This window comes from Phoenix dactylifera, chromosome 10 (assembly GCF_051530095.1).
Source record: "Phoenix dactylifera cultivar Ajwa chromosome 10, Ajwa_hap1_PhDact_Kaust_v1.1, whole genome shotgun sequence".
NCBI classification, from domain to species: Eukaryota; Viridiplantae; Streptophyta; class Magnoliopsida; order Arecales; family Arecaceae; genus Phoenix; species Phoenix dactylifera.
This window is the reverse complement of record NC_143199.1, coordinates 26,580,116-26,724,294: the sequence shown is the minus strand read 5'-3', so window position 1 is coordinate 26,724,294 and position 144,179 is coordinate 26,580,116. Positions and strand designations below refer to the sequence as shown.

The 144,179-nt window shown below is 40.1% G+C and overlaps 5 protein-coding genes, 1 long non-coding RNA gene and 1 pseudogene across 14 annotated transcripts in view; 3 read left to right on the top strand and 4 right to left on the bottom strand.

Annotated features, from left to right (window-relative positions):
• Positions 1-10,380: 10,380 nt before the first annotated feature.
• LOC103696092 (tricetin 3',4',5'-O-trimethyltransferase-like) lies at positions 10,381-13,737 on the top strand. Its single transcript, XM_008777620.6, has 4 exons — positions 10,381-10,949; positions 11,320-11,630; positions 11,727-11,791; positions 13,292-13,737. Exons 1-4 carry the CDS (start codon positions 10,519-10,521, stop codon positions 13,586-13,588), a joined length of 1,104 nt encoding a protein of 367 aa, XP_008775842.4. The 5' UTR covers positions 10,381-10,518; the 3' UTR covers positions 13,589-13,737.
• A 20,879-nt stretch (positions 13,738-34,616) lies between these two features.
• On the top strand, positions 34,617-36,837 carry LOC103696091 (protein DMR6-LIKE OXYGENASE 2-like). 2 transcript variants are annotated; one of them, XM_026800772.4, is made up of 4 exons: positions 34,617-34,906; positions 34,985-35,232; positions 35,338-35,632; positions 36,476-36,837. In XM_026800772.4, the coding sequence occupies exons 1-4, from the start codon at positions 34,682-34,684 to the stop codon at positions 36,719-36,721; spliced, it is 1,014 nt and encodes a 337-aa protein (XP_026656573.2). In that variant the 5' UTR covers positions 34,617-34,681; the 3' UTR covers positions 36,722-36,837. The 2 variants fall into 2 exon arrangements, with proteins under 2 accessions (XP_026656573.2, XP_008775841.2); XM_008777619.6 differs by having other exon boundaries at positions 34,618-34,906; positions 35,338-35,659.
• Positions 36,838-43,915: 7,078 nt separating this feature from the next.
• On the bottom strand, positions 43,916-45,023 carry LOC120108234 (protein IRX15-LIKE pseudogene; annotated as a pseudogene).
• Positions 45,024-60,154: 15,131 nt separating this feature from the next.
• Positions 60,155-61,192, top strand: LOC103696090 (brassinosteroid-responsive RING protein 1-like). The gene has a single exon (XM_008777618.5). The coding sequence runs from the start codon at positions 60,408-60,410 to the stop codon at positions 60,867-60,869; it is 462 nt and encodes a 153-aa protein (XP_008775840.3). The 5' UTR covers positions 60,155-60,407; the 3' UTR covers positions 60,870-61,192.
• A 16,179-nt stretch (positions 61,193-77,371) lies between these two features.
• On the bottom strand, positions 77,372-100,809 carry LOC103696089 (MADS-box protein SOC1-like). Of its 4 annotated transcripts, none has more exons than XM_039115532.3 (8): positions 100,676-100,809; positions 100,296-100,545; positions 79,103-79,205; positions 78,252-78,310; positions 78,061-78,160; positions 77,920-77,961; positions 77,751-77,792; positions 77,372-77,611 (listed from the first exon to the last, which is right to left on the bottom strand). In XM_039115532.3, exons 2-8 carry the CDS (start codon positions 100,475-100,477, stop codon positions 77,492-77,494), a joined length of 648 nt encoding a protein of 215 aa, XP_038971460.1. In that variant the 5' UTR covers positions 100,478-100,545; positions 100,676-100,809; the 3' UTR covers positions 77,372-77,491. The 4 variants fall into 4 exon arrangements, with proteins under 4 accessions (XP_038971460.1, XP_038971459.1, XP_038971461.1 ...); XM_039115531.3 differs by having other exon boundaries at positions 100,652-100,799; XM_039115533.3 differs by having other exon boundaries at positions 79,124-79,205; positions 100,652-100,799.
• Positions 100,810-110,830: 10,021 nt separating this feature from the next.
• On the bottom strand, positions 110,831-127,490 carry LOC103710691 (MADS-box transcription factor 50-like). Of its 4 annotated transcripts, none has more exons than XM_039115535.3 (8): positions 127,058-127,490; positions 126,733-126,953; positions 112,531-112,612; positions 112,186-112,247; positions 112,009-112,108; positions 111,879-111,920; positions 111,674-111,715; positions 110,831-111,434 (listed from the first exon to the last, which is right to left on the bottom strand). In XM_039115535.3, the coding sequence occupies exons 2-8, from the start codon at positions 126,915-126,917 to the stop codon at positions 111,270-111,272; spliced, it is 678 nt and encodes a 225-aa protein (XP_038971463.2). In that variant the 5' UTR covers positions 126,918-126,953; positions 127,058-127,490; the 3' UTR covers positions 110,831-111,269. The 4 variants fall into 4 exon arrangements, with proteins under 4 accessions (XP_038971463.2, XP_088561834.1, XP_038971464.2 ...); XM_088705708.2 differs by having other exon boundaries at positions 127,084-127,191; XM_039115536.3 differs by having other exon boundaries at positions 126,733-126,956; positions 127,058-127,187.
• A 1,003-nt stretch (positions 127,491-128,493) lies between these two features.
• The window catches only part of LOC148702338 (uncharacterized), a 20,254-nt gene continuing 4,568 nt past the window's right edge, over positions 128,494-144,179 (bottom strand). The window contains exons 3-5 of one of the 2 annotated variants that reach the window (XR_016396666.1): positions 129,212-129,296; positions 128,970-129,101; positions 128,494-128,817 (exon numbers count right to left, since the gene is read on the bottom strand). This is a non-coding gene — a long non-coding RNA (uncharacterized LOC148702338). Of the gene's footprint in view, positions 128,818-128,969; positions 129,102-129,157; positions 129,297-144,179 lie in introns of those variants that run through there. The other variant, XR_015969233.2, reaches the window with a different exon arrangement.

Genomic DNA, 144,179 nt, shown 5'->3' with positions numbered 1-144,179 from the left:
TAGAACCAAATTGAGTTTTTCAGAAATGCACTCAATAAAGAAAAATTGATAACTACTAAAAGACTAAATCAAGAAAAGATGAAATAGATCTTGATGAAATTCTTGCATGATTAGAAGTAAAGATCACCATTATCATCTGCTTGCTTTATGAGCTTTATATTCTGTCAAATGAATGTGTAGAATACACTCCTATGTGGTTATTTCATTAAAAAATGATCTATGTAAAATAACCACCTTATTTGAAAACACTCATTACAAATATGATAAAGCAATTTGTGATTTGGAACAAGCATCAAAAGCATGATAGAATAATTATTTAATAGACCAGACTGTGTGATCATTATGTGCCCTTGTGCAAGACTTCAATCTAACTCTAATGAATCATAATTTATTGATAACAAATGAATCATAATCTGAATTTTGATAGAAACAACTGTTTAAGATAAGTTGATTAAAACTTAGCTAGCGTGTCTTATTGATAATTATCTTAAGCAAATAAAATCTAAACTAAATTGATTTTGAAATAAGAAATTGATTTGACCTTGATAAATCTTCATATTGCCTCACATGCTTGTCCTGAACCATCTTGGTTAATGAAACTATCTCTTTAGTTCAAGTGATATGTGCTTGCTTATACTTAGGCAATCTCTTGAGTAAAGTGACTCAACATTCAACTAGTGTCATATCTTGTATTGAGTCATCTAGTTAAAAATATGGTAGATGAATGTTTTGTATCTTGAAGAAACTAATGACTTTCTTTCAAGAAAGAAAAGGAGTTTGCAGGATCCTTGAGCAAGAAAATGGAAGATTTCAACTTGAAGGACACCTCCATAAAAGGTACAATAAACATTCACATGCAAACAAGGAGAGGACTTTCTTTAGCCAAAAGGTTACACATAAGAAATCTAGTAGGTATTTGACTTGAAGAATGCAGAATGATTCGGTAATTTTAGATACCTCTCTCATAAATTAGCTGAGCAAAGTCATTAACTTAAATCTTACTATGGCATGATTAAAGTCTTTAATTATTAATTTCTTGATATCATGTCTATATATGTATTGATTGACTTGTGCTTTTAGAAATTATTTCATGGTTTGCCCAAACTAAAATATATCTTTACCTATGTCATAACCATGAACTACACAAGTTTATACTTAGAATTTTGATTTAAAATGACTTGTGAGAAGCTATGAATTCTTGAGCATAATGAAAATGTGTTTGCATGATATACCTCTATATGATACATTTGATTATTTCTTTATTTTGCTCTTTCAAGAAAATTACTTGAGAATAACAAAAAGAAAGAGAGATAAAGGAGAGATAATGGATATTATTCAAGAGAAGTAAAATCTAAGTAAAGGCAAATACTCCAATCTTAAGAAAAAGCAAAACAAGCGTAATATATTCACCACATTTGTAAGACTTGTGTGAGCATTCTTTTGGAAGGATAAAATCCGTAATGAATTATACTTAAATAGAGGGAGAGTTTAAAGTAAATATTTTAACCTTTCTATATTGCTCATCATAGGGATGGTGCCAATGGGGAGGCTAGTGGTAGTACCCGGCACTATTTGACCCAACTATTCGGTGTAGGGCATATTAGGGACGGCACAAGAGGGAGGCTAGTGGTAGTACCTCGTGCCCCTTCCAACTCCACCGGATAGGGAGCAAATAGAGTATAGAGCATAAGAAAGTAAAAATGAATGACAAAGTAAATGAAAGTATATAAGAAGAATCAAGTCAAGCTTTAATCACTTGAAAACACATTTCAAGGATGAAATCAGTGCAAAATTATATTTAAATAGGGGGAGTTTATTTGAAAAGAATTGATTTTGATCCTTGACATTCTTTTTCTTATTATTTTAATGCATGACTTAACACATAATATATTTTGCATGTGGCATGATGTCTTGAATTATGAGTTCTCAATATTTTGTAATGCTCCATGCTTGGATAATTTGATTGAATGTTTGAAATACTATATGAAGTTATTTTATGGTATTATTGAAAAGAAATTTTAAATTTGTCGTTCACAATCATCTTTGAAATCTGAAAGTTGAATAAATTTGTAAAAAGGAGAAGAGAAGTATATCTCTAATTAGGCAAAATGAATTGATTTTGTTTTATCTTTCAACTTGCCTAACCTTGGTATATAATGTTCTAATTCATACCAAAACTCAACATAAATACAAATATTCTGAATATGCTCTTATATGTTTGAAATATGTGTTTTCAATAGTAATGATTTAAGATGAGCTACAATGTGGAAGATACATATCTCAAATTATGATTTTGAAAGCCTCTATTGAAAATCTTTATGAAATTCAGAATCTGATTTTGTATAAAAGCTTAAACTCAATATGATTTATAGATAAAAGCTACAGTTTAAGAAAAATAGAGAAATTCTGATGCCTTGATTGTTTGCCCCGATACGCATCTGAAACATATCATTTCTTATCTTTAAAGTGTACTAATATTGGTCCAAATGATGTGTCTTTCGATGATCTTGATTGCAAACAAAAAAAAAAAAATTTCTAAATATATGATTTTATTTTGATATTAAAAGATTTATTATGCTTCATGTATACATTGCTGAAAAACTATGATTAAGAATTTGAGCTCTATAAATATATATACCTCAATGGTAATCTATATGTTTTTCTCTCCTACATTCTTAAAGACTTCCATCAGAATATATATAGAGTGAATGATCTTAAAGCTAGAAATATTTCAGCTCACTCAAACGATTCTAAAAGAAAGAAAATGTAAATGCTTTTGAAAGAAACTGAGCTTCAAATGAATCATTTTCTGATTAATATTTCTATACATTTTCTCTAAGATTAAGAGAAAGCATAACTTATTCTTGAAGGATTAGAAAGAGTAATTGCTACAAATTTTGAATAACACTAGATTACTCTACATTCTCGATATCATAGAAAAGAATGATTAAAGAAGAATGCATCTTTTGAGGGGGAGCTTTAGATATTCAGTATCTCATACCTTGATTTTTATGGATTGATTTTGATGAACCTCCTTATATTGCAAGACTTGCTTTAATTATATAATAAGTTTATACCTTGTGATGAGTTCTATAAAGGTTGTCTTATCTCAAACATTGAGTCTTATGAAAATAAGCTGAAACTTATAGAAAATATATATTTTTTTTGAGATTGACAATTTTATTGAACATTATCTTCAAATTTTAAACTCTTAAATGGAATGATCAATTGAGGGGGAGAAAGAAAATCTCAGAAGGAGAGATCTTATGGAACTTAATCGCATAAATCTATAACTAAAGGAGAGAGAAAGCATACTAAATGAAAAGTGATCCTAATGCTCTCCAAAATGTATCATCTGAAATTTAAATATACAAATCTTTATGATACACCTTGAGGCTTGTTATTTGATTAATATATCTTATGCATAAATCATGAACCAAATTGCAATTCAAACAGTTGATCTTAAGAGCCTCTAACTTAATGAAAAAGGGAGAGAATTATGTGTTGAATTTTCTTGAGTATCTCTTAGAAAACCTATTTTTGAAATTTACTGATGAGGTCTCATTGGCTTGTTCTTTAGAACTTCAATTTTTGTGCCAATTCATTATTATATGTACCAAAATTTTTTTTAAGGATTAAAGTTTTTATAAGAACCTTCAAAACTTTGAATTTTATGTATGCTCTAAGATATATCATAAATTGCATGAATTCATGTTTTTGGCATTTATGCCACAATATTTTTACACCATAAAAGAACTTTGCAATCATACTTAATATACTGCACTTATACTCTGAAAATTAATTAAATTGCTCTCATGTTGATAAAATACTTAATATATTGGGCAAAAGATCTTAAATGAACAAGCTTTCATACTTATTATTGAAGAGAGGTTAGATTTCCATTCGTGCTTTCTTTGAATATCATTCGTGGTACTTCTTGAATTAACTTAAGAAAGATTCCATCTACACTTGAGTTGAAAACTATCCTTGGAATCACATTCGATGTGTTCTGCTCTGAAATTATCTTAATTGGCTCTGATCTATGCTCATTAATCTTATTCTAATATTATTGCCTTGAGTTATATGATTCATATCCTTGCAATAATTTGAGTAGTCTTATCTTTGTGCTTAATGTTTCACTATCTTTTTGATGTTGTCAAAAAGGGGGAGAAATATCTAAATATATGTTCACAATGCTTTATGTTTTGAATTGAATACAAACCAGCTTAAATTTAGATATGTTGATTATGTTAAGCTGATTAAATCTAAAGCATTATCATGAAGTATGTTTTAAATATATATGTTTTCTACTTCATGCAACTTAGCTATGCACTACTTCTAGAACACAATATATTTTATATTGCATATACTCCAAGTTTTGTCATCATCAAAAAGGGGGAGACTGATGACCCAAAGATTGATTTAAAGATTGATTTTGATGATCACAAAACCTTGAAGTATAAATACTAACGTTTGTGTTGCAAGGAGAAAGATAGTTATTTTGCAAGGAATATAGCAAGTTGGAAGAACACAAGAAGGCCTCCAAAGCTCTCAAGAAAAGTTGGAAGAAAGCTACAATTTATTGACCCAAGTTTCAAGTTCAAAGGACTCAAGTTGGAAGAGCAAATTCAAAGGAAAATCCAAAAGAATAGTCCTCGAGTCGACTCCTGGATAGTACGAGTCGACTCCAGGGAGTAACAAGGCAGAAACACAGAGAAGCTATTTTGGACCCTGAGAGCCGAGTCGACTCCTGAGGAACTCGAGTCGACTCCGATGGTTGGCAGGTCGACTCCAAAGGAAGCTAGAGTCGACTCCCAGAGGAAAACAAGCAAAAAGTCAGAGAGCCAATTTCAGACACTGAGAGCCGAGTCGACTCCCGCAAAATCCGAGTCGACTCCGAGGCAGCGCAACCCCAAAGACAGAAGACGGCATTTTCGTCCCTGAGAGGCGAGTCGACTCCAAGACAGTTCGAGTCGACTCCAAGGCAGCGCGACCCCAAAAGACAGAAGACTGTTTTTTGGATACTGAGGGCCGAGTCGACTCCAAGACAGTTCGAGTCGACTCCGAAACAGCACGAGCCAAAAGACAGAAGCTCGGGAGTTCGGACTCTGAGCACCGAGTCGACTCCCAGAATTTCCGAGTCGACTCGAGTAAGCAAAGTTGAAAAATGCATCCATGGATTCCTTGGGATGAACCGACTCCAAAAGTGCAAGGTCAGCTCCAGATTTTGGCGAGTCGACTCCGGGTTAAGTCGAGTCGACTCCCAGTCGAGAAGACCACTTTAATTCAAATCTGGAACAGTTGCCGAGCCGACTCCAGAAAAGCATGAGTCGACTCCTGCTACAGTCGAGTCGACTCCAGATCGCGCGAGTCGACTCCGATCCCAACGGAAACTTTGTCAGGAGTTGTAGACTGTGGACAACGGCTCTATTTTTGTCTCTAACGGCTAGATTTCTGGTTCCACGACATGTAAAGCTATAAAATCAAGAGGAGAGCTAGGGGAGACGGTATGGAAGTGGGAGAGAACATTTAGGGAAGAGATTTCAAAGAGATTACAAGGGAAATCTCCCATAAGCACAAAAGGGCCATCCAAAGCGAAACAGAGAGAAGAAGAGCATCCAAGTGAATCCCAAAGCTTCCTCTCCATCCGTGTGCTGCATCGGTGATCCTCTACTTCGTGCCAAATCAGAAGAGGGTCAAGTAAAGAAGAAGCCGAGCTCCTTCATCTTCAAAACTCGTTTAAGGGCTTCTCTTTACTCTATTTGTTCATATTGTTATATTTGCTTGTTTAAGAAGCTTTGATTTGTTTTAAACCTTTGTTTTAATATCTTGTAACTTGATTCAATCAAGGGATTGAATCAAGGGGTTAAGGTTTGTTGGTGAGCCAAAGGGGAAAACCAACAGTGTTAGGTTGTGGTTGGTGAGCCTTTGGGAAAACCAACTGGGTTGATTGTGAACCCGAAAAATAATCGTTGTAAGGTTGTGGTTGGTGAGCCTGTGGGAAAACCAACTGGGTTTGATTGTGAACCCGGGAAAACAATCGGTTGGTTCTAGTCGGTGAGCCGGTGAAAACCGACCGACTTCGTTGTTATCTCGCAAAACAACAAGTTGGGTTGTGAGCTTGTAAAACAACCGGCTGTAACTTGTAGGATTATAGTGAAATTCCCAAGAGATCTTGGGGAGTGGATGTAGGTGCTGGGGTGCACCGAACCACTATATGTTTGTTGTGTTTGTGATGCTTTTTGTCATTGTCTATCTTGCTCACTTACTTACCTAGATAAATTGCCTGCTTAACTCTTCTTCGTGCATCCTTTAGTTGCAAGCATATTCAATTTACTTAATCAAGTCTCATTCAATTGAATTGCATACTTGGGCAAACCTAGACTAATCTTTTATTGAATCCGCTGCTTAATAGTTGATTAGATTAGAATCATACTCTTGCTAAGTTTAAATTTCACTAAGCATCCATACAACTTAGCTTAATTAACTCTAAAAGATTAGAAGTAGTTTAAAAGTTTTTAAAAGACCCAATTCACCCCCCCTCTTGGGTTGTCACCTTGGGCAACATAATGGAAGCTCGGCAAACATCTTGTACTATGACGCCTATCAAAAAATAGGGATGACAGAGAACCAGCTTCAGAGAATTAATGCTCCATTGGTCGGATTTACTGGGGATTCAGTCCCAGTGGAGGGCAAGGTTGGCCTCCTGGTCACGGTCGGGCTCGCCCCCCGAGAAAGTACTGTGAGGATGGACTTTCTTGTGGTCCGCCTACCTTCGGCCTACAACGCCATTCTCGGACGACCAGTGCTAAATGCTCTCCGAGCCGTGGTCTCGACTTACCACTTGCTCGTACGGTTCCCCACCGACCAAAGAGTAGGCGAAGTTCGTGGAGATCAGCTGATGGCTAAGCGGTGCTATACGGCAACCCATAAAGCAAAGCAACCGACTAAAGCTGAAGCACCAAGTCATGGCGAACAAACTGCCGAGGTGCCAACCCAAACATCAAATCAGGCGTTGCCCATTGAAACCTTGGAGGTGCGGGACATCACTTGGAAGAAACGGGTGAAACCTGGTGAGCTTCTTACTCAGGTTCCTTTGCAAGAAAATTACCCAGAGCTAACCGTGCAGGTCGGCTCCGGCCTGAGTTTCCTCGAGAGGGACCGCCTGATCGAGTTCCTTCGGACCAACATGAACATCTTCGCCTGGTCGCCCGCCGACATGCCGGGAATTGACCCTGAGGTCATGGTCCACCGGCTCCAAGTGAAGCCAACCTGCAGACCCGTACGACAGAAAAAACGGGGCTCCGCCCTGGAACGACAACGAGCAGCGGCAGAGGAGGTGGACAAGCTTCTCAAGGCCGGTTTCATCCGGGAGATCTTCTATCCGGACTGGCTCGCCAATGTGGTCCTCGTGAAAAAAGCCAATGGAAAATGGCGTATGTGCGTGGACTACACCGACTTGAACAAGACCTGCCCGAAGGATAGTTTTTTCCTCCCCAGCGTCGACCAGCTCATCGATTCCACTTCGAGACATCAGCTGCTGACCTTCATGGACGCCTTCTCGGGATACAATCAAATCCGAATGACACCAGAAGATAAGGAGAAAACGGTTTTCATCACCGACAAGGGCACTTATTGTTACAAAGTGATGTCGTTCGGATTGAAGATAAGGAGAAAACGGTTTTATATTTGTCGTTCCAAAGACTGGTCAGCCAAATCTTCAAAGACCAGATAGGCCGAAACATGAAGATCTATGTGGATGACATGTTGGTGAAAAGCCGAAGCTGAAATCGGATCGAATACTAGTATATTCATATCTATATTTGTTTTGTTTGACAAATATAAATATGGATATAGATGTTAGTCGGATGCAAAAATTTATTTCTGTATTTGTTTTAAACGAATACGGATACAAATCGAATACCAGAATATAAATATAGATATAAATAAAAAATTAAACTTTATGACACAGAATTAAACATATTACTAAATGGATAATAAATCAAATTAATAGTATGTTAATATGATCATTTATTTTTAAAAAAGTTTATGAGTGATATATAAATTAAATAGAATTATAAATATAATCGGATATTCGGATACTGATCGGATAATTATCTATCTATATTCATATCTATTTTTTTTGACGGATATAGATATTAATTAGATGTTCAAATTTCTATTATATCTAGATAAATTTGAATATAAAAATAGGTTCTGATGGATATTATGCGCTCAGTATTATATAGCATTTACATGAGCAACCTAAATTAGCCAGCCTTCACATCGGCGTGACGTTAAAGAAGCCCCACATAAAATCTTATGTGGATTGTAAGGCTGCAAATGGGTCGGGTTGACCCGAGACCCGACCCGGCCCGACCCGCGTAGATCCGATCCGACCCCGAATTTTAGGACCCGCGGGTCTGGGTCGGGTCCTAAAATTGGACCCGAATCATTTTCTGGGTCAGGTCTAGGTTTACCGAACGGACCCGATCCGACCCGAATGGACCCGAAGAGAGAAAGAGAGAGGGGGAAAAAGCAAAAGAGAGTTTTTTTTTCTTTTTTTTTAATGGGTCGTGGCACTATTGGTCTGTCAGGATCCTCTCTCGGTCTATTACACTGTTGATACCTCTGGGTCATGTCTCGTAGCTGGCTTTTCTTTTTTTTTTTTTTCTTCGGTTTTTTGGTTTCTGTTTTTTTTTAACTTTTACAGGGAGGAAGTGAGGGAACACCGAACTGAATATGGGTCATGTGCCAGTTTTCTGCAATGGAATTGGATTTTGGAAGAAGGTCTGGGATTTTTTTTGTCCTCGTGAGAGGGGAGCTGGGAGACACCAAGTTCCGTCCAATCAGTCACATGGACAAAAAATAGTGTGATTTGAAATTTGGCTTGTAGACCGACTTAGTTAGTAAGTTGGGGCCATCTGTTCTAACTGGAGATCAATTGCAAGTCATTCAAGTCATGGGTCACCCAGCACCTCATAATTATGATATGACCAAATTAGATTTGCCCAAATTCTTCCCCAAAAATACAAAAAAATTGGATCCAATTCGGATCCGAACCCGACCCGACTCGGACTCGGACTCGATCCGGACCCAACTCGGACCCGATCCGACCCGATCTTCAACCGGGTCGGGTCTAGATCCAAATTAGGACCCGAACAAAAAATCGGATCGGATCGGATCCGATCCGACCCAGGATCCGACCCGACCCAACCCATTTGCACCCTACTGGATTGCAACAGCGTAGTGGAATTATTTGCGGAGGATAATCCATCTTTCTGGGTCACCTAGGATCCGACCCGACCCAACCCATTTGCACCCTACTGGATTGCAACAGCGTAGTGGAATTATTTGCGGAGGATAATCCATCTTTCTGGGGCCCACAGGTTTGTTGGCGCCCAGGCCTCACCCAGGTCCAACGCATGTCACAGGGCGCAGGCTTAGCCAATAGCAACCGGACACATGGCGCAAGAAATGGATATAGGAAACGGTACCATTTGCCAATCCTCGTTTCCTCTGTAATATTGGGGGAATCCAGTTTAAAAATTAATGAAATAGCTATTTTTTTTTTTTAATTTGTATGAAAACTCAATTCTCAAGCAATTATTATTATTAATATTTTCCATTAAACAATTTTCAAGCATTTATACTGCACCACTTTCTTCTCCGCCATAGGTATGTATTCTATGATAATTAGAGATTGATACTATACACAAAGACTATGTGGATTATTGCATATCAATCCACCACTAATTGTGCACAAATATGGATAGGAAAGAAGATGATTGCTCGCGTAAGCTCTCTCTTTCAAACCAGCAATTTTGATAGTCGACAAACATAGACTTCGAATATCATAGGTACCGAGATAACGCGGCCTAGGATGCAATGATTTTTCTTTTTTTATTACAATGCAAATTCAGTTGAATCGGAATCCTCTCAGCTCAGGTTGAATGAAGAAGGATCTAGCTAGCTTCTCAATCATTTTGTTCATGTATTGCATGATAGTTTTGGTTGAACGCAGCCCACATAATGTGCGGACATCTACTAGTTATTATTCAGAGTCTCTTCAATCATGTTGCTGCGAGGGGATGATCAAAACTTAAACCAGTCAACAAAGAAATAAAGGTACGAAGAAAAAAGTGACTCCGTTTTGACAAACTTATCACTTTATTGTACTCATTCAGAAACGCCTTTCCCAGACAACCATTTACCACAAGGGAGAAATAAAGCCACGACATAGAAAACCACGTACAAGGTGGAAGATGTCCACCACTTACCAAATAAAAAATGTTAAAGCAATCAAATACAAATAAAATAATCGAATGAAAACGAAAACCAAGTTTGAAGTCGGCCTCGTTAGGTGACGAGGTGGTTGGAATAGCCAAGAACCCATATGCACCCCCTTCCATAGATATAAGCCGCTCCCCGCCAGCCAACTCTCCACTCCCTCTCCAAGAGACCACCACCACCATCACCACCACCACCACCACCACCACCAACAACAACAGCAAAAGCATGGGGTCCATCAAGAACCAGGCGGTGCCGCCGCCGTCGCGGGACGAACAGGCGGCGGACGAGGCGGCGTGCATGTATGCAGTGCAGCTGGCCAGCTCCTCCATCCTACCCATGACCCTTAAGGCCGCCATCGAGCTCGACATCCTCGAGATCATCGTCAAAGCCGGCCCAGGTGCGAAGCTCAGCCCGGCCGAGGTGGCGACCCAGCTGCCGACCGAGAATCCCATGGCCGCCACCATGCTGGACCGCATGCTCCGCCTTCTCGCCTCCTATAACATCCTTACCTGCTCGGTGGAGATCGATGCCGATGGGAAGCCGTTCCGTCGATACGGCGCAGCGCCGGTGTGCAAGTGGCTGACAAAGAACAAGGAAGGGGCGTCCATGTCCGCTCTGACCCTCATGAACCAGGACAAGATCCTCATGGGGAGCTGGTAAAGAGTTGATACAAAACCATTTCTTTTTCTTTTCTTCTAAAAAAAAACCGCTATGGTCAAGAAAATGTGACCTTACTCCTTTCTGAAATGCTTCCTCCATTTTTCCGTGGAACTTTTTTGAAATGAATGAAGGGGTTCTTTGACTTCCCGTTTCCTTGACAAGGCCTTTTGATTAATGGATAGCGGCTTTAGGTTCGCATCTAAATAAATTTTTAAGTAGGGCAATGATCTAGTTAGCTGACAATAAGTTGTCTTGTGTAAAGAATAAGAGATAATATGAAATTCATACTCTCTTTTCATCACAAAAATTAAAAGAAAGTACACTATGTTTGATCTCTTTTTAAATTGTCCTCAACAACAATAATAGGTACTACTTGAAGGATGCAGTCTTGGATGGAGGAATTCCCTTCAACAAGGCCTATGGCACGACGGCATTTGAGTATTATGGTACCGACCCTAGGTTCAACAGGGTGTTCAATGAGGCCATGAAGGACCACTCCACCATCACCACCATGAAGCTCTTGGAGTTCTACAATGGCTTTGAAGATGTTAAGGTGCTTGTTGATATCGGCGGGGGCATCGGGGCCACCATCAACCTGATCACCTCCAAGTATCCCCACATCAAGGGTATCAACTTCGATCTTCCTCATGTCATCTCCGAAGCGCCGGCATTCCAAGGTTTACCCTACTCGCTAGACTTGAATGGTTGTCTTTTGTTGCTTGGTCATGAGATTTTCCTTAAGACTTGATCCTCTCGGTGCAATTTTGGTGCAGGTGTGGAGCATGTTGGTGGAGACATGTTTGCTAGCGTTCCAAGCGGGGATGCTATTTTCATGAAGGTAGGTTTTGCCAACTACTTCGTGATAGAAGTCAAATTAATTAGCAAACGTTTAGTTTGTAGTAGTTTTGTGTATGGTAGAAGAAAGGGTAAAGTAATAAAATACGGAGTGTAAAAGTGATACATGCAAAAGTCTACAACCATATATATATATATATATATATAGAGAGAGAGAGAGAGAGAGAGAGAGAGAGAGAGAGAGAGAGAGAGAGAGAGAGAGAGAGAGAGAGAGGTGAAAAAAAGGTATATGCAATTTTTTTTGATAATTGTCATGCATCATAATTGTTGCCATCAATCCATCAAATCTGATTAGGTAATTACATAAGTGCATGGCTTGCATAAATTATAGTGCATCAAAATTGTAGCACTATAATCCTCTTGCAATATAGCACTCAACTCAAAATTGAAACAAAAGAATTTCATGTATCGAATCTTAACCTTTATCTGTTTTAGGTTGCATTAAATAATTAATAAAGCAGGTCTTGCTTAACATCAGTTTCCAAGCTAAGGGTATGGCTCACATGAGATGCTAGTCAGAGAAACCAATGGTCAATGCAGCATGGGCTGCATAGATGTACACATGAATTTAGGTGAAAGTAACCTATGTTCCATGAGCTACACACTCCACTTTCTTAAACAACTAGCTGATAGAATATCTAATTTATATAAAGTCTGCATATTTAGATGACAAAAGGTATTGTTTATATTGTTGGTAGGCTTGTTTTGCCTATGAGTATTTACATTTTAGCCATATCTAGTTAGAATACTTTCAGATTTATTTATACATCCTTGCCAATGGATGTAGTCAAAACAAATTCTTTCTATCCATCTTGGGGTTTTGTTGTGCTCCAACTCAATTAAGGGCCTGTTGTTGGTCTTTTTTTTCTTTTGCTTCTTTCTATAGTATTCAGGCCAGCCCACTTTAAAGCTATTTCAGAGTATTTATGAATATAGGCCTAGCCCAACCTGTAATTTTTTGTTAGTTGTATTGGTCCAATCCATTAATTTAATAGGATTTTCAGCCCAACTATCCAAATAGGTCTTAAGTGGAAATTATTTCTATTTTACAATGGAGATAACACTTTCTCTAACGCTAATAGCCAAAGAATGACACATGCACTTAAAATTAAAATTTCAGAGGAAAACCTGCTATAATTCTCTAGGTATCAAGGAAGAATCAGATTACTTACCGCAGGCCCCCCCTCCAAAAAACAAAAAAGAGAAAAAAAGAGAAGAGAGAGAGCAAAATTGTTTTAGATAATAAATTCTATAAACTTTTGTTGTTTTTATAGTAAATCTGACTATAAAACCATTATAAGACAACTCAATCTCACACTACCTAAACCCTAACATGAACCTATCAAACTAGCTTGGCACTAGTGAAAATGTTCCAGGAGAACTTTCTTTGTTTTTTTGGCTTGCAACCTTGGAAATAGGAACTAATATTATCCAAAATCAACCTTGAATTTTAGCAATTGAAGTTGAATAATGTGATTTACAGTGGATCATGCATGACTGGAGCGACGAGCTGTGTGTGAAGATCTTGAAGAACTGCTACAAAGCTCTGCCAGACAATGGAAAGGTGATCCTTGTTGAATGTATCCTTCCAGTAGCTCCAGAACCAACTCCCTCAGCACAGGGGGTCTTCCATTTGGACATGATCATGTTGGCTCACAACCCTGGTGGGAAAGAGAGGACCGAGGAAGAGTACAAGGACTTGGCCGAGGGAGCCGGCTTCACGGGGTTCAAAGCTCAGTATTGTTTTGCCACTACTTGGGTTATTGAACTCACGAAGTAGATGGAAATATACTCATAATATGTTTGATCTTTGCTAGTATCCTCCATATTTGGTTGTTGGTTTTGGTTGCAAGTTCTTCAGCCATATCAGCAATTTGTATTGTGACCATGTTAAATAATACTGCTAAAGAGTTGATACTTGTTTTCCTACTTCTTTTTCAATAAATCTCATGAGTGCCGATGCTATTTAGTATTGGCAGCCTCCAAACTAGGCCGACACTTATAAGCGTCGGCATAGCTTAAGTTTTTGCACCCCTACCTATCCAACGCTTTTCAAAGGGTTGGCATAGCTTAAGTTTTGACGCTTTTCAAAGGGTTGGCGCCAAAATTAGCGATGCTTATAAGCATCGGTACAGACTCTAAAAAGCATCGAAAAAGACTATTTTTTTGAAGTGTCATGACTGAAGACCTAAAGCTCAACTCAGCCCCAGCATGATGTAGCCTGTGCTAATCGATCCCACAATGTTACAAGTTGACCAGGAGTTGAACATAACTACTCCTTAATAACATATCTTAAATTCTCCCCATTCAAATTTAATTTTTGAATTCAAATTCATAAAATTTGAATTCAAATTATTATTGTAATCTTGTCATTATTTTTTTCTAGTTTCTCTCTATTCAAATTCAAATTCAAATTCAAATATTGAATTTGAATTGTTGCTGTAATTTTTTCTTATTTTTCTCCTATAATCACTCTTGTACATGCTATATATGTTCAACAAAAATTCAAAGAAATTCCAACCAATCAAGAGGGATTTTAGCCATCTCATTGCATCTCTTTCAGACAGGTGACTTAAATTCAGAAATTGAATTTAAATAGAGAGAATTTAAGGTATGTTATTACTCTTACAAAACTAGCAATAGTCTCTTATCATGATTGGGAAAACTTTTCAAGATGGTTCAAGTCTTATCAACAAATTCCTAAAGATAATAACCCATCTAGTGACACCTATGGTCACCTCTAATACACTAACCATAGCTACTTTGGATGTAGGGGAGTATGTGCTAATTCTTGAGTCAACAGAATTGACAGCACCCATGCATGTAATTCTCGAGCCTATTAGTGGATGGATAAGATTCTATGGTTTCTAGATAGCTTTCGATGGCAAGACATGGAAGAGTGATTAGGACTCAAGAGACTTTTAAGTTGCTAAGGCTGAGGAGGAATTTGCAAATCGTGGAGGCGGCGGCAGAGTGGTCCGTGGTGCAAAGAATGGCATCAACTCTTCTTTCTAGATTTGGAGATATCTTGTCAAAAGTTTCGAACGACATCTTCTTATTCTTTGTTATCATACCTCCTGATTATGATCCTTCATGTTTTTTTTCTGTCTTTGCTATGATGCTTCATGTTTTCTTTGCCTTTGTTACATTTATTCATTTTTGATGTAAAATTTTCTGAAATCTAATATTTCGGAAAAATTTAACAAAAGCTAGGGTACTCAAATGTAATATTTCTTCTCTACAAGGTGTTATCGGGAAATGGAAAGGTGTGAACCTTTTTTTACGTATAACCCCTTCTTCACTCGTCGCTCGGCTATTAATTTAAAGTTAGAGAATAAATACATCTTTAAAGCCACTCTGATGCAGGACAAATGTAGGAAGGAGAGAGAAAGAGGAAGAAGAGGAGGGGGAAGAAGAAGACCAGGAGGCTAATTTTCATTCATCATTCATCAAACTCTAAACATGAGTATGGACCCATATATGTAGGGTCACAAAATAATAAATAAACCCCTACAAATAAAATAATTTCAAAAAGGCCCTAAAATGACAATATGCAAATAAACCCAAATAATAATATTCAAATAAACCGAATCAACATAAAATAAACCTAACTAAAATAAATCAATCCAAAATAAAATCAGGCTGGTTGAATTGGCTGGGACCCGCTGAGATGCCGGATCCTATGGAGACCGGTTGACTAGGCACTGGTGTCCGCACACTCAGTGTCAAGCTGGAAATTCTAGCAGCCTTACCATGCATGTACCTGGTACCTAAAGTCTGAAAACCTTAGGATCAAAGTAATAAAGAGACACCTTTGCAGCTTGTCTTTCTTGCTGATTTTCTTTTGTTTCGCCTTTTCCATATTTTTTTTCTTGGGTAGAATCCAAAGCACTGACATCGGCATGGAAATTTTTGCTACAAGTTTGACCCTTGTGAATCAATCCAAAGAATACTCCTCAACAGGAGATACGAGGGCTTACGGCACTTATGCAGACTAGTGAGCCAAATTTGACCTATGGAAAGTTCAGGTCATGATGATCTAATCGATATAGGCCCACATAGAATATATTAAATTTGAGGTATTTATTAAATAAATGTTGATTTGAGAAAGGATGTTAATATACCTTTAATGGTCATGTTTCTCCATTCCTTGCATTATGGCCTTTTCCTAATAATTATTTCAAATATCTTGCTTTTGTATTATTTCATGGATCGATTTTTCCCGGTAACTGTGCAAGTGTGCAATATCATGACGGAGAGAAAAAAAAAAAACAAACAACTTGAAGCCATAAATTAGGTATGTTTTTTCAAAGAACTCTTTGTTTCTAGAATATTTATATTTTGTTGGTATTATAACTTCCTACTCCTCATTTATTGAGGCTTTGTCTATTTTTGATAATTATAAACCAATGATCCCAAACCATAGCCATGTACTAAGTATCCTGCGACTTTGAAAGAAAAAGTAAAATACTGATGTAAACTTTACAGCTTAATAAGAATTTCCACGCACCCAAATTAGTATAATAATAATATAACTTTAAAAATAGGAAATAATCAAAGCTAATATAAATATGATGCTAAAAAAAACTTTTGATACGAGCTATCCTCATAATAAAATAATTATTCCAATTCAGCAATGTATCATATAGTATTAAAATATCTTTCCTTGCAATTTGTATTCCAAATAATTATCTTTGGTTTTTATTTGTATAAATCAGATCCGGTAATGTTTAGCCTTTTGACTCTGGACTAACCACAACCATATTTTAGGCCAATGGTGGAATATTAATAGTACCAAATTTCTGGCCTATGATAGGGCATTAATAGTTAATAGATACCATATTTCCGACTAATGGCGATGCTTCAACAGGTATTATGTTTTAAATCCATAGCGGGGCATCAATAATACCATATTTTTTGTCTATGGTGGGACATCACCAAGTATCATTTTCCAACTCATGGCAGAGCATCAACAACATAGCTACTTCAAAGCACCACGACCAACTATCCAAATATATAATTCATTTTTTCATGCTTGTTGAATAAATATAATTTGAAGCCATATTTTTTGCAAAATTCAATGCACATAAGTATTAGAATCCACGCAAATCAAAATCAACAACATATGCTCCATATATCCATAAAAAATCATACATCATCAAGAAATAATTATGTAATGAGCGGTTATCATATTCCAAGTAAAGCCAAAATCATTGATGCATAGAAATAGCATATATACAGACGATCATTGCCCAAAAATTCGTATCTCTATTGGTGACAGATTCTGTTGTATTTATTAATGATTAAATGTTTTATATTATTACAATTCTTTGGTGGTATGGTTGGTTTGTTTGTGGGTTTTGTACTCACAAGATTATGGGTTCGAGTCCTTCTTTCCACTGTTTTTTTGTGTCACCCCATCCTTCCCACATGCTTTTATGACCGTGCAAAGCTTCAAAGGGAAGACGCTGCTGCACGAACGTAAAAGCAAGGATGCTTTTACGACCGTGCAAAAGGGAGACGCGCGGAGACAGACGCGCCCGTCTACTTGTCTGCTTTTACGACCGTGCAAAAGGCACGGGACGCGCCCGTCTGCTTTTACGACCGTGCAAAAGGCACGGACGCTCTCTTGCGGGACGCACCCATCCACGCTACCTCACGTAAAAGACGCGCCCACAGCCAAACGTCTGTTAAAAGCCTATAAATAGAGAAATACAATTCTGTAGACAAAAGCAAAGGTTTCCAAATTCCTTTTCATTCTCTACTCTCTCTTCCACCAGTTAAAATATTTCTTTCAAAATTGTTTAACGGGCTTGAAGCATATTGATTTTGGGTTCAAAGCCTTCTTTGATCCGTGCAAATCATCGAGGCAGAAGGAACGAGAGGCTGTTGTATCTCAGGAGTAGAACGCCATCCAAGCCTAGTGCACTGTAAAGCGGCGAAATCTACTTCAAGGAAAGTGACCAACATACCACGCCTCAGCATCTCGGGTTCCATTTTTCCTACTTTTACCTTTAATTTTTTATTTTAGCCTATTACTGCCTATTATTTATTGAAGTAGAATAGTTTAGTTTTATTTCTGCTTCAAATTTATTGCCAACAATCTTGAAGTAGATTTCTACGTATAATAGGCTAGTAATTAGAGTTACCCCAATGGCCAATGCAAGTGACCCGGTTCCTCCTGAAAAGTTTAATGGAACTAATTTTAAGCGTTGGAGAGAGAAAATGGAAATCTTCTTAACCACGCTTGGATTATTTTCCATAATTTTTGACTCTCCTCCAAATGAGGATGAGAATGAACCGGCTAGGACTTGTAATTTAGAGGAATTTAGGAAGAAAGACTACCTGTGTAGGGGTAGGATTTTGTCCTATCTTTCTGATCCCCTTTTTGATGTCTATTGCACTTTGAAAACCTCTAAGGAGATTTGGGATGATCTTAATAAAAAATATGGTATCCAAGATGCCGGAATGGACAAATATACCGCTAGTCAATTTTTGTCTTATAAGATGGTAGACACAAAGCCCATAGTTGACCAAGCCCATGAGCTAACAGTGATTTATCATGAATTAGGCTTAAGAGGAATGGGTATAACTGAGAGCCTTCAAGTTGCTTGTACCATTGACAAGCTTCCACCTTCTTGGAAAGAATTTGGATTGTCTCTAAAACATAAGACCGAAGAAATGAGCATGAAAACCCTACTATCTGCCATTAGGATCCAAGAGCAACATCTTGAAAAAGACAATGAGCAAATTATGAACCCTGAGTTTCTAACTAAGGTGAATTTTGTAGAAGGCCAGAATAAAACCTATAGGTTCAAAAACTCCAAATTTGAAAAGGGTGGACCTAAGAACAAAGGAAAATCCATGAAGCCAAAACACCAGATCAATAAGAATGATCGGAGGCCGATTTGCTACAATTGTGGAAAATCCGGTCATATAGCACGAGTATGCCGGATAAAGAAGAAGAAGTATCAGAACTATGAACATGCACCTCCTCAACCTACCAATCCACAAACCAACATGGTGCTATCCAGTACTGGTCCTACTAGTACTGATGATCGGTATGTAACTTTAAGTCCAGAGTTAAATTTGGCAATTCATTCTACCGATTGGTTAGTGGATACAGGTGCGAATGTTCATATGTGTACTGATCGTACCCTTTTTACTGTTTATCAGGTCCGGAGCGGCCTAACAGTGACTATGGGAAATTCCACCTCGGCACGAGTACTTGGAACTGGAAAAGTACTTCTAAGGCTTACATCTGGGAATGTACTTCCTCTATTTAATGTGTACCATGTACCCGAAGGAAGGAGGAATCTGATCAGCGGATCTCTTCTGATAAGGAGTGGCTATTCTTTGTTATTTCAATCTGAGAAAGTGATTATAACAAAGAATGGAACATTTGTAGGCAAAGGCTATGAGTGTGATGGCTTATATGTAATTAATAAAATGAATGATGTACCTTTGGATATTCCTTCTTATAGTAATAATAAAGTTATTCTTTCAGTATGTTCTTCATTTCTTTGGCATGCTAGATTAGGACATGTGAATAATAATACTATTAAAAGAATGATTAGTTCTGGTTTATTACCTAATGTTTCATTAGATGAAAAAGAAAAGTGTCTAATTTGTGTTCAGTCTAAGCAACCTAGAAAACCATTTAAAATGGTAAATAGAAATTCCACCTTATTAGAATTAATTCATTCGGATGTATGTGAACTAAATGGAACTTTGACTAAAGGGGGAAGAAGGTATTTCATAACCTTCATAGATGATTATTCTAAGTATTGTCAAGTTTATTTGATGAAAACTAAAGATGAAGTAATTGAGATATTTAAGTCTTATAAATCTTTAGTAGAAAATCAACTTGACAAGAGAATAAAGATTCTCAGGTCAGATAGAGGAGGAGAATACACCTCTAATGACTTGAATGAATTCTGTAGAGTTAATGGAATTCTACATGAAGTAACACCTCCCTATTCACCTCAGTCTAATGGAGTGGCTGAAAGGAAAAATAGGACTTTGCAAGATATGGTAAGATCTTTGCTAGCCAACTCGGGTTTACCTGAGGTTTGGTGGGGGAAAGCAGTGCTTACTGCATGTTTCTTGCTTAATAGAGTTCCATTTAAAGGTTCTAATGAATCTCCTTATGAACTTTGGAAAGGAAGAAAACCTAACCTAAGCTTCCTAAAAGTTTGGGGTTGTTTGGCTAAGGTTAATATTCCTTTAATTAAGAAAAGAAAATTAGGACCTAATACTTTTGATGCTATATTTCTTGGTTATTCTCTTAATAGTGCTACTTATAGATTCTTAGTCATTAGTTCTGATATTAATGGCATAGACAAGAATACTATAATTGAATCTAAAGATGCTTCTTTCTTTGAAGACGTCTTTCCTTTTAGAAATAAAATAGAAAAGCATATAATAGATAGATCTAATAATGCATCTTGTAGTTCACCTTCTAATGAAAATGAAAATGAACTTATTGATGTTAATGAACTTGGTAGAAGCAAAAGAATTAGGAAAAAGAAAGATTTTGGATCTGATTTTTATACCTTTATGGTTGAAGATGATCCTAAAACATATAAAGATGCCATGAACTCATTAGATTCTATGTTTTGGAAGGAAGCTATTAATAGTGAAATGAATTCACTTATGACTAATGAAACATGGTTTCTAACTGATTTACCACCTGGTAGTAAGGCTATAGGTTGTAAATGGATATTTAAGAAGAAATTAAGACCTGATGGTTCTATTGAAAAATATAAAGCAAGATTAGTTGCTGAGGGCTTTTCTCAGAAAGAGGGTATTGACTACTTTGATACATATTCTCCTGTGACTAGGATAACCACAATTCGTACTTTAATTGCACTGGCTTCAATCCATAATTTGATAATTCATCAAATGGATGTAAAGACTGCCTTCCTTCATGGTGATTTAGAGGAAGAGATCTATATGGATCAGCCAGAGGGATATGTGGCTCAAGGACAGGAAAGAAAAGTTTGTAGGTTAGTCAAATCCCTCTATGGTTTAAAACAAGCTCCTAAGCAATGGCATAGAAAATTTGATGAAATAATTGTTTCTTATGGCTTTAAAGTAAATGAATCTGATAAATGCTTATATTCTAAGTTAGAAAATGATTCATGTGTTATCTTATGTTTATATGTTGATGATATCTTAATTTTTGGTACTGATATAAATATTGTAACTGATATCAAGAATTTTTTATCTAATAATTTTGATATGAAAGATTTAGGTCAGGCAAAGGTAATTCTTGGTAACAGAATTACCAGAATACCTAATGGTATAATCTTTGATCAATCACAATATATTGAGAAAATTTTGAAGAAATTTGATAAGTATAACTGTAAACCAGTGAGTACACCTTATGAGCATGGTTTAAACTTGAAGTGCAACAAAGGTGATCCAGTAGCCCAAGAAAAATATGCTCAGATTATTGGGACACTGATGTATATTGCAAATACAAGTAGACCTGACATTTCCTATGCTATAGGAAAGCTCAGTAGGTTTAATAGTTGCCCTAGTCTTAGTCACTGGGAAGCACTGGACAGAGTACTTAGATACTTGAGAGGTACCATGTCTTATGGTTTACATTACTCAAGATTTCCCACTGTACTTGAAGGATACAGTGATGCTAGTTGGATCACTGATTCAATGAACCGAAAAGGAACCAGTGGATACATATTCATGTTGGGTGGTGCAGCTGTTGCTTGGAGATCATCCAAACAAACTGTGATCACCAGATCCACTATGGAGGCTGAGATTGTAGCCTTAGATTCTGCATCTCAAGAAGCAGAATGGTTTAAGAATCTTATGTCAGAAATTCCTATTATGGAAAAGCCTATACCTGCTATCTCTTTGTTATGTGACAATGAAGCTGCAATTAATACTTGTAGAAATACTGAATATAACAAAAGAAACAGAAGACACATTAGTGTGAGACATAAGACAATTAGATACCTAATTAAAAATGGTATCGTGACTTTGGAATTTGTTAGATCTGAAGGTAACCTAGCAGATCCTTTGACTAAAGGACTAGCTAGAAGCAAAGTCATAGAAACATCAAGGGGGATGGGACTGAAACCCATAAAGAATCATTGACAATGGCAACCCAACCTATTCTGACTGGAGATCCCAAGACGAAAGGTTCAACGGGAAAAACAAGTTGTTTAATGATTAGTTAGCACTATTATTAAAATGACTTTATGTCATTTGGTCTCTCCCTATGATGTGAGTGCTAAATATAGCAGAGGTATACGGAAGAGTTTAAAACTCTGAATGAGTCCGAGTCTATGACAAGGTGCTATGCTGCGAGCACCCTTGGAGGATTCACCTATGTGAGTGTGACTGTGTGGCCGCAGTCTATGGGGATAAGGGTTTAACCCCTAGAGCGCTCATGAAACTGAGATATTGGTGCATGAGGCCAAAAAGCACCACCTATGATGAACCCAGTATTTGCATTTGTCATGAGTGAAGTATATGGAAATTTGAACTAAAGGATTTGGTTCAAAGTTTTTTAGCTACCACTATTCCTTTCAGATGGAAGTATACTTTCACTAGGTAAAGGTTCAAAGCCGCAAGCTACCTTTATTGAAGTCGTGACATAAAAGTCCGGTATGACTATTTTTATAAAATCTTAAAAAAAAAAAAAAACATTTTAATCAGGTGGGGGATTGTTGTATTTATTAATGATTAAATGTTTTATATTATTACAATTCTTTGGTGGTATGGTTGGTTTGTTTGTGAGTTTTGTACTCACAAGATTATGGGTTCGAGTCCTTCTTTCCACTGTTTTTTTGTGCAATTCTGTAGACAAAAGCAAAGGTTTCCAAATTCCTTTTCATTCTCTACTCTCTCTTCCACCAGTTAAAATATTTCTTTCAAAATTGTTTAACGGGCTTGAAGCATATTGATTTTGGGTTCAAAGCCTTCTTTGATCCGTGCAAATCATCGAGGCAGAAGGAACGAGAGGCTGTTGTATCTCAGGAGTAGAACGCCATCCAAGCCTAGTGCACTGTAAGGCGGCGAAATCTACTTCAAGGAAAGTGACCAACATACCACGCCTCAGCATCTCGGGTTCCATTTTTCCTACTTTTACCTTTAATTTTTTATTTTAGCCTATTACTGCCTATTATTTATTGAAGTAGAATAGTTTAGTTTTATTTCTGCTTCAAATTTATTGCCAACAGATTCAACTCAGTCTGTACTTTAGTTATCAAAGTGTACAATACGAAGCATCAATTTCCCATAAAAAATATTCTAGCGAGGAAAATTTTTTTTCGTGAATGAAACTTTGCTCACATGGGTTAAATTTGGTTGATCATGGGAGTCCAACATATGGCATGGTCCAACTCCAAACCAGGCCACAGATGTCAAGTCCAGACTCGACCGAAGCAAATAAACAGGCCCAAGTACTTCAAGTCGCATCCCAAAGCCAAATGGAATTGCTATAATGCATTTAAAATTAGAGTCGAGCACGGTGAAACCCAACGTGCACGGGGGGTAAGACCCAACATTTTTTGCTATGATGCATTTAAAATTAGAGTCGAGATCTTTAACTCTATCCATAATGAATAAACTATCATCAACTTAAACTAGAATATCGACACTCATGGTGTGAACCAGTTCTTTTGTCTTTTTCATGGGAGGGAGGCTGGCCACCCATGTTATTAAGAAAGAGAAAATACGTGAGGAGCACCATGGAAGGGTCCAAATAAAGTTGACTCATCTTTCGATCGTGGCAAATAATGCTCTAGAATGCAACCAATACCATGCCATAAGCCTGCGTGAGCCGTGGCTTCTTCATGCATGATGTAATCCAACAGATAAGAGACCGGCTGTTTGTGCGCCAACTTCACGAATGCACCATGAAGGTGGAAGAAATCATACTTTTGGGTGAGTGCGCCTTTCATCGGACTACTCATGTCTATAGAGAGGCGAATAGAGAGGAGGACTGGATAGCATTCTTTGTGGCTCAGCATTTTGGGAGTTTCATTTGGGACGACCACTCTTTGGTCCCATTTTCTTTGTAGGAGAAAAAGAGAGGAACGCCCATCCAAACTTCTTATTATTTCTCGTATGTAAGGGCTGCAGACTCACGCTCTAAGAACGCCTCACGGCCCTCTCCAAATGCCATTGACTGACCCAGCTTGCACCAGGACTACCCGACCCCAATGGGGGACATCACCGAAGACTCGATGCCATTGAGCATATACTTAAGCTATTGCTGGAACAATATTCCTTTCTAGAACCCGTTGGAGGACAAACTCAATTGACTTGACTCTTGGAATTGCAAATACGTACGCTGCCTTCCATTATTGGAGCTCTCCAATACTTCGATGACGTCAGTTCATTGTGTATCATGAGCTCCATTATTGCTGAAAGAAAATTCTCATTGGAGGACAAACTTAATTGACTTGACTCTTGGTTGCATGACGCTGTTAGAGAACAACTGGTGCAAGACTGGTTACTTGGCTAATACTCTAGCTATTCAATACTTAAATTGGGATGATATCGGTTCATTATCTTTCGAATCGGGATGAGATGCATGTGGAGAGATTCATAGCTAAGATGTTTAAGAAAATTTCTGTATACATGTGGAATAGAATAAGATCTCAAATGAAAAACCTAGATGCCCTTTCTCCCATCCTCTATCAATAGATCCTGGCTCTCTTTCTGGCACCTCTCTTTCTGGTGCAGTAAACTGATCCTCTAAACTTAATTCCTTATACTGACTTAGATTGAATCGGAAAGAAGTGTTCTCATGCAATGAATGTTTGAAAGCTAGTACAGGTATTGGATGAGATGTATATCTATATTAACATATTAAATAGGATTTTTTAAGCTAGACTTAGGTCATGTTTGGTATCGTTTCTTTTTTAATTCAATGTAGAAAAAAATAGTTGGTTATCCATTTCTATTACTTATTGTTTTAAATAACTTTCATTATTTCTAGAAAAAATGGAAGCGAAGAATTTTTATTTCCAGTTTTTTTAAAAGTGGATTTTCACCTCTCTTTCGTCTCCTCCGCCCAACCTCCCAATCTTGCCACCCTTCCGCCTCCTCGAGGCTTTTGTTGCCCTCCTCCTCCTCCCTGCCACCGCCCACCTATTCGGTGACTGCCTCTATCATCTTGCTGCCATCCTTCAAAGTCTTGCAACCTCTCCCGCCCTATCAGTTTATTCGTTTTTAGCATCCATCTTCCTCAATCGTCTGCCCATTCTTTCATTCTCAGTGTCCATTCATTCGTTCTTAGCATCCATCTTCCATCGTCGTCTGTCTGTTTCTTCTCTCGGGAGCGGCAATGTCTGTCCATTCGATCCAACTAGACGTGCTTCTGTTCGAACAACTCTCATGGTATTATCCCCAGTTGCTCCCCTCTTTCACTCCTCACTCTCTTAATGCTTGTCCGGCTCCATACTTTTGACTTCCACCATGGCCTTTCACTTTTGTTATTAAAAAAACTAAATATATTTTATATTGTAAAAAAATTGAAAAAAAGAAAATAGATTTTTTATTTTTAATATTTTTTTAGAAAAATAGAAATAAATACTAAACGCAACCTTAGTTCACATTAAGTAGGGGCCTAGGGATACATTGGTTTGAGTATAGTATCTATTATACATATAAATAATAGCTACTTTTTAGGGTACAAAGAAGTTAGAAAATATAATTTTTATTTTTTATATTTTTGGAATCCTCTTTTAGCTCGCTCTTTTAGTTACTCTCTTCGTTTGTTTTATGTTTTTCCCTTGTGATGTTCTTGACTTTATTTTGGGTCTTATCTATTTTGGTGCAACTTTTTTAGGATTTTGATGAATTCGATGTTTGAAAATATTAATCAAGGACAAAATCTATGATGCATGGTCGTACTAATTAAATCCTGACTATGGCTGGCATAACTATAGAACACTCATATGAAATGTTACTATACATGTACTTATTATTCTATTATTCCTTTTTTTCCTTTTTACTATCACTATTTTGATCAATATTCCAAGACATACCTGGGGGAGAGAGGACCATAATTATTTTATTAAAAAATGGTTAGGCCGAGATTCGGACTCGGCTCTCTCACAAGCAAGAAAACTATATATGCCTGTACACCAAAAAGAAGAACCTCGCCTCTCTCACAAGCAAGAAAACCATATATGCCTCATACACCAAAAAGAATTCTCTCCCCTTCTTAATAAAACCACATTTTCTCTCTCTCTCCCCTATTACAAAATAAAAATTTCACTCGTGGGGGAAATATTGGAGGCCTTGATCTCAGATCAAATCTTCCTTTTGACCTCAGATGTAAGTCGAAAAGAACAGCTTCGGCCCCAGCCGAGCAGTGAACCAACCAAAGTGAGTTATTTTGGCCCCAGCCAAGGAGCTAATCCGTACGAGTCGATAAAGACTGACAACCCTAACAACTTACAGTCCTAGCAGCTCGCAGCTGTGGCAACACTACGCCTTATGCTAGACTATGCCGCACACTGCCCACGTTGACCGGAGCCCATGACAGGGTCGTGTGAACAACCGTTTTCTGGCATTATTGCACGACATGTCGGCCCAGGTAACAACAAAGTTGGCTTCTATGCAAGAGAAATAATCCGAAAGACCTAAGGTATGCAATACACACACAATCTTTCTCACATAGCCCTTGCTCTGCTGAAATTCTCTCCATTCCACACTATTGCATTTCAATTTTGACTGATGGTCCCTTGCCGAAAATCCTCCGGCAAGCGAACTTTTGGTAGGCCATACATGAAGGAGATCCACCCCTGTACCTTGTTCAGCCCGCTCAACTTGTCTTCAGCCGATCTCCTGAGTCGTCTGGGCTACTTTCTGACCTCCACCCAATTTTGGCAGCAATAGATTGGCGCTCCTGAGGTCGAACTCCCGTCACTTCGGGTGGAGAGCTTCAACGAACAGACAAACTTAGATCAGCTTCGAGCCAACCTCGACCTGCTGGAGGAAGCTAAGAAGCGATCTCAAATCCGCATGGCAGCACACCAGTAGAAAGCAACATAATACTATAACTCAAGAGTCAAAAGAAAGCTTTTCCAATTCAGTGACCTTTTCTTGAGAAAAGCTGAAGCATCCCAACCAAGAGAACTTCAAAAGCTGAGTCTAAATTGGGAAGGCCCATACTGGGTAGCCGAAGTTGTGCGACTAGGAGTGTATAGACTGAAGCAGCTCGACGACATTCCAATTCCACGAACATGGAACTCCAACAACTTATGTGTCTATTATCAGTAAGATTCAGTGTATTCCAGGCTCATCTCTAATGAAAAACCCTCTTGTTATACATCTGTCTTCAGATCGAATGTTCTTCCGGTTCTTTGGCTGTATCTTCTGTCGCTCCGGCTGCAGCTTCTACCTCTAATTCAGTTTTTTTATATAATAATATTCTTCTTAATTTAATCAACTGCATATTCGAATTCAAAAATGGGGGTTACGTCAGCTTCGTCGGGTCAGTAGATATGCCCAGCATCTATTTTGACTATAAATGGTACAGAGAAGTCATGACAAATGTATTCGACTTGGGATACCCTGGGGATGCTTGGGCCCCCATGCATAAAGGAGACACCCTAGGGATGCCTAGGGCCTCCCTAAACTAAGTTCGCTCGAGATTCCTTTGAAACTCTAGTTTGGAGATGAACGGAGGCACTGACCTTCTGAAAACCAAGCCTACTCAGATTTTCTCTAGTAAACAACCATGGAGATGTCTCCGGAAGCATACTTTGGAGATGAAAGATTGAGCCCACTTGGATTTTCTCTGATAAGCAACTCCAAAGATGCCTCTGAGAGCATACTCTAGAAATGAGAAAATCGGCCGTTACACCGAAGGCTCGGCAAGTCAACTGACCTCTTCAGGTCAAAAATAGCGCAAGCAAAAGAATCAGATGTCACGCCAATGGATCGACGAGTCAATCAACCTCTTCAGATCGAAAATGGCCCAAATAGAAAAACCGATTGCTGCATTGAAAGTTCAACGAGTCAATCGACCTTTTCAGGCCAAGAATGGCCCGAGCAAGAGAATCGGCCGCTATGCCAAAGGCTCGATGAGTCAACCGACCTCTTCAAGTCAAAAATTGTCCGATAGAAGAACCGACCGCCGCACTGAAGGCTTGGCATACCAACCGACCTCTTTAGGTCGAAAACGACCCAAGCAGAAGACTGAGCCCGCTCGGATTTTCTCTGGTAAGCAACTCCAGAGATGCCTCTTAGAGCATAATCCAGAGATGAGAAAATTGGCCACTGTACCGAAAGCTCGAAGTCAACCGACCTCTTTAAGTCAAAAATAGCTCGAGCAAGAGAATCGGTTGTCGCACCAAAGAATCGACGAGTCAACCGATCCCTTTAAGTTAGGAATGGACCGAGTAGGAGAACTGGCTGCCGCGCGGAATGCTCGACGAGTCAACCGACCTCTTCAGGTCAAAAATGGCTCAGGCAGGAGAACCGACTGCTGCACTAAAGGCTTGGCATGCCAACCAATCTCCTCAGGCCGAGAATGGCTAGAGTCGGAGAACTAGCCGCTGCATTGAAGGCTTGGTTTCCCAACCGACCTCTTTGGATTGGGAACGACCCAAGGAGTAGATGGAACCCAGTCGGAATTATCTAGAAATCGAACTTCGAAAAGATCACCAAAGAGCCTAAGATAAGCTAAAGCTCCATGACTAGGGGGGTTCAGTGAAACGACCTGAACTCGAATAGAGAAATAAACAAACACAATTAAATGTCGAAGTTAGGTACTTTAGAAATTCCTTTACTTTCATTATCTTTCAGTGTGTGTGTATATATATATATATATATATATATATATATATATATATATATATATATATATATATATATATTGAGCTCGGCAGAGCCCGAACGAAAGGAACTACACAAAAGATCAAAGGTTAGGGCGATGACCTAAACTCAGGCAAAAGTAATCAAGAAGGATGAAAACTAAAGTCAGGTACTTCATTTTTTTTTTATTTTCACTGTCTTTATGAATGTACATTTGACTTCGGCAGAAATCGAGCAAAAAGAGCTACAGTGAAAGACCGAGGCTCGGTGCAAACTCATACAAAGTGCAAACAACAACACGACGCAAACCAAGATCAGAGTCAGATCTTTCTGAAGATCCTTGCCTCCAAGATCATCGCTCAGGAGGTCGGGTCCTTGGATGTTATTTGCGATGTCATGGCCAAGATCCAAGACAAGAAGGGCATCCCCCCCAGATTAGCTCCTTCACCTCTCCTCCTCGGCGCCTTCACCATTGCGACCATCAACCTCTATGTGTTCATGGACTCTGGGGTCATCGCCACCTTTGACGCCCCCTCCATCGTCATCATCATTGTCAAGATCGAAGAAGTCCATTGCCGAAAAGAATTGCTGTGCCTGAGCTTGACATTCTACGAAGCCCTTCCAGAAGGTGTTGGCTACGGTCTCTAGGGCCTCCTCTTTGAACTCTTCGGAGGCGCGATATGCTTTGACCGCCTCTGCAACCCTCACCTTAGCACGAATGGGTTCCTCCCTAGCTTCGACAGCCTCCCACTTGACTTGGATTAGCTTCTCGGCAAGTTCCATGACCTTCTGCTCAGAAGTGCGGTAGGCCTCCCTGAATGAGGACAGTTACCCCCCCATATCACCGCTTGGGTCTATGCGACTGAGGCATGTGCTTTCACCGATCCGACTTTGTCTTCAACTGCCTTTGCCCTCAGTTCAGCCCGCCAAGCCTGCGCCCCGGCATCCTCCATCCCAACCTCGGCTTGATGAGTGCACTCCTCAACGATCTCCACCTGCGCCTTATGCTTGGAGATGCACCACGGGAGTATCTTGATCCTCTCGTGCGTGCAAGTAACCTCGAGGGCATCTTGAGGAAAAGAAAAAGTCATTTTCCAAGGAAAGTGAGTTGGTAAAAATTTTAGAAACTTATCCGAATAACTATGGTATAGGCCCCGTCGAAGAAATCGGTGGCATCAAGGTAGAATATGAGCTTCTTGTCGGCTCCGAGCTGCACAGCTCGAACCTGCTCTCTCGCCACCTTGGGAGTCTCCAAAGCCGAAATGGACTCTTTGACCACCCGCTTCGGGGAGTGGGTTTGAGACTTGCGGGCCGAGGCTAAAGAGCCCTCGCTCGGGAAGGACAGCCCGAGGTCCGATCACGCCCACGCACGAACCTCAAGAGATGGTTGGCGTGGGGGCGGGGCGTCAAAGCAAGGTTTAGCGAGAGGGGCTAACCCAGCTAGTTGAACCATCGACCTTGGAGTCAAGCTCCACAATCTCCCCTCAAGGAACTGGCACCTTGGGGGAAATGTTAGGAGCCGAGGCCTTGACACTAACCTCGACGGTGACCTCAGTAGCACGTGCCGAGGAGGACTCCCCCCTCGACCTCTTCTTTCGAGGAGCCTCATCCTCGGCGGCCGTAGCCGACTTCTTCTTCACCTTCCTCCTCTTGCGAATCAGTGAGAGATCAAACTTCATGGTGGCAAGAGCAGCAAAATTGAAGATAGAGTTATTCCACAATAGAGTGGTGAAAAGATAGAGAAAACCCAAAAAAAGCTTACCCTGGGGGTCGAACAACAACTCTTGCAGGGCGGAAATCTCGGATCAAGATTACAGAAGCCCGTCTAAGGCCCTTTGATCATTATCATACAATCTCAGAGACTAATTCAGGTCTCTCCGAGGTGCCCTCCCCATGACGTCAAACCCCCATGGCTGCTAAGAGTGGACGAAGAAGAACCTCCTTTTCTACCCATGGATGGAAGAGGGAGTACCTCGGAGCAGCTGGCGGTCTTTTCAGAAGAAAAATACTCCTAGTTGCTATCTCAAGGATGTCTCTTCATGGTGAAGCACCCTCGAAAAAGAGGACCGAGGCTTAGATGCTCTGAAGAAGATTGAGATAAAGAAAACCGACTAAGATCCGCCAGAAGTTCGACACCAGTTGGGTCGGAACAAGGCGGTAGGACCCCATCAATTGTACAAAAAAAGGAGTGGAGAGAAAGTCTTAGCCCGGCCCATAGAGTCTCCTCATACAAGCCAAGCCTAGAAGGATGCATGTTAGTCACCCGTTCATCAGGACCAGTGAGCTCGAAGGTAAACTTGGAGGGCGCAAAGTGTTGAGCTCGGATGAGGTCCATTTTCTTCTGAGTAAGGATGGACACCTTATATTCTGGGCCAGCCGGACCTCAAACTTTATCCGAAGGCGAAGACTGCCAACCTCGAGAAGAGCGGTCAAATGGACGACACTCCTCCAAGGTGTTGGCCTCAGCCTTGCTCATGGAGACAGAAGAAAGGCAGAGGGAAAGATCTAGAAAAAGATGAAGAAGGGCGCAGAGACGAAAAAGAAGAAGACGAAAAAAAGGTCGAGCAGCTAAAGAGCAAAAATCCACTAAAGATAGAGAAATGCGGAGGATGCCAATGCCATGAATGAAAGACTTCACCATAACACCACCCGAAGTCATAGACGCTCGAGTACTCAGGTGGAGAGACAGATGGAGCAAAAGGTAGAGTATGAGTGTTGGGGATGCCCTTATATTGGGACGCAAACGACCTGATTTGAACACCTGTCTGGCTACCCAAGTAGATTGAGCCACGTATCGACCTAGGGTACGGCATGAGCGATCCAACGGATTGCTACATTGATGGCTTCTCAGAGTCGCCCCACAATGATGACATCTCGAGATAGCCCGAATTCAGCAATACTTCGAGAAGACCATCCAGCGCATTTAACGCTCCTGACAAAGATCTCACCCTCAATCGAGGGGACTGCTCGACTTTCATCGCTCGAACCAGAATGTAGTTTGACCTCGAAAGTTGGGGGTAAGTAGTAGAAAAAAATATCGGATGCCTCAACCTTGGACCAGATCTTCCCTTTGACCTCAGATGTAAGCCGAAGAAATCAGCCTCGACTAGCCGAGCAGTAAACCAACCAAAGTGACTTACCTCGGCCCCAGCCGAGGAGCTAATTAGTATGGGTCGACTAGAACTGACAGCCCTAATAATTGACACCCTCGCAATTTGCAACCGCTGCAAAGCTGGTTCTGCTATACAAATAGAACAATCCGGAGGATCTGAGGTATGCAATACACATACAATTTTTCTTATGGAGCTCTCACTATGCTGAAATTCTTTTTCTTCCATATCATTGCCTCTTGATTTTGACTTAGGCATCGGAGGATCCTTTGCCAGAAATCCTCCAGCAAGCGGATATTTTGCAGGCCACACATGGAGGAGATCTACCCTCCGCACCTCGTTCAGCCTGCTCAGCCCATCTCTAGCCAACCTCTGAGTCGTCCGGGTTGTGCTCCGACCTAAACCCATTTTCGGCAGCAACAAATATCCCATTTCAACTAAAAAAACAAACTCCGATATATTATGCATAAGACTCAACCTAGCTAAAATGGACCAACTCTAAAACAAAAATCCTAATAGACTCGGAGTTGGGAATGAATCTCAAAAACTCTTCCTTATTGCAAATTCATGTTGATACTATTGGACTTATCGATGTCGCAAAATGCCAAGCATTGCCAATATTACTATAGCAACAACAAAATGCAATAACTTGTCGAACCAATAATTAAACGATGTGTCTTCTTTATCAACTCGAGCAATAACCCCTTCATTGGCTCGTCCTCTTTGATGTATGTCTTAAAGTTGGCAATATCTTTTCATACTTTCTCTTAGCATTGACTCCACAATCACTATGCCAAGATTCCATCAAACATCTAACATACAACATCGGGCACTAAGTTTCCAATATTAACCACAGCTTAACATAACATCGACTATTACTAGCAAATAAATAAAATCAACAATAAAACTATGACCACAATCACATACCTTCAGTTGAGTAGCTCCATATATGTGCATAAGGCTGGTTCCTTCATATGTGATCAAACCATTATGCATATTCTAATTGCTTAAATTCTAGAGTAGCTTCAAAACTAATAGGTGCACGAAAAGCCACGTCGAATATTGAGACACAACATGAATCATTCATACCAAACATATTTTCTTATTGCTTAATCTCTGAAATTATTTCAAAATTAATTAAATTTTCATCCTTATGGCTAAATAAATCTCCAAAAGAAATATCCATATCTTGAATATCTTCAGCATATGACTCTTCTGCATGATTTGACTTCTTGATTGATTTTTAAGCTGATCAATTTTTTCATACTCTAATTTTTTTTCTAAACTTGATCCAGTCTCTTATTGATTAAGCTCCTCCTGTTTCAAATCTTCATCTTTAAACCAATTCTACTCTTCTTTTGGATTTTCAGGAAAGCCTAGACCAAGATCCACTCTTTAGACAACTTTTATTTGAGATGTCCCATCTTGCTAGATCATGAGTGGACAACTGCAAGATTTTTTCCATACTTTCTTTATTTTTTTATATTCTAGATAGGGAGATAATTTTTTTATTTATTGTAGCTTGGATAATCCATATCACCTTTCTAGATTTTATATTCTACTTTCTTCTTGAAATTTTCATTATCAAAAGTATCTATTCGCATCATCTTTGACTCTTCGAAGATATCCCACAAATCTTATTCTTTTAAAAATGATTTGACAATAGACTTCTAAATTGGATAACATGAGCTATTTAACTTATAGAGACAAATGGTAGTGGCAAAAGTAACTATATTTATATTGGTGAAGTCGACCATCATGATCTGAATATGGAATCACAATAGAGTCTACAAGTTTGCCCACATGCAATATGAATTACTGAAAATTCTAGAACCACGTTGAACTACAAACATACGAACTACCAATCTTAGAGCCTGTGGTTCTGATACCATGTAAAGCCACAAATACATGAACTACCAATCTCAAATTCTATAACTCTAATACCATGTAAAATTACATGTTACTCGGTGTAAATCAAATATGACGGTCCAGGATCTAGGACAAACAACAAACAGAATAACAAAAAAATATGTTGGAAGAAAAATTTTGGAGAGAGGAGAATAATTATTTTATTCAAAATTTTAAGGTGAGATTCAAACTTGGCTTTTTTTGTTTTGGTACAATGATGGTTCACACACAATGGATATAAAAGAGCCAAGTTCCGAAACTTGGCTCTTTCATAAATAAGAAGGTCACACACGCCTCATACACCCAAAAACAATTCTCTCTCTCTCTCTCTCTCTTAATAAAAACACATATTCCTTCTTCTACTACAAGACACAAATATTTTTATTCTACTTCAACTTAAAAAAAACAAACTTAAATATATTATGCATAAGCCTCAATATAACTAAAATGGACCAACACTAAAAACAGAAGTCCTAATAAAACTAGGACTTGGTGATGCATCTCAATAGGGTGGCTATTGGTGGTCAGAGGTCCAAATAATACCTCCACCAAGCCAAAAGTTAAAAATAATTAATTTTTAATTGTTTAATGCATGGTCAGAAAATCTGAAAAAGAGACATATTCATAAGATAATATCATCATGATTTCAAATTTGCATCATTTTAGTAAATACTTTTTTCCAAATGAAAAAATTTATACACTTATTTGATATCATGCTGATAGGGAAAAAAAAAGAAGATAAAACATCAGCAATCTCCTATATCCACCCTGCATTTGACTTCACCAATAACTTTTTTTTTTTTCAATTTTCAGCTTATCGATACAGTCATTGCACTTCTATCCCATCTTATCCCGAAAGATAAAGTGACAACTTATGAAAAGCGAAAAAAAATTTATTACAAGGGTATTGCCGGTCCAATTTAATCAATCAGAAGATTTACTTCAAGATCATACGAGCGTGAGATATGCTTTTGTGGACTATAAATGACAACCCAGCAGCCACACCAATCCATGATCTCCTCAGACCTCTATCTCGTTCTTCCCCCACCATGATGGCTGTCCCCTCCAAGCTCCTCCTTGCTGACATAGCCCAAAACTGTAGCTCCATCCCCTCCAACTTCATTCGTCCAATCTCCGACCGCCCCAATCTACATGACGTGAAGACCTCAGACGCATCAATCCCCCTCATAGACCTTCAAGGCCTCACCGGCCCCGGCCGCAGCAAACTTATCAAAGAAATTGGTGCTGCATGCCTGAAGGATGGATTCTTCCAAGTATCAGAACTCTTTCTATACCTTGCAGGTATGTTGGTGTAATCCCTCCTAATCTAACAGTGTCCATGATTCTGGTAGGTCAAGAACCATGGCATCCCTGAGGCGGTGATCGACGACATGTTATGTGTGTCAAAGGAATTCTTCCATTTGCCCGAGTCTGAAAGACTGAAGAAGTACTCCGATGACCCCATGAAGACGTGTAGACTCTCCACCAGCTTCAACATCAAAACAGAAAAGGTTGGCAGCTGGAGGGACTACTTGAGGATCCATTGCTACCCTCTCGAAGATTTCGTTCATGAGTGGCCCGACAGCCCTCCATGCTTCAGGTGTGAAATAATCAATTCTCCCCTTGCCTATCTACAGAAGATTTTCTTTCTTCATTCCATTACAAACGATCATGGTTACCATGCATGCACCATTTTTTATCGCAGACAAGTCGTCAGTGAGTACTGTAAAAGTGTGAGAGAGCTGGCTCTTCGAGTTCTGGAGGCCATTTCAGAGAGTTTGGATCTGGAAAGGGACTTCATGAATAAGGTATTAAGTAGCCATGCACAGCACATGGCCATAAACTACTACCCACCATGCCCGCAACCGGAGCTCACCTACGGATTACCAGGCCACAAAGATCCCAACGTCATCTCTCTCCTGATCCAAGATGGAGTTTCTGGCCTGCAAGTGCTTCGTGATGGGAAGTGGGTCGCCATTAATCCTGAACCGTATAACTTGGTAATTAACCTCGGCGATCAGATGCAGGCCAGTGGACTATCTTTTGACAACTCGAGAAATAATTGTTTCATAATTTTTATTGCTCTTTTATATATTTCTTTCTTGCAAATTCTTTATAAATATATAGTTTATGTAAACTTCTCTTTTCTAATAAAGGCCAGGTGGCTTTGCCTCCCTCTCCATAAAAAAAAAAAACAACAAGAGAGAAATAATTGTTTCATGCAACTCGCTAGTTGATTGTAAGTTTGGAAGTTCTTGTCTTCTTTTCTTATTCCTTCCTTGATGGACTTATATTAAACCTGAAGTCAATCCTCCCACCTTTCTCACCTAAAGACATATGCCACGTTTTGCATTATTTTAATTGACCCGGAAATGACCTGCAAATGGATCTAATTAATTTACTTGCAAGTTAATTTACTTGCCCAAATTTCCTTTTTCACCAAGAACGGGTTGCTAGATATGAACACAAGCGGATGATATATCCTGCTTGGATGGGAATTGGTCGTAGAAGTTGGGCGGAGGAAGAAGTGGGAGGGACTGCAAAAGCAATTGATTCCTCTCTTTCTAGAATTGTGAAATATTAGCTTAAATTCTTCAAAAAGGCAATATCTGGTATTTTGGATAGTCTTTGGAATTGCAAGATAAATGATGGTCCCTTTTGTTTCTCTCAATCTCTCAATCCCTGCCTTGCCTTCTCTTGGTAGACAGTCCCAAAAGTGGGGCCAGAGACCCAATTAGTTCAATTAAAATTCCTTTACGAAAAGTAGAGAACTAGATTCAATCATAATACTCTATAATCTTTATGGCATCTAAACCTTCATATGGTTAATTACTTTTCGGCAGGTACTCAGCAATGGCAAGTACAAAAGCGTGCTCCACCGAGCAGTAGTTAACAGCAATTCTGCGAGGATCTCAATTCCTACTTTCTACTGTCCATCTTCTGATGCCGTGATCAAACCACCAGGATCACTTGTTGATCAAGAGCACCCTTCAATCTATAGGAGCTTCACCTATGCAGAATATTATGAGAAGTTTTGGGACCATGGAATGAATTCCGAGAGCTGTCTCGACATGTTTAAAGCCACCTAGGCTGGTAGTCATAAAGGATATGCTACATGTCTTCGCATGCTTAATTGAAGTTGGTGAAAAAATTCTGAAAGTCTTGGGATCAAATAACAAAAGACAACTCTGGCCCTTATCTTTCTTGCTGGTCTTCTTTTGTGCTGCACTTTCCAAAATGTTGAAATTTTGCTCTGGAATTTGACAGTTTGGTTCAATCCACAGAATTGTAACCTCAAATTAAAGTAGAAGCGCAGAAACTCTTGTGGGAGATACGTACGGTACTTGGAGACTCGTGAGATTTAGAAGACTTCGAGTCTTGGGAGCGGGAAAATTTGGCCCATGCAAACTTCAGGGCCACAGTCTCACGGATGGAGGAAGGAAATTAATCATCTCATACGCGCAAATAGAAAGACTTTAGTACCACGATGTTGACATGATAGTTGATGGCTTCCCCATGATCGCTGTAAAATGATAGAATTTTGAGAAACAACGATATTTTAAAAAAAATGTTAAAAGGATTGTTACAAAATGATAAAATTAAACTAGGATTATAGACAATTATGGAATTCAGTGCCCTGCCAATTATGCATAGTACTGGGGAACCCATTTTCACTCAGATTAGGGGTAAAGAGACAAAACTTCCACATACTCAATATTAATCAATAGACAAGTTCTGAAAAAAAGAAGGGGGCCGGACTCCGGCAAGTAAGGGCGAGAGATCGGGTATTGTCCATCATCTACTTCAATACACGGCTTAAAGGTGAGTAGCTAGGGATTACCTGCACTGTATGTTTTGCATTGCAGCTGCGACATCATCTGATCATGAAGATAGATGGCTATCAAATATTTAGAAATGATGTGTGGTGTATGGTATGCAATGTGACATGATCCGTCGACATGTCCTATTTGATAGTCCTTCATCTCCATGATTCGATGAAGTGGTGGCCATCAAGTAACTCTTTATTTACAAAGATGGGTGCCTCTGCTGCTGGTGACTTCTAACACTTTGTTTATCAAGACTGTTTCTCATTTTTAATAATTATAAAATTGAGTTACATCAAAGCAAAGCAGAATATCAGGTATCTAAATCTTTGATCAGGAGGATGAACCCATAATTTGTTTTGGTGTCGAGCACTATATCCTCTACATATACATGTATATGAGTGCACTTACACATACATGATACTAGTGTTTTGAATCATAGCCGGGATATTGAATCATTTTAGCGACTAAGTCATAAGTCAGCATCCAACTGCGAGGCAATTTCAAATCAATCATTGATCCATGATATCAAAAAATAAATAAAACAAGTTAATATTTAAAATAATAAAATATTTGAAGATATATAAATATAAATATGAATGAATCTCATAAATAATAATAATAAGAATAAAATTTTCATTATATATTTAACATCTACACCATAAAGTGATATAATCTCACAACTTGATTTTGCAAAAAAAGAAAGAAGAAGAGAGAATATATATTAATATTTCTTTATACTATAGATAATTTCCAAATGATAACATGACAAGGAATTTGAACTTTGGATGACAAATTTTTATTATGTCTAAGATCATAAAAGTAAACTAGTAAAATAATAATTTTGGTTATAACACTTTAAGAGATTGATCTTGATGAGTCAAAAATGGATTGATCCAACAGGGCCGATGGGATGACCAGCTAGGTTTGTAGGTCACATATTGTTTTAAATTTTTAGGTTTGAGATCAACCCAATCTCTGTGTAGGCTTTTCAGTTACAAGTTGCATGAGTTGACCTGGTCAACTCATCCCAATCTTAAAACATAGCATGATACTACAGTACATAGTTATTTAATTAAAGATCATCAATTGATCGATTTAGAGTTTTATTCTAAATCTTCTATATCAATCTAAAAGGATCACTAGACTTGTTGTAGACCACTTTAATCATTTAAGATAAGTCTAGACAGGTTTTGAAGAAAGATCTGCCATATCCAACATTTAACCTCTATTTACAAATTCTAGAGGCCATAACTTTTTCAAAAGATAGTTGTTTTCAGTGCCGCTAGGTGTTAAAATGAAGCTTTCAATCAATACTATAAGGATGTAACTACCTCTAAGGGATCAAAGCAAGTAGTAAATGTAGGCTTTCAATAATATTTGGGCTTCGAAATGGACCGGTCAAAGCATTATTTTTTTTTAGTAAGACATTGACTAGGTTTGTTTTCAAATACAAGAGAAATTAGATAACCTAATAAAAGACAAAGTTGAAAGTTGTAAACTCTTCGAACTAATAGTTTTACACCAAAAACTATTAGGCATGAGTACCCAATACATTTTAGCTTTTTTATGATTATTTTTTATTAGGCACGGGTATCTAGAATTATAAGCTCTTTTAACAAGAAAACAAATCTAACTCAGATTTTATTAGAGCGAAACTCACTAGTATAAACAGAGGACCTATATAACAGTTTTGGCCATTTTTAAGGAAAGTAAAAAGCTTAGAATCATGCTTTCAAAATTTTTTAATATTCTTTGTTGTTTTATTTAGTGAGATTCTAGTTGGGAATGTTAAAAAATATTCTTCCTTGCTAGCTGATTGGGTCAAACTCCTAACCTATGCTCCGACCAGTCCTTCTAAAATCTCAATTTTTTAGAGGTGCAAGGGTCACTAACCAAGATTCAATGTAAGAAAAACAAGATTTGGCGATGCTTTTTAAGGCCTTTACCGACGCTTATAAGCGTCGGTCTGTTTTCTTTTGACGCTTTTAAAAGCGTCGCCAAAGGGTCGGCTATATCAGAGTGGAAAAAAGAATTGCCGACGCTTCTAAAAAGCGTCGCTAAGGTGGTTTTTAGCGACGTTTATTAGCGACGCTTTTAAGCATCGCTAAAAACCCATTTAGCGACGCTTTAACGTGTCGTTCTAAATATTTTTTTAAAAAAATATATTTTAAAAAATATTTTGAATCAGAGCCTCGATTCCTCCCCAATTTTCTCTCCGCCTCCTTCATCGCATCCCTCAGATCCCACAGATGCCCCATGCTCGCGCTCAGATCCAGCGGCTCTATCTGCACCATGTCGACCCCCTCGACGCCGGCGATCGCCTCGATCTCCGCCAGCCCCGCTGCCGTCTCCACCTGGCACATCACCAGCAGCTTCTCGTCAACCCGCACCAGGTAGCCATCGTCGATGCCATAGGCGGAGGCGCGCACCACTGTGTCGGCAGACGCCATGCGGCGGAAAACGGCAGAATGAGACGGCGAGCTCGGCGGCGCCGGGGGACTCGATCATGGGGAACATGAGGCCCTGGGGGCCAGATGGCCGGGGTGCGATCGCCTCTCGTTGCCATTGAAGCGGGCTCCGAAGAAGAAGGCGACAGAAAGGAGCCACGAGTCGCTGTGCACCGGCTCATTTCTGTCGCTGTGTCCCTCGCGAAGTTGATCCCGAGCGCCGGCTCGGGCAGCTCCGGTGGCACCTCCTCCGCCGGCAACGTCACCTCCCACATCCCTCCAGGATGCCCATACAAGCACAAGTTCTCCTTCTCTGCATCAAATCAACCCACACCCAAATCCACCAAAACAACCCTGATCTCAAACTTCTACCGATCTTTACCAAAAAAAACAAAAAAAGACTCACCCGGATCGCACATCGCATAGAACTCATCGACATCTGAGGGTAGAACAAATCCCAAGAAAATATGAGAAAACAACCAAAAAAAAGTCGAAAAGATCAAGCAAAAGAGGGATTGGAGAAGGGTTTAGTCTCTGTACCTCTATCTCTATGAAACACTGGTGACCGATGTTTCTGGAGAGAGAGAGAGAGAAGACGAGGAATGGGCGAGAGAGATCTGGGTAATACTACTGGTTAAATAGATGCTTTCCGATCTCTGGAATGAGTTGAGGGAGGAGGGATGAGAGAGAGGAGGGCGGTGGCCGGGTAGAGAGAGAGAGAGAGGCGTGTGAGGGTGGCTTCTGACAGGGGGTTGTTTGGAGGGGGGTCGTTGGCTTCCGACGACGCTTTTTAGCGTCGTCTTAGGCCTGCGACTACACCGACGTATATTAGCGTCGTCTTTTGTCGACGCTTTTTACAAGCGTCGCCAACTTTAGACATTAGACCGAAAATTGCCGACGCTTTTTACAAGCGTCGCCAACTTTAGACGTTAGACCGAAAATTGCCGACGCTTGTAAAAAGCATCGGTAAAAAGGCGTCGGTAAAACTGATTTTTTCTATAGTGATTAGATTATATTCACTTAGTATTTCTAATTATTCTCTTGTTTTGGGGTATAGGAAAAGATGGATATCATGTATGAAAAGCTAGTTTCTTCTCTTATCATGCGTATCTCATTTCACTTACCAGTGAAACATGGTGCTTTTAATTAACCATTTGGTTCAAGACTTAGGCTTTTATATTGGGGTTGAGAATAGTTGGGAACCTGCCTTTCCTTAAAGGTTACTTAGAACCATCAAATAATTGAGCACAATGGAGTTATGCTTCAAGTGACTATAAGGAACTCGAACTTTTGTGCGTGTATGAGAGAGAGGAGCAGAGATAGGAGATGGAAAAAGGAGGTGGGTTACTAGACTCTTGAGGCTTAGCTACTCAGTTAGAGGAACGGCTCGGGCTTGTGTTGAATCTCGTATTGATTGTGAATGGGAGAGACCTTGTATATTTATATAAGGGTAAGAAATACAACTTATATATTTTGGCTAACCTTTTTGGATGAGGTATCGAATTATTATAATTGGTATCAAAATAGATCCGGCTTATAACTATGTGAAGATCCATGTAGGCATATATTTAGTCTATCGGTTATACATCAAAATACCTTAGGTGTTTATAGAAGCCTAAGGAATTTAAATAATAACTTTTGGCTTTTTTTTTTTTTTTTTAATATGATGTCATGTATCACTAGTACACTGCTCTCTTTCTCATTCTAATAGCATCTGGGCTCCACAAAGTGCTATCCTTGCAAGAAGGCTTTGTCATTGTGGACTTTGACTGAATTCTTTTTATATGCTTGAGAAACTATGCTCTCGTTTGTGTTGGTTCCATCCAATCTTAGCTTGATCGCATATTAATCAGATGCCAAGGGCAACATTGATTTAATTTAAGTTATTTAATTTGAGCGTGAATACAGGAACATCAACTTATTGTATTTTATGACCGGCTTACATTTAAAAGTAATTTTATTAAGTCAAGGGAGGACAAATCATTTTCATAAGGTTGGCGAGAGTCTCACGGTATGCATGTAACACAGAAACATGGTTAGAAACTAACCTTATATTTTAAAAAAATAATACCGTGACGAAATCCAGTGCCCTCATGAATCATGACCTCTGATGCTTGACTTACGTAGGAGCAGCATGAGTAATCAGTGAAGGATTCTGCTGCATGACCTCAGAACTCATGGGCAAAAGAGCCCATTCCAAAACACTAAGGTTATTATGTGCATATAAAAGAAAAAAAATAGTAATTACATACAGACGACCGAGAATCATGGTGATTGGGGTGACTTGGTCTCTCTCAATCCTACCAAAAGATAACAAAAAATGACTTAAACAACAGGATAATAATTAGATAACAACAGGATCTAAATCGAAGTAATTGATACGGAATTCGATAATTTTATCAATTGCACTGGTTGATACCTTCAATATTATTCAAATATAAAAAATATAATCATTTTATGTTTATAATTTATATTGAATACAATGATGGATAAAATGGTTGTGCAATGCCAAGTACCTCAATCGACAAACGTACATGGTTATCCAAGGGGATGTGGTGTCTATAGAATGATGGAATCGCTTCCAATTAACCTTGATGTCACTCATCTACTATTGTTTATCAACATGAGCCAAGGTATTTGCATGGGTGATAGGGTGAGGAGGGACTACTTTGTTCGGCAAATGTAACACCATTGCAAGAAAATAGTTTATTATCTAATTTTAGAGCCTGGACTGAGTGACATTCCAACATGGACCATATGCCTCACTGATGGGTTGATGCCACTTATATTTTGAGCCACATAAGAATCGTATCCATGCTACTAGTGATTCTTCTACCAAAGGACACGGCACGTATGTAGCCGAAGTGGAACTTATTAATTAAATAAGAAGTGCTAAGCCTGCATGACTGTGTTGAGGTTCGTCTGCATTCCACAAAGGAACCCCTCCACAAGACACCTCCATGAGTTGAACAGTATGGTTGATGTCACATGTAGCCAAAGCACGAGTCGGGGTTGTATCTTTTGGACGAAGGAAGGATTCACCTTCCTTCATGCAACTCCACCATTGGATCATCTATTGGTTGCTTTGAGATCTATGCAAGTGAATGAATAATGAAGTTCCAAATGTTTTTGTATTTTTGAGGTGGGTGATCCGATGGTGGATTTGTGCAAGGAAGATACACTCTTCTTTTGTGCGAAAGATACAGCCTTTATCTCACCTCTTGACCAATAATAGCTTTCAACAGTCAACACATAATAATACTAATTAATGTAAGCTCATAATGGCAAGTGCACGCATCAGGGTTGCATGTTTCGCACAAAAGAGGGATTCACCTTCCTTCATGCAACTCCATCATCGGAACATCCATTGGTTACTTTGAGATCTGCAAGCGGATGAATGATGGAGTTTCAAAGTGCTTTGAGATCTTTGAGGTGGGTGATCCAATGGTGGATTCATGCAAGAAAGATAAACCCTTCTTTTGTGTGAAAGATACAATCTTAATCTCACCTCTTGACCAACAATAGCTCTCAACCGTCAACACATAATTATACTAATATAAGCTCATAATGGCAAATGCACACACCAGTCCATTATATTAATTTACCATTTGAAATCACATCATCATTCTTGAACATATCTTTTAGGCAGACAATTTAGGTATTCTTGGAGATGGGTCAATAGAAAAAGTGGAATTCTCCACCGTCTTTTTTTTTTTTAATTATTGAAGAAGAAACGGAGGTGGAATTCTCCACCTCCTTATTTTTTGAAGAGGGCTTGAAGCTGGGTAGGTGTACCCATCTGACCATTTCAAGGATAGAAATTTACCTCCAGGGTCTGTCATAAAAAAATGCCATATTTTCTCAAAACCAAGTAAGGCTACAAATTTTAATTGGACACCATGTTTATGTTAATAATTCATGTTCTGAAATGAATTTTTGTAATTTGCCCTCTACTTCTACTTATATTGTTTGGTTGAAGTTATATAGACCCATAACAAAGCTATATATACTAGTTTGCCACAGTGGTGGTCATTGGGCCATTGGCTGAGGACTTTCTGACTTTCCTATGGACTTCTTCTCGCGAGAAGATAGCGGACATCCTCCCGGGGGAGGTGGAGGCGTGGCCGCGGGGCCCGTCCACGAGGATGACGTCCCAGGGGATGTCGTAGAGGGCGTTGGGGAGGTCGTTGAGGGCGAGGCGGCAGTCGGAGAAGAGGAGGTTCTGGACGGGGCGGCAGTCCCCCCGGCGGCCGCGGCGAGCGGCGGCGATGAGGTCGGGCATCTCTCGGGCCTTGGTGGTGTAGGCGATGTCGTAGGCCTCGAGGCCCGGGAGGCGGCCCTCGAGGTGCGCGATGTAGTACTCGTTCTCGTCGAGAAAGACGGTGCGGCCGCCGTGGTTGAGGGCGCGCCAGAGAGGGGTCTCGTGGCCAAGGCCAAAGACGACGAATTTGCAGGGAGTGCGGCGGCGGAGCACGGCGGCGATGGTGCGGAGGTCGGCGTCTCCCATCTTGCCGCTGGAATTTGAGGCCGCGGCGTAGTTGACGAGGGCGTCAAAGACGGGGTCGGGGAGACGGGAGTTGTGTCGGAAGGAAGAAGGGGCACGGGCAAATTGGTTAGAGGAGGAGAGGCCGGGGTCTCGAGGGGTGGTGGTAGTGGTGACGAAGGCGAGGAGGGCGGCGAAGGTGAAGAAGGAGGCGAAGGCGATGAGCCAGAGACGGTGATGAGACCCCAGGAGATACAACATGGGCGCCGCCGTGGATCCACCGCCGGCGCCGGCGCCGCCTCCGCCACCTGCCTGCTTGGCGGACTGCAGGAGGATGAGCTTGGCGTTGTTGATTCCCTTCATCTCTTTTGTGCGCTGCTCTAATTTACAATAGGAGGAGGGATCGGGGGCTTGGGTGGCCTGAGAAGGCATGAAGCCGACGCCGGAGAAGAGGGAGAAAGCTCCATCGTACTCCATCGACGCCGGAGAAGAGGGATCGGGGGCCTGGGTGGCCGCTCTCTCTCTCTCTCTCTCTCTCTCTCTCTCTCTCTCTCTCGCTTCTTGGAAGGAATCTAATCAAGAATCGGGAGGGGGTTAGAGATTTGTAAGGGAGGGGGTTTGAGTGGTCGGGAGAGGGGAGGGGATTTGTAGAGAGGAGGGGGGAGGGGGCGAGCGGCGGAGAGAGAATTTGCAGGGAGGAGGGGAGGGGGGGATAATGGCCTCCGACGACGCTTTCTAAAGCGTCGTTGGGAGGGAAAAAAATAAAAATAAAAGGATTTAAGCGTCGGCCCAAGCTACGGGTTGCGACGACGCTTATAAGCGTCGGCGGAAACCAGACTTCCAAAAAAATTGCTGACGCTTCTACTTAGCGTCGGCAGACAAAAGTCGGAAAAGATAGTTTTTCTTGTAGTGTCGAAGGCCGGCCAGGGTGGAGCAGGAGATTAGGGCAGCTTAAATAGCTTATCATTGCTAGCTAGAGAGGAATGCCTGAATCTTTGAGGACAGAGGTGCGCATCCGAGGTTGGTGGTGGACTGGGCTCTTGCTCATGCGGCGGAGATCCTTGATATGGCCGCTTCATCGTCCCTTGGGATGGCAAGGAGAATCTGGAGCTCTCGTTCTGCTCTTATAGTGCCCAGGACTATATCCATATTCTGGGAGCCTTCACTCCCAGGCTTTCTCAAGGTGAACTTTGACGGCGGTGTCAACGAGGTTGGAGGCAACGAAGGTGTCAGAATTATCATCAGAGATCAGGAGGCCAGACTTGTGGCGGCCAGAGGTTGACGGATCTTTGAGCAGACTGTGGTCGGGGTGGAGACCAGAGTTGCGTGAGAAAGTGTCTCCCGCGTGAGAAAGTGTCTCCCACGTGCACCTCCCGCGTGAGGCAAGTGCTAGATGCAGACTGCATTGTCCTTGAGAGGGATGCGACTGATCCATGACATTCGTTGACTCTTGGGTGAGTGCACCTCCCATTGGGCCACTCATGCCTATAGAGAGGCGAATAGTGCGGCTGATTGGGTGGCATCCTTTACGGCTCAGCATTTTGAGAGTTTTTTTTAGGACAACCATTCCTTGTTTTCGGCATCCTTGTATTCTCCTATCCTCTTTGATTTTATGGGCTGCACCCACATTCATTGTGTGTGAGTCGCCATTGTACAAAAAAAAAAAGCTATACATACAGTAACACGCAATTGTAGATGAGCTAATTATAATCTTGGGTATTGAACATGAGAATTTATATCCATTCATTTCAGTAACATCTAAAGCATTCATGAACAAATTGCCTGCTGAAATAGTGTTGAACAGCCTCCAAATGTGTCACGCCCCAAAATCGGATCATGACACGGCCGTGCTATTGCAAACCCTTGCCCGCAATAACACGCAGCCACTTTAAAATTTTAAATCAATTATGAACAATTTCTTTCTTGAATGTTAACAAATGTTTCATCAATAAAAGATTGATTACAAAGCATCTAAAAATAGAAACATTTAATGTGTCATTTTCTTTTCCCCATAACCCTGAAGCATGTAACGCTCCTCGTTCCTAGCATCTCCTATTCATCTGTAAGAACATAAATAAATGGGTATGAGCTATAAAGCTCAGTAAGTAACCATGCATAATCTTATCTGATCAATCATAATATTTTTTCATACTAGTGTATTAATTTAAGAAACTAACAGTTGTAACAAAGTAAGCATTTCATATAACAAACTAGTCATAAAACTATGCATGTCCATTTATGCAACTTCATAAACATGGCTATGCATTATAAAACTTTTGTCATTATCCCATGCTTTGAAATCCGTACTCGTCATTATTCATGCTTTGAAATTCATGCTCATCATTATTCATGCTTTGAAGTCCGTACTCGTCATTATTTATGCTTTGAAATTCGTGCTCATCATTATTCATGCTTTGAAATCCGTACTCATCATTATTCATGCTTTGAAGTCCGTACTCATCATTATTCATGCTTTGAAATTCGTGCTCATCATTATTCATGCTTTGAAATCCGTACTCATCATTATTCATGCTTTGAAATCCGTACTCTCAGATGATAGTGCAGCTATGGTCACTATTATTACCCGTGACAGGGCCATAATCTTTACCAACTATTATTTCCCGTTGGCAGGGTCTAAGCCAAGCTATTATCACCCGCTGGCGAGGGCCGTATGCCGAGCTACTATAACCCGCTGGCGAGGGCCATAATATTTGCCAACTATTATTCTCCGTTGGCAGGATCTAAACCAAGCTACTATAACCCGCTGGCGAGGGCCGTATGCCAAGCTACTGTAACCCGCTGGCGAGGGCCATAATCTTTGCCAACTATTGTTCCCCATTGGCAGGGTCTAAACCAAGCTACTATAACCCGCTGGCGAGGGCCGTATGCCGAGCTACTGTAACCCGCTGGCGAGGGCCATAATCTTTGCCAACTATTATTCCCCGTTGCCAGGGTCTTCTTCCAGTTACTATTACCCACTGGCAGGGGTCGTAAAGCCAAGTTACTTTTACCCACTGGCTGGGGTCGTATGCCTAGTTACTGTTACCCACTGGCGGGGGTCGTACATAACAATCTGAGAGTTCTTTAAAACATATCATGCTTTTCATAAATCTTTTCTCATAGGTACATTGGAAAGTGAATAATGGCATCATGCTGAATAAAATTCATGATCATGCTGAAAACTTTATTTTTCTTTCCATGCATCTTTCTACATCATCATAATCATGTGTACATAATATAATAATAATAATAATGATGGATGCTATGTATCCAAAATCATGTAATCATTTGCTAACACATGCTTGATCTTAATTTTGTGAAAACATAAATAATCATATACAATTTCATAATCAAGTAATCACAAGTATTTGATAAAACATAAGATTATATCAAGTACTTTTTCCATAATTCTTATACATAATTCCAATTGCATAAATAATACTTTTTCATCTTATAAAACGTGATACATGATCAATAATAAGATTAAGACAGGTTACTTATATTAATTTGCTCACCAAATGCTAATTCTCCAATACCTAGCAAGATCATTAAATTACATGTTACTTGCATATTTAATTTCTATTTATTTATAATCTTAAAGTCATTTACAGCCCATCCATAGGACTCAATTTCATTTTTGGGTCCATAGCCTAATTCAATTTCTGGTACAGGTCTGGGTCAATTGCATACTGATTTAGATCTGATTTAATTTCTGGTTCAGGTCTGCGTCAGCTTCTAGTTCAGACCTGATTCAACCTCGGATTCAGGTCTGATTCAGCTTCTGGCTCAGTTACTTCTGGGTTTAAGGATATTGGGCTCAGACCAGGCCCAGTCCGGCCTCGGGCCTTTAAAGCCCAATTCATTTGAAGCCCACCACCGGAATCGGCCTAATTCGGCCCACAGTAATTTTTTATTTTATTTTATTTTTCTTTCTTCGTTTCTTTTCCTCCTTCTTTTCTTTTCTTTCTTTTTCCTTTTCTTTTCTTTCTTCTTTTTCTTTTCTTTTCTTTCTTCTCCTCCCTTCCCGAACCTTCTCTTCCTTCCTTTCTTCGTTCCGTCCCGATCTCCTCCTCCTCCTCTCCTCCCCCGCATGAAGCTAGGGGCGAGCTCGGAAGGATGCTCGGGAGAGGCCGGCCAGAAGCCGGCGGCACTGCAGCCAACCGGCGGTACCTGCAGCGGCCGTGGTTTGGCTGGCCGCTCCCCTTCTCCACCTCCGATGGAGGAGATAGGGCACGGGCACCCCCCAAGAAGCAGAGGAACCGGCCGAAGCCGGTGGTGCCCGCGTAGCACGCAGCCGACGCCCGTGATCGGCCTGACGGCATCCCAGGTGCCCCGAGTCGGCGGCGGCTATGGACAAATAGGGAGATCCCCCTTCGGCTCTTCTTCTCCAGTCATCTTCGGCCAAAAATCAAACCGGTTCCACCATGGGAACCGGATTTGCATGAGCCGAGGACCCTTCCATGGTATGTTTGCATTTTAGGATTTTAGACCTAGGGTTTTGACTGCAGTGGTAAAGCCATGATCAGATGAAGGAGAAAGATCTTTAGCCAATGTCAGATCACGAGTGAGATCTCCCCCCTTCCTCCACTGCATCTTATTCCTACCCTTCCTTTTCTTCTTTTGATCTCTTTTATTTCGTTGTCTCTCTGTTTTGTTGTTCCATGATTAAACTAGATCTACTTGCATAATACAAGGGAAGACAGGGACTTACCTAGCTCCGGGACAACTCTGTGATGTTCCCTTCGGCGGCTCAGATCCCTCTTCCGTTCCTTGTAGCAGAAAAAGAAGAGAGTGAGAAGAAATGAGAGACTGATAGAGTTCCTTTGCGAGGAATCCATGGGCTTTAATAGCCTTCGGCCGTAAGAGAAGAGGGGTGGTGATCGTGGCTGTTAGGCGGTTGTAACCGCCTCAACAGCTGGCGATCATGGTTGCAGGTTTGGGTTTTTAAATGGACCACAGACCATAATCCAGGTTGGTCCATTTGGCCCGGTATTTACATTCTTCCCTCCTTAAAAAAAATTTCGTCCTCGAAATTTTACATAACTTAATTCTTAAACAAATGAAGTTACTTAGTCTTTTATCTAACTTTCCAACAAGCTTCCGCTGCGCAAATTCGATCGAGCCCAACATTTCTAAGGCTTAACAACTCAATCTCAATTTGTATTAGCTTTAACTTTCTCGTTGAAGTGATAAAATTCTTAAACATAACATCTATAAGAATAGTTTTCTTAAGGGAGACGACATCACATAAAGACTGGTTCAATTCTTATGGTGTGCATTATAGAGAGTTAGAAACCTAAAAGATACAAAGGGGTCGGAAGATTTACAATTAATTGACACCTGGCCTTCATTGCATTATCTAGGATGATATTTGTCACTATTTGATCACTCGTACCAACATTCTACCAAATCAATGCAAAAGCTGAGCTCCCGATTCAGTAGGTTCCGAGTCGTTCTTCTTTTTATTTGGACAGTCTCGTGCCAAATGTCCATGTTGACCACAAATGAAGCAGACTCCCATCTTCTTAAAACAAGGCTCCCTATGAGTCTTGCCACAGTAGGTACATGCCTCAAATCTCTTCTTCTTATTTGTATTACCTTCAGAGTTCCGTGGCCTGTCACTCAGATTTTCTGTCATTTTGGGTCTCTTCTGGTCACCTCTTTCTTTTTCTGATCTCTTCATTTCGGCTTCCAATTTTAGAGCCCTTTCCAATACATCCTGGTAACTAGTGAAAAGCAGAACAGCCAACCTGGACCTGATCCCATATCTCAGGCCTTGTTCAAACCTATTGGCTTTACTTATCTCTTCCTCCATGAACCGAGGACAAAACCTGCCCAATTCATTAAACTTGCTGGCATATTCCAATACTGTCATATTCTCGGTCTGTTTCAGGGCCAAAAATTCGTTCTGCTTCACCAATCTCACTGACTGGGGGAAGTACTGATTGTAGAATTTACCTTTAAATTCCTCCCATGTTAATTGTTCACCTTTTCCTTGAACAGCAGCCTTCATAGCTATCCACCAGAACTTGGTGTTTCCTCTGAGCATAGGAACCGCCAATTTGACCTTAACCTCCTCGGGAAATTGTAGGGCATCGTACATCTCCTCTATCTCCTGAATCCAGGTCTCAGCAGCCAAGTAATCAGCCCCTCCCTCAAACATTGGAGGATGCAGCCTCCGAAATTTCTCATAATAAGTATCGGTGGACGACACAGATCGGAAGGAGAGCTGTATCTGCTGCTGCTGCTGGAGAAGCTGTGCCACCACTTGGCATACCTCAACAAGATCTGTCTGAGTGGCTACAGCATTTGGAGCTGGCCCAGCTGGCATGTTGGTAGCTTCTTGGGATGATGCTTTCACTCCTTTTCTTTTATAGTTAGCCAAAACTTCATTCTCGCTATCACTCATCGTCACCTATCAAAATATAGTATTAATCCTTTTCCATTTCATCACATTATATATATATATATATATATATATATATATATATATATATATATATATATATATGTATTTAAATATATGTATATATATATTTCTTTTATTATTATTATTGTTATTATTATTATTATTTAGAATATCATTATTGTTCTTACTATGATTCCAATTATTGGAAAGTTAACTTAGCTACCCATTCCCATGATTAATTTTAAAGTTTTTAAATCATAGTTAAAAATTATTGCTCTGATACCAAATGTCACGCCCCCGCCTCTGCGAGGCACGTGAGGCACCCAGTGCCCACGTGGGGGCCACATGAGGGGGGAACGCGGGGCTCCCCTGCCAGATATTGTTCGGTTCTGGGGCTTCACGCAAGCGTCCTTCACCCCTCCTCGGTTTTTGTTTTCCACCCAAAACGCGTCTGCAGGATTAGGAGACACCCGCCTCATATGCCCAGGCTCTGGAACGAATCTTTCCGATGTGGGACTATTGGGCCTCACACCCTTCCCACCATCGGACAAGAGCCATCCTCGGCTCTGATACCACTTAATGTCACGCCCCAAAATCGGATCATGACACGGCCGTGCTATTGCAAACCCTTGCCCGCAATAACACGCAGCCACTTTAAAACTTTAAATCAATTATGAACAATTTCTTTCTTGAATGTTAACAAATGTTTCATCAATAAAAGATTGATTACAAAGCATCTAAAAATAGAAACATTTAATGTGTCATTTTCTTTTCCCCATAACCCTGAAGCATGTCACGCTCCTCGTTCCTAGCATCTCCTATTCATCTGTAAGAACATAAATAAATGGGTATGAGCTATAAAGCTCAGTAAGTAACCATGCATAATCTTATCTGATCAATCATAATATTTTCTCATACTAGTACATTAATTTAAGAAACTAACAGTTGTAACAAAGTAAGCATTTCATATAACAAACCAGTCATAAAACTATGCATGTCCATTTATGCAACTTCATAAACATGGCTATGCATTATAAAACTTTTGTTATTATCCCATGCTTTGAAATCCGTACTCGTCATTATTCATGCTTTGAAATTCATGCTCATCATTATTCATGCTTTGAAGTCCGTACTCGTCATTATTTATGCTTTGAAATTCGTGCTCATCATTATTCATGCTTTGAAATCCGTACTCATCATTATTCATGCTTTGAAGTCCGTACTCATCATTATTCATGCTTTGAAATTCGTGCTCATCATTATTCATGCTTTGAAATCTGTACTCATCATTATTCATGCTTTGAAATCCGTACTCTCAGATGATAGTGCAGCTATGGTCACTATTATTACCCGTGACAGGGCCATAATCTTTACCAACTATTATTTTTCGTTGGCAGGGTCTAAGCCAAGCTATTATCACCCGCTGGCGAGGGCCGTATGCCGAGCTACTATAACCCGCTGGCGAGGGCCATAATATTTGCCAACTATTATTCTCCGTTGGCAGGGTCTAAACCAAGCTACTATAACCCGCTGACGAGGGCCGTATGCCGAGCTACTGTAACCCGCTGGCGAGGGCCATAATCTTTGCCAACTATTGTTTCCCGTTGGCAGGGTCTAAACCAAGCTACTATAACCCGCTGGCGAGGGCCGTATGCCGAGCTACTGTAACCCGCTGGCGAGGGCCATAATCTTTGCCAACTATTGTTTCCCGTTGCCAGGGTCTTCTTCCAGTTACTATTACCCACTGGCGGGGGTCGTAAAGCCAAGTTACTTTTACCCACTGGCTGGGGTCGTATGCCTAGTTACTGTTACCCACTGGCGGGGGTCGTACATAGCAATCTGAGAGTTCTTTAAAACATATCATGCTTTTCATAAATCTTTTCTCATAGGTACATTGGAAAGTGAATAATGGCATCATGCTGAATAAAATTCATGATCATGCTGAAAACTTTATTTTTCTTTCCATGCATCTTTCTACATCATCATAATCATGTGTACACAATATAATAATAATAATAATAATGATGGATGCTATGTATCCAAAATCATGTAATCATTTGCTAACACATGCTTGATCTTAATTTTGTGAAAACATAAATAATCATATACAATTTCATAATCAAGTAATCACAAGTATTTGATAAAACATAAGATTATATCAGGTACTTTTTCCACAATTCTTATACATAATTCCAATTGCATAAATAATACTTTTTCATCTTATAAAACGTGATACATGATCCATAATAAGATTAAGACAGGTTACTTACATTAATTTGCTCACCAAATGCTAATTCTCCAATACCTAGCAAGATCACTAAATTACATGTTACTTGCACATTTAATTTCTATTTATTTATAATCTTAAAGTCATTTACAGCCCATCCATAGGACTCAATTTTATTTTCGGGTCCATAGCCTAATTCAATTTCTGGTACAGGTCTGGGTCAATTGCATACTGATTCAGATCTGATTTAATTTCTGGTTCAGGTCTGGGTCAGCTTCTGATTCAGACCTGATTCAACCTCGGATTCAGGTCTGATTCAGCTTCTGGCTCAGTTACTTCTGGGTTTAAGGATATTGGGCTCAGACCAGGCCCAGTCCGGCCTCAGGCCTTTAAAGCCCAATTCATTTGAAGCCCACCACTTGAATCGGCCTAATTCGGCCCACAGTAATTTTTTATTTTATTTTATTTTTCTTTCTTCTTTTCTTTTCCTCCTTCTTTTCTTTTCTTTCTTTTTCCTTTTCTTTTCTTTCTTCTTTTTCTTTTCTTTTCTTTCTTCTCCTCCCTTCCCGAACCTTCTCTTCCTTCCTTTCTTCGTTCCATCCCGATCTCCTCCTCCTCCTCTCCTCCCCCGCATGAAGCTAGGGGCGAGCTCGGAAGGATGCTCGGGATGAGGCCGGCCCGAAGCCGGCGGCACTGCAGCCAACCGGCGGTACCTGCAGCGGCCGTGGCCTGGCTGGCCGCTCCCCTTCTCCACCTCCGATGGAGGAGATAGGGCACGGGCACCCCCCAAGAAGCAGAGGAACCGGCCGAAGCCGGTGGTGCCCGCGTAGCACGCGGCCGACGCCCGTGATCGGCCTAACGGCATCCCAGGTGCCCCGAGTCGGCGGCGGCTATGGGCAAATAGGGAGATCCCCCTTCGGCTCTTCTTCTCCAGTCATCTTCGGCCAGAAATCAAACCGGCTCCACCCATGGGAACCGGATTTGCATGAGCCGAGGACCCTTCCATGGTATGTTTGCATTTTAGGATTTTAGACCTAGGGTTTTGATTGCAGTAGTAAAAGCCATGATCAGATGAAGGAGAAAGATCTTTAGCCAATGTCAGATCACGAGTGAGATCTCCCCCCTTCCTCCACTGCATCTTATTCCTACCCTTCCTTTTCTTTCTTTTGATCTCTTTTATTTCGTTGTCTCTCTGTTTTGTTGTTCCATGATTAAACTAGATCTACTTGCATAATACAAGGGAAGACAGGGACTTACCTAGCTCCGGGACAACTCTGTGATGTTCCCTTCGGCGGCTCAGATCCCTCTTCCGTTCCTTGTAGCAGAAAAAGAAGAGAGTGAGAAGAAATGAGAGACTGATAGAGTTCCTTTGCGAGGGATCCATGGGCTTTAATAGCCTTCGGCCGTAAGAGAAGAGGGGTGGTGATCGTGGCTGTTAGGCGGTTGTAACCGCCTCAACAGCTGGCGATCATGGTTGCAGGTTTGGGTTTTTAAATGGACCACAGACCATAATCCAGGTCGGTCCATTTGGCCCGGTATTTACAAAATGTACATGAACAGGCACAATTTTGGCTTGGTCTGCTAATTAACAGGCTGTAACTTTTCAGCCCAAGCTATATCCTTACTCCAACTATCTCACCAATATCTTAGGCCCAGTGGAAGCCTGGTATTTCTTAGGTCCAATCTGTGTTATTGAGACCAACTGTCTCTAACCCTTTCAGGAGCAGTTCTAGTTAACCTCTTTCGACTTAAAAGTAGTGGAGCCCATTATAGTTAACGCAAAACTAGCCTGTGGGCTGTAATGCCTGCCAGGAAACAACCCAAACAGGCATACCAAGCTGCAGTGCAGAATGGGTTAAGCTTATCAGAATGATCTCATGACCACCATTTCATCATGGATATGATGTCTAAACCTTTAAGCTTGAGCATGCAGTATCATTATAAGTATACAGAAGAAAACCCCAGTACTGCAGCACTAATAAGCACTACTGGTATACATGTATAACTTTCCTCCAAGTTCATAAAGAAAGAAAAGCAAGATGAGCAATGGAGCCAATCATTTTTACTACAAAACTGCCTTACTCCATATGAAAGCATTTTCACTTCTTGACAACACTTTCATCCTGTAGTTGAATCCATACATATAAGCATCATCAAAGACTTGTCCTTCGGGCAATGACGCACAAATGATGCTTACAATGAAATTGAGGGCAGAAAAAAAGGCAGAGCATGTGTGATGGTCCCTATGAACACCCAACTTAGCTACAGTTCCTCAAGCTACATTCTTTCCAATCTGATCAATAGGTCTGGCATGGACCCAACATCTGTATCCGGGATGCCCAGAGGATGAACAAATGATCTTCCTTAGTTCCATGAACATAACACTTCAATAATGTAATTTACCTTCTGATCTCATCATTTGGTCATCCTTTATTTTTTTCCCCTGAGATTTGATATCATTTTTCAGCATCAGATATTAATTTCTAGAAGCAGAGCACTACGAGGACCATGTGAGCATATATTTAGTCCCACATCAGTTGCATACTGAGAAAATCTCGGGTATACAATGTCCAACAATCAAAAATATCTCTTGCTAGTCTTTTTGGATGATGTCTTGGATTGTTATAATCACTCTTCTTGAAGGATGACGAGTTCTCACAAGACAAACCTTTCTTTGAGGATATTATAAAAACCAGCCTTGTAATTCATTGAGGATACTACAGAAACCAGCTTCCCTCTCTGCTTTAGGAAAATGGCTGAGTAGTTTAACAGCTGGCTTTCATTAATTTCAATCTTTAGACCTTTTTACTTTCAAAAAAATTGAGGATGAGGAGCACAAATTTTCTTAGCATTATTTTCCAAATAATTCATAAAAAATAAGGTCCTTTGCTCCTTGGGCATGCAAAACGTTTTATTTTACTTATGATATAATAACGCATCTTAGGGGTCATTGTTCGGTGCAATGGTAAAAAAATTGGACCAACAAATTCAAATTCAATGGTACAGATTTAAGACCGAGAGCCACTTTGCGTAAATAAATAGTGTCCTTTATGATAAACCATCTTGCTCCATCCATTCATGGCAGCTACCAGGTCTGTCGGCTGAACTAATTTCCAGTTCACCTACCATTGCTGGCTTCAAGCAAATGTTGTCAGCCAAGAGAAGTTGGTTCAACTTGGATGCATGGCCCATCAGTCTCAGGCCATAAAGGAATACCTCTAACAGCCTTTATCACTTTCAAGTCAAGGAGTCATCTATATCTTGTCTTTTATGGCATCATGAAATAATTCATTAATTTAGATTGAAATCTAGAGGTATATTATTATGAGAAGGAAACAAACTGAAATGTACATATTAAGTCCAGAAGTATCAACAAATAAAGTGCCAACCCTGTACTAAAAAAATTTGAGAAAGTAAATAAAAGAGAAATTCATCCAAAAAAATGGAAGAGAGAAAAATGAACACCTCTAACAGCCTCTGTCAACTTTCAGTAAAGAAGTTATTTATATCTTGTTTTTTATGGCATCATCAAATAATCCATTAATTTAAACAGGAATCTGAAGTTATATTACTATGAGAATGACAGATATTAAAATCTACAACTTAATTTTAGAAGTATAAACAAGTTAAATAAAGTACCAATCCTGTATTGCGAAAAGTTGGAAAAGTAAATGAAAGAGAAACTTGTTATCCAAAAAAAATGGAAGAGCAATATATATATATATAATCATTGCATAACAAAACTTTAAGGCCCTATATTGATAAAATTATTAATTTAATTTATTGATACAACTGCCATAAAAGATTTAGCAAGTTTGCTTTGTGAATAATTGGAAAATTATTATCTTAGCCTGAGGGTTGTCACTTTAACCTGCAAACTTGGCATCCATCTCAGACCCAACCTGCCCGATCTACATCGAACCAAATGATGAATGAGCCGGCTACGGGTTCAAAGTCAGATTCATTAAAACTTTACTGAATCTGACCCAAACCCATATAATAACCTGGTTTATCATGTACTACATAAATACGTGCATGCGTGCATGTATACATACATAAAAACATATATTTTTCAATTTCTAAACTCTTAGCATATAAAATTTTCTTCTATAAATTATAGGGATAGAAATATTAAAAATAATAACGTGTTGGAACATGCTATAATATTTATATGGACTTTAATTATATCTTCTAATTTTCAGTCAGTTATTATTATATTGTAATTGTGACATGCATGTTGTTTACGATTTAACTTTTGTAGCATGTCTTGGATATTTCATTGATAGAGTTCTCAAAATATCGGTCATTTTAACTTGATTGACTTTTCAAAATATTTTGATATCTCAGTTAATTCAAACTCGATGCATATTTTTATTATCTAAATCGGGACCGATCTAAACCTTCAAGGATCATATATGGAATAAAATTTAGACCTGAAGTCCGGTCTGAATTTAGCGAAGCCCCGACCCAATCCACCTAAGTATATTAGCTATGATATGAAAAGGCTATGTTGTAATTCGGGGAAAAGAGAGATATCTAATCATTTCTTTTATAATCACTTACCTTTCTGAACCTCTCTTTTGCGCAAGTGCCTTCCTATTTCTTTATAATCTTGTTTGTGCCACATGTTAATGATAATATTCGCAAGTTTTAATATTTTAGATGGTATGGGTGCCATTGTGGTGGTATCACTGCAATGACAGCAATAACACTTTTGTTCAGGTGCGGATCCCATCTATGTCATTTGTTGTTTTCACTTTAATCAATAGACACAATACACAAGCCATTTTGAGTATGATGCTTATGTTTATATATATATATATCAATTTAGCAGCACTAAGTTGTATTAAAGCTATGCTATGATGTGGCCACTTGTACGTAGTGCTGCTCCATTGCCGACTGCTGCAACCTCTCTTCTTCCACAATATTAAAGAGCATCCATTCCACTGTCACCCTCCGCAAATATGTGCACCAAACACAAGGGTTACATCATTAACAATGTCTCAATTGCAAGATGACAGTAACCCCACGACAACCACATCCTATATTTAATTAAACATAAGACGAACTAAGAAACCTCACCTTTTCTCAAATAATATTTTCAACGTAAAAATGGTTTAGATTCTCTTAATTGACCATTTATCACTCAACCTAGACGAAATCTACATGGTTTGGCGGGGCCGTCCATGATCTGTTGTCGGAATAGTTGGTGAGCCTTCCACTGTTTTATTACATAAAGAGTGTACTGTCTTTAGGTCAATGAATGCAAAGCTAATGAAAAAAATAAATGCATGCACCGTCCTCCTTTTCGGGTGTGCAGCTACCAATGTATCCAGAGGCACAGCAGCACTTGCTTCTTACGCGACATATAATGAAAGCTTTTCCGTTGTACCTCCCAAGGAGTGTAGAGAAAGCCTCTCAGGTTCAATGAAACCAACCATGGAGATCACCAAAATAAAAATCAACCATGGAATGGCAAAATTAGAGCCCACTGTTTTAAGAAATCTGGCTGCTAATTGTTTCTTTTGATACAATTGTTATTCTAGGTCGCAATTCCTTTGTATCTCTTAAATTTGATATATATTATATTGCTATCACCTGGCCACCTTGTTTTTATCGTTATGACAGCTTACACGCATATATAACAACCTATAAATAATGACTGCTATTTATAAAGGCAACCACTGTAATGATGTTGAACAATGACATTTGGTTACCTGACGCTCTTGTTATTTATCTATTGATTTTTTTATTACAATAAAATTATATTTTTTTGTGTGGGTATCGTCATGCTCCAAATCCACTATCTAGTTGCCATACAGCTAACGTGCAAAGCCTGCTAGGGGAATAAGAGTAGTTAAACTCTAATATTATTTAATGATTCAATAAGCTTAAATATAATTTTATTTGCGCATCTAGTGGTATGAGATGCCTTCTATTCATTTTCTATTCTTCGCTGATAGGCTAACTTAACTGTATCCTATGCATCTGCATCTCTAAAAAAGTAGTTAAAAAAAAATAAGATTAGCTACCACAACTCAGAATATCATATAAATTACTTGGCTCTATATAAATACTTAAGATCTACCTATTGCATAGCTAATATGGGACTAAATACATACTCGTATCTTATATACTTTCTCTATTTAAGTCCTGGCATCTTCGTCAGGTTAAGAATCAAAATTCATTTATATTTAATTACACCATAAATCTAATCACAACTACTACAATTAGCTCATGATCAGCCTACATAAGCCCATGCAGCAATGTCCCCTAATTCAGATGGCTATGGTGGGTACCTATCACAACCTAGGATCTCATCTAAAAAAGATAGTTAGAAGATATTATTTGAAATTTTTAGTTCTATATAAGTACCTAAGACCTATCCGATATATAATTAATATAGAATTAAATATATGCTCACATGAATTTTTATAGATATCGAAGGATGCCAATTCAACCACTATATACTATTACAGTGGGTCATAATAGCCATTGCAGTACATCAGTTAAAAAATTGAAGAAGGTCACGGTAAATCAGTAAAAATATTCAAAAAAAAGCTAGGTTTTGGATTTTCTTTAGCTAAGTAACATTCATTCATTGCAGTGCCCTTGTTTTTCCTGTCTCGCTATTCTTCCCTCCTCTTCCTCTCCTTTTTTTTTATTGTGCTTCTATACCTCCTCACTAGGCATCCCCAACTCTTTTCAATAAAACATAAAAATAAAAATAACAAAAAAAAAAAAAATCATTGCAACGTTATAACAGTAATCAATCTTTTTGGGCCCCAAAGATCAGATGGAAATGGTGGCATTACTAACACTCAGATCCATTGAAATAGCTCCAAATTGTATGTCCATTATTGTCGCCATGAAAAGCTTTCATACGACAAAACATCCAAGGCCCAACTTGCTTCAACGAAAAGAAATTAATATTACGGCAATAGCAAACAACTTGACAAATCTCCACCGAGCCTTGGTATTGGCTCAGTAATTCCCACATGAATTCCTGCCCGTGCTACATTGGATGATGAGATTTCTCGTTTGCTATCATACCATTATTGTTTCTTTTACCCATGCAAGGTCCCATCAATAGATAGCCCCAAAAACCTTCGTTAGAAGAGTCAATGGCTGGCCACCCCGGAGGACGGCCAGCATTCGAGAAGTCCTCCGACTCCTTCGTACCCTAAAAGTTACAGAGAGCACATGGGCTGTCAACCACACCTCTTCTTCCTCCCCACCTCACAACCACCCTCCTATTTATAGACCCCACCATTCACCCCCTCTCCATTCTCTCCTCATCACCACCGACAGCCCTTGTTCCTTACTCGCCACCCCCACCACCTTCTCTTCTTTCATTCACAGCTCTTTTCTCCAACTCCACCATGGGCTTCCCTTCTGTTTGCTATTGTGTCATCCTTCCGAAGCCTCTGATCCTTCTAGTCCAACTCCTCGACTGCCTGAAGTTCGCCGTGTCGGCGATCCTCTTCTGTCTTGGATTCGCCTCGTCTCCTGAAGATTATGTCTATCCTCTCTCGGCGACCGATTTCTCGGTCCCTTCGTCTCCTCCGATCACCCCTTCGGAGATCAAAAGTAGGATTCCGGTCGTGAGGTTCTCGAGCTTTCGCAAGAGTTCAGCCCAAGGAGAGGAGTCTACCTGTGCTGTTTGCTTGGGAGCATTGGAGGCAATGCAAGAGGTTAGGGAGCTTGGCAACTGCTTTCATGTGTTCCATAAGGGGTGTATAGATAAGTGGGTGGACATGGGTCGGGTCACCTGCCCATTGTGTAGAGCCCAGTTGTTGCCCAAGGGAAGGGAAGAGAAAGAGATGGCTGTTGGGTTGATGTAAAGCTTTTGAGATGATTATGAGACGTGTTCATCAGGAAATTGTCAATTAGTATGTGAGTGGCCTCATCGAGAGTGGTCCTGTAGGGTATTTGGTACACTGGATCCTCCAATATGGGATCACATTTAGATTTTTGTAATCTTCTCCCCTCTTCTTTCGAAAACTGAATCATGTGTACAGTTGATAGTGGAGTACCTTCCATGACTTTGATGTTAGGGACTGGTTTTTTGTTCATTCCTATGGAGGCCTAGGCAGTGTTGTATGATTGCTTCCACTTCCAAAGTAAAATAAATAAATGCTGGTGCCCTTGGCTTCAGAATTCAGAATACAGGATAAGCAATGATGATTGGATGTGCTCTAATTTGAGAGTAGATTGCATTGCCTGGTCCTGGTGCAAACAGGTTAAAGAAATTGCTCTGCAGCACTCCTGAAAGCAAACCTAGTTCATGGGCACAAGCATGTCAAGTTTTTTATATCTCAAAATTTATGATCGAGATTGCCTTGCGTTGCGCTGTTTTCGCCAAAGTTGGCAAATGTTAAATAGATGACCTGATTGTCACATAGATAAAGTGTGAAGATCCGTGTAGAGGTGCCTTTAGTTCTATATCGGTTGTTCGTCGGAAAGATCATGGGTATTTATAGAGGACTAAAGAACTCAAAAAAAAATATCTTCCAGCTAGCTTTTTTAGATAAGGTCATGGGTTATTATAAATGGTACCAGAGCGAACCTGGCCCATAGCCCATATGGACTAGAGACACTGCAGCATAGATTTGTTGATGCTGACTACGGTCGATCATGATACTTATGATTAGATTTGAATGGATTTGGATCCTTAGCCTGGTGAAGACATCAAGACTAAAAGAATAGAGGATGTGAGGACTCATACAGGCGTGTGTTTAATCCTATATAGGTTATTTGTCATAAGATTTTGGATACTTATATAGGACTAAGGACCTACAAAAATGTCTTCCGGTGGATGAAATTCTGGATTGTTAGATAAGCATTAATGTTGATAATTTATTTTCATGAAGAAGCACCTCAACCCTTAAATATTGGTCTCGATACCCTCTGTCTACCATCCGGGATCATATAAAACATATAAAATTACATTGGCTATGCCCAAACAGTTCAAAGAAAGAAATTATATATGCTCCCCAGCAGTGTACCTTGAGGCGGCTGTTTCAGGAGGGGAATGATGATGCCTATATAACAATAAATAACTCTTGTAAGAAGTCTATCGTTGCAGGTTGGAAAAATATATTGAAGAATAAATTTCAAAGATCAATCCAAATGATCAAGTGATACTTGCTGATCTAACCACCAACAGAATGTAACACAAAAAGAATCATAACCTTTCTCTTTAGTGGGTTCAATTGCACTGGAATGAGAATGATGCAAGGGTGATGGATTGAGTTCAATCATGGCATTAGATTCCAAAGATCCTTGAATGGCTCTAAATGAGCATCCTCCAGCCTTCAGCTGAAACACTAAGAGATGCATTTACCATGGTACACTAATAGCAATGAATTATTTGGCATTTGTTTCCTCTGATTAAAATAAAACCATTTTCATTGAGCTGCTCTTTGATGTCTTCCAAATGACGCTCAACACAATTTAAAAAACAATTCATAGCATAACATGGCAAGAAAATCAAAACAATTCATACATAATATAAAATGACTAATTTAAACATCTACCTATTATCTTTATAAGTAATTTGCATAAGAAAGCTCAAAAAACCATCAATTTTCTTATTATAGACTAGAAAGATGGTATTTGCTTCTGTATTGGCTGTCTACAGTGCTGGAACAGGGTTATAGTCTTGGATGGTTTTGGATTTGCTCACAGCCAGCCAATTACGGAAGGCTTAAACTCGGTTACGAAAGGCTTGATATCACCGTCGATCTCTTTTCTTCACCACCCAGAGTGTATTTCATGTACTGGTGGAGAGTAGAAGGCACCACAAAGTGTTCGTGCAGCCATGGTCTATCCAGTAATGCCCGGTAGGATGTATCAGCATTAATCACATCAAATTTTACTTCAGACTCCAAGCTACCTAGGCGCAAAGGCAAAATGATGGATCCAAGTGCGGCGGAAAGATTAAGTGGGTTGGTAGATAATATAGATTAGCGTCGCTCAGATTCAGGCAGGTGCTAATTGGATCATATTCAAGTCAGGTCAGAAAACCCTGACCTGATTTTAATTTTGGTAAAATAATCAAGCTGAATCCAACTAGATTATGAGAGCCTATTTATGAACTCAATTATTTGGCTAGGTTCAGGTGGGGTGGCTGTAAATGTCAGAAATTGCCAGCCTCAGTTATTTACAGGATTGGGAAGTCTTGCTTGACCTCCGGCATACACTATATCTACCAGGCTCAGCTTATTATTCTAGCCCAAAGTTTGGGAATCAGAATATGAAAAGGCAATAACATTAAGGTTCTTTTTTTCTACATGTAATCCTTCTCTTATAGATTAACTGCATATAAATATTCTTCTTTTATATACTTGCGGATCAAGACCTCTCATATCTCAAAAATTCCTCGACAGGACTCAGGCCAAGTTGGCTGTCTTCAGTCATAATGGAATATTATCCCCTGCTCTGTCCCTGTTAAGCTTTTAGCTGGTGGCCACTTGTAATTCTTGATGCTATCATCATTGTACTTGATCTCCTTGCGAGCATTGTTGTTATAATTAGTATCTTGATTTTATCTGGAATTTGCTCCAAGGGCCTAGTGGGAGGAGGAATGAGAATCAACATAATAAATATTTCATTATGTCTAGAAGAAACTTGATTTGGGTCCTATGGGCAATTTCTAAGATAAGGTAGTTCTTGATCGTATCAGCGCCAAAAAATCTGATCGCATCAGAATTCCATAGCTAAGTATGCTTTGGAGAGAGTAGGGCTGTTATTCTGACCTGCACCTGACCGACTTGGACTCGATTGGTTCCCGACCTAAGCTCCACTCAGACTTATCAATGAATGGATTAGGTATGGTCCGAAGTCAAAAATATCATGTTGCATCTCGGTTTGAAATGTTCAAATCCAACCCGACCATATCCTGACTAATTACTTGGTGTGTTTGTATACATGTATAATATTAGATTTTATTTTGTATACCCTTCAATCTCTAAACTCTTAGTTTATAAAATTTTTCTCTTGATACTTAGTGGGGTAGAAAAAAATAAAAATATTCACATGTTAGAACATATTTAGATGTCTGTAGTTGACTTTAATTTAAGTGTACCTTTTCAATTTTTAATTAATAACTTTAATATGGTTAATTAGCAAATGCTTATTGTTCATGGTTTAGTTTTTAGCAAATGATTCAAATGTTTAATTGATATACTTCTTGAAGCATGGATGGATTTAGCTTGATTAATTGTTCAAGGTTTTTTTTTTTTGTTTCCCGGGGGGGGGGGGGCGCTAATGGGCATCTGAACCCAATCTACACCAATCTAAACTCGATACAAACTAGGTATGGCACAAGTTTTGACATATCTAAGCCCAGTCGAAGAACTTGTATAATTTTTTTTACTCGAACTTGGATCCAACTTAATCCTACAATAGGCCAAGTATGGAACAAAATTTAGACCCAAACTACAGGGATTCTGGGCCTGGATTTATGGAAACCCAGACCTGACTTTAACCTAATATCACCTCTAAGGTAATACCATGTGATCCAATTGGAGAGAAGAAAGATTTTCTTCAACCTGCTCAACTTGAATCTCTGAAAAGATAACTAGAAGAAGATGAAGAAATCTCAAAAATATAGTTTTAAGTCCCCTTTTCTTTCATTAATGATTAAAAAATGAGGTATATACCTCTATTTATAATGTGAGGTCCATCCTAATACAATTTGGGTTGGATTACTCTTCCTAATCCTAGTAGAATTTTTTTTTTCTAAAATAAATATCTCTAATAGAAAAGCTAAAAATTTTAAGAAGGTAGATCTCGACTTCTACATCAACTTTGCCTTCGGTCGTTTTGTTTGATTCTTCTCGGATAGAGAGCTATGTCTGATTAAAGTTTTACTCGAAAAGAAAACTTTCGGTTTAACCAACTCGTTTTGGGTTCTAATGGTGGAATTTCATCCCAATTCACCTCCTAGTTTTAGATTTCGAAAAGATATCCATTTTTTTTAAAAAGATCATTTCAATCGGGATCGTATGACTAAGTTATGGCTTCTGCAAGTTTGGCTGCAACTTGGCTTCCCGATGTGGTGGATCTCACTCTTGAACCCTGTCTAGCCTAGCCCATAGTGATCAAAATGGTCTACATCAAGTCTTAGGATCCTCCAGGATCAAAGCTCCCCCTGTTTAGAAAATTTAGCTCTCCCTAAATTAGAACTAAAGGTAGAAAAATGCCTGCTGTCCTATCATGGTTGAACCTCCTAGCCTTACTTGGAGACAATTTCTGGCCTGGCTCTTCTTCGCTCTCGAGTCTCGGCGAACCACTTGCTCTACTCCTGCATCTAGACTTTGTGGTAGGGACACTCCTTGCTGTCTTTCCTATTCGATGATGACTATGACTTCTCAATCTTGATCTTGGTAGATCGATTAATGGAACGAAAGAACGAGAGCTTGGCCTCTCATAAGTAGTATCAGATTTTCGTACTATTATCACAAACTTGTTGCTGGTATTAACAAGTTGCTTCGCTTGGGCAGCAATTGCAAGGTCTATATTTTTTTGTGTTTTGGAGGCATTGATCATAAACTCCTTCTTGTCCTTCACGAACTGATACATATTCAGATGTCGGTAGAAGATTGCATCTCCATCCCAAAAGTATGGGCCCTCAAGGATAACTTGGCAAACATCTAAAGGAACAACTTCACAAGTTACTTCGTCGATATACCTCTCAGTTATAGCAAATTTGAAGATACATTGCTTTGTGATCTTCCATTCAACGTCCTTTTGAATCCAACCAAGAGAGTAGGGCACAGATGAGGCTTAACCTGCAACTCCAACTTATGAACCAAATTTTCAGAGATGAGGTTCTTCTAGCTTCCAAGATCCACAATAGCCTCAATGATTCTCTACTTTACTTGAATCTTCAATTGGAAGAGTTCCTCTCACATTTCTAAATCTACTTCAGTAGTTGTCTCGGGTTTTCTCACCATCAGGCTCAATTTGGAGACCGGTTACTCAAGCTCTGGTAGCTCCTTAACTTCTACAGTATTGAAAACCACTTTTTTCTTCTTTTTGGAATGATCTTCTTCTTGTGTCTTCCCCTTCGGTAACAGCTCGGGGTGAAGCTTTCAATACTTCTCCTTAGTGCATCCACGATGGTTACAATAATCACAATAAATTTCTGAGTCGTGTTGATGTGCTTCTTTCTGTACTACCTTTCTTGATATGGATTTCTGCCATTTTTTGAACTTATTACCCTTTTTACCTTGTCTAGGCTAATTATTCCTCTCAATCCCTATAGCCTTCATACTAGCTTTGTTGATGTCTTCAACTTTGAAGAATTTCAGCTCCTTTTGGATACTTTCATAGATATCTCTGATTTCATAAAAACTGCATAATCGTCGGTGGAGATTCTGAGCGAGATTGCTTGCTTGTGAAACTCGGTGGCGTAGTCCTGAACAGACTGATCATACTTCTTCCATATAAGTACTACCACTTAATCTAATGATCCTCCTCATGGCCAATTGGGTAGAATTACTTTTTGATTAGACTTTTGAATTTATTCCATGTCAGATTCGAAATATCATTGTTTCTCATATATAAATTCTGCCAGATAAGAGCATTGCTAGAAAGCTTGAGATGGGTAAAAGCTACCTTTTAAATACTAAAGTATCTATAGATAGTAAAATATGTCTCTAGGTGGTCTAGCTAGTTATCTAGCTTTTTGGGATCACAATCCCATTATATACAGGGATCTGAATTCAAGCCTCAACTTTAAATGGTTGAAGAGAGATATTTTTCATAGGTCGCTCATCCTCATCCTCATCTCTAGATGGTGGTTCTTTATCTCGATCCATAGGAGACAACTTTACAACAGAAATTATTGATGCTTGTGCTGAAGGTATCGCCAATCTCGAGACAATTTCGATGAGTTGGGCAATCTACTTCTCCAGTTGTATGAGACGTTTCTTCATCTCATCATCACTCGTTGAGGAAGAACTAACACCCATACTTGTCTTTGTCATTCGATATACTTGAAGCATAGCCCTTCTCTTGATTGTTTGTATTGCTCATGCATTTGGACTATGAACAAAAGCCTCCATATATATAAAGGGATGGAGCTCTGATACCAACTTGATCTGATTGGGATGAAGGAAGATTTTTTGCAACCAACTCAACTCGAATCTCTCGGAAGATAACTAGAAGAGGATAGAGAAATCTCGAAAGTAGAGCTTTAAGTCCCATTTTCACTCATTAATGATTAAACAAATGAGGTACATAGTCTCTATTTATAATATAAGGTCTTTTCTAATATAATTTGGGTCGGATTCCTCTTTCTAATCCTAAAAAAACTCTTTTTTCTAAAATAGACATCTATAGTAAAAAAAGCTAAAAATTTTGAGGAGGTAGATCTCGACTTTTACATCAACTCTGCCTTCTATCACTCTGCCTGATTTTTTTTAGATAGAGAACTATGCTCGGTCAAAGTTTTACTTAAAAAGAAAACTTTCAATTTGGCCAGCCTAAGTGTGATATCCAATTTCAAAAAAAAAAAAAAACAATCATCTCAATCGACCATTATATGACCAAGTTATTGCCTCTAAAAGTTTGAGTGTGACTCGGCTTTCCGATGTGGCGGACTTCGCTCTTGAACTTTGTCCAACCCCACTCATAGTAGTCAAAATGGTCCAGATCGAGTCTGAGGATCCATCTGGATCACATGATGGGTGAAATAAGGAAAATCTTCGTCTATAGATATCTAAAAAAGAAACCTTTATGTGCGACTAGTCTATAATGGGAAAGCTTATATGCCTAAAAGAACTAAAATGGGTAAAGTACAATTAGATCTTTTATTGTGCTCTAAAATTACATTAGGAAATGCACATTTTACTCTAAAACAAATCTTCTACTTAAGTGTCAACTTACAAGGTGATGTTGATTATACTAGCCTCTTGTAAAGTGCTTCACAAGAAAAAGAAGTCACAAGATATGCTAAAACATTCCAAAGGTCGGCATGCTAAGAATTTCTATTAGTAGATCGTATCTAGGCATGGCAAACACTATGTCGTAGAAAATAGCAATCGGTACAATAGAAGTATTGGAGAAAGTGCATGTCCAAAAGTTGGATTTCAGGTCACGTACAATATAGATGCAACTACTTATATTTAAGTTTTTCCTTTAATTTTTCTAAATTTTGGTAGGTCTCCCCTTCTCCAATTGCCATTTAGTGTAGGCTGAGTTTAGATCCTCGGAGATGGTCAATTGTTTTGCTCGGTAGAGGCAGGTGCATATTTGGCTGGGTGATAAGTCATCTATCTCAGAGATGGACAAACATCGCCTATCGCATTAGCATGCCAAACATAGTAGGTTAAGAAATGGGCAATAACTATCCATTTCTGAGATGGGTAACATATTGTCCAACTAAACATGCAGCCGGCTCTTGTGGTGCAAAACACGCACCACAGAGATCCGGACTCATAGTAGACCCCACTCTCTAGCAGAATTTCCCAAGCTAAAAATACACCAATGATTTTTATGAATGGTTATAAAATATTTCTTTCTAAAGGGTCATGAGATGATCCATAAGCCAATCCATGATAGATGGGATAACACTTGTAATAAATAAACAAATAAAAGAGTTGTTAGTAAATAGATTAATATGCTAAAAATATAAACTAAGACCAAAATAGTCCAATGAAAAATAATAATATTAATCATCATCACATCAAGGCTTGTAAGCAGTAAGTTGTCTACATATTTGCTTCCTTCTGTAAAAGAAATAATTAAAGTGAGGATACGCCGTCTAATTTATAAAATTTAGGGATCAACAAGAACACGTTGCCAACCCCTTACATTGCAAGTTTTGATCTACAATTGACTCTTCCTTGCAGGCTGATCTGCTATCTCATTTTATAGCTCGTGTATGTTGCAAGGTTTCAAATCTACAGTATATGGGGTATCATATTGACCATCAACTTTGTATTCTGCACTATATTGACCTCTATCAATGCAGGGGTATTGATGGGGACATTAGAGCCCTTCATCCAGATGATCCTGAGCCCTCGGATTGAGTCAGACCCGGATTGGGTCCATTTGAATGCGAGTCATTTTCTTTTATTACATTATTTGCTTTTGTCTTAGTTAAGTCAATTTGGTCAGTTGTTTTGTTATTAGACTAGTCAATTGGATTTATGTAATTGGGTTAATTTAGTGGACCAATTTTGGTAAGGGATTAATTGATGTAAGGGTCAAAATTTAATTAGTGTCAATTGATTGATTTGATCAATTGATTACTTGATTTGGTTAAGATGTAAGGTCTATATAAAGACCATCCCTCTCATGTATGAGGCGATTGATGATTGAATGAAAAAAATTCTAGCCTTCCTCTTGTTCTTCTTCTTCCTCCTCTTCTTCTCTTCTTCTTTCTGCGTCTCTATAACCTCTTCTTCCTTCTCCCTTTCTTATTCTTCCTCGTTCTTCTCTTCCCTGCAGTGGTTCTACATCAGCTTGGTATCAGAGCTTCGGCTTTGCCTCTGTGCCAAAGCCTCGGGTCCCTAAACATCATCTTTCTCCCTTGCTGCCACTTGAATCCACTGCCACCCCTGCTGCGGAACCTTACCCTACTGCCTCCACATCCCCTGCTGAGATACGCCCCGTGCGATGCGACATTCGCAGCGGAATTCGCACGGAACGTCGTTCATTGCATGAACGCGCCTCGAATCGTAGAATTCAAAATACTTTCTGAATCCAAATCCAGAAGATCTTTAAACTCATTAGGAAGAGGAGATTAGGATCAGAGGAGGGTTGATTAAGATTCATAAAACTGAAACAAAAATCAGAAGTTATAGATTTGAAGATCTCATCTTCAAAAATTCTGCACGTATAGAACACCGCAGTCTGATGATCTTTCTAGGTTTCTGGTTAAGCCGCACACATGTCCGGCCTCTATAGGTATCCACACGAGGATCTAATCATCTGAGATAGGGTCTTACCGGAGTGCTAGCTCCTTGCAAAGACCTCTCATGACTATCATAATATTGAAAGATAAAAATTTGCAGCATACCTCTTTGAAGGTGAATGCTTTCTTCTTCAACCTTGCTCGCAATTAAGGGAGAGAAGGAGGTAGATTTGCTCGTAGATCTTCCTCACCTTACAACCATGGAAGAAGAGGATGAAGAACACTCCTTGCTGCCGTGGAGAAGGAGAAGAGAAAGAAGGGGCTGACGTGAGGAAGAACACCTTCTTTCTCGGCGTGATTTGATCTCTTCCTTTGCTTCTTCTTCTTCTTTTCTTTCCAACGCTTGGAGGAAGAAGAACCCTTTCACCTTGCTACCATAAGGAGAGAAGAGGGCCTCCTCTTGCTGTCGTGGGAAAGGAAGAAGGGAAGAGGGAGGAGGCGTGGAGGGAAGAGGAGAATTCTATTTCTCATACGCCTCCATGAGTCCTTTAAATAGATTGGGTTTAGGGCTTTTTCCAAAGTCTATCAAGAGTAGGAGACAAACTTCTCAAAATAACCCATCCTTGGATTAATGCCAAGTGTCCAATCCATGTGCCCAAGGTGCCATCAAATCAATGCATAACAAGTGTCATTGGATCTAGAGCTTAGAGCCTAATCCAATTAGGCTTGAACCCATTCATGGCGCCATGATAAAGTCCTAATCATATTAGCTCTTGATCGATTTCCTAGATAAGCCTAATTCCTAATCAAATTAGGAGTTAGGCTAACTCCTAATCACATTAGGATAATTAATTTGGGAGTATGCATCCAACGATGCCATGTGGACTTTAAAGTCCGCATAGTGTGAACACGACTTAAGTCATATTCATCCTACGATGACATGTGGACTTTAAAATCCGCACAAATCCTGGTTTAATCCAATTGACCCAATCATGAACCCAAATCAATTTGGGTCGAACTCAATTTAATTTGACTCATTTAAACAGCCCAATTGCAATCTAATTGCAATCAATGCCACTTAATTTTTCTTCCATTAACTCACTAACACTTAGTGGGTTAATTCAATCACCAATTATATTGATGATTGATTACTATTATGATTCCAAATCATAATTATGATAGTTTAACTAATTAAATTCTCTATGTGTGTGACCCCGTAGGTTCTATTCTGATCGGTAGTAAGACATATCGAGATCTCCATCTCAATATCACTGAAATTTCTTTCAGTGGGCTGAAACAATTTCAGTTCTACTCTTAGGGTTCACTGATCACCAAGTGAATACATTCGAGTCTCACAATCCACTAGTGACACCTAGCAGTATGTGGTGGCAACCCAGCAAAATGGAATATATGAATCTCTAGGTGTAGTTAGCGTATGATACAGTCTTTCTATCATTGATCCCGACGTGATGGAGGTTATGGATATCTCGTCAAACCCCATCGTCCGTCATATATCAAATTTATTCGACTTTCAGTTCGAGATATGGAAAACTCCTTTTCCAAAATATATGACCAGAAATTTATCGAACTCAGTCTTATAAATCACATAGGATCACTCCTAATCTATCATGGTCGATAAATCCTATCTAGATGCAGCCCTATTTCAAAATGAACCTACTGCAGCCAATCCGCACTACAAGGATCTAAATGGCTAGGGCCCAAGTTCACATGCTCATCAAACTACAGCAACTTCACAGTGAATAGCTAAGGCATCACAGGTCAAAGGACCAGTTATATAACTATAGCATAAGTAGTCACTGACGAGTGGATAGACATCCATGTGACTACTTTCTTTGGTCACGCTCAGTACCTTGTTCTCTAATAAGTACTCGCACAATCACTCCAGTGTCTCTACACCGTGGACTCGAAACTCGTCCATCTGACTAAGTGATCTGTGCACTAATCTCAATGAATCGATCACCGTCTCTCGTGATGGATCCATCGATCAGGAGTATTTAGAAATTAATCCCTAATGACACATGCCTCAAATTCTCAACTTCTTGAGAATATGTGTCATCATCTATTAATTTCTTAGACGATTCATGGACACAGACAAATTTGAATGAAAAACAAATTGCCCAATCTTATTTATTGATAAGAGTCAAATTATAAATTTGTGCTCCAGATTAGAAATATGCATCAGCCACATTGGCTTCTAGGGCATACTTCTAACACGCATCTCCGACACTGCTTCTCCCTCGACTTCCCATGGCCCACCACCCCTTTCCTATCTCTCTCTCTCTCTTGGTGCTCACCAGAAAATCAGTGAAATAAAAAGGGAAAACCCCTATTCGTCAGGCCCGTCCCGTCAGCCGCCAAGCCCATGTCTACCACTCCCACGCTCCATCGCCGCTGCATCGTGCCACTGCCAGGCTGAGCACCACCTCCTTCGAAGTATCGCCGCGTGCTCCAAGTGCTCCGCCACCATCGGGCGCCCTGTTGCCGCCCGTGGAAGCTTGAGATCGGCCGCCTGCGTCATGTCCGCAGAGGAGACCGCCGCCGTGCAGCCCCACAGTCAGTCACCGCTGGTCGCCGCAAGCCTGCAGCCGCTGCCATGCCCTCTGCCCGCCCGCAGCCGCCGCCGCGATTATCGGCATGCCCTCCCGTAGCCAAAGGGAGGTTGAAGAAAGGATTAACAGGTAAGTCACAAAACCCGTTAACTCGAATCCGGTAATCCTGTTCCAAAAAAACTCTGCACGTGACCGCACATGCATGCAAAAAAAAAAGAGAAAAAAAGGAGTAAAAAAAGAATAAAAAAAAAGATTACCATTTCGTCTTCCCCGAGCCGTGGCCGTCGTCGTTCCACCGCCGTCGCGCCACCACCACTCCGCCGCTCGGTTCCCACCGCGCCGCCCAAGCATGAGCCGCTTCCCGTCGCCGCCGAGGTCTTCGCCGGTGCCACCCAGCCTTGAGCTCCCCGCCGAGCCGCACCGCCTGCGCATGCCTTGCCGCCGTCGCCACCCGAGCACCTCCTCCGTGATCTCCCCTTTAGAGCGCTGCCACCTGAGGACCGCCACCTCGGCCTCTCCCACTGCCGCCACTTCCCAGCTGCTGCGCCGGTCATGCCACCGCTCTCCTCCGCGACCTCCTTCGCCGACGTCCCAGTCGCCGCCGCCGCCCGCCGCTCCTCCTTTCGCCTAGCAACACCACCCCGCCTCCACCCCTCAACCGCCACAGTAATCCCTCCGAGGGCCCCCTCCGAGCCCTCCCATGAGCCATTGCCCCTTCCGCCTTCCCTCCCTTCCCCTCTGCTCAGCCGTAACTCATCCCGAGCCTTCCCATCTCCCCCTCATCTCCCTCCTCTTCGTTCCCCTCCCAAAGCGCAGCTCCCCAGGGTTTCAGGTCGAAACCTGTTCACTGTCCTCCTCCACTCTATAGAACCGACCCCAAGCTCACAGTCCCTCACGGGTCAATCAACAGGCCCCCGCTTTTCAGAGCCCAACCATCACTCGACAGGCCCAAGCCCACACGACTGATCTTTCCTTCTGTGGCCCAAACCCCAGCAGGCCCGCTATCCTCCACTTTTACAGGCCCATCAGGCCCGCCAGATCTCTTTGGAGCTGCTGTACTCAGGTTCTATCTTCGGCAATTGGAGAGCCCATCAGCTGCAGCCGCGCCCTTGATCGTCGCCCTAGCCCACAAGCAGACGATTCTTGTCGCCTGCTTCACAACAGGTGATAGGTTTCTACTTTTCTTGGGCTTGTTCATTTAATTATGTTCTAGTTCTCTTGCATGATAGCCATATTCTTGAAACTTACTTTTACTGTCAAAATTTAGAACATTGAACCTTTCACTTCTGAACCCGTCCTATTATCCATTAAATATATTAAATTAGCACACCCTAATAACAGGATGTTTCTCAATATTATTCGATCAGATTACTTTAGGATCAGAACAACTGTAATACTTAATTGCAATCTAATTTCTTAAATTGAATAATCTTAATCCTTACATTCGAATAACCGAAGTAAAAATCAGCAACATTTAAACTTTAAGTTATTCTTGTGAAAACTTGCTGATCTCTGAAATCATAATAGATTGCATTAATAGGTTGTCCTGCATCAAATTTGGTCATGCATCATATTTATTAGGGTTTCATTAGCGACACTGCATTTCACATCATCACATAGTGTTATTATTACTTGCCAACCCGTACTGATAGGGAGTATGATTTCCGTCAACCTAAAATCCCTGTAGAATTTCGACATTAGATCTCTTATGGAACAATTCGATGCCATGCATGATGGAAACGAGGAATTCAAACAAGAGATCCGTGAGCTCATGCGAAATTCTAAGACCCCTAAACCACCAACCCCCATTGTAGCCCAACCTAAAATCGGTTTGGCCGCACCACCTATAGTCCTTCCCTATCCTCCTAGGAACTAACCACCTTTCGATTACCAGCGCACTCTAGATAAGAGGCTGCTGCGTGCCGTAAGAGTAGAGGCCCCTACCTTTGCTGGTCAATCCGAGCCAAGCGTGTATCTCGATTGGAGAGCCGCTATGGACAATTACCTTGAGAGGAACGAGATAACTGACGATAAAAAAGTACGATTTGTCAAAATGAAGCTTATTAGGCAAGCTCACTGGTACTGGCATAATGTTGAATATATGCGTGAGACCCAAAGGCTTCCTCATATAACTACATGGGAGGATATGAAAGAAAAGCTAAATAAGAAGTATCTGCCATTTTCATACCGACAACGCCTTATGGATAAGTGGCAGAAGCTAACTCAAGGGACATCGACGGTTGTTGATTACATCGCACGTTTTAAGAAATTTTATATGAAGTGCAGTGTAATAGAAGAGGAGACTCTTACCCTCTCTAGGTTTCAAGCAGGACTCTATGAGGAAATTTAGGAATAACTACTCCTCCGAGAGATTACCACTCTTAACCAAGCATACCAGTTGGCTCAAGATGTAGATAGTTTCTTAAGACTACCTGTGGTGAGGCCCATCGACCCTCAACCACTGGCCCCAGGAGTCCGACCTAACTAAAATTATCTCCCACAACCTAGACCGCTTTTCAATCCTCCTAATCAGCCTGGCCTAACCCAAGCATCGACTCGATGCCTGTCCCGAACCCTTCAACTGATAAGGAAAAAGGAATCTTAGGTTCCAACCCTCCTTCTCGAAGCCAAATCCAATGCTTCTGGTGCCAAAAGTCCGACCACATCGCGTCCCAATGCTCTGCCAAGACTTACCTGATTACTGAACCAGAAGCTAGGATCCAAGAGACCGAATATGTCAAAGAAGTTTATGAACCAAATATAGAAAACTATATAGAAGACTTTGAAGATGAACCCACTGGATTAGACTTTGTCCAAAATGATTTCCAAAGGGAGACTATTGACCTAAGTACAACTAAGCCACTTCACATCACTACTGTGGAAGAGGTAGTGAAAGATATTGAGAGCCAGTCACCTGAGTTGGCACTTATGGCTAAAGATACCAATGCGGAGTCCAACTTTGAACATTCTCCTGTAGTAGTTCCCCTTCTAGAGGAGTTTCATTCTATAGTCTCTGATGATCTTCTGGATGCACTTCCTCCAATGCGTGATATCCAACATGCAATTGATCTAGTTTCCGGAGTATCTCTGCCCAACCTTCCACAACATAGGCTCAACCCGAATGCATATACTAGGATCTGGGATTTAATGTTACCGACAGTTGAGTTTGTATATAATAGTTCGGTTAACAAGTCCATAGGCATGAGTCCATTAGAACTGGTGCATAATTACAAATGTAGGCAACCCATAGACCTATTTTTCATGTCTCATCAGTATAGAGTCTTTGAGTCTGCACAATCATTTGCATCACATCCACATTCATTACATCAAGAAATTAGCAATTGTATTCACTTTAATAACTTAAAATATAAATTCCTTGCTGATTTACACAGACGTTATAAAGAGTTAAGTGAAAGAGGTTACGTCATGATAAGAATTAGGCTTGAATGACTTTCTTCGAAAATGTTCAAAAAATTGCAACCTTATAGTGCAGAACCGTTCAAAGTCCTATAGAAAATTAATTCGAATGCATATGCTGTGGATCTTCCTGATGACTATGGGATTAGTGTGACATTTAATATTGAAGATTTAGTCTCATACATAAAGACAATATTCATGCCTTCTGACCCCTTTATTGATATACCTGCCCATGATGAACATCCTGAACTATTACCTGCTATTAAGCCACCACCTCCCAAATTTTATGCACGCAGAGAACAAATAGAACATATATTAGATGAGCAGGTTATGTCAACTAGAAATGGTGGTTATCAACATTACCTTTTTCGGTGGAAAGGTCGACCAAAGTCTGACATGACGTGGATTTTCAAAGCACAGTTGCAGCACCTTAACCCGATCTTCTGGAGCAGTACGACAGCTGGCCAGACCTGTACTCGATGAGATCGAGTTTTTCTCACCCGGGAGGAGTTGACGGGGACATCAGAGCCCTTCATCCAGATGATCCTGAGCCTCTGGATTGAGTCAAACCTGGATTGGATCCTTTTGAGTCCGAATCATTTTCTTTTATTACATTATTTGCTTTTATCTTAGTTAAGTCAATTTGGCCAGTTGTTTTGTTATTAAACTAGTCAATTGGGTTTATGTAATTGGATCAATTTAGTGGACCAATTTTGGTAAGGGATTAATTGTGGAAGGGTCCAAATTTAGTCAATGTTAATTAATTGATTTGATCGATTGATTGCTTAATTTGATCAAGATGTAAGGACCACCCCTCTCATGTATGAGGCAATTGATGATTAAATGAAAAAATCCTAGCCTTCCTCCTGTTCTTCTTCCTCCTCTTTTTCTCTTCTTCTTCCTGCATCTCTATAACCTCTTCTTCCTTCCCCCTCTCTTGTTCTTCCTCCTCTTCCGTTATCCTCTGTGGCGAAACAACAATGGACATGGGGGGTGTACGGCAGACTTGTATCGTATGGGTGCATGAACAATCGAAAGCCACAACATGGGATTTGAAAGCTTAAAGTGTTGAGTGTAAAAATTTCACCCTTTCCTCAGTATGGAGAAAGAAACAGCCAGTGACCACTCTTGTTCAGCTCCATGCATGCATCATAATTTGAGACAAATGCCAGTAACCACTGTAGTGTTAGATCAATCAAGCAGATATTTTTACGTGGTGCTTGTTGAACCAGATGCATGAGTTGGGCCTGTCATAGTTAGAGCATACAATGGCAAGAGCACTGAGACAATTAAACATTCTGTTATCTTATGGCAATAGCGAGGTATGGCGATCCAGAACTCTCTTCCGTGAAAGAAAAGTTTGAAATCCAACTGAAAAAAGAAAAAAAGGAAAGAAAAGCTCGTACCAGACCTTGAAAGACAGGAAACATCCAACTATTTCTTCACACAGGATCATATAGGCAACAATTGGTTGATCCATGACATGGTCTTCAGAATAATACATTTTGACATACCATTAACTTATTGTCCATAGCATTTATATTTATACATATGCATTTAATCGATAAACATGTTTGCTGGTGATGACAATTTGATATTGTCCCTTAACCTAGCAAGTCCCTGGCCTACCAATTACCAGCTCTGTCTCTACCTCCGTGTTCTGACCATCATGATCATCAGAAACAGCTTTCCAAGGAGCGCATAGCTGTAGCTGAGTTTCTGAGTCAAACTTAAGATAGAGGACAAATATCAAGTTAGTTAAAACATTGTTGCAGATGTTACAGACCATTTAGGGACAGGTACTTAAATATTGCATATCGATTGTATGATGAAGCAACATAAAGACCAAATTATATTCAACTTCTTACCATTTCATGTAGTGAAGAATTACGTTCCAAAAGGATCTTCCCCTGAATTGATAACCAAAATGTAAAAGGAAATCTGATCAAGTACTAGAAATAAAAACTCAATGTAGTTCCTTGGCAAAGGACGACTTCATTGTTACAACCATTACAATGCATAATTGTAGTAGTCTACCTTTTCTTTCAGTTGATCGATTTGCTCCCCTAGCATGTGATACTGAATGAAACAGAAGATAATGACAATGTCAGAGATAATGATGTGCTGCTGATGGCTAAAGCCAAATAAAATAACACAGGAAAGGCTATTATATCATACTTTTCTTTCTCTGATGATGCTTAGGCTTTGCTCTAACTGCAACTCTAGTTCATGCAGTTCCTCCGCTGTACATGATTCCAAACTTTCACCTAGGAGCTTCCTGCATGAAAGGAAATGTTAGGATTTTATCTTATGAGAAAAAATTTTGAGTTCTGGCGGGATGCAAACTTCTCAAATTTTTCAGTCTTCACCTTTTACAAGCCTCAAGCTGTTCAATCTTCTTCATCAAGCTTGCAGTTTCAGACTTCAGCTGTTGCAGTTTAGGCAATTTAATTTCATAACACATGCGAAATAAAAAATAAGAAATTAATTTATGACGGTTTGTCTTACAGATTTTTCTAAAGGTATATTATTTCTATGCATAATTATTTAAGATGCTTTCAAGGTATATTATTTATGTGCCTGATAACCAAACATAAATCCTTCCATGTTTCTGTTTCTTGTTTCTGGTTACCATTTGCTGATTCCATATGATGGGGCCAATAGTACTAATGTAAAACATTTTCGAAACTTCGTGAGTTTTTCCATAATTTGACACTAGGCATTGGAAATAGCAGTTTCTTCACTTCCGCCAACCAGCTCTAGCTCTTGTTAGCATTCCTCCTTACTTGAGAGAGTTCCACTTTTCAGATCCTGCAGGTGGCATCAACCACCGCATTTCTCAAAAATTGACTATATCTTTCCTTCTGCATGGATATTAACATAACCTTGATTGCATTACTCAGATGGATATTCCTCTTCTTCTTCATGAATATTAATATAACCTTGATCAAGATCATGCCAATATCCATGCAGAAGAAAAGAAACAGGCCATGTTTTCCATTCAAAAACATAACTTTGATACATTTTAATTGAACTTTGTAAGTATATTCAATTATATTATGCTTTTAATAACTAAACCCAAAACCTGGCTCTTGGATGCTATATCCTCCTTTGCTAAGACAGCAGATGCAATATGGGCGAATGACACATGAAATTAAACAGAAACGACTAAATAAACTAATCTCATCAAAAGTCAGATAAGAACAATGGGATCACTTACGAAAACAGAAGGATTACTAACTCGTTTATTATGCTCTTTTGCTTGCTTGCTGATGTTAACATCCATTGCATGTAACATGTAACGATCAAGTGTGCTTTCCATGCTGAAACACCCCAGAGTGAAAAAATTAGGTTTCGTTCAAGAATATATTCAGATAATAGAATCTGGAAAAATATTCAGTAAAAAATATTAATCTCTTCAAAAAGCTTAAAGGTAAATGCAACTGTCTTTGGTTGCACTGTGATCTGACCCAGACTATGACCAAATAAGACCTGATCCAATTCGACCCATTTGACTCACTAGCTAGGTTGGATTAGGTCCAAATCTTGACTTAATTTCTATATTTCCGTTGGATCTGGATAACCATTGAGTGATCTTTACCCTCACCATGGCCACAGTTAGAAAGTCAACATTTGTGGCACAGTATTGGTCAGATCTAATCCAACCCAATACACAGCTCAAGAGACTTATTTTAATGCATAAAAAACATATATCTAATATTCGCTATTACTAAAAGTAAGATTTCAATTTGAATATTTTCTTAGTAAAGCATCATGAATTTAGAAAACATTGGCAACATAAGAAGAAACTGTAAACTCTTTCAGTCATGTAATACCATTTCTAGTAAAATATAGTGGATTTGGTATTAGCATTTTAAGTTTTAACATCAGCTAGAAATAATTGATTAGTCATTTATATTGATCTAAGCTAAAATGGGGGCTAGAGTTACACCATCTAGATTGATATGGAATCAGGTGTAGATGTGAAGTATTAATGTTATGTTGCAGTGCCCAAACTTTTTGTTCTTTAAGAGTTTCCTCTCATGATCATAACCAAGTGCTATACCAATACCATGTCTAAGTGTAGGGACCAAGCATTCATGTGTAAATCAAAATGTCTGGGTAATAGGGCTGAAACCAAATCGGATACATATCATATACCAGTATATCCATATCTATATTTATTTTGTTTGACAAATACAAATATGGATATGGATGTTAGTTGGATGCAAAAATTGATATCCATATTTATTTTAAACGAATACAGATATAAATAGGATAGTAAAAGTATGGATATCAACATGGATCTAAACAAGAGAAATCCCTCAACCATCCCAACAAATGCCACACACAATACATATATGTATATGTATGTATGTATGGGATTGGATCTAAACGAGAGAAATCCCTGAACCATCCCAACAAATGTGAAACAACAAATGAAAAATGAGCATTTTAATTAATTGACTTCTAAAAAAAAGAAAGAATCTTAAAGACGAATCCTATGCTCTTTGACCAATCATATACATACAAAAGCACAGTATTACAACACAAATTAATGCTAGTATCATTTTTTGAGAATATGATGATTATTAACCATTGCTCATATTTGAACCAACTTGGAGAGGTATGTGAATCAGCTGACCTATCAGCTACTGGTATGGCCACTGGAAATATATCATAAAAAAATTGGACTAGATCATAATTCATATGATTCTAATTGCTTTTTTTTAACTAAGAAAAAGATAAATTGTTAAAGTTATAAACTCAATTTTATGATTCAAATGAATAATCTCTTTTTTTTAAAAAAAAGAAGAAAAGATAGAACATAGAGAATCTAACATATCCACTTAGCTTGTCCGGTAGTTCAACTGGTTTGGTGTCTACACTAATTTATATTTGATGCTCACAAGTCAAAATCAACTTCAACTTTCATTCTCACATTACAAAATCTTGAATCAAGAACTGAGAAGTACACTAGAAAAAAATAAAAAGATTGCTGCTGCATATGCACTGATTCATATCTCCTAGGCAATAGAGAGCACCCAAATGGCAATATAAGAAAAAAGGCCAACAAGTGGGAAGGGAGTTTCTTATACTCTTGATTTCATATAATAAAAAAACTATAATTTTGTGGGAATTAGACTCTATCCAAAAACAACAAATTCATTTTTTATACGTATAATGATTTAGGGCCTCATCCAAAAAGACTAGTCAGAAGGTGTTATCTAGATTTCATAGCCTTGCTTAAAATGCCCAAGACCTCTCCAATATGCAACTACAAGCTATCTGTGAGGATCTGTACAGATGTATGTTTAGTCCCATATCGGCTATGCAATGGGTAAATCCTAGATACTTATATTGGACCATGAAATTCAAATAATATCTTTTAACTAGCTATTTGGGGTGAGGTTCTGGATCGTGACAACTGGTATTAAAGTGGATCCAACCCACTGCGTAATACGGGTCTAGATTGGATTTATGGTACTTATAATTGGATTTGAATGGATTTAGACCGTTAGCTTTATTTGTCATGACTTAGGACCTTACCCAGAAAGACTAGTCAGAAGGTGTTATTTGGGATTCATGGTCCAATATGAGTACCCTGGATCTACATATTGCATAGCAGATGCAGTACTAAACACAAATCCATATGAGTCCTCATGCTACCAGCTTGGACTTTGCCCAGGTTTTACTAAAACCATACCTGTATCTATTGGAGCTTCAAATCTAAATATTATTTCATAGCTAGTCTATTTAAGGATCAGGATTGGTCTAGGTTCAGGTAATAAAAATGTGCATTAGGCTTGGGTCAGTGAAGATTAGGTCCCAATATCCATCAGGTATAACTTATATCATGATAAAGCTATTGTCAAAACCATTCTTATATGATTATTTTATATGAAAATCATATCACTTATATCTTGATAAAGCGATTGGCAATCGTTTTATCATAATTTCCATGATTTAATTTTTGGAGCACGTATTGAATGTTTCATTAATAAACTTCTCAAAACATGATTTTTTTTAGCTTGGTTAAGTCTTTAAGATATAATGGTTGATACATTGATAAACTTCTAAAAGCATGGACCTGAAACAATGTTGAGCTGTTGAAAAAGAATGGAATTCTGTCAAAAAAAAATATATGCAATGATTTTTCGTATTACCCTATTACAGAAAGGTTTTAATAATAAAATAAGATATTAAAAATATGATCTATTTATTGCACCTTAAAAGTTGATTTTTTTTATTTTGCTCCATCTAAAAATCTCCCCTCTGGTCTCTAGACTAGTTAGTTCATAAAATTTCGAAAATTATTTGTCTGAAGTATTTTACAAACAAGGGTCAAGAATGTGTAAATCTTAGGAGTTTCATCATTGGACAACAAACCCACAATTCTCCAATAGTGTTTGTTGCCCAAGAAGACAACCCAGGAGGGGGGGGGGGTGAATTGGGTTATGATTTAAATTTCGACTAATTAAAAACTACGTTTGGTTAATATCCAATTCTATTGCAAGTATTCCGGTTAAGTAATTATATGCAGTGAAAGATTAGAGAGAGTGTAAGAGAGAGTGCAGCAACCAACACAAACACAAAACAATTTATAGTGGTTCGGTGCTAACCCCTGCTCCTACGTCTACTCCCCAAGCTACACTTGGGAATTCACTATAATCCCTCAGATTACAGCCGGTTGTTTTACAATTTCACAACCCAACTTGTTTTACAAGATCACAACGAACTCGGTCGGTTTTCACAGGCTCACCGACTAGAACCACCCGATTGTTTTTCCGGGATCACAATCGAACCCTTACACCGTTAGTTTTAACCTTAGCTCACCAACAAACCTTACAACCCTTGATTTAATCCCCTGATTGAATCAAGTAAGAAAATAGTTTGGAAAAAGTTACAAGGAAAGCTTCTTAATAAGCAAATATTAAACAATATGAAAAGAGAAGAGTTAGAAGCCCTCAAACAGATTTTGGAAGAAGAAGAAGGGGCTTCTCGAACTCTGAATCTCCTTTTTGAATGCACTGAAGATCTGATGTCAGAGGAGAGCCTTGAATGCGAAGGAAAGAGTTAGTTGGATGGAGTTCAATGCGCTTCTTACTTCTTTCTCTTGTATTTACTCTTAAGAGCCTTTGGTAGGTGGAAATTCTTTTTATTTGAATGGAATAGCTCTCTTGGTGTCTACTACTATTCACTCTGACTATTTAAGCAATTCCCTTTGAAAACAAGCCGTTAGACACTAATTTGTGGCCGTTCTGCATAATCTGCAACTCCTAATAATGTATCCGTTGGGGTCCGAGTCGACTCACTCGATTTGGAGTCGACTCGGCTATTGCTGGAGTCGACTCATGCTTTACTGGAGACGACTCGCCCACTGTTCAGGATTTGAATTAAAGTGCTGTCCCATTCTGGAGTCGACTCGGCCAAACCTGGAGTCGACTCGCCAATATCCGAAGATGACTCGGCCCTCTGGAGACGACTTGTTCTCAGAGTTCCAGAGATCTATTTTTCTGCATTTCTTTCTCGAGTCGACTCGGATCATCTTGGAGTCGACTCGGCTCTTAGAGCCCAAAAACTGATCTTGGCTGACTTGGGAGACAAATGCAAGATGATTATTTAAGTTCCTAAGAGATGCTCTAGTTCTAACAGGTTGAAATGGATTATCTAAAATTAATTCTTTAGGGTGACCATGAGCATACCTCCAAGCCTTAGTAAGCCCATGATCAACAATTACCTTTTGGCTTTTTGAAGTTTCTCCAATTTGCTTCGGTTCATTCTCTTGTAATGTCATATCATCTATCCTTTTCTCAAGTATTCCTGCATCATCATCAAGAGCTACTCTCTTGCTAGAAGAGACATCATTAGTATCATCAAAAACAACATGTATAGACTCTTCAATGACAAGGGTTCTTTTGTTGAAGACTCTATAAGCTTTACTTGATGTAGAATATCCCAAAAAGATACCTTCATCAGATTTAGAATCAAATTTGCCTAAGTTATCTTTGCCATTATTATGAATGAAACACCTACACCCAAAAATATAAAAATAGTTTACTTTGGGCTTTCTATCTCTCCACAGTTCATAAGGTGTTTTCTTTATAATTGGTCTCAATAAAACTCTATTTAGTATATGGCAAGATGTGTTAATTGCTTCACCCCAAAAATACTTAGGAAGATTACTTTCACACAACATGGTCGTGGCCATTTCCTCTAGAGTTCTACTCTTTCTTTCTGCCACTCCATTTTGTTGTGGAGTCCTAGGTGCAGAGAAATTATGAGTTATCCCCTTTTTACTACAGAATTCATCAAATAGATGATTTTCAAATTCCGTTCCATGATCACTACTAATAGCTATAACTGAAGCATTTCTTGAGTTAGTTACTTCCTTATGAAATTTCTTAAATACTGAAAATGCTTCATCTTTATGAGCTAAAAACATGACCCATGTGTATCTAGAAAAATCATCTACAATGACAAGACCATACTTGTTTCCACCAAGGCTTGTGGTTCTAGTTGGTCCAAAAAGATCCATGTGAAGTAGTTCAAAGGGTCTAGCAGTAGAGACATAATTTATGGATTTAAAGGAACTTCTAGATTGTTTGCCATATTGACAAGCTTCACAAATTTTATTTTTCTCAAATTTTAGCTTTGGCAAACCAATCACTGAATCTCTTTTAACTAATTTTGATATTGTATCCATACTTGCATGACTTAATTTACGGTGCCATAACCAACTTGCATCATTGACTTTAGAATCACTAGCTACTAGGCAACGGCTATTATTAGCGAGATCTTCAAGATCTACTACATAAACATTGTCACGTCTTATTCCTTTGAATAATAAGCTATTGTCAATTGAGTTGGTTATGATGCATAGAGATGGCTTAAACAGAACATTAAAACCTCTATTACATAATTGACTAACGCTAAGTAAGTTATGCTTAAGACCATCTACAAATCGTACATTATCAATAAAGGTTGAAGAGGTGATTTGTACTTTACCTATACCAACGATGTGACCTTGGTTATTGTCTCCAAAGGTCACTGCACCTCCCTTGTTAGGCTCTAGGGTGAAGAATTGCTCCTTGTCACCCGTCATGTGTCTTGAGCAGCCACTATCCAAGTACCAACTGTTTTTGTAGACCTTGGCTGCAAGACACTCCCACACAAGAAAATCATACAATTTTAGGTACCCAAGTTTTCTTGGGTCCTTCATGGTTAGTAATGTTGGTTTTTTTTGGAACCCAAACCTTTTTAATTTTTCTTTTAGCTTCTACTTTCCTATGGTCACATACATTAGCTTTATGTCCTACTTTTCCACAGCAAAAATAGGTTATATTTTTAGTTTTACTTTCCCCAGCTTTTACAAAAAAAAATTTAAGAAACTTTTGCTTATTCTTAGGCTTATACCCTAAACCAGCTTTACTAAATACATCTTTTTGACTATTAAGTATCATGTCCAGTTTTTCAGAACTAAAGGTAAACTTCTCAACTATAGGTTTATACTTTTTAAGTTCTTTTGTTAAGTTTAGTTTTTCTGTTTTTAGTAAATTTAGATCTTTTGTAAAGTTATCTTTTAGAGTTCGGTTACTGTTTTTAAGTTCTGAAACTTCCTTAGTTAGTCTTTCGTTATCTTTAATTAAGGTATTAGTTTTTTGAGTTAACATTTGGTTGCTTGTTTTAAGTTCTAAATTTTCTTTGATGATAAAATTCTTGTCCTTAATTAATTTATCGTACTTATGGCAGTGAGATTGATTAGTTAGTTTTAATTCTTTATTTTTAAGATTTATTGTCTTATATTCATTCATTAGTTCATTAAAAGCATCATACAATTCATCAAAGGTAAAATCTAAATGCGTTTCAGATGTTACCTCATTTTTATTTGCCATAAAACAGAAGTTGGCCTTTTCCTCTTGTTCCTCATCCGATGATGATGATGATGAATCGGAGTCCGTCAAAGTGGAGACGAGAGCTTTCTTTTTCTTGTACTTGCTGTTCTTCTTAAGCAAGGGACAGTCCATTCTGAAATGTTCCGGCTTCTTGCACTCATAGCAAGCGGTTCCCTCACTTTCCCTTTCCTTACCTTTGTTCTTGTTGTGGAAGCTTGAGGAACCTCTCTTCTGATGAAAAGACTTCTTCCGATTGATGAATTTTCTGAACTTTCTCACGAGAAGAGCCTCATCATCATCTTCCTCATTGTCTTCTTCTTCACTGCTACTGCTGCAAGAGGGAACTTTGTTAGAAGAAGTAGATTTAAGTGCAACTACCTTTTTCTTGTAGGAGGACTCTTCTTCACTGTGTTGCTTCATTGTCAGCTCGTGTGTCATCAATGATCCAAGGAGCTCCTCGAGTGCCAGCTTGTTCAAGTCTTTGGCTTCTTGGATCGCCGTTACCTTGGCTTCCCATGACCTTGGTAAGGATCTAAGAATTTTCCTAACAAGGTCACTGTTAGTATAACTTTTGCCAAGGTTCTTTAGGCTATTGACAATATCAGTGAATCTAGTAAACATGCATGTGATAGTTTCATTTGGTTCCATCTTAAATAGTTCATACTTATGAACAAGCATGTTTATTTTAGATTCCTTGACTTGATTTGTGCCCTCATGAGTCACTTCAAGTCTGTCCCATATCTCTTTTGCAGAATTGCAAGTAGAGATCCTATTGAATTCATTATGGTCTAAGGCACAATAGAATACATTCATGGCTTTGGCAATTAATTGTGTCTTCCTTCTATCATTGTCATTCCAATCTTTTTCAAGCTTGGGTATAGCAACGTTGTCTACATAAATAGAAGGAATGTATGGTCCATTAACTATGATGCTCCAAACATCATAGTCTTGGGCTTGGATGAATATCCTCATCCTAGCCTTCCAATAGGTATAGTTGGTTCCATTAAAGAATGGAGGCCTATTGGTGGATTGCCCCTCACTAAGAAAGGATCCAAAAGGGGTTGTCATTTTTTAATCTTTTACTCTTAAAAAAAAATGAGAGCACCTGCTCTGATACCACTTGTTGCCCAAGAGGGGGGGTGAATTGGGTTATGATTTAAATTTCGACCAATTAAAAACTACATTTGGTTAATATCCAATTCTATTGCAAGTATTCCGGTTAAGTAATTATGTGCAGTGAAAGATTAGAGAGAGTGTAAGAGAGAGTGCAGCAACCAACACAAACACAAAACAATTTTTAGTGGTTCGGAGCTAACCCCTGCTCCTACGTCCACTCCCCAAGCTACACTTGGGAGTTCACTATAATCCCTCGGATTACAGCCGGTTGTTTTACAAGTTCACAACCCAACTTGTTGTTTTACGAGATCACAACGAACTCGGTCGGTTTTTACAGGCTCACCGACTAGAACCACCCGATTGTTTTTCCGGGATCACAATCGAACCCTTACACCGTTGGTTTTAACCTTAGCTCACCAACAAACCTTACAACCCTTGATTCAATCCCCTGATTGAATCAAGTAAGAAAATAGTTTGGAAAAAGTTATAAGGAAAGCTTCTTAATAAGCAAATATTAAACAATATGAAAAGAGAAGAGTTAGAAGCCTTGAAACAGATTTTGGAAGAGGAAGAAGGGGCTTCTCGAACTCTGAGTCTCCTCTTTGAATGCACTGAAGAACTGATGTCAGAGGAGAGCCTTGAATGCGAAGGAAAGAGTTAGTTGGATGGAGTTCAATGCGCTTCTTCCTTCTTTCTCTTGTATTTACTCTTAAGAGCCTTTGGTAGGTGGAAATCCCTTTTTGTTTGAATGGAATAGCTCTCTTGGTGTCTACTACTGTTCACTCTGACTATTTAAGCAGTCCCCTTTGAAAACTAGCCATTAGACACTAATTTGTGGCCGTTCTGCACAATCTGCAACTCCTGACAATGTATCTATTGGGGTCGGAGTCGACTCGCTCGATCTGGAGTCGACTCGGCTGTTGCTGGAGTCGACTCATGCTTTACTGGAGACGATTCGCCCACTGTTCAGAATTTGAATTAAAGTGCTGTTCCGTTCTGGAGTCGACTCGGCCAAACCTGGAGTCGACTCGCCAATATTCGGAGATGACTCGGCCCTCTGGAGACGACTCGTTCTCAGGGTTCCAGAGATCTATTTTTCTGCATTTCTTTCTCGAGTCGACTCGGATCATCTTGGAGTCGACTCGGCTCTCAGAGCCCAAAAACTGATCTTCTGTCTTTGGAGTCGAACTGCCTCGGAGTCGACTCGGATTGTCTTGGAGTCGACTCGGCTCTCAGAGCCCGAAAACTGATCCTCTGTCTTTGGAGTTGAACTGCCTCGGAGTCGACTCGGATCGTCTTGGAGTCGACTCGGCTCTCAGAGCCCGAAAACTGATCCTCTGTCTTTGGAGTTGAACTGCCTCGGAGTCGACTCGGATCGTCTTGGAGTCGACTCGACTGACTTGGGAGTCGACTCTGGAGCGCTTGGAGTCGACTCGGCTCTCAGAGTCCCCGAAGTTGGTTCTCTGCCTTTTAGTCTTGCTTTCCTCTGAGAGTCGACTCGGACGTAACTAGGAGTCGACTCGCCAAACTTCGGAGTCGACTCGTAACCTTCTGAAGTCGACTCGGTTGCAGGGTCTGAAATACATCGTTCTGTCTTTCTTCTGTTACCCTTAGGACTCGACTTGGAAATGTCGGGAGTCGACTCGGCAACCATCGGAGTCGACTCGAACCCTTCTGGAGTCGACTCGCTGACAGGGTCTGAAAATCAACTTTCTGTCCTTCTGTCAGTTCTCAATCGAAGTCGACTCGTAGTGTACCGGAGTCGACTCGAGCATGTGCCAGAACTTCTGAAACACTTGGAGTCGACTCGTAATCTTTCGGAGTCGACTCGAGCTTCAGACTTTGGTTCAAACTGAGTTCCATACTTAGCCAAAATATGTTGAACCAAAGCTAGAATACTTAAACATAAATTCACAAATATTTGCCTGAAACACTAGATTGAATTCATTAGTATAACATAAGATATACTCAAATGCTTTGAGCTCATCGAAATCAAATAGGGTTATAATCAATCACTCCACAGTGTTCTTCATTGCTGATAACAAATGAATGTGTGCTGTAAACATCTCAACCATTCCATGACAAAGTAATCAAATGCTATTATATTTAGGAGATAATAATAAGCATGGAGAATTCTATGACTAAGATAAGCAACTAAACACAATGAGACCTACAGTATGATAGCATCATATGTGCTTAATAATGTAGGACTCTATTTTATGGGCAAGGACTTTACAGGCAACACACCCATCCTCATTTGAATGAACCATAAGCTGGGGTTAAATCTTTTATGGGGGGCACTGAACTTCATGTGTCATTTTCTTGTTCATGTTAAGAATGCCTCATGTATCACAGTACACATCACATGAACATCAAATATTATTGCGATATAGAAATTGCGAAGTAATAAGTTTGCTGTGAAAGGCATATCAGAAATCATAACTTAAACATTTCAAGGACCACCACAACCGAACAGTTAATCACCCCCGGGGTAGGTTTCTACCTAGCAATTTGCAGCATTCTTATGAGCACTTCTACCAAACTGGGTCCAAATTTCTTCAAACCAAAACCAAACACAACCAAGATCTGCAAGAAACCTCTCTCTCTCTCTCTCTCGCCCCCCCCCCCCCCCCCCCCCCCCCCTAATTGATGGATGAGGGGCTGAGCCATTGGGCACAATCTTTATTTCCTTTATCTCTTGCAATATAATATGCACAACCTCAGAAATTCTAGTTTTTTATTTTGATGACCATTGAGATAAATATTTTACTTGTTTAAATTTATCCTCCCTTCTCAATAATTCTTATTTTGACTCTTTGTGTTGTCTTAGGTGTTCCTATATTGCATGTTAATTTATAATATAAAAAACGAGTTTTCATATTCATAATGTTATAAAATAACTTCATTCTTGGCATAATGTAACTTTATTATCTCCACCACAATTAAAAAAGCTGTGAGAAAGGTCCTGGAATGATGACTTAGACATGACTCATATTCTTGACATTATATGTAGCTAAATATTTTTCAGAGATTAAATCTTAAATAAAATATCATCAATGCATCACAAAAAGATTTAATATAGTTACATTCATATTACGAGCAACTAAAACATTTTCACAGCTAAACATGATCGCTAGCTTCTACACATATGCAAGTATGTATGAATGTATATATGCACATATGTATGCATATATGTGTGCATGTATGTATGCATGTGCATGCATGCTTGTATGCATGTACGGATGTATGTATGTATGCATGGATGCATGTATGAATGGATGTATGCATGCATGTATGTATAGATGTTTGTATGTATGCATGTATTGCATGTATGCATGCATATGTATGTATATATGCATATATGTATTTCAGTATAATTTATGTTGACTTTTCAATCCAGGCTTCAGAGGACAAAAACAATTATAGTGCAAGCATAAAGGTGGATGGGCTAATATATTTATGTTGATGCATGCAAGACGAAAAATAGATTTTCACAAGTAGCCGGAATAAGTAGAAGTCATGCAGAAATTCTCCTTTGATAGATCAATAGAAATCTTGGGTCTTCTGCTGATTGCATATCACTTATTAGGATTAGTAGGCAAAATCAAGTCATGCTCATAAAATTGCCACAGTCAAACTTAAGCCACCATACATGATGGTATAAACAAGAATAAAAATATGGTAAGTAATGAAGTGAGGGGCAGCACAGACTAGTGGTGACTTTTCAATATAGTGTTCCAAAGACCAAAAACCCTGCATAGATGAAGTTTTGTTTTCTAAAATAGTGAAAGTATCCCTCGACAAAAAACACCAAAAGGTCTAATATCATTTGCAACATTTCTAGAATACATTCACATTCTTTTGATGAATTATGTGGATAACTCCTCCTTTATTTAAAAATCAACATAATATATAGAACATAACTAGTAATATGGAATTGATGGGACATAATTTTATATGACCTTGATAATGCTTGGATCAATTTGCAATCCAATGGAAGTGGGAGAAAATACAAGAATAATTTCTTGTGCAAGGAGGAAGATAATTTTCATTCAAAAACTTGGGATCCTCCTCATTACAATTCATGACTATTTATAGGCAAATCATGAGTAACATGAAAAGACAAAAGAAAATGAAAGGTCAAGAGTCACCTTAATATGGGTAACTCACACAATAAAAGACATCAAAGCCAAAACTAAATTCTCTTAGAGAATTTAAAAGATCAAAAGACACTTGCCTCTTAAAATACCTATAACTTTCCAACCATAATTCAGATTTTAATGTTCTTAGGCTTGTTGGAAAGAAGAGAAAGAGACTTGAAACTTTCATTTTAATAACCTTTCTTATTTCGGTCATTTAATATCCTAAAAATGGCATGCAAGTTGTATGACGTCCATGCACCTGCATCATACTCCCCCGGTTGAAGCTCAACTCGTCCTCGAGTTGTCCAATGCCTCTTCATCATCATGATATGGAATTAGATCAGACATATTGAAGGTAGCAGAAACTCCATAGTCACCGGAAAGTTCAATTTGATAGACATTTTCTCCAATACGCTTAAGAACTCGAAATGGTCCATCGGCACGATCTTGTAATTTGCTATATCATCCATGGGGGAATCGTTCTTTACGAAGATGAATCCATACAAGGTCACCTTCTTTAAATGATGCCGAACGTTGATACTTATCAGCTCTCTCCTTAAATTTTTGATTGCTCTTTTCAATCTTGGATCAAACTTGCTCATGCATCTTTTTGATTTCATTAGCCCTTGCTTCTGCATCACCGCTAAATCGAACAACATAAGGAAGGGGAGCTAGATCAAGAGGGCCATTAAGATTGCACCCATAGACAATCTCAAAAGGACTAGCACCGGTAGTAGAACTACTTGAGCGGTTGTATGCAAACTCCGCTTGAGGAAGAATTAAGTCCCATTGCTTCTTATTGTTGCCCAAATAACTTCGAATAAGATTGCCAAAGCTTCGATTCACCACTTCCGTTTGACCATCGGTTTGTAGATGATGAGAAGAACTGAACTGAAGTTTGGTGCCGCCCATAGAGACCGCCAAAAGTGTCCTACAAATTTTGGATCTCGGTCCAAAGTGAAAGTCTTTGGGATACCATGAAGTTTGACGATCTCTTGAAAATAAAGATTAACAATTTTAGATGCATCATAAGTCTTTTCGCAAGGTATAAAATGTATCATTTTAGAGAATCGATCAACAACCACCATGACCGAATCCTTTCCATGTTGGGTGCGAGGAAGACCAAGGACGAAATCAATACTTACATCCTCCCATGGAGCTTGAGGTACAGGAAGAGGAGTATAAAGGCCGGTGTTTTGAGCTCGGCTTTTGGCAATATGGCAGGTTCGACATAAGATGACATGTCTCTCTACATCCTTTCTCATCCTCGGCCAAAAAAAATTTTCTTTGACAAGGATTAAAGTCTTGTCTCGGCCGAAGTGTCCTCCAAGTCCTCCATTGTGGGCTTTTTTGATGATTGCTTGGCGAAGAGAGCAATTAGGAATACATATTTGGTTACCTTTAAACAAGTAACCTGCTTGAATTGGATAATCTTCATGAGGAGCATCACTGCATCGAGCTCAAATCTCGCAAAATAATCATCATTAGAATAGAGATCTTTGATGAAATCAAAATCGATTACCTTAATCTCCAAGGTTGACAACAAAGCATGTCTTCGACTAAGAGCATCCACAACTTGATTGAGACTTCCGGCTTTATGAAGAATGGTGAAGGTAAAAGATTGCAAAAATTCAATCCACTTGGCATGCCTTACACTAAGCTTGTGTTGAGTATTGAGGAATCGCAAGGCTTCATGATCAAAGTAGAGAACAAATTTCTTAGTCATAAGATAGTGCCGCCAATGATGAAGAGCCTCAACAATAGCATAAAATTCTTTATCATATGTTGAATAGTTTTTTCGCCCATCTCCATGTTTGGCACTAAAGAAAGCAATAGGGCGTCCTTCTTGACTAAGCACCGCGCCAATGCCCACATTAAAGGCATCACAATCCACCTCGAAAACTTTTTCAAAATCTGGCAAGGCAAGGATAGGGGCCGTTGTCATTAATACCTTAAGCTTCTCAAAACTTTCTTAAGCCTCCATAGTTCATTGATAGAATCCAGTTTTCAAATAATTTGTGATGGGGGCCATAATAGAACTGAAATGTCGTATAAACCTTCAATAAAATGTGGCCAACCCATGAAAGCTCCGGATCTCGTGAATGGTATGAGGTACCGGCCAACTAGAGATAGCTTCAATCTTCTTAGGATCAACTTTGATGCCGCTGGCGGTGACCATATAACCCAAAAATATTAGGCTATCGGTTAAGAAGTCGCATTTGTGAAGGTTGACATAGAGCTTCTCTTTTCACAACATCATAAAGATTTGTCTAAGATGTTCCAAATGTTGCTCTTGATCCCTACTATAGACCAAAATGTCGTCAAAGTAAACAACGACAAATTTACCTATATAAGGCTTGAAGATTTGATTCAAGAGGCGCATGAATGTGCTTGGGGCATTAGAAAGCCCAAATGGCATCACAAGCTATTCATATAGTCCATCTCTTGTCTTGAATGCCGTCTTCCATTCGTCATCCGGTCTCATGCAAATTTGATGATAGCCACTTCGAAGATCAAGCTTGGAGAAGATGTAAGCGCCGGCAAGTTGATCTAACATGTCGTCTAGCCGAGGGATTGGAAAATGGTATTTGATGGTGATCTTGTTAATAGCTCGGCTATCAATACACATGCGCCATGTTCCATCCTTTTTGGGGAAAGTAAGGCAGGAACCGCACATGGACTCATGCTTTCACATACCAAACCTTTGGCCACCAACTCGTTCACTTATCTTTGTAATTCCTTCATGGTCCTTGGGACTCATTCTATATGCCGCCTTGTTTGGTAAAGTTGCACCTGGCATGAGATCAATGCAATGTTGAATTTTCCTCATTGGTGGAAGACCAGAAGAAATTTCATCGGGAGCCACATCTTGGAATTTCTGCAAAAAAGAAGTAATCTTAGGTAGCAATAAATTGCCCTCCGTGTTAGATTCTACCACTATGAGAGCATATGCTTGAGAGGCTTCTCGAATTTCAACTTCAAATTCTGCATGGACAAAAAGGTACTTCCCTCTCCCTTAATGGGTTTGGGTGTGTTGTCCATTTTTGAAGGCCCAAGGGTTATTTTGGCACCATCCTTCAAGAATGCATAAGTATTTTTGTATCCATCGTGAACGACCCTCCTATCAAATAACCATGGCCTCCCCAAAAGTAAATGGCAAGCGTCCATAGGAACCTTGTCGCACCATATTTCATCACGGTAATTTTTCTCAATTGAAAATTGAATAAGGCAACATTGGAAATTTTTTACCTCATTTCCTTTCTTGAGCCAAGAATGAGAATATTGGTGGTGGTGAGGTTCTGTCTTGAGTTTCAACTTTTCCACCATCTCCATTGAGATGCAATTCTCGCAACTTCCTCCATCGATAATGACATTGCAAATTTTGCCATAAGCCGTACATCGAGTATGAAAGATGTTGCACTGGAGCCACATGTGATCATCTTTGCTTCGTATTGAATTCAGATTTCGACGGACCACAAGAGCTTCACCATGATCACTATATGTGATGTCTTCTTCAATTTCATCATATATAGAATCTGACTCATTTTCTTCACCGTCACCTTCTTCGGCAAGAAAAACCACTCTTCTATTTGGACACTCAGAAGCAATGTGCTCATAGCCAGAACACTTGAAACATTGAGGTCGAGATGATGTTGGCCGAGAAGAAGATGAAGCATCTTTTTTCACCGCTGTGGTTGGCTTGGATGTAGAAGATGAATGAGATTGTAATGCACTCCCCCGGTTAGGAATACCCTCACGCTTGAAATTTCGGCCTCCAGGAGCATTTGTTAAACCCTTTTCTCGCCGTTGTTAAAGTTGACGTTCCACCTTAGTAGCAAGTTTAATAACATCATTAAGAGAAATAAAAGAATGGAGGTTTACCATATCATGGATGTCACGCCTCAATCCACTAAGGTAACGAGCTATTGCTTGTTCTCCACTACACTACAATGAACCATAAGATTGTCGAACTCTTCAGTGTACTCCACGGTTCGCATCCCTTGAGTGAATTGATACATGGTGAGAAATGCATCTTGAAGCTAATTTTCGGAAAGGTACTTTTTGCGAAGCTCTTTTTTCATTTTCTTCCAAGTACAAATCTTGGCTTTGCCCTCCTTTGCTCTTTGCAACTTGAAGCGCTCCCATCAGATTGGTGCATGCTTTCGAAACTTGATGGCTACGATCTTCACTTTAAGCTCATCGGGGATCTCTTTGTAGTCAAAGATCCGCTCAACAGTGTTAAGCCAATCTAGAAAGATATCGTGTTGCATTTTTCCTTCAAACTCGGGAATATCTACCCTGATGTCTGGAAATCGAAATTGATGACGATGTTGGTGAGATGAAGAAGAGTTGCTCCTCCTACCACAACGTGAACTTTGGTCACGGAAGGTGTTGCGATCTTCTTCAGTGGTGTCGCCCTCCTCTTCACTCGGGTTTTGCTCATAACTAGCCAACCTTTCGGTAAGGTTTTGGACTTGCCGCCGCAAATCATCATTCTTTATGTCGCGAAGATCTCGCTCTCTACGAGATTCTTCATCGCTAGAAGGATCTTAGTTGCCTCGACTCGCCTTGGTTGGTTGAAGCTTGCGTCAACACCACCACGAGAAATACAATAGGATTCCTCTCGAAACGTCAAGAGATGATAACCTCGCTCTGATACCACTTGGATCAATTTGCAATCCAATGAAAGTGGGAGAAAATACAAGAACAATTTCTTGTGCAAGGAGGAAGATAATTTTCATTCAAAAACTTGGGATCCTCCTCATTACAATTCATGACTATTTATAGGCAAGTCATGGGTAACATGAAAAAACAAAAGAAAATGAAAGGTCAAGAGTCACCTAATATGGGTAACTCACACAATAAAAGACATCAAAGCCAAAACTAAATTCTCTTAGAGAATTTAAAAGGTCAAAAGATGCCTGCTTCTTAAAATACCTATAACTTTCCAACCATAATTCAGATTTTAATGTTCTTAGGCTTGTTGGAAAGAAGAGAAAGAGACTTGAAACTTTCATTTTAATAACCTTTCTTATTTCGGTCATTTAATATCCTAAAAATGGCATGCAAGTTGTATGACGTCCATGCACCTGCATCAGACCTTCATAGCAATAATGAAAACAAAGCCAATTAACCTTTTAAGACACCTTTCTCTAAATTGTAGAGATCACATTCGTTCTGGGTTTTACAGAAACACGTAGTGTCAATTTTCCAAGATTTCTAATAATAAACAAGAAGGAAATGCTTTTGACATTATAACTGCACTTATCATGTTCTCTCTTAACAAAATTTTTGATGTCCGATACTAGATAAGTTCTTAGTGAATACTGATCATACCTATCCCATAGACATCCATTCAAATTCTAAATTGTGGTAAGTCTAATAAACCAAATTTGTTCTCTAACAATTTCACATTGGTCAAATTGATTTTAATAAGTTTATAATATTAAATGTAATTATTTGGATAAATTCAACACCTAGCATTAAGGCATAAAAATTGAATGTTGGGTCTAGTTAGGCCTGATGAGTATGTTCACTCAAGAGAAACCAACTACAAGGTGATAGATCTAGTTTGACCCAATGTGCTTCTCAACCCACTACCTCCTCTTTTTCTTCTATTCTTATTTTATAATCTTTGATTTTCTTATTTTGATGTTTTTGTGCAAGATGGATGACAGTGTAGGTATAATAGTAAAATTAAGTTGATCTGATGTTGTAGTTATGCGGGGGCTCTTGCAAAGAGAAGAGAAATTGAGGGAAAAGGGAGAGAGATGGAAAAACAGAAAATCCCCTAGCTCTTAAAAATGTAAGGCATAATGGGTCATCACTTACTAATTTCTAACTGAGAGACACGAAATTATATTTTTCAGGTCAATCAGCTTAATCGGAAGTTCCTTGTTAATAACCAAGTTAAATATCTGATAGACAACTTGATTAGCACTAATAGAAGTTTAGTGCTTCATCAATAATTACGCTGGAAGAATTTTCTGAGAACTAGAATGAGAGGAAACACAGCCAAAATCAGGTCAGATATTAAAGTACTACAGTTTTGATAAGTTATCCTTCTTTTGCAAAATAACTCATTTAGTGTCATGAATAAGGTAGCCTCTTTTTGGTTAAACTTTGCTCGCTCTTGTTGATAACATTGTACGTTATATTCTTCTCTTAACCAAATACTTTTTTAATTTATTTGTGGTTCTTCTGCTTTACTCCTTTAAGTATCTTCTTCCTACACTCTCACTTCCTCAGTTGTTATCGAATTTAGTTCTGCTGTAAAGGGCCACAATCATGCAATGCATAAATTAAATGGATCAACTAACTTTGCAATTGCACAATAAAAATCATAAAATGCATGCATATGTGAAGTTGATGGAAAGTTCATTAGAGAACCAAGAAGGTCTTAAAGAATTAGTTATTATAATGATGTGAAAGTAATTAAGCAAGATCACATAAGATGCTTCAGGTGAAAAGCAGCAATTATGCTTCATCTTCATATCAGAATCATGTTGCTGCAGGTCAAAAAGCTGGGATTAATATTGAGTGTTTTCCTATGCAGAAGTTCTTTCAGAGGTCTTTGCATATCTATTTTAATATGCTGAGCCACATTAAGGGAAACTAATATTTTTGGATTGTTTATTTATGGAAGGAAATATGACTGCGAGACACCTAGAAACTAAGTAAAGCTAGTAAACATTAATGGGAAAAATCCAGTAAAGATATATATATATAGAACAACAATTGACTAACTAGAAAAGTATTAAACAGATATCTAGTATATACAACCAACCAGAAACTATGCCTAGATCCCAGACACCAATTACAGGAAGATACACCTGTACTTAGGAAATATGGTGATTTTATTCAGAGTTTATTATTTCCTATTGAACAAGAAATAACAGAGGAAAAAGAAGTTATGGAATTAGGAGTGGACTTTCATGGTAAGAAGCACATGCCCACAAACTATGTTCCCTCACATGTGATGTTTTATAAATTTTAACTACTGCATGCAAGATGTGGAGTAATTAAATTTACAGTTCACAGAACCCCTTTTCAACTGGGTAGACTTGATAATGCATAATCTCCAGAAGCCTTTCTTATGTAAGTGTTTCCATGCAAAAACTTCTTATGGAAGAAGTACAAACTTCCAGGTCTATTATTTCACTAGGATAATTTAGTATACATCTTTCAGAGGAAACATGGACTTTGTCTAATTTCCCATCATCTAAGAGCTTCTTCTTAAATTAACGATGGCTTATAGTGTTGAATGGACATCAGATATTTTCTTATGCTTTAGATTATTACAATAAATTAGCATAGTACTTGCGGGAAAACAAAAATCACTTAGTTTACAACAGAAGGAAGTTGAAAAGAGCAAGACAAGGAGTACGTATGGAAACAGCAATATTGAAGGAATAGGGTTGCAAAAGCTTTACGGTCCACAATAATAATTAGTTCTATGTATCACATAAAGCATGGAAGGGGGAAACATATGAACCAAATGGATCAATTTCAATACATATGAACAAAATGGATTTAATGATAAATCCGACATGCGCATTATATCTGAGATTATTTTTCCCCCAAAAAATAGATGATAAAAGTATTCATATGTATTTGTTCGGTGTGACAAAAAAAAAAAAGAGACAAAAGTTTACACACACACACACACACATAGATGCACACATATATATGCATACATAAATATACATACATACATACATACATACATGCATGCATATATATGTATATAGACACACGCACACATTATAGTACTTGATGCAATAAATTGCCTATCATAAAAGTATTAGATGCTTCCAATGATAGTACGAATATAGACTATAAATTTCCTTTTGGATGGAAGAGTTCTTCTAAGAAACGTTGTTTGACCATAAAGTTTCAGATTAAAAATCTTGAACGCATTTTTTCTTCTCTTCATTACTCTTTTCCCTTAACTACAATAAACCAAACAAAAATTATGAAGTTGTTTGACCCGAGGTTGAATGCTCAATTTTGATTCTATTTGATGGAACAAAACAAGCTTCAGTGTCTGTGGTTTAGGTTTTAATTTCAATGTTTTTTTGCTGAAAATTCTAAATATCAAAAGAAGAATTAGCTAATGAAAAGTACGGAAAACATATGAAAATAAGTCAAGAAAATGAATAAGACATCATTTTATAGTATACTGTATTATTTCAGGAGCATTTAACGTATCATTTTGGTGATTAAAACAATCAAATTTGTTTATTAGATACACTAAAAAAAAAATCATGCTTCGTATAAGGATACATCATTTTAAGTTTTGATAGCAATCTAACTTGACAATCTAAATGCCTGTGCAAGTCAAGTTTCCAATAAAAATCTAAATGCCTGTGAAAGCCAAAAACTTATGCCAAAATGTTCACTTTCCAATAAAAATCTTTAAAACATAAAGTTGCAAAAATCGTGTGAAAAATAAGAGTTCAATATAGAAAAAATAGATTCTTGTTATTTAAAGAAATAAATATACGGCAAGAAATAGGATTATAACTCGCAAAAACATGCTTAATTTGGCCCCAACAGTCAGTTCCGGACTAAATCCCGGAACCAGTTTTGGTTTTCGAAACTTCCAGTGCAACCCAAAACCATGGTTTGGTGTACTATTACACGATACTAAACCGCAAGAGAACTATAAATATTAGAAATCTAAATCAGAGTACAACATTCAAACCTACCTGACCTCTCTAGGTTGTGTTTCCGTGGTACTTCAGTAGATGCGTCGAAACCGTATATATCCTGACCCTTCCCATCAATAACGCGAAAATCTTCTAGTCGTCCAAAAGAGTCTCCTTATCCTTATCATTTGTGTGTGGAATCGCTATAAAAAACAATGGTGTGTATCTCACAATCTCGAAGAAAGGAGAGCAACTACAGATTCTTTTACCAGAAATGAAGCTCTTTTCCCCCTAAAAGACACTTCCATTTCCCAGGAGAAATCATGGAGTTTAAAACACAAATATCATGGATCATTTTGTAGTCGACACAAAGAAGAGAAACGACACCAATGAGCGCTAAGAATACCAGTCCTGCGAAGAGTTGCATATTGACCTCAAAACCCATGTCTTTACACTAACCTACCTCAAGATCTGAAACAAAGATAGAAGTACTGTACTGGGTTTCAGATGGCCACAGAGATATAAGTTCATAAAAAGAAAAGGTCAAGAGAGATAATACTGAGAGAGAGAGAGAGAGAGAGAGAGAGAGAAAGAGAGAGATATAGAACCTGGAGCTGGAGAACTCATAGAGTTTTCCTCTAGGGGAGAAGACGATGAGCGCCACCTCAGCGTCGCAGAGGACGGAGAGCTCGAAGGCCTTCTTTAGGAGACCATTCCGGCGCTTGGAGAACGTCACCTGCCGGCTGGTCGCGTTCTCGATCCGTCGTACCTCCGTCTTCCCTCGCACCATGATGATATGTGATCTCTAATCTTCTCTCTTTTTTCCTTTTTTTGTTAGATTCGTCCTGGAGAAAGAGGCTATAGAAGGAAAGGTTGGGGAGGGACAAGCAAGAGGCAGGCGGGATTCAGAGAAAGAAGTAGTATACAACTGTAACCATATTGGGAAAGAGATCTCAGGACTCACCACAAATGGCAAAACAAAAGGTACCTCTTGGTTTAGAGACAGAGAGAGGTGGGATTCAGAGACAGAAGAAAAAAACTCCTTGCTTTGTTCATCTTCCTTCGCTTTTTTCCCTCTCTCTCTCTCCCATCTGCTTTATTATTGGTGGGATTTTGTGGTAGGAGCTCCCATTCGTGGATTTTAACAGAAGATAAGAGAGAGAATAATTTCTCGCTGTAAGTCCTAACTTTTTTGCCTCATTGGGAAAGAAATATCAAGGTTTTCCATAACACGTTATCCCTTTGTAACCGACCCAAGCTCAAACCGTCGTACACAGCTGCAACCAGCTATAATGATCATTATTTATCTTAAAATAACATTTCAAATTTTCATATTAAGATAAGCATTAAAATAACAGTCATTGTAATGGTTCCGTAATAGAAACATAGTGGTCTCTTCCCTTTTATTACATAAAATAATAATTTCTGGAACTATATACAGAATTTGCAAAATAATATTAATTTTTCGAAATATTCATGATTTCATATTATATTTTTTATATTATTTACTTCAACAACGTAAGAATTGGTGCATTATAATGACTATCATAACTCCGTCCCTGAATATCCTGAGAATAGTCAAACAAATCAGAGCAGGTGAAAGCTTTCTTTTCTGCTGTTTCTGACGTGGCAGATTTCTGATTGCTTTAGCACTCTCCACGCAGTTTGTAAGGTTACAGCGGATGGGGTGGAGTGGGGTCGCAGATATCATGATTTGGGACCAAGCCATGGGTGGAGGGCCCGGGTCGTACGAGGGGGGATTGATGGAGATGGTACGACTACCCTGCAAGGAGCGACACGCGTGAAAGCCTGATGCATGATGGCCGCCAACCTCGGTCGCACCGCGTCACGTGGTACCCACTTGTGTACCCGGTCCTTTCTCATGCTTTTTTTTTTTGGCCTTTTTTCGATTAATTACCATAAATCATATGGTACGTGTTTAGATTAATCTTGTTCTCTATAATCTAAAACGGGTTCCTAGGTTTTCGCGGGGTTTGCCTTTTATGGGTTTCCCTTGGGCGGGCACAAGAATAAAAAAATATGGATCAGGTTCTTTATTTTGCCACGATTTTTTCAGTGCCCACCTTAAAAAATAAATTCAAAACTTAAACGGTCCTTCTACGAAGAGAGTTATCATTTCTATAATTAAAAAAATAAAAAAAATTGCGCATGGCATATCTTTTTTTTATTTTTATTTCTAAAATATATTTTTTATTGATATATCCTACGTAGCTAAGTAATATATATTGTTGCAGCTAGGGCTGGAAGTGGGCCGGGCCACACCCCTATCCAAGCTCGGCCCGAAATGATTTTCCGGGCTTCGGGCCGGGCCTAGGCCCGAATAGTTTTACAGAAACTCGGCCCGAGCCTGGCCCGAGCCCGGTCAATTAAATTTCATCCTTTGTGTAGATATTGCCTCTTCATGATGATAAAAAGAATTTTAATCCTTATACTATGCTAGACTAACACAACACCACCATCCAACTCCATAACCAAAATTCCAGACAAAGAGACCAGAGAGATCATAATTCTTTTCAGGGATCGAAAGCCCTCAGATCGCGGGGTGAGGATGGTCGAGTACGGTCGATGAGCCATTTCTATTTCGGGCTGGGTTGGAAGTGGGCTTGGGCTGGGACAGGCCCGAGCCGAGCCAATGAAATATCCGAGCCCGGCCCGAAATAGAAATTGGCTTAATCATTCAACCCGAGCCCGGCCCGAAATGCATTGAGCCTAGCCCATAGCCCGGCCCGCGGGCGGCTCGACTCGATGGGCTTTGGGCCGGCCCGAGCCCACTTCCAACCCTAGTTGCAGCTAAGGTTGGTCACTGCTCGAGGTTGGTTAAGGTTGGCCGATATCGAGATAATAATTAGGACGACCGAAAGCTGAGAAAGGACTTTAGGGTATTAAAGGTCTGTCGATGTCGATCCGAAAGGAGAGGTCGACTTGAAAAAAAAATCCGCTTGCCGAAAGGTTTTCAATAAGGGACCCTCTGATGCTTAAGTTAGCATGCAGAACTCTAAAACAACAGTGGAACAATGAGAGAGAATGAAAGTGGCAGAGGATTTGAGCGTGCTTATTTGAGAGGCCCCTAGTCCCCTCTATATATAGAATGGGATAAGAGTTCGTTACCTTAATCATTGGAAGACACATGCACGATAACAGCTGACGTCGTATGTTAACTGCATGGTAATAGCTCCTCAAGATATGCACACAGCAATAATTATGTCGATCGTGCATTTACGGCCGAGTTGGCATGACCGTGGCTGAGACCATAACTATAACTTCTTTAATGACCCTCAGCATTGCTCTGAGGTTGGCCCGGCCGAAATAACACCCCGGTCAATACCAAGGTCATTCGCCTCGAGCAAAATTGATGTTAAGGATTTTGGGACAATCGAAGTTTGAATGGCCAATATTCTTCCCATCATATATCAAATAAATTAGTCATTTAGCAAGCTAATACACATATTTAGATAAATTGATACATAGTTTCTAGAATATGATATTCACCAATATACAATATATGGCCAGGTGATACATACTTAGCAAATTAGTCATTTAGCAACCTAAGTATATATCTCCAAGAAATTTGATGTGCAGGTTCCAAAATATCATGTTCACCGATACATACTACATAGCTGGTGATACATACTCGCCGACTTCCTAATATATATTGTAAGCTTATTTAATACAAATCTAGTGTGATCCAATTCACATATTTAGGTAAATCGATACACAGTTTTCAGAATATACTTTTTACTAGTATATACTACATGGCCAGGTAATACGTACCAAGCAAATTAATCATCTAGCAAGTCAATACACACCTCTAGATAAACCATATATAGTTTTTAGAAGATGGTATTTATCAATATAGATACACAGTTTTCTAGCTTTGTCTAACATAATAAATTATATATATATATATATATATATATATATATATATATATTATTTCTTAAATTCAATCAACTCTTAGGTGCAAAGATCCTAAAAAAGAGAAAGATTTAGTGAAGAAAAAGGGACTCGAAAAATAGAAGAGAGACCTCACAGATAAGAAGAAAGAGAATAAATGGAGAGGCATGACGAGGAAGAAAAAGGATGGGGACGATCTCTTTTTATGGACAATCTCTTTTAGTGCATAAAAGATTTTTTTTTTTAAGTTATAAGATTGACGAACTCTATTGGTAGGAGTCCTACGTTTATTTAACTTTTGGATTTCCTCTTTAAGATGGGCGCTAGAGAAAACGTGATTCTATCATCCTATATGATTTTTGTTCTCTTTCCTTTCCCTACTTCTTATTAGAGATTTTTGCTGGTTATATATAAAAGTCGATAATTGGTTGAACGCTATCTACAATTTCACTAGCACTATCTATGATGTATCATCGTACCAATCTTTGATTTGGACGGATGAACCAAGCAATGAATAGATAAGTAATTAATAATAATAATTTTAAAATAATTACTATCATTGTTAAATAAAAAACAAAAAATAATAGTATATTTTTAAATCATTCAATTTTCAATTATAAATAAAAATATTTTGAGATGTTTGCTATGTGCATATAAAAAGTTTCACAAGCTCTTTTATATTAAGTTGGCAGTTTAATATGTAACACCTCTTATGCGTGACACTTATTTTCATAAGTTCCTGGAATTCGCTTTGGTCATGCGTCACAAAAAAATTTTCGTGCAAACAAACCAGTCTGCATAACATTACTTGAAAAGTATTGGTTAGAAAATTTAAATTGAAAATAAAACTATTTTATTTGAAAATAGTACAGATATATAATGATTACAATGCTAAATAATCTATTGTAATGAGTATTATTAATTGTTCTTTTGTTATTATATACAATATATACAATGGAGGTGGTCTCAAAGTATGAAAACGACCTCCATAACACTGTAACGGAGGTTGCTTTATAGCTTATTGCCGGCTTCCAATAACCGTTGAAGTCTGATGTGGAACTGTTGAGGTCTGATGTGGCGCCGGGCCCAATAAGAAAAGAAAAAGAGAAGTCATAGTGGCAGATGGCACGGTCTCGCTCGCCCGGCAGGTGAGTTGGATGTTTTGCGATGCTCATGGTAAACTTTGCCGTGCTATTTACGTTGCAACCAGGGGCGGCCCAATACATTTGGGGGCCTAAGGCGAACTCATTAGAAGAGGCCTTTTTTATTATTATTTAAATAATAAATTTTTTTTAATAAGTATAAAAATATTTTAAAATTTTTATTTAAAAATAATTCGTCTAGCTTTTTGAGAAGCAAAATTACTAATTAAACTTTTATACTCAAGATCCATTAAAATACTATTTTCAATCGATAATATAGCTAATCCATTTAATCTTTCTTGTGACATAGTTGATCGCAAATAAGATTTTATCAACTTTAATTTTGAAAAACTTCTTTCAGCAGAAGCAACTGTTACAGGTATTGTTAATAATATCCTATATGCAATGCATGCATTTGGAAAAGAATCTGTTTTTTTTATGAAACTTAAAATATCAATAGGAGTACTAGTTTCTGTTTGTAAAAATTCTTTTAAAATTTTTAACTCTGAAAACAGATCAATACTATCAATATCAGAATATTCACCATGCTTTAAAAAGTTTTCAAGATTAAGACAACACTTTTTCAAATCATCTTCATTCAAAGATTTTAACTTTCTAAAATTAAACAAAAAACCAAAAACATTTTCATATATGGTAAATTGTTCAAACCTATTTTGAATTGAAAAAATAGCTTGATCTACTATATATAAAAAGTAATCAATTCTAAAAGATTCTTCAGCTGATCTTGTTATCTCATCATCATTATTTTCATCAAAATATTTTTTTCTACGGATCATACGTTTTTCACGAAATATAGGTTCTATTTCCATTTCATTTGCAATTTCTTTATATGAATTCAAAGCATTCATGAATCCATTTTCCCTATAACTTTTTAAATAAGAAAGAAGACCTTTTAATTGATCTATAGCAACATCAATATGCATGTCTTCAGATTGTAAAATCTTACTAACTGAGTTAACAGCAAACAATATATCGTACCAAATATTCATGCCTAATAAAAATTCAAAATTTTCAATCTCATATGTAGCTAAACATGTGGCTTCACTCTTTGTTTTAGGATCTTCACTAGTTTCCGCTAATTGAACTAAGGCATCTCTTATTTTAGGAGCTTGGTTTTTAATTGCTTTGACACTTTCAATACGACTTTCCCAACGTGTTTGTGACAAGGGTTTAAGAGTTAATGTGGATATATTATTTTGTAAAATTTTCCATCGTTTTGTAGAAGAAGAAAATAAGGTATAAATTCGTTGTATCACTCCAAAAAAAGATATAGCCTTAGGACATGAGTTAGCAATATCACATAATACTAAATTTAAGTTATGACATCCACATGGTGTGTAAAACGCTCTAGAATTTATATCTAATAATCTTCTTTGTACACCTTGATGTTTTCCTTTCATATTAGATCCGTTGTCATACCCTTGTCCTCTTATATCATTAACCTCAAGTTTATGTTTTTCTATTACATTTATAAGTTCATTAAAAAGACCCTTTCCAGATGTATCATCTACTTCTAAAAATTCTAAAAAATATTCTTCTACTTTTACTGGACTTGTTGAAGTATCTACACATCTTAAAACTAGGGTCATTTGTTCCTGATGGCTTGCATCAGGAGTGCAATCAAGTATTACAGAAAAGTATTTTGCTTCTTTAATCTTTTTAATTATTATAGCTTTAATTTCAGATGCTAATATTTGAATCAATTCATTTTGAATATTATGACCTAAATAATGATTGTGAATTTCACCATGTTGAATGCGTCGAATATGTTCTTGCATTACTGGATCAAATTCTGAAATCGTTTCAATAAAACTTAGAAAATTTCCGTTATTGCTTTGATAGATCTTTTCATTCTTTCCTCGAAATGCTAAATTATTTTTTGCAAGATTTTTTACGACAGCAATAATTCTCAATAGAACTTTTTTCCAATGATCCTTCTCTTGGTTTATTTGTTCTTGAAGACTTTTATCAATTGTATTATTTTTTAGCAATCTCACTTCTAAATCAATCCATCTATTCATGCTAATGATATGTTCATTAGTTGTTTCATGACTTTTAAGCTTGATACCTAGATTTTTCCAATCCTCACTTCCTTCATTGACTAATTGACTCGTGCTAGGCTTTGAATTAAATAATTTACAACAAAAACAATATACTCTATCCAAATCTTTCGAATATACTAACCATCTTCTATCATATTTTTCACCATTAGGTAACTTACGAATGTAATATATCGTAGAGAAGTGTCTATTGTTTTCATCCTTAGGAAAATGAAAATCATAATCTCTAATTGGACCTCTTTCCACCATTAGATCTCTAAATTTTGTATCAATATTTTTCCATTGACCAGGATCATAAAAATTTGTAGAAATAGAACTAGTTCCACAATCTTTTTTCTTGTTTATCTTATCTCCATCTGATTCTTCATAGTGCTCTTCACTAGATAGTGTTTCACTAGCAATCTCATTTTTTAACTCTATTTCGGGTGTCTGTTCTGTTGCTAATTCCTGAGTTGAATTTGATGTGGTATTTTGTTTGTTTGTAACAACAAATCTATCTAGAGCTCCTTTTTGAGATTGAATGAGTTTATCGATTTTTCTTTTTTTTTTGAGTTTTTCATACCCACAGTCATATTTTCTATTAGACATTTTAATCTATAAATAATATTATCAAACTAAGAAATTAAAAAAACACCACAAATAAATCAAAATATAAAAAACTTGATTGTGTCAAGAAAAACAAACTCGGATCCGACAAGTAGTGCCGAACTTAATTGTGTCGAGAAGAGGCCGAATAGTGCCGAACTCAACGGCGAGAAGAGGCCGAACCGCCGAAGTCACAACCAACCTACATTTGGACCCAAAAAAAAATCAATTCTACTGTCTCTAACTCGACTAAATAAAAATTAATTGGATCAAAAGATTAATTAGTAAAGTAAACTAGCTTAGGAGCTAACAGAGGAGAGACGGTGGATTAGATTGTCTGATTCTCACCGGACACCGGGAATTGGGAATCCAATTTGGGATCAGCCGATCAGTGATTCAGACACAGAGACACTCAGTGAGACAGTGAGGACTGAGGATGGTGGATTTTGGTCCTTGGAGAGTTGGAGTGAGCCGAGCTGCCGAGTGCGGACTGCGGAGTGCCGAGGAGCGGAGGAAGCCGGAGCGGCGGAGCCCGGAGGTCGGAGCCGAGGACGGCGAGGAGAGCTGGAGTCTGGAGAGGACTCCTCTCAGAGGAGATCCGGCCGGCGGGCCGGCAGCTAGCCACTCGCCCGGTCTTCCGTCGGCCGAAGCCCGAAGGTTGGAACTTGGAGGACGGGAGGAGCTGACAGCCGAGGACGGCGACGTCGGGCGTCGGCCAGGGCCCAGGAGAGGAGATCCGGCCGGCGGTCCAAGAGCTGGAGAGGAGATCTGCCTTCTTGGAGCCGGAGGAGGAGGACCGAGCCACCGAGGACGGAGCCGGAGGAGGAGGGTTCTGCCTTCTTGGAGCCGGAGGCCCGGAGCCCGGAGGCCGGAGGTCGGAGGCTCGGAGCCTCGGAGGAGCCGAGGACGACGAGTCGACGAGGAGAGATGGAGCGGTGCTGCGAGCCTGCGAGTCTGCCGAGAACGGAGAACGGGAGATTGGGAATTTGGGATTTGGGAGAAGGTTCACTGGTTCACCTATAAAAAGAAAATCACCGGCGGCAGAGAACTGAGAAGGGGGGAGAGAAGGAGGGAAGAAATGCCCGTTGCTTGTCATTTGTCACCGTAGCCGTTGCCCAGCCACTCTGCCGTTGGGGAGACGCCGAAGGCCGAAGGAGATGCACTGTAGCTGCTGAACTGCCGTAGCCGTCGGCCGTCGCCCACTGCCCAGCGCCCAGCTACGACTGTCACTCTAGGTCTCTAGCTATCGGAGATCAGGAGATGGATGGGAAAGGCAGAACGGCTCAGGGGTGGGGATGTCATCATGTCAAGGAGTTCCAGGCTTCCAGAGTTCCAGCTCGGCTTAAATAAAAAAAAAAAAAACTATGCTGTGGGCTGTGGCGTGTGGGAAGTGGGGACCGTGGGGTGGGGGCGGGGGCCTTCCGTGGATTGGGGGCCTTAGGCGACCGCCTCAGTCGCCTAAGGCCCGAGCCGGCCCTGGTTGCAACGTAGGGCTTATGCAAAGAAACTAACGAGGACGTATACTATTTCCCGATCATGTATATAAAAATTGATGTATGACTAAACATACATCTATACGGATCCTCACATACTCTCTCTTTATTTAAGTTTCAGCATCCTCATTAGGTTAAAAATTCAGATACATTCAAATCTAATCACAAATACCATGATCGGCTTATGATCAACCTTTACAAATCTATGCTATAGTGTCTCTTAGTTTTTATGGACCCTATAACAGATCTGCTCTGATACCATGTATAAAAACCTAGAACCTCATCCAGAATGACCTGCCGAAAAATATTTTTTTTAATTTCTTGGTCCTATATATATAATTATCAAAGATTTATTGAGTGAATAACCGACGTGGGACTAAACATATATGCCTGCATGAATCCTCACAATTATATAAATTATTGGTTTTATCGCTCGCATGGGAAAAGAAAAAAAAAATATTTTGTCAAAATCGACGGGCTACTGCATGGCTCTAAGTTTTCCCATAAAATATCACTTCACAGTATGTTTTATTATATACATAGAATCCTATGATACGTAAATCATAATCGACGACGTAGATTTCAATTTATATCTTTTCAAATATCTTAGTAAAATGATATGTATGTATGTATGTTCAAATATTTGAAATGCACCATATATAATGTGAATCCCAGAACTCCAATTTGAGGAGGTTTGTGGTTCACTTTTGCTGCAAACCTTGACAAGAACAAAATTAGATCATACTTCTGTAGTTCGGCACATAAGCATCCAACGAAAGGTATATATCATCTCTCAATGTGTGGTTGGCATCTTATATAAGTTTCATCTAGAACATAGAACTTCAGTTTTCCTTCTTTTTTTTAAAGGTAAAAGGAGGCAAAGAAGCCACCCGTCCTTTATTGCTGAAACTATTTACAAAAGGAGATATTTACAAGTGGAATACATTGGCTCTCCTAAGAGGTGTACGTACCTCAAAAGAAGCCTCCTTCCTCCCTGCTTGTTGATTATTGCCAGATAACTTTAGGTTCATATACCATGATGGATACTAACACAGGCATAATTTTACATAGATTCAACTCAATTTCATTAGAAGATATAATATGTCACCATGCATGCACAAGAAAAGCTGCAGTGTTTTGGCCTCTCTGGGAATTTGTAGTCAAATAGACCAGCCTCACTTGGATGATACGTAAGTCATCCTCACAAAAACTTTACAGCGAATATGTCCTACTTATAAAATTGCGATATCACGTCCAGATTCTAAGAATTCTGGGAGTATGGCCATTGCTACTGTTTGTCATATAGTGGTCAAAAGATTCATAGTGGGAGTATGCATGCACTTCTTGGTAATCACATTAAGTTTCTTTTTCTTTCTTTTTCATTCCACTGCGGCTCAAGAGGAGAGGAAAGTATTTGCGTTACTTTTTGGTTACCAAAAGGATCATCAAAATGATGGCACACATGTACATAAAATTTTTAGAACAGGTACTACGCACCATATGTTTCTTAAGGAAAAAGCATAACCATAGGAAGGTGGAAAAAAGGCCCCTCTCTCGAATAATTTAAGGTCTATGAAGCCGGTATTAGTATAACGCTTTCAAAGTAATGGCAGAGTGCTACTGAACTCTTTTCTGGTTCGGCTTTACCTCTGTATTTTAAAAAATGATGTCCTATTTTTCCTCTTTAAAAAAAAGGAAAAAAAGAAAAAAGAAATGCATCACATGAAGATCTAAAGGTGAAAAATCTCATGGTATCACATTGCTCAAAGTCCTACAAGTGTAGCAACAAGCACTAAGAATTAGTATGAAATAGTCTACGATTTAGTTCTACAAATTAAAAGCCATGAAAGCTGGGAAAATCTTGGCAACCTGGTGATGCATCTCATTCTTATTCACAAAGCTGCACACTAATGCAATCCAGCTCCCATTTTTGTGAGAATCTTCTTTATACCTTTTTTCTTATTGTACCTTGAAGGAAATGTTCACCCAGTACTTGTAAACATTCCATGTTTTCGGTGCGCATCGGTTCAGTGTAAACCACTATGTACATTACAAATACATAAAATTATATAAAAAAAAAATTCATCCAAGTCCAAATCTTGGAACGATTAAGAAATTTGAAATTATCATGTCTTTACTCATACCAGATCACATAGATGATAAGTATGTATATTTTTTGAATTCTTACTCTTTTCTGACAAATTTGAAGGTCTATAACTAACACCGAAAACAATTCACTCTGTTATTTTGACCTTTTGATGTCCCATTGTTCGAATCGTTGTAAGGATTGAGGATTTGAAGAAAAGTTAAACAATTGGTGTGTCATGAACTTATTGTTCGGAGGTGTGCATAATCAAGTGCAAGCTCTAAACCTGTGACTCATATTTGTTGAGGCTAACATGATCCTGTTGTTTAGCCTCACTACTTCCTGGCCTTCCAATAATCAGCTGTGTCTCTACCTCCATATTTTGACGGGCCTGATCATTTGCAGATGCCTGAGTTATCAGTTGTACCGGACGTTCTGTCTTGCACTACAGATAAAGAAAAATTTCGAGTTAGTAAGGGTCTTGAGCTCCTATCATGACGCGCTGATCTACGCCAAATGAACCATGGGCACATTTCCCTTGAAGTAAGCAATTCAATGGGGGCAAATTCTGTTGTATAGGTAACTATCACAAATGACCAGGCCATGCATTGAAACCAAAAGAACTCTTTGATGTAATGATTTGATGATGGATCACAAGGATAATCTGCATTAACTGACTCTTACCTTTCCACGTAATGATGAGTTCTCTTCCAAAAGAATCCTCTCCTGATTTTGATAAGCAAAAGCAAAAGGAATTCTTTATTAATACTATTAGTCCTTGGAAAAATATAGCATTTTATGCAAGTATGAAAGAGTAAACTGGCAGGAGATAGGGTCTCCTCCTCCCTCCGTTTTTCTCAAGAAGAGTGTGAAGGTGGTAGTAGCTTACATCTTCTTTTAGCTGTGCAATTTGCTCCATTTGCATGCGATACTGAATAAAATACAAGTAGCATCTATGGTAAATAATGTTATATCGTAGGTTTAATTCAAACAAAAGAAATAATGTCATTAAAATTCACCTTTCTTTCCTTGATTTTGATTAGGCTTTGCTCCAGCTGCATCTCTAGTCCATGGACTTCGTCTAACAAACATGATCCTAAACCCTCACCCAATAGCTTCCTGCACTAAATTTTAATCTCCTAAAGTGTAACAATGTAAACTAGAAAGTAAGCTATAATTAATGTTCAAAACTTGACCTTTTAGAGGCTTCGAGATGTTCAATCTCCTTTGTCATGCTTTCAACTTCAGACTTCCGTTGCTGCAGTTCCAGCAATTCAGTGTCAGAACATAGACTTGACAAACAAATCAGGATAGCAGAATACTTGATTTTAAGTTGAAAAGTTTTCTCCTTGGTGCACTCTTAGTGATCAGAATTATATATCTCATTTACTATATACAGCAGTCCGCAGCATGCCATACAAATATACTGTAAATCTCTCCATATCCCTGTTTCTATGGGTGTATTTCAAACTGTTAATCTCATGTGAGTCAGATAATAGGATAGGTCTAATTGTTCAAGCAAAAAGTGAATCACTCCCAACCTGCATAATTCGTTCTGTTGCTCTGATGTTGATGTCGACATCTTTTGTATGCATCAAATAACGATCGATTGTCTTTTGCATGCTGAGGAATCACAAAGTGAAAAAAGAAAAAAGAAAAATAATCACTTCAAACTAGATTTGGCTGACAAAATTGGCATCAAATAGTCGTAAATAATATTCTTGGCAGAAAAAGAAATTCATTAAGCAATAAATCAAACAGCTAATTGTCCATTATTCCAGTTAAATGGACAAAATAGAGTGCTAAAATATATCATGATTTGAGTCAGCCAAGTCACAAAATTAGTATTTAAAGTTACAGAAGACAAAATAGAAACTTATAAACAAAGAACATGCTCCAATAAGTAAATTACAAATACATTAACTCATACCATCACAGATCAATATAAACAGAGATAATATGGCATAGTCATGGTTCCAATAATATACAGTGAGAATGGGCAATCAAACAATATGGTTCATACAAGAAAGCACAATTAATATAGTTTTTAAGGAAACCAGGAAGGCCAGAACCATATTAATGCACCGACAAATTCAAGATATTTTGGGGAGTAGAAGAGTTTCAACATTTTTTAGAGAACTAGTATGGATGGAAACCTGGCAAAAATCGGGTGAGGGCAAGATCGATCCTAAGTCACTGGTATCAACACCCAGTGATGTTATAAACTTTTTTGGGAATAAAATAATTTCAACATAATCATTTCGTGCTCATATGCACCCATTCTTCATGCCGAGAACTTAATAGCCACTTTATCCTGTTGTAAAGCATATATGGAAGTTGAAGCTTGGGTAGAAACAGGAAATAAATTTTAGAACTATAGTGACAAAAGCGAATATACTCATCAGGCAGTGCATGCCAACAACTACGAGGAGTGCAGAGCTCATTGGATTCTTACATAGTTTTATATAAGCAGGCGATATCTTGTATGTTTCAGGTCATAACTTACTGCATGAGAGCTTGTCATTTTTATATGCTAGCACTGATTATTGAGCCAAAATTCCCGAAGGATTTCTAGCATTTATCCTAAAGTTTTAGGGACCGTTTTCCAAAAATTCCATTTTAAACATCCATGTATCACCTTATTTTAACTTGCAGGCACTTGTTCAAATTACCAAAGTTAGAGGCTTTTGCTGAAATCAGTAGAAAATTTTGATCCATTTGTCACAGACCATAAAATGGCTTTCATTGTTGTTTGTGACTTACCTGTGTTATTCTCGTTTCTTCTGTTGCGTTGTTCTTCCCCATCTTCTTGATCCTTTAAGGAAGATATCATGCAACATGAAAGTGTCATGCTCAAAAATTTTCAACGATCAGAGTTCTTATACCATCTAAGTGATGGGCGTAGCCTTATACTTTAGGCAAATGATTAGGATGTACAAATACTTTAAATTAATGCTGTGTTTGTATCGGATATGTGTCATATACTGATACTTGCTAGATATGGATAAGATGCATTCTAGATATTTATTCTAAGTATCCTACATTTTTTGAACTTAAAAAGGACACCGAATATTTCTCAGATATGCTAAAGATACTTCATGGATACCCTTGAGGGTGAGGAGGAAGGCTATTTTAGACATTTTGATGATGGAAGCTTATTTAGAACCTGGTGATGTTAGTGTTATTATCTGGGGGGGGGGGGGGGGGTGCGCATGTGTATGTATGCATATTTGTACATGCATGCATGCATGCATATTTGTACACGTACACACGTACATACACACACACACACAGACACACATTTGGCTTATGACCAAATGGAGTTTGTAGATGTTGATGTTACAGATTGTGTATGGATTATATTGGGCTTAACCATTATGCCTAATGGATTCTATTTTACATCAGCTAGAAAATATAGTTATTCATTCTCAATACCTACTTGTATCATATATTCTTTCCAGATTTTTTATATCATTATATCTAAAAGTGTTTTATATCCAATGTGTTACCTGACATCCTTCTCCTAGAATCCATGTCATATATGTATCTGAATCATATACGCATCCCAGCACCATACATCTTTGATTCTACTATAGATCATATGATTTACAAGTGATGTTTCATTTGTATCTATTAGCAATTTTTTAATATTATTGAAACCATGACAATGAATACCAGTACGGGCACCATACTTTGCATAAATATCTCAAAAACCACTTAAACATGGAATAACTAAAAAAATATTTACTAAGCATTCATTTTAAGGTAAAACTTTAAAAATTGAAAATAAAATATGAAAATACAAAAAAAACAACAATCTTGGTATAGTACCAGGATGTAGGAACAAACACACAAAAGTTGAGCTAAGTTTCTTATTATCTTTAGCTAATTCTGGTTGCTAGATCTCTTGGTTAGTAGATACTAGCAAGTAAAATTCTAGCTATGATATATTCTTCTCTGTAGTGATTAAATTTTAATTGACAAAAATAAAATAGATTTTTATTTATATTACCAAAAATTATATTTTTTTGTTATTTGAGCTTAGTCAAGCCAAAATGAGCAAGCTAGCAAATCTCAAGTCTGGCTTTGTTTATATTTTTGGCTTTGGTTTGAAGCCCAAACTCGACTACTGTACTAATCAAATGAAACCCTATCAATTATAAGCCAAATTTTAGTCAAACATAACCTAAACAAGAAGGATTCACTCACTCACCCTTACTCATAAGAGACATGTGACTATTCAAATATAAGAAGATTTCTCTAGATTTCATCTCCAGGAAAGGTTGGAAGAGGTCTGTTAATATAATACAATCAGCTAGATCTAGTTGCTAGATGCAAGAGTAAGTGAAGGAGTGGATGCAAGTGCGGGTATGAGAGAGAAAATCTTCAAAAAATAAACAACTAGAATGAGGAAATGCTTGGAAACATGGGCAAGCTTCCTATGCAAGTATATCATCATAAGTAGCGTTTCTAGCTACTAAGAGCCAGACGCCACTCCTTGAATTCAAATGAGGACAATTCTCCTACAGGCAGAATGGCTAGTTAATTTCTAGCTAATTGAGAGCATTATATTAGAGAACAAATAGAAGATGGAAGCTTAATTGTCAAATAGCCAACTGACTGTAGGCAATGGATCTAGACTACTACTTAGGTGGTGCCTATGTGACCATGCGACCACTCAGTAAACAAACTTGATACAACATTACTTGATAATTTTTTATTTGACTCCATTAATATGAATATATCATTATAGAAAGAAGTGTGAAACCCGATGGAAATTTGCCAATGCTAGAAAAAAGTGTTGTTAACTTGTCCACCGTGCCAAATTTTGCCGACATAGCTTACAAACGTTGGAACATGACGACGCTTTAAGGTGTCAGCAAGTTAGAATGGATTTTTTGACATTTTTTTGTTAAGTGTCGTTATGTTATGACGCTTAAAAGTGTCGTCAGAAACCAATAATAAAACAACACTAATAAGTGTCGTTGGGTTCCACATATTTTCCAAATCCCTAGCCCGACGCAGCTCCTTTCCTCTCACCCCTACCACTAAGCTCCTCCTCCTCCTTCGCTGCCACTCTATCAGTTTTCTTCTCCTCCTCCTCCTTCGCTGCCACTCTATCAGTTTTCTTCTCCTGCTCCGCCTCTCTATCGGCCTCCTCCTCCTTTACCAGCTTCCTCCTCCTTCAACTCCACTCCGCATACTCCACTCCGCATACCTCCGACCTCCTCCTCGACTCCCTCCCACGGCCTTCACCTCCCTCATAGCCGGCCGCTCGGCCCCAACCGGCCACCGCCTCCAAGAATCCCCTCCCTCTTAGTAAACAAAGAACATGCTCCAATAAGTAAATTCCAAATACATTAACTCATACCATCACAGACCAATATAAACAGAGATAATATGGCATAGTCATGGTTCCAATAATATACAGTGAGAATGGGCAATCAAACAATATGGTTCATACAAGAAAGCACAATTAATATAGTTTTTAAGGAAACCAGGAAGGCCAGAACCATATTAATGCACCGAAAAATTCAAGATATTTTGGGGAGTAGAAGAGTTTCAACATTTTTTTGAGAACTAGGATGGATGGAATCCTGGCAAAAATCGGGTGAGGGCAAGATCGATCCTTGTCACTGGTATCAACACCCAATGATGTTATAAACTTTTTTGGGAATAAAATAATTTCAACATAATCATTGCGTGGTCATATGCACCCATTCTTCATGCCGAGAACTTAATAACCACTTTATCCTGTTGTAAAGCATATATAGAAGTTGAATCTTGGGTAGAAACAGGAAATAAATTTTAGAACTATAGTGACAAAAGCGAATATGCTCATCAGGCAGTGCATGCCAACAACTACGAGGAGTGCAGAGGTCATTGGATTCTTACATAGTTTTATATAAGCAGGGGATATCTTGTATGTTTCAGGTCATAACTTACTGCATGAGAGCTTGTCATTTTTATATGCTAGCACTGATTATTGAGCCAAAATTCCCGAAGGATTTCTAGGATTTATCCTAAAGTTTTTGGGACCGTTTTCCAGAATTTCCCTTTTAAACATCCATGTATCACCTTATTTTAACTTGCAGGCACTTGTTCAAATTACCAAAATTAGAGGCTTTTGCTGAAATCCGTAGAGGATTTTGATCCATTTGTCACAGACCATAAAATGGCTTTCATTGTTGTTCTGACTTACCTGTGTTATTCTCGTTTCTTCTATTGCGTTGTTCTTCCTTATCTTCTTGATCCTTTAAGGAAGATATCATGCAACATGAAAGTGTCATGCTCCAAATTTTTCAATGATCAGAGTTCTTATACCATCTAAGTGATGGGCGTAGCCTTATACTTTAGGCAAATGATTAGGATGTACAAATACTTCAAATTAATGCTGTGTTTGTATCGGATATGTGTCATATACTGATACTTGCTAGATATGAATAAGATGCATTCTAGATATTTATTCTAAGTATCCTACATTTTTTGAACTTAAAAAGGACACCGAATATTTCTCAGATATGCTAAAGAGACTTCATGGAAACCCTTGAGGGTGAGGAGGAAGGCTATTTTAGACATTTTGATGATGGAAGCTTATTTAGAACCTGGTGATGTTAGTGTTATTATTTGGGGTGTGTGTGTGCACATATGTATGTATGCATATTGGTACATGCATGCATGCATGCATGCATATTTGTACACGTACACACGTACATACACACACACACACACATTTGGCTTATGACCAAATGGAGTTTGTAGATGTTGATGTTACAGATTGTGTATGGATTATATTGGGCTTAACCATTATGCCTAATGGATTCTATTTTACATCAGCTAGAAAATATAGTTATTCATTCTCAATACCTACTTGTATCATATATTCCTTCCAGATTTTTTATATCATTATATCTAAAAATGTTTTATATCCAATGTGTTACCGACATCCAGCTCCTAGAATCCGTGTCATATATGTATCTGAATCATATACGCATCCCAGCACCATACATCTTTGATTCTACTATAGATAATATGATTTACACGTGATGTTTCATTTGCATCTATTAGCAATTTTTTAATATTATTGAAACCATGACTATGAATACCAGTACGGGCACCATACTTTGCATAAATATCTCAAAAACCACTTAAACATGGAATAACTAAAAAAATATTTACTAAGCATTCATTTTAAGGTAAAACTTTAAAAATTGAAAATAAAATATGAAAATAAAAAAAACCGCCATCTTGGTACAGTACCAGGATGTAGGAACAAACACACACAAAAGTTGAGCTAAGTTTCTTATTATCTTTAGCTAATTCTGGTTGCCAGATCTCATGGTTAGTAGATACTAGCAAGTAAAATTCTAGCTATGATATATTCTTCTTTGTAGTGATTAAATTTTAATTGAAAAAAATAAAATAGATTTTTATTTATATTACTAAAAATTATATTTTTTTGTTATTTGAGCTTAGTCAAGCCAAAATGAGCAAGCTAGCAAATCTCAAGTCTGGCTTTGTTTATATTTTTGGCTTTGGTTTGAAGCCCAAACTTGACTACTCTACTAATCAAATGAAACCCTATCAATTATAAGCCAAATTTTAGTCAAACACAACCTAATCAAGAAGGATTCACTCACTCACCCTTACTCATAAGAGACATGTGACTATTCAAATATAAGAAGATTTCTCTAGATTTTATCTCCAGGAAAGGTTGGAAGAGGTCTGTTAATATAATAGAATCAGCTAGATCTAGTTGCTAGATGCAAGAATAAGTGAAGGAGTGGATGCAAGTGCGGGTATGAGAGAGAAAATCTTCAAAAAATAAACAACTAGAATGAGGAAATGCTTGGAAACATGGGCAAGCTTCCTAAGCAAGTATATCATCATAAGTAGCGTTTCTAGCTACTAAGAGCCAGACACCACTCCTTGAATTCAAATGATGACAATTCTCCTACAGGCAGAATGGCTAGTTAATTTCTAGCTAATTGAGAGCATTATATTAGAGAACAAATAGAAGATGGAAGCTTAATTGTCAAATAGCCAATTGACTGTAGGCAATGGATCTAGACTACTACTTAGGTGGTGCCTATGTGCCCATGCGACCACTCAGTAAACAAACTTGATACAACATTACTTGATAATTCTTTATTTGACTCCATTAATATGAATATATCATTATAGAAAGAAGTGTGAAACCCGATGGAAATTTGCCAACGCTAGAAAAAAGTGTTGTTAACTTGTCCACCACGCCAAATTTTGCCGACACAGCTTACAAACGTTGGAACATGACGACGCTTTAAGGTGTCAGCAAGTTAGAACGGAGTTTTTTTGACCTTTTTTGTCAAGTGTTGTTATGTTATGACGCTTAAAAGTGTCGTCAGAAACCAATAATAAAACAACACTAATAAGTGTCGTTGGGTTCCACATATTTTCCAAATCCCTAGCCCAACCCAGCTCCTTTCCTCTCACCCCTACCACTAAGCTCCTCCTCCTCCTTCGCTACCACTCTGTTGGTTTTCTTCTCCTACTCCGCCTCTCTGCCGGCCTCCTCCTCCTTTACCAGCTTCTTCCTCCTTCAACTCCACTCCGCATACTCCACTCCGACGCATACCTCCGACCTCCGACTCGACTCCCTCCCACGACCTTCACCTCCCTCACAGCCGGCCGCTCGGCCCCAACCCGCCACCGCCTCCAAGAATCCCCTCCCTCTTAGTGCCTGTCAACCCTAAAGAATGAATTTTGATGATTACAAAACACTTGAGATGATGTTGTGTACTAATGATGTTGGCTTAATTGTGAAGTTTTATAAGTCAAGAAAAATCAGAAGAAATGAAACACTGCAAAATCATAAGTTCTTCGCAAACACTTCATTAGATATGTTCTAAAAGGAAAATGATCTTAATCTAATCCATAGAGATCAAAGATGAAGTCTAAAGTTTTCTGTTTGAAAAACTTGAGTCAACCCCTATGCAAAAAGGACAAGTTTGAGTTAACTCTAGCATGTTTTCTTCAAGTGGCACAGTCAATGAGTCGACCCTCGTATTACATTAGTCGACCCTTGTGTAGTTCAAATTAAACAAAGAGCTTTTACCGCCTCAGACAAAGTTTGAAGAGTCAACCCTTGTTCCAAATGAGTCGACCCCTGAAATTGAAGAGTCGACCCTTGTTCCAAATGAGTCGACCCCGAAATTGAAGAGTCGACCCTTGCGTTTGAAGAGTCGACCCCAGTTCAGTCAGAAAAATTACTGCATGAGTCGACCCTTGTGTTTAAAGAGGCAACTCCTGAAGAAAATGAGTCGACCCTTAAGGTTAAAGAGTCGACCCTTTGAAGTTATCACAGCAAGAGCCAACTCAATATCTTGAAGTGCCAGCCCAGGATAAACATGAGTCGATCCCTGAGTTACATGAGTCGACCCTTGTACTGCTGGGACCACAACGGAAAGCTTGCAACAACTTTTGTCTTCTTTTGTAACAGAAAAGCTTCCTATCAGAACGGAAAGAAAGGAATTCAAATCCCTCTGAAGAACTCGTCTATAAATTCAAGGAAACCTTAGAAAGGAAACAACAAAAAAAGGAAAAGATTCTATCAACAAAGAAAAGTTTCCACTAAGAAAAAGAGAAGAAAAAGCTAAACAGTTCATCATCCTCACCGGCACTCATCTGAAACTTACTCTTGTGAGAAAATCAGTCGAAGCTTCTCATTGAATCGAGAAGAGCTGCTGCTCAAGCATTGAGACATTCTTCTGCAGTCAACTTCTTCATCGGCTTCAGCTTTTATTTTTATTGATTCATTCTATATATTCTAAAGCTTTAAGTTTTCTGGTTACAGCATTCATTTATTTGGATTAACTGTTGCTGTAATAGTTTCATTCATTTGAAACTTGTAAAGATTCTTCCAAGCCTTGATTAGAAGTTGCTGAATCGGAAGTATTCAGAAAAGAAAATAGTTTCTGGTTGGTTTGTCTGAAAACCAACTGGGTTATTTGTGAGCCCGGAAAAACAAACGGTGTAAAGTTTTTAGTTGGTTTGTCTGAAAACCAACTGGGTTGTTTGTGAGCCTGGAAAACAAACGGCGATAGATTTTCGGTTAGTTGCCTGAAAAAACCAACTGGATTTTTGATTGTGAGCCCGAAAAATAATCAGGCTGTAATCTGCTGGATTATAGAGAAATCTTAAGCTAGGCTTGGGGAGTGGACGTAGGTGCTGGGAGTGCACCGAACCACTATAAACTTTGGTGTTTGTGTGTGTGGTTTATCTCTCTTCTTCTACTGCATATTTCTGATTGCTTTTCTCTTCCTATTCACTGCTTTATATGTGCAATCTTATTTCCGCTACTAAATCTGCAAGTTATTGAAAGATAACAATAATTTACACTCTTCACACTTTTAATTTTAAAAGACCCAATTCACCCCCCTCTTGGGCTGCACCTCTGGGCAACAAGTGGTATCAGAGCCTGGTACTCACAGCAACTTTTTGATCTAACAATCAAGAGTTAAAGATCATGGCAGCCACCATGGGATCCTCAATTGCCGAAGGGCAATCTACCAACAGACCACCTATTTTCAATGGTACAAACTTTACTTATTGGAAAGCTCGTATGCGTATTTTATTCAAGCACTTGACTATGATTTATGGACTGTTATTGTCAATGGACCTCACACACCAACTAAGATTATAGATGGCATCACCTTATTCAAACCTGAGATTGAATGGGATGACCATGATAAAAGAATGGCTCAGCTGAATGCAAAAGCCATGAATATTCTTTACTGTTCTTTAGATACAAATAAGTTTAATCATATATCTATTTGCATGACTGCTAAAGAAATCTGGGATAGGCTGGAAGCACTAACCAGGTCAAAGATTCTAAAATCAGTATGCTAGTGCATAAATATGAATTATTTAAAATGAAAAACAGTGAGTCTATAACTGAAATGTTTACTACATTCACTGATATTATAAATGGCTTAAAAAGCCTTGATAGATCTTACTCTAACAGTGATCTTGTTCGAAAAAATTTTAGGTCTCTTCCTAGCTAGAACAGAGGATCGCGATCGCGATCCTTTGCTGCACCTTCTAGGGCATAACGGGGGCGGGATCCGTGGTGGCCACTTAAATGGCCACCAAACCTGCCCAACCACCGCTAAAATCGCGGTGGTGAACGAGCAGAGCTGTTCGTAAGCCTCCTCTGTAAAACTTTTCTCTCCCTTTGCCATTGACCCACATCTGAGCTCCACTAAGCACTTCCCTTCCTTCTCCACCCTGCTCCTCTGCCTCTCTGACTCCTCCCCTCCTCCACTGCTAGGGTTTGGAGCTAGCATTGGTGCCGCCGGAGAGAGTAGCCGCAACTTCTTCCCGGAGCAAGGTAAACCCTAACCCTTGTTTTCTTCTACCTCATGATAACAAAATAAAAGAAAAGAAGAGGGAAGAACCCTGCGGCAGCTGCAGGCCCTCGGCCGCGGGCACCGTGGGTCTTCGTCTACGGTCACCGCAGATCTAGCAAGGGGATGCTAGAAGAAGAAGAAAAGGAAGAAGAAAGAAGAAAAAGGAAGAAGAAAAAGAAGAAGAGGAAAAAAAAAGGGGGGGAAGACTTACTGGTGGACGATCCATAGCCGCCGCCACTGCCCCCGAGAGCGGCGTGGCCGCAAACGTTGGCTGCCTGCGCGACCGCGGAAGCTGTGGGTGTCGGCCACGGGCGCAGGCCGCGAGCTTCGGCCGCAGGTGCCACAGGCCCGGCCGCAAGTGCGGCCAGGGCCCGATCCCTCTTGTGTGGGGGATCTCCCCTTTCCTTCCTTCAAAGGAGGAGATAAGAGGGAGGGGGGAGGGTTGAGAAGAAGATGAGAAGAAGAAGGGGAGAGCTGAGAGAAGAGAAGGTGAATCGAGAAAGGAAGAAGAAGAGAAAAAAAAAAGAAGAAGGGAAGAAGCAGGGAAAGGAGAAGAAGCAGGGAAGAGAAAAGAAGAGGAGAGAGAGATGAAGAGAAGAATCGAGAAAGAGGGCTGAGAAGAAGGTTCTGGTGAAGGAAAGAAGAAAAAGAAAGGAAGGAGAAGAAAAGAAGAAAAAAAGGGAAAAGAAGAAAAAGAGAGGAAAAAAAGGGAAAAAGAAAAAAAAGAAAAAAAATACATAAATAAATAAATATAATAAAATAAAATAAATAGAAAAGTAGAGAAAAGCAAATAATTGATTTTATATGATCTTGATAGGTACAGTGGAGTTGCCCAACTGAATCTAGAAATTTTTTTGACAAACAAAAGTAAATAACCCTGGCACAAATCTTATTGATTTCAAATTGGTGTTTAATTGTAAGTATGAATTAGAGAAATATATATTTGTTATGATGCATTTTCTCGAAAGTAAGATCAAGCATATGATTGCATGTGATTCATGAATTTGATCAAATGCATCCTTTATGAATATTTAATTGGTATGAATTATGGTTATGATAAATTGCATGGAAATGATATTTGTGGTATAATTATGTATTTTAAAACTTTACGATACTATTTGTCATTTTCCAACCTATTATGAAGGTATGATTTATGAAAAAATATAATGAATTATGAACTCTCAGATTACTATGCACGGTCCTCGCCAGCAGGTTATAATAGCTCGGCCAATGGCCCTACCAATGGATAATAATAGTTGGCAAAAATTACGGCCTTGTCACCTACCATCTGAGAGCATGATTTTTAAAGCATGAAATAATGGCAAATTTTACATTGCATCTCCATATTTATGAACTTTCATGATTGAGCATGCATTGCTTTATGACTTATTTTGGATATATTGGCTATAAAATGCTTACTTTGTTATAACTGTTAATTTCCTTAAATAATACATAGGCATGTGAAATATTATGCTTGATCTGGTAAGATGGTGCATGGTTACTTACTGAGCCGCATAGCTTATATATCCTCTTTCTATTATTTTTTATTTATTCCATATAACTAAGTCTACTAGGAGCGGAAAAGAGTACATGAAAATGGAGATGAAGCATAGTTACAGAAATTCATAGAAGTAGCTATGTTAATAAGTTTGGGTTGTAACATTACAAACTCAAGTATATGATTTTAGAAGCTCTGTACCTACTTTCTTATGATTAGTAACTAAATTTGATCAGACTTTATCTTGTTTCATAAAAGAATACTGTTATCACGGGCTTCGTGTTATTGTGGACAGCAACCTACAATATCACAGCCGTGTCATGACCTAGATCTAGGGCACGAAAAAAAAATCATGTCCAAATCCGATCGTGACACCATGGGCCGGATTTGCTCTAACATCATCTGTAACAACCCAAGACCTCACCGAAAAGACTAGCCGCAAGGTATTATTTGGGTTCTTCGGCCTTGTATAAATACTTGAAGATCTATCTAGTGCATAGCTGATGTATGACTAAATACACACTAAAATGGATCCTTACAAAAACAATATGGGATGGACAAAAATTATGAAAAGGTAACGAAGAAAGATATCTCTTATGTCTCATATAATGAAAGTGTTAATATCTTTTGGTATATATTTCACACAAAAATAACATTTGATACATAGATATTTAATCTACTTATTGTTCTAATAGAAAATAAAAAAGAAAATCAACTCCAATTGCAAGGAAAAGAAATCATTAATTGAAAAACAAACCTGCTCATGATGTTATGGACATACCAAATTTAGCTAAATGATGAAATACCTTTGGACAATTTAGAGAAAAAGATGTTATGCATCTTTGATAAAATAAGCTAGTGACTTACACGAGCATACCATTTTGTTTATGAAAAGGAAAGAGTGTAGCATTTGCTCACATACTTACTAAGATTAAAAGTGCAATATTTTGTTACCACATCAAACAGACATTGGCATTTAAGCATCTTTGCATTTCATTTGTGACATTGAAGAAGCATGGTGGCAACTTAAGCATTACAACACAACTTTGATCATCTTTATAAATCATATGTCTAACAACAAACATCATTCATTCAAGTGGAACACACTGAGAGCAAATGAACCATAAATGTTTTTTCATGACGATTCCTATGTTATTGTCCAAACATTCTCATACGTTGCTGCTATATGCTGACAATTTGAGTCAAACAGCTCAAGACATACTTCTTTAAAGAAGAAATCTCTTTCAGTTTCTAAATGCTTTGAACCCTATACTAAGAAATATAGTTTTTAGATTCAGACCATATATCGCACCTTTCAAGATGATAAACTAACATTCAGTTAAGTTTCTATGCTTGTAAAATAGTAGAACTTCATTGAAGCTCTGAACAAGCTTCACTTCACAACACTTTGCTGTTGAAAATAACAAGAAAATGAGTTTAAATGGAATTGCAGTATACATGTTTGTTCTGACATAATGGTGGCTATGTTTATGTGTTTGTTGTCTATCAAAGTAGTCCATGGAAAGAACTTGATGGAAATGTGTTATGTGACAAAGCAAAACATTAGTCAAATCACATTTAATTGCTTACCATAACCAATGCACACATTTCACTTCAGATAATAAAACTAATTGATAAGAAAAGCAAATGTATAATTTTTTGTGCGTAACAATAAAACAAAAGATATAGATTTTATAGTACAAAACGATAAGAGCAGAAAAAACTCTTGATGCCAAGCTATTGACAAACATGTTTGCGACTAGGTAAACATGGTTCAGCAAGCAATGTAAACACCCCAGAATTTGTATCTATATCTTGATTCAAGAGTTCACACACAAATGAAAGGAGCAAGCCGACACATCAAATTAAATAACCTGCAAAATCATAATCACCAAGACACAACTTGAGGAGAAACTTTAAAGCTTCATGGCATGCTCTCCAAGAAAAAGTGTCTTAATTATTAGCAACCGAGACTCGACAATGATGACTAACAATCGGGCTGGACATTTTGTTAGGATTAGCTAGCTACTTCAATTCCTATGCAATTAAAAATAGTTGATATTGTTGGTTCTATTTTCCTCTCTCTAAAAGTCTAAGCCCGTCTTCTTTCGAATATACAGCTGCAAACCCAAATAAATGGAAGCACCGTAGATATATAAACACATGAAATGCGATAACAACTCCTAACTGGTGTAAGAATCTTCCACTGCCTTGTATAATACCCACTAATCTTCTCATCTCTTTCTTGTAAGACAAGAATAATGGTCATCGTTTTCTTTGTCCAGATAAATCTCTCCACACTTGCACAAGAGTGCACCGTCTTTCCAATTTGCTGTCTTCGACAGTGACTCAGTACATAGTACATACCCTCCAATAAAAATGTCTTCTTGTCTCCAAAAAATCTCCCATCACAACCCGTTGCTTCCTTTCTCTATTCCTGGCCCCTCTCTGCGATCCAGCACACATTCATCCCCCCAAAGGACAAAGAGTCCAAACCCGTACAAAAATAATTAAAGAAATAATGCTTTTTTTTTCCTCTAACGATAGTCCTTTTTTTAAATGAAAAACGAGAAAAAAAACCACTTATTATGTAGAAAAAAGAACCACCAACATGAACCTGGACGAAGAGAAAAAGATGATCAAAGATTTAATGCACACACAAACAAGAAACATCCATGGACCTATACACACCCGTCCCAAGATCTGAAGCAAGGTCCAAAGGACAACATGGCAAACCCCTCCCACACGGTACTATTACAGCCAAAGCAGTACGACACCAAAGAACAAACCTTTCGGTTCATCAACCCCAAGAAATCACATCACACACGCACAGAACGGCAAAGAGATAGAGAGAGGACCTGCTGGAGCTGGAAAACTCGTAGAGTTTTCCTCTAGGGGAGAAGACGATGAGCGCCACCTCGGCGTCGCAGAGGACGGAGAGCTCGAAGGCCTTCTTTAGGAGACCATTCCGGCGCTTGGAGAACGTCACCTGCCGGCTGGTCGCGTTCTCGATCCGTCTCACCTCCGTCTTCCCCCGAACCATGATGATCTCCAGCTAATTATTCCACCGTTATTCCCTCTTCTTCCCAAAGATTGGAAGGATTAGAAGAGGAAGGAAGAATAAAACTTGAATTAAACGAGAAAACGAAGAACAGTAGAGGGAGAATAAACCGAGAAAGTTACCAGCAATGGAAAAGGATAGGGGACACCTGGGGCTAAAAAATGAGCCCAGGGAAACAAAAATAGCACAAATAGATCCTTCTGAAGGCCCTCCTTTTCTTTCTTTATTTGTCTCCACGAGGAAAGGCCCCAATAAAGAGGCGACCAACCCCGTTTCCGACTAAAGCAAACCAAACTTCCACGCCCGGTGACGGAAGACGTGAATTACATTCTCCATGATTGACGTGGCAGCATGTGGTAGGTTTCAGAGGCGTACGTCAGAGGGGACGGTGTTGGGTGTTCGGCAAGAGGCAGCTGATGCGGCCACCTGCGGTCCCCTGTTCCGGCGACGGACGTACGAGTCGCCGGTGGAATGGCGATACGTGGCAGTAGGGAGGTCGTCGCGGGGGTAGGGGGCGGACCGAGTCACGTGCCTCGCCTCTTTCAGGACCTCGTCGGGCCCCATCTTGTTTCTCTGAACGCACCCAAAGTTATACACACCGACCTCACTTTTCTCGATCGGTGGGTCCCGCTGCTCCTCTTGGGTGTGGACTTGAGTGGGGTTATTAAATCTTTCGGAAATTTGCCGTGGGAGGGAAGGCGAGAGGGGTGAAGCCGAGCTCCCATTGGCCAAAGAGCTCGTGATTCTCGTCCGGCAGTTTTCCCTCCCATTCCTTTTTGAGTAATTATTAAATGCACCAGGTTTGGGGATGCACCCACACCCAAATTTGTCGGTTCGGGCATAGATGGCTATTTTAGAGTGATCACTAATCCTGACTGTTAGTAGTGCAATTATACCAAAAAATTATACTAAAATATTTAGCAATGTTTTTATTAACGGAGAACAGAGACAAATGTGGTTCTTTAAAAAAACAAACGAGGCATCTTTGGAATCCCATGAGATGGGGCCCACATGATATGTGAGTGACAGAGCCGGCCTTGGGGCCCACTCTCTTTAAAGAAGTCCATGAATTTGGGCTATCGTTTTCCTTTTTCATTCACCGTTTGCTATTTGTTTCCTTTTTCAGGACACGTTGTAGCCTGTAGGCTTCCACAGCGGTAGATCTCTCTCTCTCTCTCTCTCTCTCCGCACGATGCACGAAATCATTGCCGTTTTGGACGCGGGCTGAAGCAAAATCCTGGACCGCCACAAGGTCGACGACAGGGGAAGTTTCCCCAAAGAAAAATGCCACTGCTAAGCCCACGTTTTAAAGGTTCCTTAGATTTATTAATCCTTATAACAAACGTCTTAATTCTCTAGTGCATTTTATTAGGCAAGGAATCCAGTACCACCTACTCTTTCTTTAGGAGACTTCACAGTGACCTATATCAATTCATAGATCAAGCGTATGAAGACTCCTTTACTCCTGAAAGATGAAATAATGTACGTGTGAACAAAATATAAAAGGTGAAATGCGATTAGCAGCACGAACACGAATGAACGCACAAGACAAGACTAGTGGGACAAAAATTTCTCTTCATTTTAAGCCTTTGGCATGCTTATCTTCCACCAATTACATACGAAATGGGAGGCCATGACAGCCTTAATTAATATGCTGTTATTAAAATTACTCATCCTAATAGGATGGATGCAGCTGTTTGCGTGTCATAGTCTATCAAAATGCTGTGATGAATCATGATTTCTTGATCAACATATATCCACTGGTATGTCTGTTTTGATTCCACGTCAGCCCTGAAACCTGCCGTTTCAAGGAGTAATCTAGCCTTGGAACTGTTTTTTGAACAAGTAATGTTTCTTTGAGGGATCCTTTGATTGTGCTTCCCTGTGCTGCCAATAAGAAGCTCAGTTAAAATCAAAAAAAATAGCAGGTGTGGCCGGGAACTAGGGGGGAGATCGAGGATAAGAAACCATAGAAATGATACGTGACCAAGGGGAACGGAAGGAATTGCTTAAAGGCGTAAAGAAAATTTATACTTGCACTCCATGCACACCATCACCAAGTTGCTCCATAGAGAGCACTAATTGATGTTGCAGAGCATCGATTTATCTGGAGGGGCGTACCATCTTGATCTTCTTCCAACTGCTCTAGACCCACTGCATCATCCCCTGTACTCAGCATCGTTCATAATCACAAAAATCACCATCGAGTTTTCTGAATCCATAAGAAACAACATGTGGCAAGCCAATCAGTAACAAAAGCAGTGAGAACAACAAACTTTGCTTAGTAGGTCAAAGTTGCACATCAAGAATGGGATAGCTAAGATCAGCTCCTGAATCACGCGGCGGCAAGCTGGTGATTATCTGAAAGTAGCACAAGTCTTCTTTAGTCGCATTATATAATTGATCCTAAGTTATAATACATGACATGCAAGAACTGAAGTCAAATATGGAAGGAACAAGCCATGTCCAAACATATTATGTAACAGACGTGAAAAGGAATATTACAGTAGCCATTTTACAGAATAAGAGCCATTGCACACAGTGACCTCAAAATTAAGAGCCCGTGCGAAAACGAGGACAAAAGAACAAAGAATTATGGCCAAAATATGGTGTAGACCAGTAACAACATTAACCATGCTTTCAGCAGTATATATCAAAGCATGTGCATGTATCAGTATACTGACAGATTATTGGCTGCAATTTTTTTTCCCCATTGAAAGGAACCAGTGGTTGGAGGGAAGGTGCCAAAGTCAACAAGAGCAAGATGTGGCCTAGCCGACCTCGGCCAGATCTCTCTACTGCTACAACCTGCAGCAATCTCCTCTGGAGTCTACAACGACGATCCACCCCGGCCAAGTTTGGGGCGCCCTATGTGACAACGCGCCCCGGCCCGAACTCGAGGCACCCTACTGAGCAGACCTCAAAGTTAAGGAGGCTAGGCCAATCTCAGAACCCGCCAAGCCGACCTCACCGAATATTTGTCATGGCCCCCATGTCGGCCCGACCTCAGCGCCCTGCCATGCGGGCAAAGCTGACCTCGACCCCCACCAAAGGCCGAGCTAATCTCGCCCAGTATGCGTCGCGGCCATGCCCTGCGACAACCTCACCGCACCATGCTTCGCTTGATGGCCACGCCCAGACACGTCAATAAAGGACTTTGCCTTGCCACTCCAGCTAGCCATGCCTGCTGACAAGAGCCATACCCTGCGGCACGCACTGGCGCCATACCGCACGTAGGAACATCTCAAACCATGTGCCTCAAGCAAGCCGTGGCCGCACCCACCTGGCCAGTACCATCTCCTCCTATGATGAGGACGGGTCATATCTCCACCACCTGGGCACCTCCACGGGGACTATAAATAGCCCCATCAGGTAATGCCTAAGAACTTTTTGGCCAACAAAAACTCTACGCTAACTTAAGCATCGGAGGGCCCTCATCGGAATCACCGATGAGGCTTTGTGCAGGTACGCCGGCGCACGAGAGGTGGCGTCCTTTCTCCGTCTTGACTGGCAGCTCCCCCGACTCCTCCGGCTTGGTCACCCTCGGGCCAAATTTGAACCACAACATCTCGCGCTCAAGGAAGAGCCCGAGTCGTAATCATGAGGCAAAAGAGTCTCGGAGCTTCAAATACATCGAGGAGCCAGACACCAACTCTCGGCAACTCGCTTCAAAGTCCACCCCCTGCAGCACCTGCATCGGTGGACCAAACTTCTCAGGTCCAGCCAGAGCAGTTTAATCTGCTCATCCAACAAGTCCAAACATTCACTGCGGCCATTCAAGGTCTGCAGTAGGCAATAACCCAATCTACACCTCCTCTTCGCGGGCACGAGCCCTCAGGACGGTGCTCGCAACATCACTCCCCTGCCACGCGGTATATACTGGCCGACGAAAGGGAGTACGATCGACCAAGGAGTAGATCTCCCCGGCTTGAGAGAAATCTTCCTCGGCCCAAGAGCCCGGCTCGCCCGAGGTCTCTCCTCCAGAAATTCGGAAAATACACTCCCCTCACCTCCACCCGAGCTGAGATCCTCGTGGAGATTGAGGGTCAGGCTTACCTCCGATCACCATCGAGGATGTGACCGTCAAAGTCGTGGAAGTGCTCGAACAAATATTGTCGCTTCCACAAAGATTACGGCCATGATACGGAGGACTGCTACCAGCTCCATGATGAGATCGAAGCGCTTATCCGCTGAGATCTGTTGGGTCAGTTTGTCCGTGCTCAAGCCAACCAGAGGGAGCTCGAGGAACAGAGTCCAGAGCTGCGCGAGGGGCAGGACAACCGCCCCATCGCAGGCACCATCAACGTCGTAGCCATGTATCCTACATATTGGCGGCTCCTTGACCTCAAAGGGCAGTGGCGAAGGCCTCATCCCCACCAACCCGGGTCTAGCGGCCCGGGGATCACAAGCTGCCATTCCTGGACGGAACTTTAGCTCCTCCAGGTTGGAACTCTGATCTTAAAAATATATTATCAATGAAAATTGTCTTTTGGGCCTTTTTTAAAAATGTCTCTGAAATGCCTTAATGGATTCAACACGATTCGGTTGTTTCCACGGCATGGCCCACAACTACAACAAATGACGCGCCCCAACCCGAGCTTGGGGCGCCAAATATCTTCGACAACGCGCCCCGACCCAAGCGCGGGGCACCAAATATTCTCAACGACGCACCCCGACCCGAGCTCGAAGCGTCCAGCATTGTATCGATCGCGAGCCAAAGAGCTTCCGCAACCGCAGGAGTATTCGACGATATTTCGACGACATTCAACACCATTTCGACAATATTCGAAGATATTCGATGCTATTTCAATATCATTCGACGACATTCAATGCCATTCGACGATATACGACGACCCCATCAACCGCAAACACCCTAATCTGAGTGGGAGCGCCTTACAGAGTCAACTAAAAGCCGAAGAGGCCCATCAACCGCAGTCGTCCTGATCTGAGTGGGGGCGCCCTACAGAGTCAACTAAAAGCCGAAGAGGCCGCATCAACCACAGGCGCCCTGATCTGAGTGGGGGCGCCTTACAAAGTCAATTGAGCCGAAGAGGCCCTCTACGATGACTCGCCCCGACCCGAGCTCAGGGCGCTAAGTATTCTTCGACGACGCGCCCCAACCCGAGTTCGGGGTGCCCTACGTTGTGTCGATCGTGAGCCAAAGAGCTCCTGCGACCGCAGGCATTAGGAGCAGAAGAGGCCCTCTACGCCGAGGCCCTCTACGCCGACGCGCCCCGACCCGAGCTCGGGGCGCCAAGTATTCTCGACGACGCGCCCCGACCCGAGCTCGAGGTGCCAAGTATTCTCGACGATGTGCCCCGATCTGAGCTCGGGGCGTCAAGTATTCTTCAACGACGCACCCCGACCCGAGTTCAGAACGTCCTGCGTTGTGTCGATCGCAAGCCAAAGAACTTCCGCGACCTCAGGCATTAAGAGCCGAAGAGGCCCTCTACGACGACACGCCCCAACCCAAGCTCGGGGCGCCAAGTATTCTCGATGACAAGTATTCTTGATGACGCACCCCAACCCGAGCTCGGGGCGCCAAGTATTCTTCGACGATGCGCCCCGATCCGAGTTCGGGGTGCCCTGCGTTGTGTCGATCGCGAGCCAAAGAGCTCCCGCGACCGCATGCATTAAGAGCCGAAGAGGCCCTCTACGATGACGCGCCCCGACCCGAGCTCGAGGCGCCAAGTATTTTCGACGACGCGCCTCGATCCGAAATCAGGACGCCAAGTATTCTTCGACGATGCGCCCCAACCCGAGTTTGGGGCGCCCTGCATTGTGTCGATCGCGAGCCAAATAGTTCCCGTGACCGCAGGCATTAAGAGCTGAAGAGGCCCTCTGCGACAACGCGCCCCGGCCCGAGCTTGGAGCGCCAAGTATTCTTGACGATGCGCCTCGACCTGAGCTCGGGGTACAAAGTAATCTCGACAACGCGTTCTGACCCAAGCTCGGGGCGCCAAGTATTCTTCGATGATGCGCCCCGACCCGGGCTCGGGGCACCAAGTATTCTTCGACGACGTGCCCCGATCCGAGTTCGAGGCGCCCTGCGTTGTGTCGATCGCGAGCCAAAGAGCTCCCGTGATCGCAGGCATTAAGAGTTGAAGAGGCCCTCTACGACGATGCACCCCAACTCGAGCTCGAAGCCCAAGTATTCTTCAATGGCGTGCCCCGACCCGAGCTCAGGGCGCCAAGTATTCTTCAACGACGCTTCCTGGGCTCGAGGCGCCAAGTATTCTCGATGATGCGCCCTGACCCGAGCTCAGGGCACCAAGTATTCTTCGACGACGCGCCCTGACCTCGGGTCGAGGCACTCTGCATTATGTCAATCGCGAGCCAAAGAGTTTCCGCGACCGCATGCATTAAAAGCCGAAGAGGCCCTCTACAATGACACGCCCCGACCCGAGCTCGGGCGCCAAGTATTCTGGATGACGCACCCCGACCCGAGCTCGGAAAACAAAGTATTCTCGATGACGTGCCCCGACCCGAGCTCGAGGCGCCAAGTATTCTTCGACGATGTGTCCCGACCCGAGCTTGGGGCGCCAAGTATTCTTCGACGACGCGCACTGACCCGAGTTCGAGGTGCCTGCGTTGTGTCAATCACGAGCCAAAGAGCTCCCATGACCGCAGGCATTAAGAGCCGAAGAGGCCCTCTACAACGAAGCACTCCGACCCGAGCTCGGAGCGCCAAGTATTCTCAACGACGCGCCTCGAGCCGAGCTCGGAGAGCCAAGTATTCTCGACGATGCACCCCGATCCGAGCTTGGGGCGCCAAGTATTCTTCGACGACGCGCCCTGACACGAGTTCGGGGCACCCTGCGTTGTGTCGATCGCAAGCCAAAGATCTCTCGCGATCGCAGGCATTAAAAACCAAAGAGGCTCTCTACGATGACGCACTCCGACCCGAGCTTGGGGCGCCAAGTATTCTCGACAACGCGCCCCGACCCGAGCTCGAGGTGCCAAGTATTCTTTGACGACGCGCCCCGACCCGAGTTTGGGGTCCCCTGCATTGTACCGATCGCGAGCCAAAAAGCTCCCGTGACCGCAAGCATTAATAGCCGAAGAGGCCCATGGACCGGAGGCGCCCCGATCTGAGTGGGGGCACCCTGTAGTCTCAATTAAGAGCCGAAGAGGCCCCATCGACCGTAGGAAAGGACGTTCCGAGCCCAAACTCGGGCACCCTGCTGCGACGACGGCGAGTCAATAAGACTCCCTCAACCTCAAGAAAAATATTTGAGGACGATCCAACCTTGGTTCGAGCGCCCAAGTTAAAGTCTACAGAAACCTATGAAGCCGAAAAGCATTAAAGCTTACAACGACCTTCTATCTAAAAGACGCCCTAGTAAGCTACAGTTTGAAAGCTGAAGCGGGGCCCCGAGCTCAGTCTTTGTGCAAAGGTCTGAAGCAGGCCTGGTGCCCGACCTAGGCGCCTAAAGTTCGTCAGCGGACAAGCTTGGGAGCAGCGAGCTCTTCGCCAACCTTGCAAAGCTTGCTTAAGCTGGGAGTGAAGGTCGAGCATGGTGACTTGGCCAAAAGTTACCTGGCAGCATGAAAGCCAAGCCAGCACCAGCGACATGCAGTTCGGACTCTATTAGCCGAACACAGAGACTCAATGCAAGGCAAAAAGCAAAATGAGTTCAAATTTCAACGATACAAAGTGTCAAAAACGTACATTTCATTAATGATAAAAGGCCAAAGGTCGAGTACAAAAGAAGCCGACCCTGAGGTCGGACTGAATACAGAAATGGTCAATTACAAAAAAGGCCTGACTGGCCGACCTTACAAAAATGGAAAGAAGAAAAATGAGTACAAGGGGCAAAGCTCAGGTGGCTTGCTTAGCCTCGGGCCTGACTTCGGGAGCGGTTTCATCCCCGACAGCGACTTCGGGAATGGCTTCAGTCCCGACCTCAGTAGCAGCCCCCACGGCATCCTTATCCGCCACACCGGTGACGAGCTTGCACGCCTCAACGGGCTCGCTCACTTCAGTCACAATCGTCGCCTCTGTAGCTCCAGACAGACATGGACGAAGGTCGCTGAAGTCGACCTCGGGGCAAAGCCTCTGAGCCTGATCACGACAGTTTTCAAAGTCCCGAATCATGGCGTCTGAGCCTCCTCCGCCAGCTCGTCCATGTATTCTTCGGATTGGGGGAAGTTCTAGACCGCCTCCCATGCCTGCTCCTCTGACCACCTCCCAAGCTATTCGGCCTTCAGCCTCAAAACTTCGGCTTCGTGCCTTTGGCCACCCAGCGCATTTTCAAGCTCGGAGATGCGGCTTTCGACAGCCGAACGAGTTCAAGCGAGTTCGACCTCCATCTCCTGAATTTGGGCAAGTCTGGCTTCGATCAGAGCTTTGACCACCCTTGTTTTCTTCTCGGCCTATTGCTACCGCTGCTCAGCAGCTGCCGCCTTCTGCTCGGCCTTCTATTGCTACTGCTCAGCAGCCGCAGCTCGGACCTGGTCTTCCTTCCCTCGCCGCTCTGCGACCTCCACTTTCGACCGAAGCTCCCTTACCCGCTCCCGAAAGTTGGACGCGGCATTCACCAACATATCGACTAAGTGGAGAGACTGGCACAAGAAATAAAAGGTCAACCGAGGTCGAGCACTCTGAAAGATGCACAAACCAAGTAATAACACTCACTATGATGCCGATAGAGTAGGCTTCGTCGATGACCCCTCAGAATCCCAGCTGCTCCAATTGGGCTTGGTCGCCCAGAAGCATGGTGCAGCGAACGAGCTCACGAGCAACCTCGCTAGACTCGAGGGCTCTGTAGTCTTCAAAAAGTCGGCGTCCGGGTTGGAATGGCTTCCTCCCGAGCTCGAAGAGAGCAAGATCGACCCCAGAAGGGGTCGGGACCTCAGATGAAGACAGGACCCCGAGCTCGCTCCCTGGATCAGGACCCGATCGGCGCTGGCGGACGACCTTGCGGGCCTTCCGAGCTCCATCAGCAGGCACTGCAGTCGCCTGTTCAATCAAGCCCCCTTTGCAGTTGTTGGGGGTAGTTTGGCTTCGGCCGGTAGGGCCTGTTCGGGACTAGGCCGAGCGGGCTCAGTGACAACAACTTAAGCGGGCTCATCCCGCGTGGCGTCGGAGGATGAGGCAGTCCTCTCGGCTTCTTCGACCCTCCCTCAGGCAAAGCTCCATCCGAGGCGGCCGCCCTTTTATGGTACCTGGCCATTAAAGTCTCAGAATTGAAAATCATCCCCGAAATTTTTGACAATAGAAGACTTAGTCCAGATCCAGCATGAAAAAGAAAAAAAAAAGAAAAATGACTGCACCGCTGGTGCGGACACCAGTGCCAGGTCAGCCATCACTCGGGTCGATGGTCGTTTCAAGAGGATGATCCAGCCAGCGTGATTTTATTCTAGGATTAATTTTTATGGCTTATTAGGGTATTTTGTTATTTGACAGCCTTTAAGGCTTATTTTGATATTTCGTTAGTTTGAGGATCTTTTGTGAGACCAGTTTCTTTTAGGTGCTTATTTGCATATTGTCATTTTAGGATTTTTATAAGATTGTTTTATTTATAGGGATCTTTTTGTTATCTTGTGACTCTATATATATGGGGTCTAGGTTCTTGTTTAAATTTTTGATGAACGATGAATGAAAATTAGCCTCCTTTTCTTTTTCTTCCTCCTCCCTTCTCTTCTTCTTCCTCCTCCTTCCTCCTCTTCTTCCTCTTCTCTTCTTCCTCTCCTCTCCTTCTCTCTTTCTCCCTCTTTTTCCTGTTGTCCTGCATCAACTTTAGTATCAGAGCACCCGGTTTTGCCTCTGTTGCCAAAACCTTTTTCTTTTCTGGGCTGTTATGGGTCGGACTACGAAAAAACCCTTATGTTGCCTCCTCCCTCTCCATCAGATCTCACACCAGAAAAAGAGGAACAGCTCCTTCGTTGGTTGGCCCTTCCCCATCGCCGCGCCCACACCCACCGCCGCCACTGTCCCTCAACCCCGCCACACCGCCGGCGTCTACCGACTCTTCGCTGTGCCGCCACCTTCCCTTCCAGCTGGGAAGTGCCCCCCCTCCCCCCCCCGTCTTCCTGTCTAAGTGGAAAAAAAAACCGAGTGACCCGACGCCACACCACCGTCCTGCGCTGCTGCCACTATCACCCGAAACCGATGAGAAGCACCGCTCCACATCCGGGCACCCCTTGACCGTGGCCGTTTCATCGTCGTCCGAGACCCGCGTCCGGCTGTTATCACGCTCTGTGATCCACGAAAACAGGTAGCAACTTTTCCCTCAATGCCCCACGAAGGAGCCGGATCAGAGGCGGGCTACCAGAGCGAATTCCCCGCTAACCCGAATCTGGACGGGCTAAAAAAACAGCGCACGTGACTGCACGTGCTTGTTGAAAAAAAAAGAAAAAAAATTAGAAAAGAAAATAAAATAAAATAAAAAAGAAGAAAAAAAAGAAAAAGAAAAAAAAGAAAGAAAGAAAAAGAAAGAAAAAGAGAGAAAAAAAGGAAAATACCTATCATCTTCTTCATCCGTCGCTGCATCCGCTGTGCCGCCAGCGCCGCTCCACCGTCGCCGCGCCCGCCGTGCCCCCTTCGTCTCCCCGCAGCACCACTCCACCTTCATCTGCGGCTGCCATTGTCCGCCACCCGCCACCCCCTCGCAGACCCGCCCTCTCCACCGCGTGGTGAAGCCCCGCCGCCACCGAGCCCCGCCACTTCTCCACTCTTCGGTCCCCTGACCCAAGTCACCCACCCCTTGTCCGTCAAGCCACAGCCACCTCACACCAGCCTAGTCCACCAAACCCCATACGACCTTCCCTTCTTGCCAAGCCATTGTCATCAAACCCACCATCCTTCGTCTCGCCAATTCCACCAACGTCAAGCTCCACCGCAGCGCCGCCACTGAGTTCACCGTTTCCCCATCCCCTCGTAGGCCTATTCCCCTTCCGCCGCACCCCACCCTCCCTACATCCTCTCCGATAACCCCCGCCCCATAAGCTCCAAACCCACTTCACCTCCTTACGTCTTCCCCTCTCTCTTACGAAACCAGAGGGATTCGTCCCCCTTTTCCCCGCCTCTTTTCCCTCTTTGGTGGGCCCTCTAGTCCGCGGGCCTTTCGGACCCAGCTACACCCCAGCCGCCCAGCCCCTCTTCCACGGGCCCTCCTTTCAGGCCCGCCCCCATGCACCACAACCCCACCCTCTATTCAAACAAGCCGCCATCGCCAGGCCTACCAAATTGCTTTGCTCAGGCTCGCTGAGTTGCTAAGATCAGCCCCGATTGGAGCCGTTTGACGAGCCTACTTGCTGCACAGCGCTTCTAGTTGTCGTCCAACCCAGGTCAAATTTCTCTATTACTGAAAACTCTATTTATTTATCTAAATTTAGAATCAATTAACTCTTAAGTGCTCTATTGATATTGCTTTCTGAAAAATTCAACACACCCACTCCAGACAACACCAAAACCCTAGTAGTGGCCTATCTTTGCTATTAATTGTAGGGTACCAAATCTTCGAGAGTCGTTGAGGCTCTATGCAACCCTGCAACACACTGAAAAGTAGTACTATTTGACTGCAACTACTTACCTGGATTTATTATATAATTCTAAGCTGATTTCAATTGCTACGAGCTAGCTTTCATTTATATTGAGCATATATGTTGCATTCTAGACATTATTTTCATGCATTAGGTCTACCTAGGAATCACCACTGTCTTAGCATTGTTGGGCCCAGCATAATTTAGCTCACTCGGTATATGTACCTTTGTAGTGGTCGAGTTGTCTCCCCGTCTGAGTCCCAGCTTGTTATGGATGCCCGCATCGGCGCCTTACTGAAGGCAGTCGAAGCCCTAACCACCTAGGCCCATGCCCGACTAGATTCAGCTGAGGCTTCCCTTCAAAGCATTATGGGATCCAAAGAAGGTAATGCCTCCTACTTGAAAAGTCCAGAGGTCGAGAATAAAACCCTAGACCATCTAGGGTCGAACCGACAGGGCCAGTTCAACACTAGCCCTTTCCTAGGCCACTATCAAACCTACCCTCGTCTTAGAGAACAAGGCCCTTTCCCTAATGTCAATAGTGGTTATCGATACAACGTAGAACCCAGAGGGCCTCGTGACCATGTTGAAGATGTGTCGAAAGGCATCCGGGTTGAAGCCCCTACCTTTGATGGTCGCAATAACTCCAAGGACTTTTCAGACTGGTTGCACGAAATGGACCACTTCTTTGAGTGGTATAATTTCTCTGAAGAGAAGAAGATTCGGTTCGCTAGAATGAAGCTCATCAGTCGAGCTAAACTTTTTTGATAAAGCACCGAACATCTGTTAGCTAGGAGACAACAACATGAAATAACTGATTGGATAGGGATGAAAGAGAGACTTAAAGAAAAATACCTACCCCTTAACTACCAAGACGATCTCCTTAACCGATGGAACACTAAGTCCACATTTGTAAGGCGCCCTTGTTAATGATAGTAATTTATGGCACAAAATCAGGGCCAGCTGCTGATAGTAATATAGGAATATAAATAGGTTTTATATTATTACTAGATATATTCTTTACTTATTTGGCAAATTACATATCTGTACCCTAGCTGTAAATCCCTAATTATTAGGCTTGTAAATTTCTATATAATGTACAACTCCCAAAGGAGAGGTAGGCTGTTTTTTGGCTCTCTAAACTATTGTGTGCTTTAACATGGTATCAGAGCCTCAACATTACAATTGAGGCAAAATATCCCCTGGTGTCTTGGAGTTTTGTTCTTGTCTTGCGTAGCACTTGTGATCCCAAAGTGAGAAAACTTGTTCAGGTATTTGCTGGTCTTGTTATATTGGTGTCCTTCTTTGTCCTGTCACCTAGCTTGTGACTCATTCTTGCTGGTTACATCATGAATTCTGAAAAGTCAGAATTTTTTTGTGTTCGTTTTACAGGGAAAAATTACTCGGCACGGGCATTTCAATTTCAGTTATTTGTCAAAGGGAAAGAATTGTGGGGTCATCTTGATGGGAGTGATTCAGCCCCTGAAGACACAGAGAAAGATAAGGATCAGTATGCCAAGTGGGAAGTCCAGGATGCTCGGGTCATGTCTTGGATCCTAGGTTTGGTTGAACCTCATATTATTCTTAATCTGAGGCCGTATAAAACTGCCAAGGACATGTGGAATTACATGAAAAGGGTCTATAATCAAGGTAATACAGCTAGGAGATTTCAACTGGAGTATGAGATGGCAAATTTCACACATGGCAGTCTCTCTATTGAAGCATATTTTTCTGATTTCCAAAATCTATGGACTGAATACTCTGATATCGTTTATGCTAATGTTCCTCCTAATGCACTTGCTGCTGTCCAAGCTGTGCATGAAATCAGCAAGCGGGATCAGTTCTTGATGAAGCTCAGATCTGATTTTGACACTGCACGTTCTAATCTGATGAACCGTGATCCAGTACCCTCGTTGGATGCTTGTTTTAATGAGCTTCTTCGTGAGGAACAACGCCTTTTCACTCAAACTGCCATGACCCAGCAAGATCATGCGCGTAACCCTATACCTGTGGCTTATGCAGCCCAAGGGAAGTTGAAAGGCCGTGACATGAGCAATGTACAATGCTATAGCTGCAAAGGTTTTGGTCATATTGCAACAAACTGTTCACGAAAATTCTGCAATTATTGTAAGAAATCAGGGCATATCATATCAGATTGTCCCACTCGGCCTCCCAAGAAACACGAGAGTGTTTTCCATACTTCAGTTGGTGCCTCAAGTTCTGCCTCTCCGGTCATTCCTTCTGCTCCTCCACATCAGCCTTCTCTCACTCCTGAAATGGTACAACAGATCATAGTTTCTGCCTTTTCTGCCTTAGGGATCTCAGGTAACAAAATCATCTCTTCTCTGCCCTGGTTTTTTGATTCTGCAGCCTCTAATCACATGACAAACAGTGTTGTTCCTCTTACCAATGTGAAAAAGTATGCTGGTCCTCTTGATATTCACACAGCCGATGGGACTTCTTTGCCTATCACGGCTGTTGGTGATATTTCTCCCTCCTTAACTGATGTATTTGTGTCTCCTAGCTTAACTACCAATCTTATTTCTATTGGTCAATTAGTTGACAATAACTGCAATGTTACTTTCTCTCCTGCTGGTTGTGTTGTGCAGGATCAGGTATCCGGGAAAATGATCGCGAAGGGGCCTAAAGTGGGACGACTCTTTCCTCTTCACACCACACCTCCACCTTTTTTTGTTGCATCTCCTTCTTTTGTTACTTGTAATGCTGTTAGACCTGATTATCAAAGGTGGCATAGATGTCTTGGCCACCCTAATTCTCATGTACTCCGCACTTTGTTCAATTCTGGTCTACTAGGCACTAAAGATTCCTCTTCTCTTAATGATGTTCAATTCGATTGTACGGCTTGCAAGCTGGGTAAAAGTAAAGTTTTGACTTTTCCAACTCATGCATCTCGGGCAACTCACTGTTTTGAGATCATTCATAGTGATGTTTGGGGGATTTCCCCTGTTGTTTCCCACGCTAACTACAAATACTTTGTTACTTTCATAGATGATTATAGCCGATTTACTTGGATTTATTTTCTTCGCTCTAAGGATGAAGTCTTTACTGTTTTTCAGACCTTTGTTGCTCTTCTAGAGACTCAATTTTCTGCCAGAATTAAAGTCTTTCGTTCTGATTCTGGGGGAGAATACATGTCTACCAAATTTCAGGCACTTCTTCAAAGCAAAGGAATTCTCTCTCAGCGTTCTTGTCCGTTCACTCCACAACAAAATGGTGTTGCCGAGCGAAAGAATCGTCATCTTCTAGATGTGGTAAGAAGCTTGCTCCTTGAGTCCTCTGTCCCATCTCGTTTTTGGTGTGAAGCTCTTTCCACTGCTGTCCATTTAATCAATAGGCTACCTTCCCCTACTCTCAATAATGCTTCACCATTCTATCTTTTGTTTAAACATTCTCCTCATTACTCTCACCTTCATACGTTTGGTTGCGTATGTTTTGTACATCTTCCTGCTCCTGAACGCACTAAACTTAGCGCTCAATCTGTCCAGTGTGCTTTTTTGGGTTATGCTACAAATCAAAAGGGTTATCTTTGTTATGATCCTTGTGCACGTAGGATTCGTGTCTCTAGGAATGTAATCTTCTTTGAAAATCAGTATTTTTTTCAAAATCATGTTGAGCCGCCGTGTCCATCCTTATCTGTTTTGCATAATTTTGATTCCCCTGCGCATATAGAAAGGTTTAAACCTGGTTTTGTGTATGAGAGACGTCCTCGGACAATATCTGGTTTTCCTCCAGATCCCTCTAGGCCTCCTCACGATCTTGCAACGGAACCTGATTCTGCCTCAGACTCAGTGGTTGATCCAATCCCTCTTCGCCGCACTACCAGACCTTTGAAACCCCCTGATCGGTATGGTTTCTCATCCCATGTCTCCCTTGTAGCTACACTGTCTTCTATTTCCATTCCATCATGTTATAAACAGGCTATGGACCATGAGTGTTGGCAGAAAGCAATGGCAGCCGAACTTCACGCCCTTGAGGAGAATCACACTTGGGATATTGTGTCTTGTCCTTCTTCGGTGAAACCTCTTCGGAGTAAATGGGTGTATTCTGTTAAATTGAAATCTGATGGTTCTTTGGATCGCTACAAAGCTCGGTTGGTAGCTTTGGGTAACAAACAGGAATATGGCATCGACTATGAGGAGACCTTTGCTCCTGTTGCCAAAATGACCACGGTTCGCACAATTTTAGCCATGGCAGCCTCTCACTCTTGGCCGATCTACCAAATGGACGTGACAAATGTTTTTCTTCACGGTGACCTAAAGGAGGATATCTATATGACGCTTCCTTCAGGTATGACTACCTCCTATACAAATGATGTTTGTAAGCTTAGGCGTTCTTTGTATGGGCTGAAGCAGGCTCCCCGGGCTTGGTTTGAAAAGTTTCGCAGTACGCTGCTTAACTTTTTTTTTACACAAAGTCAGTTTGATGCCTCACTCTTCTTCCACAAAACTTCCACTGGTATGGTTCTTCTCTTGGTTTATGTGGATGACATTCTCATTACTGGGACTGATGTTGCTCTGATTTCTAAGCTTCAGCAGTTGTTACATGACTCTTTTCATATGAAAGATCTTGGTCATCTCACCTACTTCTTGGGATTGGAGGTTCATTCTCAACCCAATGGGATTTTCTTGAATCAACATAAGTATACCCAAGATCTCATCACCTTGGCTGGTTTGGAGGATACTCAATCAATTGATACTCCTTTGGAGGTGAATGTCAAGTATAGGAAGGCTGAAGGAGACCTTCTATCTGATCCAACTCTTTATCGAAAACTTGTTGGGACTCTTATTTACTTAACTATTACTCGGCCAGACATCTCCTATGCCGTTCATACAGTTAGCCAGTTTATGAACTCTCCTCGGCATCTTCACTTGGCTGCCGTTCGTCGCATTATACGCTATTTGCGCGGAACTCCTACCCGTGGGCTTTTCTTTCCAGCTGGTTCTCCTCTTCAACTTACGGCTTATAGTGATGCGGATTGGGCAGGGTGTCCGGATACTCGCCGGTCTACAACGGGGTGGTGTATGTTCCTTGGTGGTGCATTGATTTCTTGGAAATGTAAGAAACAAGATTGTGTCCAAATCATCCACCGAGGCTGAATATCGTGCCATGTCGGCTGCTTGTTCTGAAATTGTATGGTTGCGTGGTCTTCTTACGGAGCTTGGTTTTCCCCCGGATCATCCTACTTCGCTTCATGCTGATAACACTAGTGCTATTCAAATTGCAGCCAATCCTGTTTACCATGAGCGAACCAAGCACATTGAGGTCGATTGTCACTATATTCGTGAAGCCTTTGACCGGCGAGTGATCTCTCTTCCTTATATTTCTACTGACCTTCAGGTGGCTGATGTCTTCACCAAAGCTATGACTAGGCAGCGGCATCAATTTCTTGTTGGCAAATTGTTGCTGGTCGATCTCCCAGCATCAATTTGAGGGGGGATGTTAATGATAGTAATTTATGGCACAAAATCAGGGCCAGCTGCTGATAGTAATATAGGAATATAAATAGGTTTTATATTATTACTAGATATATTCTTTACTTATTTGGCAAATTACATATCTGTACCCTAGCTGTAAATCCCTAATTATTAGGCTTGTAAATTTCTATATAATGTACAACTCCCAAAGGAGAGGTAGGCTGTTTTTTGGCTCTATAAACTATTGTGTGCTTTAACAGCCCTGACACACGGAGCACTTCCATGGGCCCTAATTTCTCAGGGTCCAAACCTTCTGTAGGGT

Bases quoted from the DNA above. Each gene is read 5' to 3' on its own strand.
- LOC103696091 (XM_008777619.6), top strand. From the start codon at position 34,682: ATGATGGCTGTCCCCTCCAAGCTCCTCCTTGCTGACATAGCCCAAAAC. The intron at 34,907-34,984 runs GTATCAGAACTC...TGATTCTGGTAG, and splicing joins TGAAGGATGGATTCTTCCAA to GTCAAGAACCATGGCATCCC. The intron at 35,233-35,337 runs GTGTGAAATAAT...TTTTTATCGCAG, and splicing joins GACAGCCCTCCATGCTTCAG to ACAAGTCGTCAGTGAGTACT.
- LOC103696090 (XM_008777618.5), top strand. From the start codon at position 60,408: ATGGGCTTCCCTTCTGTTTGCTATTGTGTCATCCTTCCGAAGCCTCTG.
- LOC103696089 (XM_039115532.3), bottom strand. From the start codon at position 100,477: ATGGTGCGAGGGAAGACGGAGGTACGACGGATCGAGAACGCGACCAGC. The intron at 78,311-79,102 runs GTAAGTGATCCC...AAACTGCAACAG, and splicing joins TTAGTAATCCTTCTGTTTTC to CTGAAGTCTGAAACTGCAAG. The intron at 77,612-77,750 runs GTAAGAAGTTGA...CTCTATCTTAAG, and splicing joins ATTCTTCACTACATGAAATG to TTTGACTCAGAAACTCAGCT.
- LOC103696092 (XM_008777620.6), top strand. From the start codon at position 10,519: ATGGGGTCCATCAAGAACCAGGCGGTGCCGCCGCCGTCGCGGGACGAA. The intron at 10,950-11,319 runs GTAAAGAGTTGA...CAACAATAATAG, and splicing joins AAGATCCTCATGGGGAGCTG to GTACTACTTGAAGGATGCAG. The intron at 11,792-13,291 runs GTAGGTTTTGCC...TGTGATTTACAG, and splicing joins GGGATGCTATTTTCATGAAG to TGGATCATGCATGACTGGAG.
- LOC103710691 (XM_039115535.3), bottom strand. From the start codon at position 126,917: ATGGTTCGGGGGAAGACGGAGGTGAGACGGATCGAGAACGCGACCAGC. The intron at 112,248-112,530 runs GTTGGGAGTGAT...CTGGAACTGCAG, and splicing joins CAACAGAACGAATTATGCAG to CAACGGAAGTCTGAAGTTGA. The intron at 111,921-112,008 runs GTGAATTTTAAT...TATTTTATTCAG, and splicing joins TCAAAATCAAGGAAAGAAAG to TATCGCATGCAAATGGAGCA.